The sequence below is a fragment of the Musca domestica genome, unplaced genomic scaffold (genome assembly GCF_030504385.1).
Source record: "Musca domestica strain aabys unplaced genomic scaffold, Musca_domestica.polishedcontigs.V.1.1 18, whole genome shotgun sequence".
In the NCBI taxonomy this organism is placed as follows: Eukaryota; Metazoa; Arthropoda; class Insecta; order Diptera; family Muscidae; genus Musca; species Musca domestica.
In genome coordinates this window covers 10,628,466-10,772,644 of record NW_026712238.1, presented here as the reverse complement: position 1 = coordinate 10,772,644, position 144,179 = coordinate 10,628,466, and the positions used below count along the sequence as shown (strand labels likewise).

At 35.4% G+C, this 144,179-nt stretch overlaps 1 protein-coding gene across 3 annotated transcripts; it reads left to right on the top strand.

The window, feature by feature from the left end:
• The first annotated feature begins 71,786 nt into the window (after nt 1–71,786).
• On the top strand, nt 71,787–137,602 carry LOC101887976 (myc protein). Of its 3 annotated transcripts, XR_009341939.1 has the most exons (4): nt 101,388–103,272; nt 108,294–109,865; nt 135,717–136,748; nt 136,824–137,602. XR_009341939.1 is itself a non-coding variant. In XM_005188250.4 (3 exons), the coding sequence occupies exons 2-3, from the start codon at nt 108,563–108,565 to the stop codon at nt 136,565–136,567; spliced, it is 2,154 nt and encodes a 717-aa protein (XP_005188307.1). In that variant the 5' UTR covers nt 71,787–72,196; nt 108,294–108,562; the 3' UTR covers nt 136,568–137,602. The 3 variants fall into 3 exon arrangements, 2 of the variants coding, with proteins under 2 accessions (XP_005188307.1, XP_005188308.1); XM_005188250.4 differs by lacking the exon at nt 101,388–103,272 and adding an exon at nt 71,787–72,196 and having other exon boundaries at nt 135,717–137,602; XM_005188251.4 differs by having other exon boundaries at nt 135,717–137,602.
• The last annotated feature ends 6,577 nt before the right edge of the window (nt 137,603–144,179 follow it).

Genomic DNA, 144,179 nt, shown 5'->3' with positions numbered 1-144,179 from the left:
AAGAATTCTGTAGCAAATGGAAGACCTCAAGGTCTTCTATAGACACTAGAAGAGCTCAAGGTCTTCTATAGCAACTAGAAGACCTCAAGGTCTTCCAGAGCAACTAGAAGACCTCAAGGTCTTCCAGAGCAACTAGAAGACCTCAAGGTCTTCTACAGCAACTAGAAGACCTCAAAGTCTTCTGTAGCAACTAGAAGGCCTCAAGGTCTTCTAAAGCCAGTAGAAGACCTCAAGGTCTTCTAAAGCCAGTAGAAGACCTCAAGGCCTTCTATGGTAAATAGAAGATCTCAAGGTCTTCTATGGCAAATAGAAGGTCTCAAGATCTTCTATGGCAAATAGAAGGTCTCAAGGTCTTTTATGGCAAATAGAAGGTCTCAAGGTCTTCTATGGCAAATAGAAGTTCTCAAGGTTCTTCTATAGCAAATATAAGACATCATCATTGGCTATAGAACACCTTGAGATCTTCTATTTGACATAGAAGAGGTCTTCTAGTTGTTATAGAAGACCTTGAGACCTTCTATTTGCCATAGAAGACCTTGAGACCTTCTATTTGCCATAGAAGACCTTGAGACCTTCTATTTGCCATAGAAGACCTTGAGACCTTATATTTGCCATAGAAGACCTTGAGGTCTTCCATTTGCCATAGAAGACCTTGAGATCTTCTATTTATTAAAAAAAAATTTAAATATTACTCCTCTGTAACCACTGTGTTCTGCCATAGAGACAATTTTTAGCGTACATATAGCTTCACGAACAATGCTAACAATGATGACAAATAGCTGCTCCTTAGAGAATTTAAGAAGTTAAACTGTGGCAGTGACTTGTCAAAAATTGGTTTCTTTGTTAATTGGCCAAATGGCCAACAACTAATGGTTGTTGGACTTAATTTGCCAAATTATAGGCTACATGACGAAATACTTCTTCTTCTCCACACGTTACCACAACTGATGCTAGCGGTCAGTGATACCGCGACTAATTTCGAGTAGATATTGTCAGCATCACGTGTCATTTGCTGAAACAGAAAAAATGCTATGTATCTTTCCCAAAATAGATGGATGATATCGATGGAGGTACTTATTCTCTTCTACCTCATCTAAAATTTTTTCCATTTTTTTCTATTTGCCAAATTACGCAAAAAAATGCGTAGACCGACCGACCGGCCGAGCACTTTTGAACATTAAACTGATGTTAAATTTTGTGCGTATAGATAGTTCATCATTATGTTGTTGTTGTTGCTGGTTTATTGAATTTATGATTTCTTCATGGCCAGCAGAGCAATGCGCTATCGTTCGCTGCTAAGTTTACGCAAAGCGTCTTATCTAGAGGCGCGTGCAAAAAAATGTTTGCCATTTGAATAGTTGGCCTTCACGCCTTTCCAGAAGGAAATGAACGCATGCAAAAATGCTTGGCGCTAAAACTTATCATCAGTTTGATTTACACTAGTCTTGAAGGTGTGTGTGCGTGTTTGTGTGTGTGTGGCCAATTATCGGATTTTTGGGGGCAAATGCCATAATTAGTCTTTTTTCGGTTCCTGCCAGGTCAGCAGTCTTTGGCAAATTAGTTACCGTGGGAAATTTTCTTGAAATTATGTTTTAATTAATTTTTATAATCTTGCCAACTACATGGAGAGGGGAAGGTTTAATATTTAATTTAAATTTATCGGTATTTTTTTTGTATTTTTTTCAAATGTGTTGAGGAGATAATAAGATAATTGTTAGTTTTATATCCACACGATGAAAGATTTGTACTGGGCATATTCGAAAGAATCGATCGAAAGAAGGATATATTCAAACTGTCCCCTCAAAGCCCCTCAAAACCCCTTAAAAAATTCTTCGGAAACCCCACTACGCATGTGTCGCCCATTTACTCAAAGGGCAACCCATGACAAAGCATTTAGCTTCGAGAAAAACGCATTAACTATTGATAAAATACACCCCGATCTTGCAACTATACAAACTTTCTAAATGAATTCTACAGTGAGGGGAAGAGAGAGAAAGTCTTCTCTCTATAGGCATTGTACGGTTAGCAGGTCTTTTTGCGATCTTTCAAAAATCTTCCTCTATATAGCAGCCATTCAAAAGGTATTCTACGTCTTCTATTTGCCACACAAGACCTTGAAGTCTTTCATTTGCCAGAGAAAACCTTGAGGTCTTCTATTTGCCATAGACGAACTTGGGGTCTTCTATTTGCCATAGACGAACTTGAGGTCTTCTATTTGTCATAGACGAACTGGAGGTCTTCTATAGCCACTAGAAGACCTCAAGGTCTTCTATAGTCAGTGCAAGACCTCAGGTCTTCAATAGCCAGGAGAAGACGGCAAAGTGTTCTATAGCCAGTGGAAGAGGTCAAGGTCTTTTATAGCCAGTAGAAGACGTTAAGGTCTTCTATATCAAATATAAGACCTCAAAGTCTTCTATAGCCAGTAGAAGACCTCGTGGTCTTCTTTAGCCAGTAGAAGACATCAAGGTCTTCTATAGTTATTCGAAGACCTCAAGGTCTTTTATAGCCATTCGAAGACCTCAAGGTCTTCTATAGCCATTCGAAGACCTCAAGGTCTTCTATAGCCATTCGAAGACCTCAAGGTCTTCTATAGCCAGTAGAAGACCTCAAGGGCTTCTATAGCCAGTAGAAGGCCTCAAGGGCTTCTATAGCCAGTAGAAGAGCTCAAGGTCTTCTATAGCCAGTAGAAGACCTCAAGGTCTTCTATAGCCAGTAGAACACCTCAAGGTCTTCTATAGCCAGTAGAAGACCTAAAGGTTTTTATAGCCAGTAGAAGACCTCAAGGTCTTCTACAGCCAGTAGAAGATCTCAACATCTTCTATAGCCAGTAGAAGACCTCAAAGTCTTCTAAAGCCAGTAGAAGACCTCAAAGTCTTCTAAAGCCAATAGAAGACCTCCAGGTCTTCTATAGCCATTCGAAGACCTCAAGGTCTTCTATAGCCATTCAAAGACCTCAAGGTCTTCTATAGCCATTCGAAGACCTCAAGTTCTTCTATAGCCATTCGAAGACCTCAAGGTCTTCTATTTGCTGTTGAAGGCCTGAAGGCCGTAGAAGACCTCAAGGTCTTTTATTTGCTGTTGAAGACCTTGAGGACTTCTATAACCAGTAGAAAACCTGAAGGTCTTCTATTTGCTGTTGAAGGCCTTGAGGTCTTCTATAGCCGGTAAAAGGCCTCAAGGTCTTCTATTTACTGTTGAAGGCCTTGAGGTCTTCTATACCTTGTAGAAGACCCCAAGGTCCCCAAGTCTTCTATTTGCTATGAGAGACATTCAGGTCTTACATTTGCTACAGAAGACCCTGAGTCTCCTAAGTGCTATGGAAAAGCTTGAGGTCTTCTATGTGCTATGTGCTATGGAAGACCTATAGATCTTTGTTTTGCCATAGAAGACCTCGAAGTCTTCGCTTTACCATAGAAGTCCTTGAGGTCTTCTATTTGCCATAGAACACCTTGAAGGAACCTCCCTTCTATTCATAAGGGTTTCGGATCTTCAAAAAATTTTACAGCAAATTGTAGGGTATCAAATGGTCGACCCAGCCCGGCTATAGCCATTGCTTAAGTTGTTTAATTATTGTTTGATTTTCCTGTTATTTTGGGAAAAATTTTGTAGCACCGTGGTATCCGAACGTGATTCCTCCGAGGATTTGTGGAGAATTCGATGGAAAGAAGACTTTTGTAGATTGGCTCTAGAATTTCTAGAGTTTACTTCCTGTCATAATGTTCTAAGCGAATCAATCAAATTAAAAATACGACCCACTAAGCAGAGCTCTTTTGCAGTTACACAAAATACTCCCCGACCAAATATAACACCGTTATGATTTCTTTTCACATTTTTCATTTCCCGGAAATTCAATAACCAAACAATCAAAAATATTAAATAAATATCAATAAGATTTTACCACAATTTATGGTTACAAATTGTTCGCCCAACACCAAAACAAATTTTCAATTTGCTCGAGAATTCGACGGCCGGCTTCCTTTTGTAACACTGCAAAGGAAAAAAAAACGTTTATCAAAGACAAATAGTAAAAGGCAAATATTGAATAGTTTTTTTTTTTCGAGGGATGAAAATTATTATCAGAAAAACAAGGCATGGACTGCGGCAGCCAAAATTGTTTAAATAAAAATCGAACAAATAAAAAGAAACAATCGCCTAATCTGCCGAAAAGAAAGTAAAATGGGACAAGAAATTAATATTTATTTATTTTTTTTTCTAAATTTCTCGATAGCATTTATTCCTTTTCCCAAAGAAACGAAGAAAAGCGAACCGATAGCGATAGCCGGCCAATGATCAGCGGCAATATGTCACCGTTATGGGAAGAAGTGGTGCGGTGTTTTGTTGATCAACAATTGATTGACCCAAAATCATTTGAACAATTTTTTCCCATTGGATTTCCACAACAGCCGACCGACCCCAAGCGGCTGGCATTACAATATTGCCTCTGCTCGGTTTGTTCCTGGCCATGGTGTCGATATTGGTGTTACAAGTACTTGAATGTGACAAGACCAACAACTTGCCTGGTCTTAGCTGGCCAGTCAACACTATCGAACATGATAAATGAGTTTTTAAGCTGAGGCGACTATTACGCTTTGATTAGATTGGAATTATGTAGTTTTTGTTGTTGTTTTTGTAATTTCTTATTATTTTTCTGTGTTTTTTTTTTTTTTTCATAAATATTCTCTTTTTTTGGGAAACCAGTGGCATTGTTTTTGTTCTGCTTTCGTTAACGGCTACTCCACAAACGAACAATTGTTTCTGAAGAATATCTGAAAAATAAGCCACTCAATGACTATTAAATCCACCAAAAAATGTGTTAAGTAACCGATTCCACAATTCACCCGCTTTTGTTGTAAGTAGATCACACAATGACCACAAACAAGGTTGGGCCAATCTTACCAACATCTCCAAAAAAAAAAAAGAACTTGAAAATGGCTTTACATTGTCTTGTTTTGAAATTTGTTCCACTTTATTGAGTAAATTCGTAGAAATGATATTTTGTACAGAATTTCTTGTGAGTGAGGTGGGTGGTGGAGTAGGCTTTCCGTTCGTTTAGAGTGATAGAAATTCGGGGACATGGATGAGGAGGATGTTCGAAACTGTGGTCGAAGCATAAAACTTGCACCGTGAAAATTAGTTTGCACGATTTTGAAGCGTCTTGTATTTTAAGAACTATATCAGAACGAATCTAGGGCATCATCTCGATTGGAACTGGCATTGTAAAAAATACGGGGTTTTCAGTTAGATTTTTTTTGCTACTCCAAGAAATATAGTATTTTTGTTATACCTCCACCATGGTATGGAGGGTATATTAAGTTTGTCATTCCGTTTGCCACACCTTGAAATATACATTTTCGACCCCACAAAGTCTATATATTCTCGATCAGCATAAAATTCTATGTCGATTTACTCAAATGTATATTATGTCTGCGGGACTTTCGGTATTGAAAATGGGCCATGTAGATCCACATTCTCGTATATTCCCCATATAATGGTACCTACCTATGTTCGGTATTTTAATGATTTTAGCAACATTATTCAACGGAATTGTTTTAAATTTGGTATTTGAGGTTCGTAATGGATACACCAAGTTCGTCATAGATACTACAGCCTAAGCCTAAGGAAAATTGTCTGTGCAGGTTCATGTCTTTGTAAAGCCCCCATATAACGGTATCCCCCCTTGTTCGGTACTTGTTTTAGCTACAATATTCTCCGGAATTGTTTCAAATTTGGTAGTTGAAGTTCGTAATGCATACTGCAGCCTATGACAGAAAATTGTCCGCGCAGGTCCACGTTTGCGTATAGCTCCCATATAACGGTACCTCCCGATATTTGGTATTTTGATGAATTTAGCGACATTATTGACCGGAATTGTTTCAAAATTGGTACTTGAAGTTCGTAACGGAGCCTATGACAGAAAATTGTCTGTGCAGCTCCACGCCTTCGTAATGCCCCCATATAACGGTGCCTTCCCATATTCGGTACTTTGATGATTTTAGCTACATTATTCACTGATTTTTGTTTTTAAAGTTTCGCATTTCAATATTGTAATGACTTATGACAAAAGTTGCCTATGCAGGTCCACGTCATCGTACTGACCATAACATAACGGCTATATTCAGTATTTTTAAGACTTTACCAGAATTTTTATCGGATTTTATTTATTATTATTTTTTTTTTTTTAAATTTCCAAATTCGTTGTAAGTGGTGGAGGGTATTTAAAGTTCGACTTGGCTTAAGTTACAGCTTTTTTTCTTGTTTATCTTTATCAGAGCGCAGATTTGCTCCTTTTCACTCGGAAGTGAAACATTCTTTCGAGCAAAATTGCTCGAAAAGTTGAGTTTACTCTTCTTCGCTCTTTTGTATCGTGTAGCAACGCTCCCGAGTCACTGCTATTTGAAGAATTAGAGTAGGAGTCAGATTGCTCGAAATAGAGTGAGAGTTTGCTCTAAAATGAAATCGAGTGGCTAAAAATCTTGTGGCTGGATAACTCTCGAAGCGGGTATCTGATTTGATCCAAACTTGGTACAAACTTAAATCGAGTTCAGAGATTGTCACTATTGGTCTACTTCCCCACAAAAGGTCGAAATTTTCAAAAAAAAAAAAAAAAATAGTTAACTGCACATAGAGAGAAAGGATAATCCGATTTTGCTCCAACTTTGCATATCCTAATGTTTGCATCAGTGCCAGGTCAGGTGCGAAAATGGACAATATCGGTCTACTCCATCAAGTACATCCCCACAAAGGGTCAACATTTTGAATAATTACAACTCTTATAAAATATAATGTAAGAGTCCAATTGTCTTCAAATTTCACACATCCCAATAATTTTATTAACCCAAGGTCTGGTGTGAAAATGGAATATATCGGTGCCCTCCTTCTGGTACCTCCCCCAACAGGGGATCAAAATTTGGAATACCCATGCAGATCATAAAACGCCATATTAATATCCAATTCCATTCAGACTTGGCACATCGCAATATATCTATCAACTCAAGATCTGTTATAAAGATGGTAGAGATCGGACTTTTCTTTCTGGTAACTCCCCCACAAAGTGTCAAAATTTTGAATAACCAAAACTTTTATGCGAAGTAATCATTCAATTCTCTTCAAATTACACACATTACAATTTTTTTATTATCCAAAAGTCTGGTGTAAAAATAGGATACATCCGTCCACTCCTTCTGTTACCTCCCCCACAAAGGTTCAAGGTTTTGAATATCCTAAAGATCCATTCAGACTCGGTGCATCTCAATATTTCCATAAGCAAAAGATCTGTTGCAAAGACTGTAGAAATCGAACCATTTACACTGGTACCTCTCCCCACAAAGCAAATAACCATTCATCTCTCTTTAAATTTCACACATACAAACATTTTGGCTAACACAAGATCTGTTGTGAAGATGATATATAGCTGGGAACCCCTTCTGGTACCTCACCCAAAAAGGGTCCCAATTTTAAATACTTTTATCTGTCATAACTTACGAAACAAGTACAATGAATTTTATGATGAAATTACAAATATAGACCAAATATCGTATTTATTTTGGTCCGATATGAAATGGACAATATTGGGTCATTCCTTCAGAACCCACTGCATAGTCAAAAGTTTGAAAAATTAAAACAGAAGTCAAAATATATTTAAATGAGCAAAAATTCGCCGAAAGATACTTTTTAACTTGTTTTAATACAAGATCTGTTGCGAAGATGATAGTTATTGGCACACCTCTAATGGAACCTCCCCCACAAATGGTTATAATTCAGTATTTATATCTCTCATATCTTGTGAAAAAAATCAGATATTTTCAAATTTGGTGTATCTAAATAACACTCTCAACTGGAGATCTGATGTGAATATTGTCCACTCCTTGTTGTACCTTCCCACAAAAGTTCAACATTTCGGTTCTTCGGTTTCTGAATTCGCATGAAATTCTTTTCTTTAAATTTTTTCACATTAGTAGTCAAAATGATCCATATCTGGCACGTTGTAATATTTAATATCAAAATTAAGATCAGAGAGGAAATTGACAATAATGACCTACTCCTTCGGAACAACCCCCATAAAGGGGTATACATCTGTCGGCATTCGACATCCGTCTGATACTCTTTAACTTCTTAAACGTAATTTTCTGAAATTTGGTATTGCAAATTCTAAAAAAATAGGATCTGTGCACAATTTTGTGAGAATCGGGCCATAATTGCGATCTGTATCGTCGTGTAGGGTGGACACACACATAAAAATCAACTCAATTCAACGACAATATAACATCTTGAGTCTAGGACCGATATTTCGAGGCGTCAGAAACTATTGCCCCAAATCAAACTTATAATACCCCAACACATAGCGTTTTAAGATATAATTAAAGATATGAAAATACTTTAACCCATAATTCGATCCGAAATAAATATAACGTCCCTCATCGACCTGTTGGTACATACATAGCCTCTCACGTCCCATCAAAGATTTCATTCAGTTAAATGCTTATCCAACATCTCCTCACAAATACAAATGGTACATAGCAACAACTTTCGAGAGATTGCTTAGATAAAAATAGTTCAAATGAATGAAACCAACACCTCCCCAACCACCAACCCCCACCCCCAACATACTGTTGGCAGACGCCTAACTGTAAATTATAAAGACAAACTCTCATTATCATAATTATAACTATTTTCAGTGACAATTACGACGATGCTGAATGCTGATGCCCGGTGATGATTTCGGTTCGGTTACTTAACGCACTACCACACCATCCATCCCTGACTCGTGCTACACCCCAATAGTACATATGGACGGATGTGTGAGCATGTATGCGTGCGTTTGTACATCAAATAGGAAAAGCAAACAAAATGTCAAAACGAAAAATTAGATCACTTCAGCAGTTCAGATAACATTCATCCATTTAGCATCTGCCCACAACTTTACGAGAGTTAAGAAAGCCAAAAATTCCATCAAAAGAAGAAAAAAAGATCGGAAGAAATCTCACAATGCTATGAAAATTACTCCACTTCAAATGAAAAATAAATATTGACTCGGATTTGGGAGCATCGGCAGCAGAGGTAATTCGTGCCTGAGACGCAACGACCAACAATGGGCGGGCTGCTGATGGGGGAAATCTTTGGTACGTCAGGTGAAGACAATATATGTTAATGAAAGAACGTTATTGTGTGGACAACTAAGGAAGTTCGTAGGCGAGATAAGGCTATTTTTATACCCTCCACCAGAGGCTATATTAAGTTTGTCATTCCGTTTGTAACACCTCAAAAGCTACATTTTAGACCCCACAAAGTATATATTTTCTTGAGCAGAATACAATTCTATGTACCAAGTTTGGATTGAATCGGATACTCGCTTCTAGAGTTATCGTGTGCACCAGCCAAATAGACAGAAGGACAGAAGGTAGGGAGTTGTCGTTTTATGGAGGCTATACGAAGACGTGAACCTACACAGACAATTTTCGTCATAGGCTGTAATGTCCATTACGAACTTCAAATACCAAATTTGAAACAATTCCGCAGAATAATGCCGATAAAATCATCAAAATACCGAATATCGGGAGGTACCGTTATATGAGGGCTATAGGAAGACGTGAACCTAGGCTGTAGTATCCAATACTAACTTCAAATACCAAATCTGAAAAATTTCCGGTGAATAATGTAGCTAAAATCATCAAAATACCGAATATCGGGAGGTACCATTATATGAGTGCTATACGAAGACGTAGACCTGCACAGACAATTTTCTGTCATAGGCTGCAATATCCATTACGAACTTCAAATACCAAATTTGAGAAAATTCCGGTGACTAATGTCGCTAAAATCATCAAAATACCGAATATCGGGAGGTACCGTTATATGGGGGCTATACGAAGACGTGAACCTGCACAGTTAATTTTCTGTCTTAGGCTATGGTATCCATTACGAACTTCAAATATCAATTTTGCAGAATAATGTCGATAAAATCATCATAATACCGAATATCAGGAAGTACCGTTATATGAAGGCTATACGAAGACGTGGATTTACATGGCTCATTTTCTGTCATAGGCTGTAGTATCCATTGCGAACTTCAAATACCAAATTTGATACAATTCCACTAAATAATGTCGCTAAACTCATCAATATACCAAATATTGGGAGGTATCGATATATGAGGGCTATACGAAGACGTGGACCTGTACAGACAATTTCCTGTCTTAGGCTGTGGTATCCATTACGAACTTCGAATACCAAATTTGAAGCAATTCCGCAGAATAATTTCGCTTTAAACCCATCAAAATACCGAATAACGGGAAGTACCGTTATATGGGGGCTATACGAAGACGTGGACCTGCATAGGCACATTTCTGTCTTAGGCTGTGGTATCCATTACGAACTTCAAATACCAAATTTGAAACGTTTCCGGTGAATAATGTCGCTAAAACCATCAATATACCGAATATCGAGAGGTACCTATATATGGGGGCTATACGAAGACGTGAACCAGCACAGACAATTTCCTGTCTCAGGCTGTGGTATCTATTACGAACTTCAAATACCAAATTTGAAACGTTTCCGGTGAATAATGTCGCTAAAACCATCAATATACCGAATATCGAGAGGTACCTATATATGGGGGCTATACGAAGACGTGAACCAGCACAGACAATTTTCTGTCATAGGCTGTAGTATTCATTACGAACTTCAAATATCAAATTTGAAACAATTCCGGTGAATAATGTCACTAAAATCATCAAAATACCGAATATCGGGAGCTACAGTTTTATGGGGGCTATACGAAGACGAGGACCTGCACGGACACTTTTCTGTCTTAGGCTGTAGTATCCATTACGAACTTCAAATAGAAAGTTTGAAACAATTCCGATGAATAATGTCGTTAAAATCATCAAAATACCGAATATCGGGAGGTACCGCAATGTGGGGGCTATACGAAGGCGTGAACCTGCACGGACAATTTTCTGAAATAGGTTGTAGTATCCAATACGAACTTCAATAACAAATTTTAAACAATTCCGGTGAATAATGCCACTAAAATCATTAAAATACCGAAAATAGGGAGGCACCATTATATGGGGGCTATATCAAAACGTGGACCTACATGGCCCTTTTTCAATACCAAAAGTCCTGCAGACTTAGTATACATTTGAGTAAAATTTTATCAACCTACTTCATGTCATTCGGAAGCTAGAGTGATTTCCACAGACGGACGAACATTTCTAAATCGACATAGCATTTTATGCTGATCAAGAATATATAGACTTTGTGGGTCTCTCCATACTATGGTGGAGGTTAAAATAAAAGTATTTTTGAAAATCTAATTATTCTCTTTCATTGATAGGCTAAGAAGTTTCCGAATCGCCCTCGTAGGAGACTTCTAGTACACAGTATTCAGTATTTTGTACCTGTAGTTAAGACCCTCCGAGTTCCGCCTTATATCGCCTCAACCCTTCGCCGTTTTTTCAACGAGCTAATCAGTCTTTGTTAAGTCACAGATATCATCGGAAATAAAAGGTTTGACATACCTGTATACCTTCAATAACTCGTTGTTGTTTACCCTTATTAGAAATGCACTCAAAGGTAAAATTTTCGTTAGGCCCGTCGAATGGTTATTAGCACCACTTTTTAGGCCTCCCCCACACCTAGACGGCACCTTGCCATATGCAAATCAATTTTAATTGTATCATTCATTTAGTCCATCAGTCATTCATTCGAACAGCTGTTCATTGCTTTGGTAAATATGCTTAAATTATGAAAGATTTTCAAGTAAATCCAAGTACCCCCCTCCACCCTCTTTTTCTGCCACTCCATATCTTCAGCTTGTCTTTGTTAGTTGTTGCCAGACTGGTCTTGCTTATATAAGGTGAGAATTTGGAATGCAAACGAAACGTAATGCTGCTGGACTATAAAACGCTGCTGGTGCTGCTGTTGTCGCCGCCAATGATGCTAATTATAATGCTGCTGATACCATTTCGAATTGTTGTAGCCTATGATGGCTATTTGTTTGCCGACAAGAGACAACAAAAAATCTGGCAAATAAACTAAATAAATATCAGGCGGAGGAGGAGGAGTAAGCTAGAGCAGGTACCAGAAAGAAGAAGTACAAAAGTAGTAAAAGTGCGATTGGTTCATTACACATTGTTCGCCAACACCATTGCCATTACCAATTACCTGGGCATTACACTGCCATTGTTGTCTCGTCAAATGACACGACGTTGATGATGAGGATGACGGTGATGATGGTGATTGTTTACATACCTATGCGCGTGTGTGTGTGCGATAAATGGTGCGTTGCGCATGCGCGCACACACACACACAAGACGGTGATTATATTTAGTTGTGATTTCTTACCTCTTATCGCTTTGTTTGTGCCAATATTTACAAACGGCAAATATTGATTTAAACCAAACAGCTGATTATGCCAAGTTAATGGTTCAAATAGAAAAAGAAAACAGAAGACAGGAGGGAGAGGGGAGAGGGGGTCGAAAACTATTTGAAAAAACTATCTGCATGTCTGCTCGTATCATCATTCAAATGTTAAAAAAATTTAACGTCATTCCATAAAATCCATGTTCGTAGGTAAATGGGATTTCCTTCACCTTTAAATATCAATACTAGGCGAAAATGGAACAATATCGGTCGGCCCACCCCAGTAAGGACCTCCCCCAGAACGGATACAATTTTGAATAATTACAACTCTTAATAAGAATCTGATTGTGGTCGAGTTTAGCGCATCGCAAGATATGATATAAAGATGAAATATATCGGACCACTCCTTATGGTACCTCCCATACAAAAGTTCAAAATTTTAAAAAATTATATCTCTCGTGAAATGCGAAATATGCACCCGATTCTCTTCAAATTTCACATATTCCTATATTTTTATTAACAATACATTTGGTGTGAAGATGGAAATATGTGGGTCCACACCGTCTGGTACCTCCTTAACAAAAAATTTCACAGAAAATAATTTACATTATAGAACAAGAAAAAGTCATCCATATTTTTTATCAGTGTTGGGTCAGGTGCAAAAATGGGACAATATCGTCACACTTCATCAAGTAACCCTCTCCCCCCCCCAAAAAAAAAAGGCTCGAAATTTTGAATTATTACAACTGTTGTAAAATGTGAAATAAGAGTCCGATTCTGGTACAAATATCACACATCTGAATGTTTCTACCAACACAGGATCTAGAATGTATATCAGAAGGGCTGAGTCAATATCCATCATCTTCACACAAGATCTTGTGCGAAGTTTACAAAGAATCCGACAGTTATTTCGCATTTTATGAACATTTTGTTTATTCACTATTTTGAAGTCATTCGTGGGTGAAGTACCAGAATGGGTGGACCGACATATTCCATCTTCACATCTGATCTTGTCTTATGTCTTAAAAATGTTGAAATATGAAGACAATCGGATGCTTATTCCGCATTCTATGGGAGATAGGGAAAGTACCAGAAGGAAGAAGAACACCTGATCTTGTATTGATAGAAATACTGAGATGTGCTAGGATTGAAAATAAGAGGATCCTAATTTTGCGTTCTATGAGCTTTATAATTATTCAACTTTTTGATCGCATTGTGGGGAGGGGATGAAGTGAACCGATATATCCCGTATCCCGCGTTAGAAAAATATTTGTTTATCAGACCATCCGCCATAGTATGAGGGTATATTAAGTTTGTCATTCCGTTTGTAATACCTCGAAATATACATTTTAGACCCCACAGAGTGTATGTATTCTTGATCAGCATAAAATTAGCTATGTCCGTTCGTCTGTCCGTTTGTACGTCTGCCCATCTGTGGAAATTACTCTAGCTTCCGAACAAAATGAAGTAGGTTGATAAACTTTTACTCAAATGTATATAATGTCTGCAGGACTTTTGGTAATGAAGTCCACGGCATAACCCCCATACAATGGTACCACCCTACTTTCGGTATTTTGGTGGTTTCAGCGACATTTTTCACCGGAAATGTTTCAAATTTGGTATTTGAAGTATAGCCCCCATACAACTGTACCCTCCCGATATTCGATATTTTGATGATTCTAGCGACATTATTCACCGGAATTGTTTAGAAAATGGCATTTGAAGTTCTTAATGGATACTACACCCTAAAACAGAAAATTGTATGTGCAGGTCCACGACTTCGTATAACCCCCATATAACTGTACCCTCCCGATATTCGGTATTTTGATGATTCTAGCTGCATTATTCATCGGAATTGTTTCAAATATGGTATTTGAAGTTCGTAATGGATACTACAGCCTAATACAGAAAATTGTCTGTCCAGTCCTCGTTTTGGTACAGTCCCTCTATATATAATGGTACCTCCATTTTTTCGGTATTTTGGTGATTTAAGCAACAATATTCACCGGAATTGTTTCAAATTTGGTATTTGAAGTTCGTAATGGATACTACAGCCTATCACAGAATATTGTTCGTGAAGGTCCCATATAACTGTACCCTCCCGATATTCGGCATTTTGATGATTCTGGCGACATTATTCACCGGGATTGTTTAGAATTTGATATTTGAAGTCCGTAATGGATACTACAGCCTATCACAGAATATTGTTCGTGCAGGTTCCCGTCTTCGCATAGCCCCTATATAACTGTACCCTCCCGATATTCGGTATTTTGATGATTTTAGCGACGTTATTCACCGGAATTGTTTCAAATTTGGTATTTGAAGTTCGTAATGGATACTACAGCCTATCACAGAATATTGTTCGTGCAGGTCCACGACTTCGTATAACCCCCATATAACTGTACCCTCCCGATATTCGGTATTTTGATGATTCTGGCGACATTATTCACCGGGATTGTTTAGAATTTGGTATTTGAATTTCCTAATGGATAATTACAGCCTATCACAGAAAAGTGTTCGTGCAAGTCCTCGTCTTCGTATAGCCTTCATGTAACGGTACCTCCCAATATTCGGTACTTTGATGATTTTAGCGTCATTATCCACTTAAATTGTTTCAAATTCGGCATTTGAGGTTCGTAATGGATACTACAGCCTATGGCAGAAAATTATTTGTGCAGGTCCTTGTCTTCGTATAGCCCCCACATAACGGTTCCACCCGATATTCGGTATTTTGATTATTTTAGCGACATTATCCACTGAAATTGTCTGTACAGATCCACGTTTTGGTATATGGGGCCTATAGTAGTACCTCTATGGGTAGACGCCCAATAAAACATCTTTAACCGGTTTTTTATTTCAAAGATATCTTCTATAAATGCAGCGGATTGCTTAAGGACAGACGAAGACGACCTCCCAATATCTTCTATAAATGAAATATAGAGCTTCCATGCGCATAAGTTCTGTTTGTGACGATTTACATATATGACATTGTTTATGTTACATATTCTGGGGGAAACCTACTAAAACTTTATCTCTGTGGTTTAAAACGGGAATCGTACTGTCGAAGTGCAACCTTTTCGGAATTTCCCTCAAGTTACAACCTTGATTAATGGTTTGTTGACAAAAAAAAAAAAGAAAAAAATCACGAAGCATAATCAGAATCCAGGCAATAGCAAAATAATTCATAAAAAAAGTAAGAGAAGTCTAGAATCAACAACGACGTAAGGATGTGGTTAACCAAAATTGAGATTAAATGCTACATTTTGCTGTGACGTAGAAAGTGGTGAAATGGAACATGTAAATGGGGAAAATACAAAAATTAACAAAAAAAAAAAATTAAGTTAAGATAATAAAAATAAAAAATTAAAATTTTGTTTTTTAAATTCTTTCAAATTAATTTTTTTTTATTTGTTTGTTAAAAGATTTTCAGACTGGTGAGGGAGAACATTAGCAAGGGATTATGTTGAAAAAAAAAAAAAAAAACAAATCTCTTAAATATCACAAAGATTAACATATCTGGCAAATTTTTGTTTAACAAAATTTTTGCCATAAACTGAAACCATCAACAAAATATTTCGAACATAAGAAAAAAAAAACACAAGAATTATGAAAATTGATTTTTTTGTGCTTTTTTTGGAGGTCTCCAAAAAGTTATGGTTTTTAAAATCTTTGCTGATCACCAAGAGTTGTGTCCGCACACACAAACACACACATACGCACAAAAATAAGTTCATTGACCACAGAAACACACACAGAAATTAAATGAAAAACAGACGCACAGACACAGTACTGGTGGAAATCTTAACCAAAACCAAGTAAAAAAGCTGTAAGTTCGGCCGGGCCGATCTTTGAATACCCTCCATTGGGCAATTTTCAAAAAATAAAATCCCTTAAAAATGCTGTTAAAATGTTAAAAATACCAAATGTTTATTAGGGTCTTACGGCGAACTGGACATGCATAGGCATGTTTTGGCATAAACCATTACAATATTCAAATGCGAGACTTGAAAAAAAAAAAATCGGATAATAATGTCGCTAAAATCATCAAAATACAGAATATTGGAGGGGTACCGTTATATGGGGGTATACGAAGACGTGGACCTGCACAGACAATTTTCTGTCTTTGACTGTAGTATCTATTACGAACTTCAAATACCAAATATAAAACAATTCCGGTGAATAATGTCGCTAAAATCACCAAAATACCGAATATCGGGAGGTACCGTTATATGGTGGCTATACGAAGACATGGACTTGCACAGACAATTTTTTGTTATAGGCTGAAGTATTCATTGCGAACTACAAATACCAAATTTGAAACAATTCCGATGAATAATGTCGCTAAAACCATCAAAATACCGAATATAGGGAGGTACCGTTATATAAGGGCTATACAAAGGCGTGGACCTTCACAGACAAGAATCTGTCATAGGCTGTAATATTCATTACGAACTTCAAATACCAAATTTGAAATAATTCCGGTGAATAATGACGCTAAAATCATAAAAATACCGAATTTCGGGAGGTACCGTTATATGGGGGCTATACGAAGACGTGGACCTGCACAAGCACTTTTCTGTCTTAGGCTGCACTGTCCATTAAGATCTTCAAATACCTAATTTAAAACAATTCCGGTGAATAATATCGCTAAAATCATCAAAATACCGAATATTGGGAGGTACCGTTATATGAGGACCATACGAAGACATGGGACCTGCACAGACAATTTTCTGTATTTGACTGTAGTATCCATTACGAACTTCCAATACAAAATTAGAAACAATTCCGGTGAATAATGTCGCTAAAATCACCAAAGTACCGAATATCTTGAGGAACCGTTATATGTAGGCTATACGAAGACTTGGACCTGCACAGACAATTTTCTGTCATGGCTGTAGCATTCATTACGAACTCGAAACACCAAATTTGAAACAATTCCGGTAAATAATGTCGCTATCAATCATCAAAGTACCGAATATCGGGAGGTACCTTTATATGGGGGTTATACGAAGACGTGGACCTGCAAAGACAATTTTCTGTCATAGGCTGTAACATTCATTACGAACTTCAAATACCAAATTTTAAACGTTTCCGCCGAATAATGTCGCTTAAATTACCAGAATACCGAATATCGGGAGTTACCGTTATATCGGGGCTATACGAAGACCTGGACCTGCACAGGCAATTTTCTGCCCTAGGTTGTACTGTCCTTTACAAACTTCAGTTATATGGGGGTCAAAACGTGGACCTACATGACCCATTTTCAATGCCGAAAGTCCTGCAGATAAAATACACATTTGAGTAAAATTTGATCAACCTACTTTATTTCGTTCGGAAGCTAAAGTGATTCCCACAGACGGACTGACGGACGGACATTGCAAAATCGACATAGAATTTTATGCTGATCAAGAATAAATCGACTTTGTGGGGTCTGAAATGTATATTTCAAAGTGTTACAAAAGGAATGACATACTTAATATTCCCTCCATACTATGGTGGAGGGTATAATTACAGCGACAATGCCCTCGCTAATGAATTGGCCGATCAATGGATCTCTCCTCTATATTGTCTGTCTGCCTGTCTGCCATTTTGTCTTAATAACTGTCCCTCTGTCGCTGCTGTTCGTGCTCCATGGGTAGCCAGCCACCGGTGACATTTGCTGTACATTATCTTCCAATTTTTTGTTTCACTCACCTTCCCCTCCTCCGTCTGTCTCTTTTCCGCACTTCAACATTTTTACATTACCCTGCTTAATTTTTGTCCACTTCGTGTATACCAGAAAGATAGAAACCAAAAATTTAATTAGTCTAAAGCCGGACAAGTCAAATCAAATGATTGATCATCATCGATCTTGTTGAGCAGACCTGCCTGTCTGCCTTCCATCTTTCTTGGGTTTAGACCGCCCTCCCCTTCGTCTTGTAAAGTTTTATGTCGCCTGTAATTTTTGTCAAATTTGACCGATTAAGATAAAAATGTTTTTGACAAAATCAAAATCAAACTGTAAACTTGATAACACCTCACAATGGAGCGAGCTGAAGAATTTTGAAAAAGTTGAGAATTTGAAGTCTGGTAAAATTGAGTGACATAAAATGTTTAAAAATAAACACAAAATGCCTGAAGGTTTGGCAGGCCGACCCTAGTATGTCACATATCATTAGGGGATATTTTACATCTAGTTATTAATATTATTTAAATACTTTTAATCATCAATTTAATCAGTCGGCCAACATTTAAGACGAAGAGAATTGCTATAAAGTGGCCTTTCACTAAATACAACAGCATTCTGTTCAACAAATCAAAAAGAATCAGTCGGTTTTGCCGGCAGCTTTATACGTCCGCTTATTTAAGTATGTTTTGATCTGCCTTGTGATTATTGTAAATCTTAACCCTTTAACAAGGATGGGGAAATACGAGGGCAATTCGGAAACTTCTTCGCTTAGTACAAAAAGCGAGATATAAATAGAAAACATCAAGTGTTTATGTCAACATCCATACGCAATTTTTATACCCTCAGCCATATGACTAGGAAGGGGATTTATCATTAGATACGGTCAAAACGTGCCTAGTCGAAATAACGGTTTTAGACCCTAGGTCTCTGGACCAAATCCGTTTCAGGACATTTGGAGTCGGTCTAGCGATGTCTGTCCGTCCGTCTGTCTGGTTGGTGCGCACGATAACCCTGGAAGGGAGCATCCGATATCGTAATATTTTTGTCATACTTTGATCGAGTTCGGAGATGGGCAATATCGGACCACTCCTTCTGGTACCTCGAAAAATGTCGGAAATAGCATCAAATTTTAGATTAAGTTTAGATTTGTTCGAATTTGTCACCTTTGGCAAGAATAGTCCAACGAATTGGTATCCGGAGATTTTGATGGCCATTGTGGGCTGGAATGAAGCGAGGAGCTTCATTTTGTACCCATTTTTAGGCTGTGTCCTGTTGGAATGTCCAAGGTCTGCGGCAAAAATGTTTGTGTCCCCAAGGCTGGTTGCAGTTTTTTCATCTCACCTTGTATATCATTTGATACGGCCAAAACGTACCCAGTCGAAAAAAACGGTTTTAGACCCTAGGTCTCTTTGGACCAAATCCGTTTCAGGACATTTGGAGTCGATCTAGCGATGTCCGTCCGTCTGCCCATCCATCCGTCTGTCTAACTGGCTGGCGCTCACGATAACTCTCGAAGGGAGTATCCGATTTGGCCCAAACTTGGTATATCGTAATATTTTTTCCGAACATACATCGTGTTTAGAGATGAGCAATATCGGTCAACTCCTTCTGGTACCTCCCCCACAAAATGTCGACATTTTTAAAAAATATATTTTCTGCACAGAAAAAAATTATGTCCGATTTTGCTCTAACTGTGCAAATTCGAATATTTGCGTCAGTGATATGTAAGAGGCGAAAATGGACAGTATCGGTCCACTTTATCAAGTACCTCCCCCACAAACGGTAAAAATTTTGAATAACCCTCAAGCTTAACCCTCAATGCGAAAATAACATCCGATTCCACACAGACTTGGAAAATCACAATATTTCTATCAACACAAGATCTGTTATAGAGATGGTATAGATCGGACCATTCTTTCAGGTATCTCCCCCACAAAGGGTTAAATTTTTGAATAACCAAAACGATTATTATATCCGAAATTAGCATCGGGTTCTCTTCATGTTTCACACATCCCATTATTTCTACTAACACAAGCTATGCTGTGAAGATGGAATATATTGGTCCACTCCTTCTATTACCTCACCCACACAATGGTTCATAATGTTCAATACTTTTGTCTGTCATAACTTGCGAAAAAAAGTGGAAATGTGTACTATAATTGTGCGAAAGTACTAAATGGTACTAAATTTTGTATTGGACAAAGGGATGGAGATAAAATTCTGCAATTTGATATTTAGATTACTAATTGTATCTGTGTTTGAGATTTAGCGGTGGATTTGAAGATGTGTACTTAAATTGTGCGAGAAGTTCTAAATGGTACTAAACTAGGGGTAGCGCTGTAGACCTCAAATTTGATATTGAGGTTTCTCTTAGAATCTGGGATATGGACGTGGTTTCGGGAGATATTGAGGTGGTTTCAGAAATGTGCACTGTAATGGTGCGAAAAGTTTCAAATGGTACTAAATTTGGTATTGGGTTTAAGCGATAGGGCTGGAATCCTCAAATTTGATATTGCGGTCTCTCTTGTATCTAAAATGGAGATATGGAAGTGGTTTTGGAAATGTGTGCTAAAATTGTACGAAAAATACAAGGTAGTATTAAATTTGGATCGCTGCTGGTATCTAGGATGGAGAGATGTAGATTGTTTTGGATATCCTTAGAAAATGTTACTAAATCCTGTATTGGGTGAATGGTGGTTTGATATTGAGGTGACTGTTGGTTCCTAAGCTTTACATATGGAGACGTTGTTATAGTTTTGAGCAGAAAAAATGGATATGGGTCCATTGTGCAATGGTGCTGCTAATATCTTCTTTAGTAAAAATCAAAGTTAAAGATTCCATAAATAATAGAATATAATTTCCTCATCTTAACTTTTTTACCGCCCAGACCATAATTTTAGAAAATTATTAAATAATGTCTTTATTTTCCGTCCTCACACTTTTTCTTTGCAGGTGAGTGGATCTTCTACGCATGCCGACTTTAAAATTTATTTCCGGCTATAAACTGTTGCTACGTAAGTTACACTTGACGTCAATTAGATGCCCTATTTTGGCCACTAAAAAATAAAAAATGTGAACAACATTTGAAAACCACCAACGAAATTCTCTTTTTAATTTCATGTCGTTTTACATTCCTCAGAAACACTTTAACTCAGGTGACAGCTACTCGGACAGAGCTAATGTGACATTTATATATTTTTAGATCGTAACCATAAATCATATTTTAGTTGTCGAGGCAGTCGTCTCAGTCCCTCATCCAATTATCATTATGGCATCCGCTGAAAATTCTTTAACACTTTTCACATCGATTACGGACATTAGGAAAAGCTTAGCCAGAATTAGTTCAAAAAATGGTGACTAAATTTAATTTTATTTTTTAATTACCCTAAGGCCCCACACACATTTTCGGCAATTTGTGACACATGCTCATTTTATGTGTTTTTTATTGGTCCAGCTTTCGTCGTAATGATGTCTTCTTCTGTTCTTTCCTGGCATCAAAATGACTTCAATTAGTCATGTTAGGGAAACTTAGTCTTTTTTGTTACTCTGAAGAATAAATTCATTTCCGCAGAGAGCGTAATCTACTTCCGATTTTAATCATAAAATTACTTCCTAAATTGACTTCTAATTGTCCGCATTAATTTATGTGTTGGTCCTTAAAAAACAAATTAAAAAGTATCATTCAGTTCGGTCGACAGGTGTATACCCCAAGCCAATGTTCGTTTATCTATCTATATACCCAACGAACCAAATTGTCCGAGTTTGGTCCGACTTCGAACAGAGAGTCGGAAAAACTGCAGATTTCTGATGCTAATTCGGCTCGAATTTTGATCGAAAGTTATATGGCGTGGTTGACGTGGTGTCGGACCAAAGGGTCGGAAAGTCTGAAGTATTATATTTTGTTCGCTGGGTTCATATAAAAGAGTAGTGAAATGTATACTACAAGTGCACTAAAAGTACTAAATAGTACTGCATTTGGTACAATTTGGAATTCGGCGAACAGATAGAACTTAAAATCTAAACTTTAAACAACGACCCTAAGTTTAGGTGTAGACTGGGCATATGGATGTGTTTTCGGAAATGTGTACCATAAGTGTACGAAAAATACGGAATGGTACTATATTTGGTATTGGGTGAAGGGATAGAGATAAAATTCTGAAATTTGATATTGAGGTCTCTTTTGCTACCTGGTACTGAGATATGGAGATGGTTTTTGAAGAGCGTACTATAATTATTCGAAATGTACTAAATGGTACTAAATTGGGTAGTGGATCAACGGATAGAGCCGGAGTACCGAAAATTGATATTTAGGTGTCTGTTGATATCTGAGACAGAGATATGGAAGTGGTCTGAAAATATGTACTATAATTGTAGGTGGTTTTGGAAATGTATGCCATAATTGTTCGGAAAGTACAAAATAGTACTAAATTTGGTATTGGATGGACGAAAAAAAATATTTTCTTTGAAAAGTATGGCTTTTTGTTAGGTAGGTACCACAAGGTGTGGACCAATGCTACCCATCTCCGAACTCGATCTAAGTTTGTCAAAAATATAACGATGTACCAAGTTTGGACCATAATTGTACGAAAAGTACTAAATGGTGCTATATTTGGTATTGGGAGAAGGGATGGAGATAAAATTCTGAAATTTGATATTGAGGTCTCTGTTGGTATCTGGTACTTAGATATGGAGGTGGTTTTGGAAATGTGTACTATAATTGTACGAAAAGTGCTAAATGGTACTAAATTTGATATTGGGTAGAGGAATATAATAAAAATCCTGAAATTTATATTGAGGTCTCTCTTGGTATCTGAAATTGAGATATGTAGGGGGTTTTGAAAATGTGTACTATAATTGTTCGAAAAATTCTAAAGTGGTACTAAATTGGGTATTAGGTGAAGGATAACGAAATATAATATTTTCTTTAAAATTTATTTATTTATTTTTTTTTTGGTGGGGGGAGGTACCACTGGGAATGGATCGATGTTGTCCATCTCCGAACTCGATCTAAGTTTGTCAATAATATTACATTGTAATAAGTTTGGACCAAATTGCATACCCTCTTCGAGTGTTATTGTACGCTCCAGCCAGGTAGACAGATATGCGGAACGAAAAACCCTAGATTTACTTCAAATGCCCTGAAGCGGATTTGATTCAAAGAGCCCTAGGGTTTACACCCGTTATTGTGATGATGCATGTTTTGGCCGTATTAAATTATATACCCTTTGGTACACTTATCCTGAACTCCATAAGTGATTCGCATTCCAAATTTCAGAATTCTAGCTCATTCCGTTTGTCCAATACAAAATTTCAATTTTTAGAGCATTTTAATACTTTTCGTACCCTTTTAGTACGAATTTTCCCAAAACCCAGCCTTATCACTCGCCTACGCACCAAGGCTGACCCTCTTGGAAAATTTGCGAAATTCTAGTTTAAGCCGTTTCATCTGGTCATTGATTCTCAGTCAGTCAGTCAGTCATTTCACTATTCTTTTATTAAAATCAAAGATTAGCATAGCATCAATAAAGATATTTCAATACCCAAAAATAATATTTATTTCGAATAGAACCTTGTTTTGGAACTTTGACATCGCTAAATACCAGTTTTTTGGAATTGCTAATTTTAGGCTTTCAAACAAATCATGCATATTTAGCAGCGGGTGGAGGCAAGCTGCAGGTGAATCAAATAAACCGAGACAAAGATAATCGGACGACTTAAGGTGTTAATGTTGAGAAACTGAGACGAATTATCAAATTTCATTTAATGCCATACAAATAAAATCCATTTGCATTATCTGAAAAGAAATACATTTCAAATAAATTTCAATTCGATTTTTTTTCTTCTTTCTTTGTTTAAATTTTTAAAATTTGTCAGCATTTCAATTTTCAAACAAGAAACATGGATTTTTTGAAAATAAATTTATTTCATTAAGAAAAAAATGCCGAACTACTTTTTTCATAATTTTTATAAAGAAGACATATTTCGGTTTTGCATAAGCTATCGCGAAAAAATGCCTGTGCCGGCTTTATTTGAAATTATATTAAAAAAATATAGAATTTTGGGAAACCTCTTGTTCTAGCCTCCCCTGCTTGTGGTTCACTTTCCATTCATAATTCTTACATTTTTTTAAATTAACCATTTATTGAAAAGAACATACTTTTCTTTACTACCTCCATGGGAATATCACTCCTCGCAGCAGTGCCCCGAAATTTCTTGTCTCTAGATAACATAAAATTCCAAGAATATTTGATAAGAAATATGTATTTATGTACCTATAAAACTAAACAACTATGAAAAGTATTTTTAAACATTTTTTTTTCGTTCGTTTGTAGTTGTCGATAAAGAAAACGAAAGGGAGTTCATCATCGCAACATCTACACCATTTGTTAGAAAGTAGGGAGACGGGTATCGAGGGGGGAAAAGGCGTTGCAGTAATTGACCTAATTTCTGTGGTGATGGCGGGTGGTAACACTTTCTTTATGAAAGACCCAATTTTTTTATGATCGGTGATCAGAACTTTGAAAATATCAAATGAGTAAGCGTTAATCGCCGGATTATAAAAATAGGTTTTCAAATATCGAGAAGCTAATAAAAGTGGATTTTTAAAAATATTTTTCGAGGACCAACAGACCAATGAAAATGGATTTTTAAAAATATTTTTTCGAGGACCCAATAAAAATGGATCTTTAAAACATTTTTTTCAGGATCAATAGACATATAAATTTTTTTAGGGAACTTATTTAAATGTCCTCCATGCTGATGTACCTCGATTATTAAGTGATTTGTAAAGGTTCACATTTTTAAGAGAATTCTTTTTAGGAACCAAGCGAACCATGGATCACCAGCCCAAAAATGTGAAGTTTAAAGAGTGAAGCTATAGTCGATTCTTAATTAAGATGAGCTGGGAAGGGGAGATATGTGGGAGAAACATTTCTCAAACAGGTCCCATAATTATTTAAAAAAATTCCATTCCCTGGCTAAACAGACAACCTTCCTAATTACTCTCTCTCTTTTGTTCTCCTTCTCGTTTCTACATCTCTTCTATTCCCAAATTTTTAATTTCTTCCCAAGATGTCAACAATGGATCAAAGGTCTCCGAGAGAAGCAATTGCTAAATCCCGTCCAGCTGTGTATCCTTAAACCAAACCAACCAATAGACCTATATCTGTGGATTTCTTATATAATTATTGTCAAGGACCATCAGATTCTTAAGGACATATTTTTAATTATCAATAAAGCGAGGGAATTTCAAAACCGCTAAATGCGATTATTTAGGGTTCAATTTTTTTCACAGGTCAACTGACCAATAATCGTGAATATTTTAACGACATTTATTTCAAGAGCTAACATGGATTTTTAAAATATTTTTTTTAGCATCAGAAGACAAACTAAAGTGATTTTTAAGGAATATTTCCCAACGACCAACATACAGGGTGAGATAAAAAAACTGCAAAAAAGTCAAACGCCATAATTTTTACATTTTCTTCTAAATGTTATTGAAGGAAAGCAAAAACGTCAGAAATAGCATCAAATTTTAGAATAAGTTTAGATTTGTTCGAATTGGTCAATTTTGGCACGAATTATAGCCTTCAAACGGCAAATGTCACAAACCGTCGTTGCCCGAATGTTGCTCTGCGGTATTTTCCTGGAGAAGCGCTTACCTGAGGTGATCGACACTTTGATGTTTTTTTAGTGCCAATCTCGCCTTTAAAAATACTCCACACGCAATAGTCCAACGTATTGGCATCCGGAGATTTTGGGGGCCATTATGCGCTGGAAATGAAGCGAGAAACCTCATTTTGTAACCATTCTCAGGTGGCGCGTGCTTAGTGCGATACAGCTGAGCCCTGTTGGAATGTCCAAGGTCTGCGGCCAAAATGTTTGCTTGACCAAGGCTTTAATACACCCTCCAGAATATTTTCGGGATAATATTCGGCATTTATTCTGATGCCACGGTCGATTAATAAGAGCGGAGAGCGGCTATCGGCTGTTATGGCGGCCCACACCATTACCATGACCGGCGCTTGAGTTCTGGTGGCCAACCGAAGGGGCACATTTTCAGCCCTATGGCCCTCTTTGGCAAGTAAACACGATCATTTTGTTTGTTTACAAACTGCTGGATAACGATTGATTTCTTATCGGAGAAAACTAAATTCGGCAGTTCACCACTTTCGGCCAAGCGAAGCAACTCTTCAGCTCTTTTTAGTCTATTTTCTTTCTGTTGCGGTATAAGTTCTTGCACTTTTTGGAATTTCAATGGCCGAATGAAATATTGCGATATGTTCAGCTCCACGAACCATTTTTCGGCCACTGCGGCACGGGTTTCGATCAAGTCGCTTCTTAACTTTTCGAACCATTTCTCCGGATGTTGCTGTTTTCTTCCCTCTATTTCCTTGACGTCGGGCTACGCTACCAGTATCACAGTAACTAGCGATGGTACGAGACACAAAAGATTTGGATTAGATTTTCTCACCAAAATGCTTTTGTACGCTTGTAATCAAGGATATTTAAGAGAATTCTTCTTAGCGACCAGCCAACGGATGTGCTCAAAAATTTTGTAATGAAAATTTTGGGAGCCCACAGATGGACTCCAAAAATTTTGTAATAAAAATTTAAAGCTCACAGATGACTCCAAAAATTTTCTAATTAAACTTTTGGAGCCCACAATGGGCTTATGAATTTTTTTCTATTGAAAATTTAGAGCCACAGATGGGCTCAAAAATTTTCTAATGACAATTTAGAGCCACAGATGGGCTCAAAAATTTTCTAATGAAAATTTAGAGCCACAGATGGGCTCAAAAATTTTCTAATGAAAATTTAGAGCCACAGATGGGCTCAAAATTTTTCTAATGAAAATTTAGAGCCACAGATGGGCTCAAAAATTTTATTGAGCCCACAGATGGGCTCAAAATTTTTCTAATGAAAATTTAGAGCCACAGATGGGCTCAAAAATTTTCTAATAAAAATTTAGAGCCACAGATGGGCTCAAAAAATTTCTAATGAAAATTTAGAGCCACAGATGAGCTCAACAATTTTCTAATGAAAATTTAGAGCCCACAGATGGGCTCAAAATTTCAAATGCCAAAAAAGTACCAAGAGGTACAAAATAGTACAAAATTCTTATCAAACGCACTTTCGATGAGATATAATTGAATTTTTGGGATTTCGTATTTATTTGGTACCTTTTAGTACTTTTTCTGCAGTTGAGGAACGAATTGCAAAAAATTCAAATATATCCATACTCCCTATACCAACAGTGCCGACTATGCACAATTTCAAAGTTCTAGCTCCCATCGTTCGCTCAATAACGCTGAGACTGTACCATTAAGTACCTATTAGCATTTTTGTACTCTTAAAGTACACATTGCAAAATTTCGCAGCCATTTATTAGTGTGCAATTAAATCAAAAAAGTAAAGCAAAACACCAACACTGCGGCTTCTAATCTTCATGGCAAATTTCTCTTCGGAATCACCGATTTCGAAATTTAGTCAAAGTTCAAAACCGATTCGAAAAATTCCCATATCAACAGCATTTGCGATTAGCGGTGTTTTGTATTTCCGTATGTTTGATGAACTGCTAATAAAAAATTATACACTTAATGAGCGGTTAATATGTTGTGGTGCCCCCTGCTCCTCCACTTAAATCGTACTAAGTACTTTGGATGTGTATGCGTAATAATCTATGTGATTACAGCATAATTTGCCCATTTGTGGCAATATAACAGCAACAACGACAACAACATAAACCAAATCTGGGCAAAAACAAAAAATCATTATCAAATTTAAACAAAAAAAAAATCCATAAGGTTTTCTATGTGATAATCGCTGAACTACTACCCCCACCCCCTCACATTTAACACCTCCAACCGCCAGCACCAACACCAGAAAGGAAAGAGGGGTGGGGGTCCAAACAGATGATGTTTGAAACACTAGCTGGCCATACATAGCTCTTTCTTTGCTCGTTTTTTGTTTTTGTGTTTTTGGCAATCTTTCAAACACCAACATTTCACACCATACCAAAGCAAACATAAAGCCTCTATCGACGCCGGCAGAGACGGAGGCGTCAAATGATGACAGCCGCTATTATAGTGCTCTATAAAATAAATTTGAAATTAAAAGTCATATTATAAATTAAAAAAAAAAAACAGCAGAAAGCTGGCATGCGGCAGAAATATCAACAAAAGGCGACATCAATAAAAAACAGAAACAAAAACCGAAAAACCCAGAAAGGCCTTCAGAAGTTTGCAAACACGTGTCGTCGTCTAAATAGCATAATTTGATTGCGTGAACGCCGTTGCGTTGCTGCCAAAAAAAGAAAAGAAATCAAATCGTTTCTTTCTTTTCCTCAATATTACGCCACTTACACTCGCTCACCTTGCAGCACCGCCACCCCCCACATAGAGGCACCCAAAACTTGTTGCTATCGTTGGGGGTAAAATTATGTGTGGGGATATCAGTTTATTTTGGGCGACGGCAGAGAACTTAATTTGTTTTCGATACGCATTTTTGTTAAGATATTTACCCACCCCTGACACAAGACCCCTTTTGACTTTTTGTTGGACACTTTGCTGGTCCCACAATCACCGCCACAACTACCGCCACCACCGTTTATTTTGCTTATAATAAAAATCCCACCCCACTAGCCAACCAACCACCTTCTTGACTTTGTGCGTACAGAAGCTTGGGAAAGGCTATTTGTAATTAATAAAAAAGAAATACCACATCACCACATGACTCGATTTCAATTTATGTTCTTCGTTTAGATTTATTTTAAGAAGAGAAAAAACCAAAAAAAAAAACCGTTTCCTAAATTTTGGTTACTCTGCTATACCCTGCTGTTAGATTGTGTAGTCAATTTGCAATTTCGAGGTTTTTTGTTTGATAATATATTAGCGTAGGGATTTATTTTGGAAACCCCACTAATTGTGCGTAAACGTTGAATAAATCACGTATACTAATATAGGAATTTATTGGTGTGGTATATATGTATATATGGTGAACATACCCTGTATACAGATCTTACAGATTGAAGATAACGGATGGACCGATACCATCTTCACACCAGACCTTGTGATGTATGTAGTTTAAAGGCAATGGGACTCTTACATCACACTTCATAAGTGTTATAATTACTCAAAATTTGGATCCTTTGTAGGGGGGATAATTGATGGCAAGGACCGATGCCCCTCTGTGGGGACGATACTTAATGGAGTGCACCGATTTTGTCCATTCTACATCCTGACCTAGCACTGATGCAAATATTTGGATTTGAAAAGTAAGAGCAAAATCGGTTTATCCTTTCTTTTTCTGTGCTGTAATTAATTTTTTACCCTACACACCACAAGGTGGTCAGGGTATTATGTCTTTGTGCATTTGTTTGTAACAGGCAAAGAAAACGAGATAGACCCATAGTTCCTTTTGATGATCTGCATAGAATCACATTCTGAGTCGATTTATGCATGTCCGTTCGTCCGTCTGTCCATGTATTTTTGTAAACAAAGTAAAGTTCGCATTTATTGCCCTATGCAGATGAAATTTTGCACAAATCATTTGTTTGGCCCAAGGACGAACCCTATTGAAATTGGAGATAATCGGTCGAAATTTAGATATAGCTCCCATATATATCTTCGTCCGATTTGCTTTTTATTGTGCACCAAACGTGTAATATCAGTCCGAATAGTACGATCAGATTGGACCTGAAAATAAGTATGCCAAATTTGATCGAAATCGGTTCAGATATAGCTATAGCTCCCATATATATTGTTCATCCGATTTGTTATTTTTGTCCTCCGCAGCCGTAATATACACTCTGTAACAACAATATTTGGAGAAATATATCAAATACAGCTCAGAAATATCTTTGCCAAATTTTATCGAGATCAGTTCCGATTAGGATATAGCTCCCATATATATTTTTTTCAGATTTCAAATTAATTTTGCACCAAATGACAATACAAGTCCGAATTTTAAAAATACAAATGCTTCGGCATATTTAGTCCTTTGAATTTTAAATTATAATTGTAATCATAGCGTGTATGATTGAATTCTCCCATAAAACCCTTTAATTATTATGCGGAGCTCTACTAAATTAGCAAAGTGGTGTAGGTATAGGTAAGACTTTCTTTACTGGTTTTTTTATTTATTTATTTATTTATTTTTTTTTTTTTGAAAATTTCGACTTTCTAATACCTCCCTCACTAAAGGTCGACATTCTGAATAAAATATTTTACTGCACAGAAAGAAAAAGGATAATCCGATAAATCCTAATATTTGCCTCAGTGTTAGGTCAGATCCGAAAATAGACAATATCGGTCCACTCCATCAAGTACCGCCCCACAAAGCGTCAACATTTTGAATAATTATAACTCTTAAAAAATGTGATGTAAGTTCCCTATTGCCTTCAAGTTACACACATCACAATATTTTTATTAACCCAAAAAACTGGTGTAAAGATGGAATATATCGAACCACTCCTTCTGGTACCTCCCGCACAAAGGATCAAAATTTTGAATATCTATGAAGCTCATAAAAGGCGAAATTTACATCCGATTCCATTCAGACTTGTGTTGATATTATCAACACAAGATCTGTTCTAAAGATGGTTGAGATCGGACCATTTCGTCTAGTACCTCCGCTACAAAGTGTCAAAGTTTTGAATAACCAAAACTATTATAGAATCTAATATTTTTATTAACACAAGGTCTGGTGTGAGAATGGGATATATCGGTCCGCTCGTTCTGCTACCTCCGCCACAAAGGATCAACATTTTGAGTATCCATGAAATTCATAAACAGCGAAATTCGATTTAGTACATCTCAATATTTCCATCCACACAAGATCTGGTATGAATCGGACCATTTCTTCGGACACCTCCCCCACGAAAGGTTAAAGTTCTATCATAAATACGAAATAAGAATCCGCTTCTCTTCATATATCACACATTCCATTATTTGAACTACCACAAGATTTGGTGTGGAGAAGGAATGTATCGGTACTCTCCTTCTGATACCTCCCCCATAAAGGGTCAAAGTTTTAAATATCCATGAAGTTCATAAAACGCGAAATTAACATTCGATTTCATTCAGATTTGGTATATCTCAATATTGACATCAACACAAGAACAACTATAAAGATGGTAGAGATCGGACTATTTCTTCTGGTACCTGGTACCCCACATAGGGTTCAAGATTTGAAAAACAAAACGCTCAAAGAAAGCGAAATAAGCATCCAACTCTCTTCAAATTTCACACACACAAACATTTTTGCTAACACAAAATTTGTTGTGAAGATGATATATATCTGCGGACCCCTTTAGGAACCTCACCGACCAAGGGTCACAATTTTTAATACTTTTACCTGTGACAATTTGCGAAACAAGTCAGCTATTCTGTACAACTTGCTATATCTAAATATTTCTCTCAACCAGAATCCTGCGATGAATAAGGAATTTATGATTTCCCATAAAGCTAACTATAAATGTTCGATTTTCTTGTAATTGCCCAGACCAATATTTTTTTTATGTATTAGATGAACCATGAAAATTTCAACATTTTCTAACAGTTATCACATATCTCATATGAAGTGAAGGAAGTAGTCGATATAATCCAAACCTTGCATGTCGCAATATTTTTTCATATCTATTTAAGTCCGATATGAAATGGTCAATACTGGCCCATTCCTTCGGAACCTACGCCATAGAGGTTCAACAATTTGAATAATCATAACAAAAATCAAAATATATTTAAATAATCGAACATGAGAGTAAATGGCTGAGGGTATAGATCTGTCGCAAAACCGACTGACACTTTTTAAGTTGCTCTTTTTAGAATTTTCTTCTGAACGGAACAAATATTTTTTTGTCTACTCTCCATTTGAAAACAGTTCACTTAGACTTCTGTCTATTTAGTTCGACGTTAATTATAATTCTAGTATTATTTACTTATTTCTTAATCAAATTACTTTTATATTTTGAATAAAGAATAACTAAATTATTAAAGAACCGCCTCGACGTTACTTGTCAACCAAAGAACAATTAATGATAGACCACGAACAAGATAATCAAATGACTTTGAAACAATAAAAAAAGAAAACATTCAATGACAGAGCAATGAACTTCGAAATTTTTTGGAATATTTTCGCTTTGGAGATTTATAGATTTTTAAAGAGTAATTAAAATTTAATTTTGTTAATTAACAGCACAAAAACACACTAAAATTTTTATTTAGGAATTAAAAGAACAAAACTTCTATATTAAAAAAAAAATAAGTAAAAAAGCTGCAAGTTCGACTTAGAATACCCTCCAAAATGTGAAACGAATTTGGAAATTTTCATAAAAAATAAAGTCCGTTAAAAATTCTCCTAAAATCTAAAAATTACCGAAAGTAGCCGTTATATTAGGGTTTATACGAAGACGGGGCCCTGCATAGGCAAGTTTTGTCATAAACCATTACAATATTCAAATGCGAAACGAAAAAAACAGTAAAGAAAGTCTTAAAGTCGGGCGGGGCCGACTTTATGATACCCTACACCACCTTGCTAATTTAGTAGAGCTCCGCAGAGCTCATACACGCTATATATAATTATAATTTAAAGTTCAAAGGACTAAATATGCCGAAGCATTTGCATCTATTAAATTCGGACTTGTATTGCCCATTTGGTGCACAATTAATTTGAAATCGGATAAAAATATATATAGGAGCTATATCCAAATCGGAACCGATCTCGATAAAAATTGGCAAAGATATTTCTGAGCTGTATTTTATATATTTCCCTAAATATCGTTGTTACGGAGTGCACATTACGGCTGTGGGTAACAAATATAACAAATCGGATGAACAGTATATATGGGAGCTATAGCTATATCTGAACCGAACTTCACCAAATTTGAAATACTAGCTTCTAGACTCAATTCGGTCGTAAGTACCAAATTTCATCCCATTTGGGCAAATATTAGACGTTTGGTGCACAATAAAAAGTAAATCGGACGAAGTTATATATGATATAGCTATCCAAATCTGAACCGATCTCGATAAAATTTAGCAAATGTATTTCTGAACTGTATTTGATATATTTCCCCAATTATTGTCGTTACAGAGTGCATATTACGGCTGCGGAGGACAAAAATAACAAATCGGATGAACAACATATATGGGAGCTATAGCTATATCTGAACCGATTTCGATCAAATTTGGCATACTTATTTTCAGGTCCAATCTGATCATACGTGCATACTATTCGGACTGATATTACACGTTTGGTGCACAATAAAAGGCAAATCGGACGAAAATATTTATATAGGAGCTATATCTAAATTTTGACCGATTATATCCAATTTCAATAGGGTTCGTCCTTGGGTCAAACAAATGATTTGTGCAAAATTTCATTCCCAATCGGATAATAAATGCGAACTGTACTTTGTTTACAAAAATACTTGGACATACGGTCAGACAGACGGACGGACGGACATGCATAAATCGACTCAGAATGTGATTCTATGCAGATCATCAAAAGGAACTATGGGTCTATCTCATTTCCTTTTGCCTGTTACAAACAAATGCGCCAAGACATAATAACCTGACCACCTGGTGGTGTAGGGTATAAAAACGGTGAATAATAAAGCTAAAATCATTAAAAAAAATATAGGGAGGTGCCATTATATGGGGGTTAAACTAAAACGTGGACCTGCGCAGACAATTTTCTGTCTTAGGCTGTAGTATCCATTGCGAACTTCAAATACCAAATTTGACAAATTTCCGGTGAATAATGTCGCAAAAATCATCAAAATTTCGAAAATAGGGAGATACGATTATATTGGGGCTACACCAAAACGTGGACCTACATGACCCATTTTTAATACCAAAAGTCCTGCAGACATAATATACATTTGAGTAAAATTGTATTCACCTGATTCTTTTCATTCGGAAGCTAGAGTGATTTCCATCGACGGACATACCGCCGGACATCGCTTAATCGACATAGAATTTTATGCTGATCAAGAATATATATACTTTTTGGGTCGAGATATTACAAGCGGAATGACAAACTTAATATACCCTCCATACTGTGGTGGAGGTGGAGGGTATAACAATTGACAAAGAAAGTGACTAAAGCCGGCTGAATAGAACGCTATCAAAGAGCACTTTCGTATTTTTGGTGGATATTTCGAGATGAAGAGCAGTGTTTGACCATTGTAGTATTGAATTTGTTCCAAAAATACCCAAACGAAACCAGTTTGTCATTCTTTAAAATAATTGCCTACCACCCATTTGCTGTTTGACCATTAATTAACAATACAAATGAGATATTTATATTTATTTTCAGAAATATGGAATCTTTTTCGGATTATCTTGGCAAATATTTGAATATTTAAGGCCTAAAAATAGAGATATTAATATTTATACAATATTTTTCGGTTGAGTTATGTTAATGGTTTCATGGGCCGATCAAACTCCACGGAAGCTAAATAAAGAAAAAATCAAGGGCCGGATTGCAACAAAAAATATGTCCTTTCACTTTTATGTAAAGTATGGTAAATATTTTTTTTTTGAGTTAACAATTAATACAAAGTGATGACAGGCGACCCATGTCAAGGTTGAATTCCTGACTAGCAGAAAAATTGGCTACTTGCCGTGATATATTTTTCGAATAAGATACATTTGAAAACTTATATCCAAAGTTTTGGTAATTTCATATCTTCTGAAGGATATTCCTCCTTCGAAAAACAACACCAATAAATAATTTCAAATTTTCAGATAAAAAATCTACGGATGGTCGTCTTTTAGACATATACTAAAGAGCTCAACCCAACTCTCCACTCTGCTGCGAAAAACATATCCATTTTTTCCCTTTTTTAAAATCAATAATGCCCCTGAACTGCTGCAGATTATAAACGTTGGACTCTTCCCAATAAAGAATATGAATATTTTTCTTAACACCCTCACAATTTGTAATCGCTCAACAATCGCATCTTAATCCAAATACAACACAATTTCACAATTAGCAAATTAACCACATCCCATACCAAATCACAACAAGTGTCGAATTTATAATCAAAACAAAGAACGAAACACAAAGAGTGAAGGCGCAAAAAAAACGAAACGAAACAAACCAAACAAATTATAGAAATATTTTACAATTTCTAATGGCCATGAACTTTCGTTCTCTACAACAACAACAACAATAACAAAAATTGATTAAGATGTGGTGGAGAGACGATGGAGGCAGGACAGAAAGCTATTAACGTTTTACGCTAAAGATGTAGCCAAGAAGATAGTGTGAAATAAATTAAGAAATTCTATTGAAAAGAGCTAACCGTAAAAGGGCAGCAGCAGATCTTCTTTAGATATATGAGCAGCTCTTCTTAAAAACGCAGAGATGCTGATCTCCTATTTATAGGTGAGCTACTGCTCCTCTATCTACAGGAGAGCTACTGCTGTTCTATCTATAGGAGAGCTACTGCTCTTCTATCCATAGGAGAGATACTGCTCTTTTATCTACAAGAGCTGTAGCTGCCCTCTATTTTAAGGAGATCTACTGCTCTTCTATTCATAAAAAAAGATGTAGCTTCTTTAGCTTCTATCCATAGAAGAGCTGCAAGCGCTGTAGCTTAGAAGAGCTGTAGCTGCTCTTATATGTATAGAATAGCTGTAGCTGCTTATCTGTGTATAGAAGAGCTGTAGCTGCTCTTCTATGTAGCAGTAGAAGAGCTGTAGCTGCTCTTCTATGTAGCAGTAGAAGAGCTGTAGCTGCTCTTCAATGTAGCAGTAGAAGAGCTGTAGCTGCTCTTCTATGTAGCTGTAGAAGAGCTGTAGCTGCTCTTCTATAGCTGCTCTTCTATGTAGCTGTAGAAGAGCTGTAGCTGCTCTTCTATGTAGCTGTAGAAGAGCTGTAGCTTCTCTTCTATCCATATAAGAGATGTGGCTGCTCTTTTATCCATAGGAGAGCTGTAGCTGCTCTTCTACCCATAGAAGAGCTGTAGAGCTGTAGCTACTCTTCTATGTAGCTGTAGAAGAGCTCTAGCTTCTTTTCTATCTATAGAAGAGATGTAGCTGCTCTTCTATCCATATAAGAGATGTGGCTGCTCTTTTATACATAGAAGAGCTGTAGCTGTTCTTCTGTGCATAGCTCTTCCAAAGCAGAGATGTGGGTACTTCTATTTGCTCTGCTTTTTGTATGATATTTTTTGTCTCTCGTATATCGAGGGCTGCTTCTATACTTCTCTTTATAGAAGATCTGCTGTTGCTTTTTCTCTATACTGCTGCTGTGAGCTGCTGCTGCTTATCTTTCTATAGGAGACCTATAGAAGGTTCCATAGATAGAAAACCTACTAAAGATCTTCTATGCGTAAATACCCACAGAAGAACTGTAAGAAATTAAAACTTATTATTTTCAGTGTAATAGTTTCGATCTTTCAATAGAAATAAAAAACTTTAATGAAACGCTGGCCACACAAAATTACAAAAGTGTGAAAAATAATCAATTTTCTATGCGTAACATCTTATCAATCAATGAACATTTGTTTTTTGACTCGTTTTTGTGTTTTTGCTTTGTTTCCTTCCTTCCCTCTTTCTGTGAACATACATGGCACACCAATTCCGTATTTGACAAACTTTTAATTTTGTTTGGCGTTTTTTTTTGTCTTTTCTTTAAGTTGTTCAAAAATTGCGTGGGAAAATATCAACAAATTGCCAAAAAGAAAAAAAAATGTTATCATGATTTGTGTTACAATTTTTATAGAGAGTCACCAAAAAAAAAGAAAAAAACAAATCGGATAATTTGCCATTTTTCAAATCGAATCACAAATTATGATCTCAAATAAATAAGAGCCAATATTCAGTCACTGAACTCCACAATGGCTGTGATTCCGAACCAATTTAATAAATAATAAAAATAAAATGAAAAAAAAAAAAAACGATTGCAAACAAATGACAATAAATTATGGTGTATTGGAATGGGTCGAATGGACACTTTCATAAATGATTTAATTGAAACAAGTAAACCCTCAGTCAATTTTCGATTATTTAAATATATTTTGACTTTAGTTATGATTATTGAAATTTTTGACTCTTTATGGAGTAGATTCCAAAGGAATGTATCAATATTGTTTATTTCGTATCGGACCTAAATAAATATGATGTAAATAGTGCGACGTGACAGGTTTGGACTATATCGACTACTTTCTTCACTTTATATGAGATATGTGATAATTTTCAGAAAATGTTAAAATTTGCCCGACGTGCCTGATATATTCGACCGAAGTATTCCATTTTTATACTTAATACAAAATTACAAGAAAGTCGAACATTTATATCCAATTTCAATCGAAATCGTATTCGTTTCAGGTTTCTGGTTGAAAGAAATATTTAGATATAGGAAGTTGTAAAGATTTGCTGACTTGTTTCGCAAATTATCAGAGATTAAAGTATTGAAAATTGTGACCCTTGTTAGATGAGGTACCAGAAGGGGTTTGCAGATATATATCAGCCTCACAACAGCTCTTGTGTTTGCAAAAATGTTTGTGTGTGAAAGTTGGATGCTTATTTCGTTTTCTTTGAGCGTTTTGTTATTCAAAATCTTGAACCCTTTGTAGGGAGAGTTACCAGAAGATATAGACTCCACCGCATCTTTATAACAGATCTTGGTTGATGGAAATATTGAGATGTGCCAAGTCTGAATGGATTCGGATGTTAAATTTGCGTTTTTATGAGCTTAGAACCTTTGTGGGGGAGGTACCAGAAGGAGTGGACCAACATATTCCATCTTAATACCAATTCTTGTGTTAGTAGAAATAATGGGATGTGTGAAGATATGAAGAGAACCGGATGCTTATTTCGTATTTTATGATAGCTTTGGTTATTCAAAAATTTGAAATCTTGTGGGGGAGGTACCAGAAGAAATGCTCCGATCTCTACCATATTTATTAAAGATCTTGTATTGATAGAAATATTGATATGTACCAAGTCTGAGTGGAGTTGGATTTTAATTTCGCGTTCTATGACCTTCGTGAACATTCAAACTTTTGACCCTTTGTGTGGGAGATATGAGAAGGAGTGGACCAATATATCTCATCTTCACAGCAGATATTGTGTATATAGAAAGAATGGGCAGTGTGAAATATGAAGAGAACCGGATGCTTATTTCGGATTTGACCCTTTGTGGGGGAGGTACCAGAAGGAATAGTCCAATCTCTACCATCTTTATTACAGATCTTGTGTTGAAGGAAATATTGAGATGTGCCAAGTCTGGATTCGGATGTCAATTTCAGGTTCAATGACCTTAATGGATATTCCAAAATTTGACCCTTTGTGAGGGAGGTACCAGAAGGAGTGAACCAATATATTATATCTACGCACTAGATCTTGTATTAATAGAAATTATGAGATGTGTGAAATACGAAGAGAGGTGAATGCTTATTTCGGGCTTTATGATCGTCTTGGATATTCAAAACTTTGACCCTTTGTGTGGGAGGTACCAGAAGAAATCGTCCGATCTCTACCATCTTTATTACAGATCTTGTGTTGATGGAAATATTGAGATGTAACAAGTCTGAATGGATTCGGATGTCAATTTTGCGTTTTACGAGCTTTATGGATATTAAAAATATTGACCCTTTGTGGGAAAGGTACCAGAAGGAGGGGACCAATATATTCCATCTTCACACCAGGTCTTGTGTTAGTATAAATTATGGGATGTGTGCAATATGAAGAGAACCGGACGCCTATTTCGTATTTTTTTTTTGATTATTCAAAACTTTGACCTTCTGTGGGGCTGGTACCAGAAGGAATGGTCCGATCTCTATTATCTTTTTAACAGATCTATTGTTGGTAGAAATATTGAGATGTGACAAATCGGAATGGAATCGGATTTTAATTTCGCGTTCTTTGAGCTTTATGGATATTCAAAATTTTCACCCTCTGAGGGAGGTACCAGAAGGAATGGACCGATATATCCCATATTCACAGCAGTCTTTATGTTAACAAAAATATTAGGATTTGTGAAATTTGAAAACAGTCGATTACCTACATCACATTTTATAAGAGTTATTCAAAGATTTCACCCTTTGTGGGGGAGGTACTTGGTGGAGTGGATCGTTAATGTCCATTTTCGAATCTAACCTAGCAGCGATGCAAATATTAGGATTTGCAAAGTTGGTGCAAAATCGGATTATAATTTCTCTTTTTTGCAGTAAAATACTACTTTGAAAAGTTCGACCTTTTTTGGGGGAGGTACCAGAAGGAGTGGAGCGATATTGCCCACCTCCAAAGTCGATCTGAGTTTAATAGTAATATTACGATGTATCAAGTTTGAAACAAATCAGATACTCCCTTTGAGAATTACGGTGCGCATCAGCCAGCTAGACAGACGGACGGGCTGACGGATATCGCTAGATCGACTCCAAATGTCCTGAAATGGATTTGGTCCAAAGAGACCTGCGGTCTAAAACCGTTATTTCGTTGATGCCAAATGATATATACCCTCTCTAGCCATATGGTTGAGGGTATAATACTATTGCAAACAAATGAAAATAAAAGTAATGTGTATTGGAATGGGTCGAATTGTCGAAAAATAAAATTATACGTAAATAATCAATTGCATTTAGGTTAGGTTTATAACTTTTAATTCAGATTCAAAAATTAAATGTTTGGTTCAAGGAGAGCTTTCATTTTTGTGAGGGTATACGCTTTTTGACCACATCCCTCTGTATGTATCCCAACCAATGGTTTTGAGGTCTTTGGAAACTACGTTCCCAGTGTTTTTATGGGGCAATGGTTTGAATTACTCAAAATCCATTCAATATTCCTTTTAAAATGTTAATTAGTTATTTATTTACCATTTCCAAAAAGGATACACTAACCTCCCCTTTAGTAGCAATGGTTGTAAACATTCAGTCTACCCCCCATTTTCCTTGACAACAGTATTTTCTAAGTGTTCTCTAATTTCCTTTTCAAAAAAAAAAAAAAAAAAATAGAAAAAAAAAACACCATTTTCATTTTTGAATTGCACCATCGCTGCTGTCACCACTTCTGCTTCAAAATTCCAAATTTAGAATTTTTGACAACTACTTAAATAAAAATAAAATCCATCCAAGTAGATATGGCAATGAAAATCTTAAACAAATGTTTGTGGATCTAAGCAGGGCAAACACTTCCTCAACCAAAAAAAAAATATTTTGTTTTATTTATTTAAGGATCACCGAAAAAATCTCTCCCAAAAAAAAAGATAAGTGTAATTTTACAAGGGCCATATATAATCTCTGCAGACACAAACACCAACACCAAATAGCGCAAGAATTTAGGTAGACAACAAATTTTGTTCGTCAAACATTACAATACACTTGAGTTTGTTTGATAGCCAGCCTAGTCAGCCAGCCAGCCATGATGGTATGACATCCCTCTATCTGGTGTCGGTGTCGTTGGTGGTGATGGTGCCACTGGACTCTTATCAATTTCAGATTTGGATTTCTGTTCTGTTCCATTTTTTTATTTTACAATTTTTTCTTTGGTTAGATTTTTGTCATATTTCCTTTCGTAATGTTGTTCTTGTTGTTGTTGTAGTATATGATACGAGTGTGTGTTTGTGTGCGAGCACTCAATGTTTTTTCCTCTGGCGATAACCTCAAGTGTTGAAGAGCCAATCTCTGATGTATAAATCTTCAAGAGAAAATTGAAAAATCGTTGAGTGTCCATTTTTTTATTTTTTATTTTTGATTTTTTTTTTTTTTTTGAGTTAGTAAAATAATAGGTAATGTTTCTGATAGCACTGCCCATCATGTTCTTTGGCGGTTGGAGTTTTCTTTTTTTTTTTTTTTTTGAATTTGGAATACTTTCTTTGGCATACCATTATAATAACCCTTTCGGAAGAACCATTTCGCTAAAAGTTGATTCTTATTTTATATCCTCATTGTGGATATGTTCAATAAAAGGACGCATTTAATTTACATATTTCGTATCAAAATGCAAGGACAAATCAAAAAATAATATTTTGAAATTTTTTCTGGAAATTTTTTTTCCTAAAATGTTCCTATTTTAGTTTTTATACCCTCATCCATATTTCTAGAGAGGGTCATCATTTGATACGGCCAAAACGTGCCTTATCGAAACAACGGTTTTAGAACCTAGGTCGCTTTGGACCAAATCCGTTTCAGGACATTTGGAGTCGATCTAGCGATTCCGTCCCTCCGTCTCTCCATCCGTCTTTCTGTCTGGCTGGGTGGTGCACACGACAACTCTCGAAAGAGTATTTGCTTTAAATTTGGTACATTGTAATATTATTATCAAACTTAGATCGAGTTCGGAGATGGCCAATATCGATCCACTCCTTGGATGGCCACACAAAATGTTAAAATTTATAAAGCAAATAATTTTCTGCGCAGAAAGAGAAATGATAATCCGATTTGGCTCCAACTTTTCGAATCCTAATATTTGCATCAGTGCTAGGTCAGGTGCGAAAATGGACAATATCGCTCTACTTCATTAAGTGCCTCCCCCACAAAGGGTAAAAATTTTGAATAATTTTTTGTTGTTGCAAAATGGTCAGGCTTATCCCTTTTATTGTTGTTTTTATAAAAACAACGTTTGTTTATTAGTGGAGAACGATGGTAATGTTTACCAGGGGGGAAAGCATAACAAGTGGAGAAAGATGTAAATGTTTATAAGTGCGGTTGTAAGATTTAGAAGACTTTCCAAAAGAATTTTAGTTTTATTTAATTCTTTGGTTCCTCTTCTATTGAGCTTACGATCTCGTCACTTGGGTAAAAAATGTTTTTTGTCATAGAAGTTATTTTTAAAATAACTTCTGGGGAGAATATCCCAGACAAAAAACAAGGGAACTGATGAGGATTGGTGGCTCTTTCCGAATCCTAGGTATTCCCTGCCTTACCCCCTGGTAAACATTACCATCGTTCTCCACTAATAAACAAACGTTGTTTTTATAAAAACAACAATAAAAGGGGTAAGCCTGACCATTTTCCAACAACAAAATACTACGGTATCCCGAACAAACAAGCCACACTGTTCTATTTTGAATAATTACAACTCTTATAAAATGTGATGTAAGTATCCGATTGTCTTCAAATTACACACCTCACAATATTTCTATTAACCCAAGGCCTGGTGTGAAGATGGAGTGTATCGATCCACTCTTTCTTGCACCTCCCCAACAAAAGGACAAAATTGTCAAAAAAATATTTTCTGCACAGAAAGAGAAGCAATAATCCGATTTTGCTTCAACTTTGTAAATCCTAATATTTGCATCAGTGTTAGGTCAGTTGCGAAAATGGACAATATCGGTCAACTCCATCCAGTACCTATCTCACAAAGTGTCAAAATTTTGAATAATTATAAGTCTTTTAAAATGAGATATAAGCATTGGATTGTCTTCTAATTTCACATATCACAATATTTTTACTTACCCAAGGTCTGGTGTGAAGATGGGGTGTATCGGTCCACTCTTTCTGGTACCTCCCCCGCAGAAGGTCGAATTTTTCCAAAAAAAAAAAATATATTTTCTGCACAGAAAGAGACACGATAATCTGATTTTGCTCCAACTTTGCGAATCCTTATATTTGCATCAGTGCTAGGTTAGGTGCGATAATGGACAATATCGTACCACTCCATCATGAAGCTCATAAAATGTGAAATTAACAGCATCCGATTCTCTGTTGTGAAGATGATACATATCTGCGCACCCCTTCTGGCACCTCTCCCACATAGGGTCACAATTTTCAATACATTTATCTGTCATAACTTGCGAAATAAGTTAGCAATTCTTTACAAGTATCTATGTCTCAACCAGTAACCTGAGATGAATATGGAATTTATGATTTCTTGAAATTTTGCCCATACCAATATTTTTATCTGTATTATATGAAGTATGAAAATGAAATACGTCGGTCGTTCCATTTTGTGCCTTACTGTACTTTTCATAAATTAATTTAGATTTTCTCATTTCAAAACCATCAGTGCCCTAATCCCAAATTTTGGATTCTAGCTTAACTTCTTAAAATTTTCATAGAATACCGAAATGATTCCATACAAACTATGCTTAATTTCAAATCCCTATGGGCATTGGTAAACCTTTTCTAAATCTAAATTCCGGCCAACGCTAATGGTTAATTTGGATAAAAAGTGTGTAGAAGACATTTGAAAGCCTCCCAAAACAACGCATAATTGTGTCCATTTCCTTAACGATGTCTGCTGTCTGGCGGGGGGTTCATAACCCCAAAATGGTAAACAAACATAAAAATACCTAATTTGAGAATTCCCAAGTTCAAATGAATGTTTGACAAACAAACCGGTTTAAGCTTGTCGAAATTTTATTTTGGGTTTGGTAGCTTGTTTATATTTTCGATTCGTTGGAAGTTCTTGCCATACAAAGAATTTTTTGTTAGCTCAGCCCTCTCCACTCCAAACATGTTTGAAGGTGACACTACATGTCTGATGTCTGGGACTTTTGTGTCATTTTCAATTTCACTGAATTATTTCAATATCAAAAAAAAAGGTTTTGGATATTCCGTTTTTTTTTTTTTTGTAGCCAATGTCACCATTTTCCCTAATGCAATGCATTCATGTCATATACGTTTTTTGTCTTCAAATTGGGAAAGTCATTTACAAAAAAGGAAAAAAAACGTGTTTGTATATTTCTCGTTAAATTTAAGCATTTGGGTTGAGACAGTAGCACCAACAGTGGCCACTAACCTAACTGACCTGCCCTGACCTGTGGGTACAACTGGCTCACAAGCTGAGTGGATTGCAGTAGTTTTGATTTGACGCATCTAATTTTATTGGAGAAATCTTAAAGTCATTGTTCATAGGGTAACCTGTTTGGTATTACACATTAAGGCAAGACATTGCAAGTATTAAATTTTTATTTATTTTTTTTTTTTTTTTTTTTCAACAAAATATTATGTTTTGGAAATGTAAATATTTCATCAGAATAAATGCCGAATATTATCGCGAAAATATTCTAGAGGGTGTATTAAAGCCTTGGGCACGCAAACATTTTGGCCGCAGACCTTGGACATTCCAACAGGACTCAGCACCATCGCACTTAGCACGCGCCACCCAAAAATGAGTACAAAATAAGGTTCTTTGCTTCATTTCCAGCACAAACCAAAAGACTCTGGATACCAATCCGTTGGACTATTGTGTCTGGAGTATTTTGGAAAGCAAGGTTGGCACTAAAAAATACCAAAAATACCGCAGAGCAACATTCGGGCAGCGTGTGACGGTTTCAGTGGCCGTTTGAAGGCCATAATTCATGCCAAAATTCTAAAACTTGATGCTATTTCCGACATTTTTTCTTTCATTAAATAAAATGTTAAAAAATGTAAAAATTATGGCGTTTGACTTTGTTGCAGTTTTTTTATTTCACCCTGTATAGTAGATATGGAATATATCATCTGGAGTTCGAGACCCTCCAAAAATATTTTAGAGTAAAAAATCTTTAAAGATACCAAATATCAAATCAAAATGCCAAGTGACCATTACCTTTTCCAGGATGAAATCATGATATTAGTAGCGATCAGCAAATATTGCAAAGCTTTAAATTTCGTTTTGAAAAATAATGCTCTCTATAATAGAGGGTAATATGAAGTTATGCCAATGGGGGAAAAACTTCAGACTTGGGCAGATACAAACACTTCAAAATTTCTCTGGCAAAGTATGACCTCGAAGGGGATTTTTGGGGAGCGAAGCATTTAAAAAAAATATTTCTTTATGGTAGACGCCATAGAAGGTCTTCTGAAGGTAAAATATTTTGAGGATACCTTTACAAGGTCTCCTGGAGGTAGAAAACCTTTTTTCGGGATAAAATAATTTATGAAAATATTTTCGATTGAAGGCCTTTAAAATTGTTTTGTTCTGGGGAAATATTTTCAAGGGGCCGCCTAAAGGTCTATTGGATACATTAGTCCTCAAAATGTCTTCTGCATGCAAATGGAGATTAAAAGATCTTGAATTTAGACAGCCTCCAATAGTCTAGTATAGAAAAAAAAAAGGATTTATATAAATGTGAGAGTGTGGCTTTCCTATTACCTGCAGATTTCAGATCTTCAAACTCGTCTCGAAAGAGAAAAACAAATAAAATGTGAGCCTCTTAGAAGGGATTCTACTGGAAAAAGACCACTTTTAGATCTTGTATATATGTATACATTGCCTATAAAAGCTAATTATATGCTCCGCCATAAAATGAAGGGCATACTAAATTTGTAATTTCGTTTGCAATACCAAAATATATTGCGCAGACCCCATAAGGTACGTAAATGCATGCCTAGAGGAAATTTCGATATAGATCTAGCCATGTTCGTGTGTCCATCAGTCCTTCCGTTTGTTTTGAAGTATTGATTGAGTTATGCTCAGGCATTGATATTATACTTAGAGTGTTTGGTATTAAAACTGGAATGTCCACTTTTGGATATGGCCCAACGGTACCTCTTGATTTTCGAGATATTCAAGTTTTCGGCGCCCCTTCGAGTAAATCAGTGGCAATCTGATATTCCGAGTTCTTTGTGGATAGATGAATTCCTCCCAACAAATTTCCAATGTAGATATTGCCCCCATACATGGGGACATAATATTAGAGACTTTTAGGATATTCAGAATATAAAATATAAATAATATAAAAATATATAAAAAATTAGGCCCTGCCGAACTTTATTTCTTTTTTTACTTCATTGTAGATAAAAAAGACAGTCCAAAGGCTGTAAAAAGCACAAGTTCGTATAGAATGTTCAAAAATTCGCAGATCTATAAAATATCCTTCGAATGCCGTCAATTTATAGAAGAAGGAAGAAAAAGTTCTTCCTCTACACATTGAAGATCTTCAGAATATTTTTTATAAATAGAGTAATATTATATGTGCTACTAATTTTGAAAAAAAAAAAAAAAAGATTTAAAAATTCGACTTCTCCTCTAGACCCTTTAAGAGATGTTTCATTTTACCACATATTGTCCATCACTCCCATAGCTCCTTTAAATTGTGCACGTCTGCACACGTCACAATATATTTCCAATTTGTCTTTATTTTCACAACTACGTCGTTGTTGTTTGTGAAAATCATATTGGATTGGCTGGATGTCTTCGACTTGTTTGCACTTAGCTTTTCTACAAAGTCTGCCATTTCAGGGGAATTTATTTTGAAATTTGTCCAAGTGACAAGAACACCACCACCACCCCCCCTCCCAGTGTCTTGGACTACACGTGTCGACGACGCAATTTGAAATAATGTAATCCAGGTAATAAAAAACAAAAATTGTCACAAAACAAAGCAAACAATTTGTTGTACGACTATATATTTTACTACACGTGTACCCTGTAACAATGTAACATTGAAAAGGACAAATCGAATTCGATGTGTACGATTGCAAGATGAGTGTGCAATATTGAGTCGTTTGACAAGGGACGACAACTATATTTTCTTAAGATTTATATAATATTTGATGGCATGGAATATTAATGTTTTGTCTTTAATTCTCAGAAATTGATAACACTTGGGGAGTAATCAGCCTCCTTTTAGGCGATTTTCAATATAGTAGTACAGTATATATTTAGGTATAGCCTCATTCACCGATGTAGGACGAAATGCATTTCGAAAATTTTTGGGAGGGGGTTTCAACCGAAAAAAAGATTTTCAAGTCTCTGGCCTCACCATGGCTACGTCGGTGGTCCATTCAACGCTCTCCTATTCTTTTGTCCCAAAGAATGTTCGGCCTGAAAAACCAAAAAGCCTTTTTTGAGATGTGATCTTTAAACTGAATTTCCCACTCCCCAGACCATCAACCGAAAATAATTGCACAGAGAAATTCGAATTTTTAAATTAATGTTATAAATACCCTCCTCCTCGTTATTTGCGATTGTTCGAAAGGTACCAAAACTATTTAGTAATTGCATTTATTTTGTTGGTATTACAAAATTACAACTGCTAGCCGTTTTGAAACAAAAGAACATATTTAATTTCGAAATTAGTTTTTTTTTTCTATTCTACACGCACGTGCATTTTTACAATTCCTTTTTCAGTTGTATTACATTACCTACCTATGTAAATTTTAGAATATTCAAACATATACCTACCTAATGGGCCTTGGAAAAAACATTGAATATTTTCTAGGTTAATGGCATTAATTTTTTTAATTAAATCAAACTATATGCTCGAAAGTGATTGCAATGTCACAAAAAAAGCAATTAAAAAGCCCGGCCGAACTTTTAATACCCTCCACCGTTTGGAAGGAACTTGAAAATTTTCATAGAAATTCCGAAAACCGCCCCTTAAATGAAAACCGTTGTATGGGGAGTATACGAAGACGTGGACCTGCTTACGACATTTTTGTCATAGACTGTAGTACCCATTACGAACTTCAAATACGAAATTTGAAACAGTTCCAGTGAATAATGTCGCTTAAATCATTAAAATATCGAATATCGGGAGGTACCGTTATATGGGGGCTATATGAAGACGTGGACCTGAATACAAAAATTTTTGTCATAGGCTGTAGCACCCATTACGAACTTCAAATATAAAATTTGAAATAATTCCGGTAAGTAATGACGCTGAAATCATGAAAATACCGAATGTAGGTAGGTCCCGTTATATGGGGGTTATACGAAGACGTGGACTTGCATACGTAATTTTTCCCATAGCTTGTAGTTGCCATTAAGATCTTCCAATACGAATTTTGAAACGATTCCGGTGAATAATGTTGCTGAAATCATGAAACTATCGAATATCGGGAGCTACCGTTAATGGGGGCTATACGAAGAAGTAGACCTGCAAACAAATATATTTGTCATAGGCAGTAGTACCCACGAACTACAAGTACGAAATTTGAAATAATTCCGGTAAATAATGTTGCTGAAAACATGAAAATACCGAATATCGGGAGGTACCGTTATATAGAGGCTATTCGAAGACGTGGACCTGCATACAAAAAGTTTTGTCATAGGCTGTAGTACCCATTACGAACTTAACCTGCCTACGGGTAAACTATGCATGTATGAAAAATTTTGGCCTTCTTTCTCAATTTGTTCGAAAGATAGCGTGATTACAACAGACAGACGGACATCACTAGATCGTCTTAGAATTATACGCTCATCCAGAATATATATACTTTGTAGGGTCTCTTTTAGATATTTCGTGGAGTTACAAACGGAACGACAAGGTTAATGTACCCTTCAAACTAAAACGCGAAATTAACATATGATTCCATTTAGACTTGGCACATCTGAATATTTCTGTCAACACAGGATCTGTTATAAAAACGGTAGAGATCGGGCCATTCCTTCTTGTACCTCCCCCACAAAGGGTCAAAATTTTGAATATCCATGAAGCTCATGAAAAGTGAAATAAGCATCAGTTTATCTTTATATTTCACACATCCCATTATTTCTACTACCACAATATCTGTTGTGAAGATGGGATGTGTCGGTCCACTCCTTCTGGTACCTCCCCCACAAAGGTTCAAAATTTTGAATATACATGAAGCTGATAAATATGGGATTCCATTCAGACTTGATACATCTCAATATTTCCATCAACATAAGATCTGTGATAAAGATGTTACAGATCGGACCATTTCTCGTGGTCCCTCCCAAAACGATCAAAGAAAGCGATATAAGCATCCAACTCTTTTCATATTTCACACATACAAACATTTTTGCCAACGGAAGATCTGTTGTGAAGATGATATATACCTGCTAATCCCTTAGGGTACCTCACGCACAAAGGGTTACAATTTCCAATACTTATATCTGTCATAACTTGCGAAACAAGTCAGCGATTCTTTACAACTTGCTTTATCTGAATATATCTCTCTTAACCAGAAACCTGAGATTAATATGGATGATTTCGCATAAAATTGGATATAAATGGTCGATTTTCCTGTAATTTTGCCCATACCAATATTTGTATCTGTATTAGATGAAGTATGAAAATGGTATGGAATTCGGTCGACCTCACGCACTTTATATCATTTTCTGAAGATTATCACATATCTCGTATAAAGTGAAGGAAGTAGTCAATATAGACCAAACATGGCACGTCGCATTATTTATATCATATTTATTTAGGCCCAATACGAAATAGAGTAAATTGATTCATTCCTTTGTAACCTACTCCATGGAGGGTCAACAATTTGAATAATCATAACACAAGTCAACACAAATTTGAATAATCGAACATTGGCTGTGTCATATGTTTGAGAATATAGAAGCATTTTAGGGTTAACGCAATACGTTATTTGTGATTATGCAAAATACTTATATAAAACACCATTTTATAAGCATGAAGTCAAAGACAAAAATAGTTTTCACCAAATTGCACCAAAAGTCATAAAGAAAAAAAATATATATTTCAATTTTTGTTAGGATTTTTTTTTCAATTTTGCAAAAATCGCGAAAACATGTCTTAATTTTTTTATAGATTTTTTCTTCGGTCTGTTTATGAGTTGAGGCATGAAAGCAACATAAAGCGTCGTTTTAGACAAAAAGTGTTGAAAGAAGGAATATTCTACACCAAATTTCACTGCATGTATCAGAATACACCAAATACCTCGCTTTAATAGTTCTTAATATGTTTACGTTTTTGTCGCATCATTTGATACGTTTAACTGACAATATTTCAATTTTTGGAGAAAGTGTAAAATGAAGATATATTCTAATTCTAATTTCGTATCGAGTCTCTGGACAAAAGAAATACAAAATTTCTTCAAAATGTCTATGTTGAAAATTCCAAGTGGATTTGAAAGAATTCAGTTGTTATATCAAAACCCTTAAGAGTTTTGAGTTTTCGTTCCCAATTTTTGCAAACCCTTTATTTAGTCTGAGCCATATACAAAGGGACCTCTGTATTTAGAACTATAATTCGCATAATTTAAATTAGAGTTTACTCTTCAACCATAATTTATATTTGATTTTCAAGGACAATCCCAATATTTTCAACATCTATCTATTGTTTTATAAGCATATTTTGTTTTGTTGTAAATTTCTAATTATAAATTATTGCTGCTGTTCCCTTCCTTCCGGCAATTAGTTCCCATGACTTTTTGTTTATATGAAAACATTTCCACGCAGAAAATGAAAACAATTCAAAGGGCATAACATATGAATTAAACATTGCTCTTTCAAAACTTATTTCAACAAAACATTTAATTAAAACACAAATGTGTGTGTGTTTATATGTTTGGAAAAAATTGAATTGTTTCATACATTTTGTTTATTGGTAGTTTTTCTATGTTTATGCAAAATAAAGGAGGGTGGTATGATAATTGGCTAAAAATATATATTTTTCAATGGTCCCTAAAAGAATCGGCACCAAAAAATCTGCTTTTGTAGTTGCTCTAGTCAGGAAGACCTGAAATCTTCAAATGCCAGGACGATTAGTACTGCTATGTTATCATTATCAGTTCTCGCCTGGCCTATAACTAGGTGTTTCCCTAAATTTCCATACAGCTGTGAAAACATGATTTCGGAAAAGGATAGACTTAAATAAATAACTTAATTAAATAACGTAATTAAATAACGTAAAAATATGATTACAAGGAAAGTAGATCTAAAAATCTGAATTTACATCGGGAAGATACCAAAATAGGGTGGGGAAGTTGTTTAGCCCATTTTCAGATTTTTGAAAATATTCGAGCTAAGATTCCTTGGAATCTATATAGCATTTAAGGAACATAGTGCCTTCAACGATATTGTTGGCAAATATCAATGATATTCAAATATTTTTTTTTTTTTTTTTTTTTTTTTTTTTTTGGGAAATTTTGAATGTTTGTGGGGGAGGCACCAGAGGAATTGCATATTTGATGGAGTGGCTATTGCCAATCTCCGATCTGCCTTTAAGTTCTATCAAACAAGTAAAAAATCATCAGTCGGTTTGACCGACAGAGGTATACCTCAGACAATGTTCGATTATTTAAATATATTTTGACTTCTGTTATGATTATTCAAATTGTTGACCCTTTTAAGTAGGATCCGAAGGAATGGGTCAATGGTGCCTATTTCGTATCGGACGTAAATAAATGTGATATAAATACTGCGACTTGTCAGTTTTGGTCTATATTGGTTACTTCCTTCACTTTATATGAGACATTTGATAAATTTTAGAAAATGTGAACATGTGCGTGAGGTACCAGATATAGTCCACCGAAATATTCCATTTTCATACTTCATCAAATGCCGATAAAAATATTGGAATAATCGATCATTTATATCGATTTTATACGAAATCATAAATTCCGTATTCATCTTAGGATTTTGGTTGAGAGGAATATTAAGATATAGCACGTTCTACAAAATCGCTGATTTTTTTTCGCAAGTTATGACAGTTAAAAGTATGAAACAGGCGACCCTTTGTGTGTGAGGAGGTTCGCAGATATACATCAGATGTTCGCAGATATATATCAGAAGAGGTTCGCAGATATATATCATCTTTACAACAGATTTTGTATTAGCCAAAATGTTTGTATGTGTGAAATTTGCAAAGAGTTGGATGCTTATTTCGCTTTCTTCGAGCGTTGTTTTTCAATATCATGAACTTTATGTGGGGAGGTACCAGAAGAAATGGTCCGATCTCTACCATCTTTATAACAGATTTTGTGTTGATGGAAATGTTTAGATGTACCAAGTCTGAATCGGATCGGATGTTGATTTCGCTTTTTGGAACTTCATGGATATTCAATGTTTTGAGCCTTTGTGGGGAAGGTACCAGAAGGAGAGGATCGATATATACCATCTTCACACCAGACCTTGGTTTTATGAAAATATTGTGATTGTAATGTGGTGATAATCAGACTTTTATATCACTTTTCATTAGAGTTATGATTATTCAAAACTTTGACACTTTGTGGGGAAGGTACCAGAAACAGTGAACCGATATATCTCATCTTCATAGCAGATATTGTATTAGTAGAAATATTGGGTTGTGTGAAATACGAAGAGAGTCGGATGCTTATTTCGAATTTTATAAACGTGTTGGTTATTCAAAACCTTGACCCTATGTGGGGGAGGTACTCGAAGGAATGGTCCGACCTCTACCTTCTTTTTAACAGATCTTGTGTTGATAGAAATATAGAGATGTTCCAAGCCTGAATGGAATCGGATGTTAATTTCAAGTTTTATGAGCTTTATGGATATTCAAAATGTTGACCCCTTGGGGGGGAGGTGCCAGAAGGAGCGGCCCGATATATCGCATCTTCGCAGTAGATCTTGCGTTTGTAGAAAATTTGGGATGTGTGAAATATTAAGAGAAACGAATGCTTATTTCGGTTTTTATAATCGTTTTGGTTATTCAAAACTTTGACGCTTTGTGGGGGAGGTACCAGAATAAGTGGTCCGATCTCTACCTTCTTAATAACAGATCTTGTATTGATAGAAATATTGAGATGTGCCAAGTCTGAATGGTATCGGATGTTAATTTCGAGCTTTATGGATGTTCAAAATTTAGACCTATTGTGGGGGAGGTACGAGAAGGAGTGGACCGATGAACTCCACATTAACACCATACCTTGGGTTAATAAAAATATTGTTATCTGTAGAATTTGGAGAAAATCGTTACATCTCATTTTATAAGAGTTATAATTATTCAAAATTTTAACACTTTGTGGGGGAGGTACTTGACGGAGAGAACAGATATTATCAATTTTCGCACCGTAGCGAGCACTGATGCAAATATTAGGATTTGCAAAGTTGGAATAACATCTGATTATCGTTTCTCTTTCAGTGCAGTTAAGTATTTATTTATTTTTTTGAAAATATTGACATCATGTGGGGGAGGTATCGAAAGGAATGGCCGATATATTCCATTTTAGCGCCAGATCATGAGTTAATAAAAATATTGGCATGTGTGAAAGTTGAAGACAATCAGACTCTTACATCACATTTTATAATTATTCAAAATCTAAACCATTTGTGGGGGAGGTACTTGTCGGAGTGGACGGATATTGTCCATTTTCGCACTTGACCTAGCACTGATGGAAATATTAGGATTTTAAATCGGATTATCTTTTCTCTTTCTGTGCAAAAGATATTTTCTTTGAAAATTTCGACATTTTGTGGGGGAACCGATATTGCCCATCTCCGAACTCGATCTAAGTTTGATAATAATATAACGATGAAGCAAGTTTGGACCAAATCGGATACTATCACCTAGAGTTGTTGTGTCCATCTGCCGGCCAGACGAAAAGATTTACATGGCGAGATTGATTTCAAATGTTCTGAAAGGAATTTCGTCCATCGTATTTTATTACAATTTTTTATACCCCTCACCCTAGTATGGAGGGTATATAAAGTTTGTCATTCCATTTGTAACACATCGAAATATACATTTTAGACCTCACAAAGTATATATATGATCAGCATAAAATTCTATGTCGATATAGAGATGTCCGTCCGTCTATGAAGATCACTCTAGCTTCCGAACGAAATGAATTAGATTGATAAAATTTACTCAGACGTATATTATGTATGCAGGACTTTTGGTATTGAAAATGGGCCATATAGGTATAGCCCCCATATAAGGGCACCCCCCAATATTCGGTATTTTGATGATTTTAGCGACATTATTCACCGGAATTGTTTCAAATTTTATATTTGAAGTTCGTAATGGATACTACATCCTATGACAAAAAATGGTCTCTTCAGGTCCACGATTTGGTATAGCACCCATATATTCGGTATTTTTTAATGGCTTATAACAAAGGTTGCCTATGCAGGTCCACGTCGTCGTATGGGTACGACTACATTCGGTATTTTTAAAATTTTAACAGAATTTTGAAAAAAAAATTTTTTTGTTTTGAAACTTGTCAAATTCGTTCCAAATGGTGGAGGATATTCAAAGTTGGGCCTGGCCGAATTTACAGCTTTTTTACTTGTTTTTCTTAATATTGAGTTTCCAACTTAACCCGGTACTCTTGGATGTGTTGATTATCCAGAACGTATCCCAAGCAGTCGAGCAGAATAGAGTCTTCCTTACATTTTTTAAACCCCTCGCATTTTAACGTATGTTTAGCATAATTTTTATAAAAGTAATACATATTTTACAAAGCCCACTGTGGGAGATGATTCCTTTTTTTTAGCCAATTTGTTAACTTAACTTGACCAGACATGCTGTGTGCTGATAAAAATAAATCTTAAATAATTTCAATTTTTTTTTTTTTTTTTTTCAATATTTCCATTTTGGAACATTTTTTCACACCGTCTACTCTAAACACCCAGTCACAAGATCTTTCTTTTTCCCATCTTCTTCTTCGTCTTGGCTTTGGCACATTTGCCAGCCAGAGGTTAAGATTTTCAATTGACCGTCTAGTCGGCCACAAAGCCACATCTCCTCCACCTCCTCCTGCTCTGGCGGTCACGGCTAATGTTAAAGAAGTCTCAAGAGGTTATGAGAACACAACATATTTTTATACCAATCTCTTTTATGTTTTCCTTCCTTCCTCTCTCGCGCTGTCGGTCTCATGGGATGTTTCCCCATTGGAGTCTCTTTTGTTGGGGGAAGGGTTATCAAATGTTCATCGATTCGCGTCGATTTTTTTATGGCAAACGGATATAGAAAGAAATATTTAAATTTTAATGTCGATGCTGGTTAATGTTCCTCTCCCTCTCTCTCACGTCTTCTGTTTCTTCTTCAACTTTTTATTGTTATTACACATTGTCGGTTGGTTGTTCGATTTGTCGGTTGTTTTTTGTTGGTTTTGTTTGTGATTTCATAAAATCAAATCACATTTTGTGAATGAGACCAACATAAACAAAAGAGGCTTGCGCTGGAACACCATTTACGCTAAGTGATTTTGAAGAAGCTACTTATTACCCCCAAAATTAGTGCTTATTTATAGCACGATCCATTGGATCATTTCAAAAATAGAAGCAATCCATCAAAGTAATATATTGTCCATTTGGAAAAACAAAAAAACTTCAAACGCCATGTACAAATTATCTATTTCGGTTTGAAAACTTTTGAAAATTCACAGATTCCAAATTCCAATGTGGCAATAGTTGGAATTTAGTTAAGTTACGAAAACACAAAATCTCTGCTATAATCTTGATTTAGTGACATTTGCGAAGTAAATTTTCGATTTCAAAATGCTAACTTTGTCTTGTACTAATATGTGTTGGGTAACCTGACATGGATTTCGTTTAAATAGTTTGATTATAATAGATTTTTTGGAGGAATTTAAATTATTTTTTTTTCAGAAACTCACAGACCAATAAAATAGTTTTTATGGATCCAACAGAACAATAAAGGTGGGTTTTAAAGAATATTTTTCAAGGACTATCAGTCCAATAATTTTGGATATTTTAAAAATTGTTTTGTCAAAGACCAGTATTTTTTAAAAATATTTTTTTCAAGGGCCAACAGATCAATATTCGTGGATTTTTTAAAAAATATTTATTTCAAGGACCAATAAACATGGACTTTTTAAAAATATACTTTTTGAAGGACCAACGGACCAATAAAAGGGAATTTTTGAATAATATATTTTTTTGGGACCAACAGACCAATAAACGTGGATTTTTTTTTTTTCAAATATATTTTTTTAGGGCCAACGTGGATTTTTAAAAAATATTTTTAAGGACCAACAGACCAATAAACGTGGATTTTTAAAAAATAGTTTCTTAGGACTAACGTTGATTTTAAAAAATTGTTTTTTAGGACCAACGTGGATTTTTAAAAAATATTTTTTAGGACCAATATTAGGACCAACGTGCATTTTTAAAAAAATATTTTTAGGACCAACGCGGATTTTTAAAAAATATCTTTAGGACCAACGTGCATTTTTAAAAAATATTAGGACCAACGTGCATTTTTAAAAAAATATTTTTAGGACCAACGTGGATTTTTAAAAAAATATTTTTTCAAGGACCAACATACCAATAAACGTGGATTTTTAAAAAATATTTTTTCAAGGACCAATATACCAATAAACGTGGATTTTTAAAATATATTTTTAGGACCAACGTGGATTTTTAAAAAAATATTTTTAGGACCAACGTGGATTTTTAAAAAATATTAGGACCAACGTGCATTTTTAAAAACATATTTTTAGGACCAACGTGGATTTTTAAAAAATATCTTTAGGACCAACGTTTTTTTTTTTTTTTAAATGTTTTTTCAAGAACCAACATACCAATAAACGTGGATTTTTTAAAAAAATATTTTTTCAAGAACCAACATACCAATAAACGTGGATTTTTTAAAAAAATATTTTTTCAAGAACCAACATACCAATAAACGTGTATTGTTTAAAAAAAATATTTTTTCAAGAACCAACATACCAATAAACGTGGATTTTTTAAAAAATATTTTTTCAAGAACCAACATACCAATAAACGTGGATTTTTTAAAAAAATATTTTTTCAAGAACCAACATACCAATAAACGTGTATTTTTTAAAAATATATTTTTCAAGGAGAAATAAATGTGGGTTGGACACCACCAACAACTAGACTAATATATGTGGCTTTTAGAGCAATAAACATGAATTCTCAAAAATATTTCTTCAAGAAATGTAGAATGGATCCACATCCAATTTTACTGTCCAAAACTATTTTAACGTCTCCATATGTAAACCCTATAAACCAATATCAATATCAAATATCAGAATTTCAATTTTCATATACCTTCACTCAATACCAAATGTAGTAATATTTAGTACGCATATCCAAAACAATAGAAACATTAATCCAAAACCTAGACAACAACAGTGATCCAAAATTGGTACCATTTAGTACTTTTCACACAATTATAGTAAACATTTCCAAAACCAACTCCATTTTTCAATTCCAGATACCAACAGAGACCTCAATATCAAATTTCGTGCTTTCAGCTCTATCCCTTCAGCCAATACACAATTTAGCAATATTTGGTACTTTTCGCACAACTATAGTAAACATTTCCAAAACCACCTCTTTATCACGAACCTGTCACCAAAAGGCCACAATACAATATTTCAAAATTCCAGCTTCATCCGTCCACACTAAAACAAAGTGTTCCAAAGTTAGTACCATTTAGTACACATTTCCAAAACAACATTAATGTATCAAACTTACTTTCCAACCTGGATTCTCATACCAAATTTTAAGTTCTTAGCTCCATCCGTTCACTTAATACCTAATGGTAACATTTTAGAACATTTCGTAACCTTAAAGTTCCAATTTCCAAAAACCCTCTAGAACATTTGGAGAACAACAAGCACTCCAACAGCGACTCTCATTCCAAATTTCTAGAATTCTCATTCCGATTATACAATAAAAAGTATTAAATTTTTAGTACATTTTAGTACTTTTCGTACCCTTTAGGTACGCAATTCCAAAAACTCAGCTTTATCATACGCCTATGCATCATGATTGGCCCTCGTGCAAAAAATATAGTACAAAGACCAATTTTGCACTCCCGCAATAATCTCAATTCCACATTGAAGGATTCCATCCCAACCACAAATTGTACCAAATTTAGTAAAAATTTCCAAAACTTCCTATGTGCTCCAATCCTACACTCCAACAATAATCAAAATTCCAATTTTTTAGAATCTAGCTCTATCAGTTCACCCAAATCCAAATTGTAACAAATTTAATACCTATCGGTCCCAGAAAATTTAAATTGTACCAAATTTAGTACCATTTAGCACACATAAGTCAGAATTTCCAAAACTACCTGCATAACCCAATCATACACTCCAACAGTAATCTTGATTCCAAATTTCAGCTCAATCGGTTCTCCCATATCGAGCAGAGATCGACCATCGGTTGTTATGGCGGCCCACACCATCACCATGGCTGGCGCTTGAGTTCTGGTGGCCAACCGAAGGTGCACATTTTCTGCTGATCTCTTTGGCAAGTAAACACGATAATTTTGTTTGTTTACAAACTGCTGGACAACGAATGTTTTCTCATCGGAGAAAACCAAATTCGTCAGTTCACCACTTTCGGCCAAGCGAAGCAACTCTTTAGTTCTTTTGAGTCTATTTTCTTTCTGTTGCGCTGTAAGTTCTTGCACTTTTTGGAATTTCAATGGCTTTACCCCGATCTCATTTTTCAATATTTACCGAATGGAATATTGCGATATGTTCAGCTCATGAGCCATTTTCGGCCACTGCGACGCGGGTTTCGATCAAGTCGCTTCTTTACTTTTCGCACCATTTCTACTGACGTTGGTGTTTTCTTCCGTCCACTTCCATGACGTCAGTATCACGGTAACGAGCGATGGTACGAGTCACAAAAGATTTATTCACATTTAAATGCTGGAGTGCTCTAATGATAGCCACATGTGGTTTTCCAGCCAAATATAAGAAATCACACTATCACGCTTGAATTCCATCACGAATAACGTTTTTTTTTTTTTTTTTTTTTGGAAAAATCTCACCAAAGTGGGTATGTACGCTTGTACACAATATAATGAGCTGTCACTGGAATAATGTTAACAGCTGTCGGACGAGTGGCTTAGAAATTATAGCAGTCTGAAGTTGGTTGCAGTTTTTTATCTCACCTTGTAATCCAACATTGACTGAGGATATACATCTGTCGTCAATACCGGCTGATACTTTTTAACTTGTTTTATTTCACATTCGATACCGGTCAATTGGCCGCCATTAGACCATTCTTTGTGGGGCTAAGTTAAAACTCATATACATATGCTCATTCCATTTTAATCCAACGCGACCGAAATGTTGGGCATACTCTTTCTTAGCGGATGGACCATTTCAGGCGCAGTCGTGGTCAATATTTGCATGACATAATCTTCAAACATTAATTTGTATCGACCGTACTAATAATTCAAATAAAAATTTTATCCGCAATTTTTTGATATTGATATTTTAACATTTTTTTCCATAGGAGTTGAACCTTCCACCTTCTGATTTTTAATTGGGCATACCATGCACTCAGCCACTTTTACGAAATTGTTGTATAGCTTCTGCAAACTATTTGAATTTTCTATTTTTTTTTTTCAGCCTGGGAGATTCGGCCAGACATGCTCACTTTGTGCCACAGTGCAATTTTTTTAGGAATAACCCATTCTTTTTTTAGCTTAGTTGTAATGAATATATTGTGTAGCTGCCATTGTTTTTCAGCTTACTAGTAATGCAAAGGGTACATAATTGTCATTACTAGTAACTAGCTGAAAGTGCCACATATGACTGCCATTTTTTCCCTAAGAAGGTCTTCAAAGCATGGTTAAATCATAATTTAAATTTACATTTCTTTTGTCATAACAAGCAAGGCCTAACAGACACCATTGTTTGCCAAGCAAGAAAAAACACTTAATATCCTATTACAACTGTCTAACCAAAATTGCCACCTCAGTGAACAGTTCTATTTACCTGAACCGTGTAATTATGCAATTATGGGTTTTGTTGTTTTTTTTTTTTGTTATTATACGATTGTTTTTGTTTTTTCCTACAAAAAAGGGGATTTTCTAAACAGCAAATACTGTCTAGAGCCTTTTGTGTGCAATTGCTGCTAATGATGTAAAATTGGTAATTATAGGCGTTATTTTCCACGAACTCTTCTTCAGTTTTGAGTTATCAGTTAAATTATGTAAAATGAAAAAAAAAAAACAAATTGAACATTGCCACACTTATATTTTCCCACCAAACGGTATGGAAAACCACTAATGATGGATGGTATCGGTTTCATACAAAATTTAAAATCATTTAAACCGGAGTAGGTGTTTCCCCAAAGTCTCGAAAACTCGAAAAGGCTTAAAGCAAAAGAAATACTGAAAATAAGGCGTAAAATATAGTTTAACTCGAGGAAAATTTCCCAGAAATATTATTGAGAACTCAAAACAAAAAACAAAACATTAATTATCATAAGCCCCACTAATGGTTTTTCAAATGTTACAAATATTTTGTATGTTTTTTTTTTTGCTCGCACATGAATTATTGCATGGAATTGAAGACAAAAAATGAGCTATATTAAAAAAAATTTTTGTTTGGAAAATATTCGGAGAATCGTTTTCGTAAAAAAAAAACAGTAAGGAAAGCTCAAAAGTCGGGCGGTGCCGACTATATGATACCCTACACCACTTTGCATACTTAGTAGAGCTCTCGTAAAATTAAAGTTAATATTGGGCATTTATGAGCTCTATGAGATATCTGGTACAAAATATGATTGTGGTAGAGTGCATATTCCGAAAGATAGAGATTTTAACACTAAATCGGATGAAACATATATATGGGAGCTATAGGTATATCTGAAGCGATTTAAAGTATTAACTTCTTGAGTAAGTTCGCTTGGAAGTGCAACATTTCACTCTCACACACAAAGTGATGTTTTGAAAAGTATGGTCGTTTACACAAAGTGATGTTTTTGGAAAGTATGGTCGTTTACACAAAGTGATGTTTTTGGAAAGTATGGTCGTTTACACAAAGTGTTTAGTGGTAAGTATGGTCGTTCACACGAAGTGATTTTTTTGGAAAGTATGGTCGTTCACACAAAGTGATGTTATTGGAAAGTATGGTCGTTTACACAAAGTGATTTTTTTGGAAAGTATGGTCGTTTACACAAAGTGATGTTTTGGAAAGTATGGTCGTTTACACAAAGTGATTTTTTTGGAAAGTATGGTCGTTTACACAAAGTGATGTTTTGGAAAGTATGGTCGTTTACACAAAGTGATGTTTTTGGAAAGTATGGTCGTTTACACAAAGTGTTACCGATGTTAGTCTTTTGTGAGCAGGCAGGTCATGTTCGAAGATGGGCTATATGGAATTGACTGAAATTCTACACAATTAGTTCTGTGTGGCTACTCTACCGCCTGTAAGAGAATTTTCTTATAGGTCCACAATATGGTAATGCTCCAATATATCGGTACCTCCCGATATTCGACATTTTGATGATTGTAGCTACATTTTTTAACGGAATTGTCTGGAACCCCACACAAGGAGTTCCTTCTTAGTACTTTACCCCCTGAAAGAGAATTGTCTATATGAAAAGTATGGTCGTTTACACAAAGTGATGTTTTGGAAAGTATGGTCGTTTACACAAAGTGATGTTTTTGAAAAGTATGGTCGTTTACTCAAAGTGATGTTTTGGAAAGTATGGTCGTTTAGACAAAGTGATGTTTTGGAAAGTATGGTCGTTCACACAAAGTGATGTCTTGGAAAGTATGGTCGTTCGCACAAAGTGATGTCTTGGAAAGTATGGTCGTTTACACAAAGTGTTACAGATATTAGTCTTTTGTGAGCAGGTAGGTCATGTTCGAAGATGGGCTATATGGAATTGACTGAAATTCTACACAATTAGTTCTGTGTGGGTACTCTACCGCCTGTAAGAGAATTTTCGTATAGGTCCACAATATGGTAATGCTCCAATATATCGGTACCTCCCGATATTCGACATTTTGATGATTGTAGTTACATTTTTTAACGGAATTGTCTGAAACCCCACACAAGGAGTTCCTTCTTAGTACTTTACCCCCTGAAAGAGAATTGTCTATATGAAAAGTATGGCCGTTTACACAAAGAGATGTTTTGGAAAGTATGGTCGTTTACACAAAGAGATGTTTTGGAAAGTATGGTCGTTTACACAGAGTGACGAGTTGAAAGTATGGCCGTTCACACAAAGTGATGTTTTGTAAAGTATGGTCGTTTACACAGAGTGACGAGTTGAAAGTATGGTCGTTCACACAAAGTGATGTTTTGTAAAGTATGGTCTTTTGCACAAAGTGGCTTGCGGAATTTTACAGGTATGGTCGTCTACACAAAGTCTACTTAAGCGATTTTAAGTATTAACATCTTGAGTGAATTCGTTCGGAAGTGCAACATTTCACTCACTTTGGGCTGAAATTAGCCATTTTTTTTGCACAAGAAACCTAAAATCGGACGAAGATATATAGGGGAGCTATATCCAAATCTGAACCGAACTTGATAAAATTTGATCTATTAACTGCTAGGCTGAATCTGATATTTGGTACTAAATATCATATTTGTGGGGTGTATATTACGAATGTGAGGGACTTAAACATCAAATCGGATGAAACATATATATGAGAGCTATAGCTATATATGAACCGATTTTCACCAAATTTGAAGCACATGTTTGTAAGCTGAATTCGGTCGGATGTAGCAAAATTCACACCATTTGGATCAGAAACCTAAAATCGGACGAAGATATATAGGGGAGCTATATCCAAATCTGAACCGATCTTGATAAAATTTGAATCATGTATTTCTGGGCTGAATCTGATATCTGGTTCCAAATAACATTCTTGTGGAGTCTATATTACGAATGTGAGGGACTTAAACACCAAAATCGGATGATACTTATATATGGAAGCTATAGCTACATCTGAACAGATTTTCACCAAATTTGAAGCTCATGTTTGTAGGCAAAAAAATACCAAAGTGTCGATCACCTCAAGCATGCGCTTCGCCGGGAATAGACAAAAATACCGCAGAGCTACATTCGTGCAGCGTGTAACGGTTTCATTGGCCATTTGAAGGCCATAATTCGTGTCAAAAGTGACCAATTCGAACAAAGCTAAACTTATTCTAAAATTTGAAGCTATTTCCGATATTTTTTGCTTTTATTCAATAAAATTAAAAAAAATGTAAAAATCATGGCGTTTGACTTTGTTGCAGTTTTTTTTATCTCACCCTGTATATAAGGTGATTAAAAGGTCTTCTCTTTTTTGAAGATCACTAAAAGGTATCCTGCCCATAGAAGACCTTCAGAAGAATTTCTCTTCATAAAACATCTTTTTCTAAGAGACCTCAAAAATGACAGCTGTCTGTAGCAGCTCTTCTGTCAAGCGAAGACAGTCAACAGGTCTTTTGTCTATAAAAATTTGTGAAACGTCTTCCCTTTTTAGAAGAACTTTAAATGGTCTTTAGAGGATACAAATCTTTCGAAGTGTCTGCAGACTTTTCCCATGTTCAATTCTCTACAGAAAATAATTTTGATAAGCTTCACTCCTTACAAATATAATTTGTTTATATAAGGTATTCTAATAATAAAAAATAGATTTTCCAACAACCCAACTTCTTCAAATAACTGTACCCAAAAAAACAATTTAAAACACAAATGACCTTCCCCAAAAAATAATTTCAAACACATTGTCGTTATCCTTGAATCCTTGTTGGCTGGTTGTTTGTAATGCGCAAATTATTTCCTTTTACTTCTTGTAAAAGCGCTATTTTTTGCAAACAATCCCACAACAACAATAACAACAAAAATAGAAGAAATGTAAATAATACAACGCCTTTGTCTCGATTCCCCATAAAATAATGGGCCAGACAATAACAACGAAGCAAATCAGTAGCAGAATACCAGAGTGGCATTATTGCAAATCAACGATGGATGGCTGGGTAGATGGATGGTTCATTGTCCTTTTTATGTCTGGAAACTTTCCTTTTGGTATCTTTTGTGCGAGTTCTCCTTTTAGCTCTGCAAAACAAACAAATTGTGGCAATGAGGTGTGTCGCAGAGTTAGACTATAACACAGTGGTGTTCTATAGAAGAGCAGCATTAAATTAAAACACAGAAGAAGGTGTAACAAATGTCCTTGTCATTGAATAATTGTGTATGGCAGGAAGCGGATTGTCTATATTCGTGAAGGGGTGTAAAATATTTTTTTTTATTATTCGGATAAGGAACGTAAATTCTACTAAAAGAATACGAAAATACTAAAATGTACTTAAACTTTAAGGACACACGAAATTACCTAGAATTTGAGAAATAATGAGAAATTAGGAATGAAAGCCAGTTATGGAGGGTAGGATAACTGTAGCAAACGATTTTTTTGGAAATCCTAACATTAAGGCTACGAAAAAGTTCTAAAATGGTAATAAACTTCTCAAATGGTATCATTTGAACGATTAGGTTAGTAGGCTTGTGATAAAGAGGTAGTTTGGAAAACGTGTACCCCACGTGCACGAAAAGTACTAAATAGTACTATATTTGGTACAATTTTGTATTGGGGGAGCATATATTGCTTAAAATCTGAAATTTGGTATTAGGGTCACTGTTCATGTGTAGCCAGGACATATGGAGGTGGTTTCGAAAATGGGCCGTAAATTTGTACGAAAAGTACTAAATGGTACTAAATTTGGTATTGTGTAAAGGGATATAACTGGAATCCGCAAATTTAATACCGAGGTCTCTGTTTATATATGAAATGCCGATGGGTGAGGGGCTGGTATCCTCAAATTTTATCGTTAAGCCTCTGTTTGTGTCTGGGATCGAGATACGGAAGTGGTTTGGAAATGCGGCGTATATTATACGAATAGTAGTAAGTTTAACTAAATTTGGTGTAGGGTGGAGGGATGTGGCGGGAATCCTCAAATTTGACATTGAGGTCTCTGTTGGTATCTGAAATGGAGATAAGGAGGGGGTTTTGGAAATCTTAAATTGTACAAAATGGTACTAAAATTGATATGGGGTGAAAGAATAGAGCGGAAATCCTAAAATTCGATATAGGTGTCTCAGTTAGTATCTAAAATTGAGATATGGAGGTGCTATTGGAAAAGTGTACTATATTTTTACGAAGAGTACTAAATGGTTCTGCATGTGGTATTGGGTGAAGGAATTGAGCTGAAATCCTGGAATTTGATATTTAGATTACTGATGTTTGTTGGTGGTTGGGAAATGTGTCCCATATTTGTACGAAAAGTACTAAATGGTACTACATTTGGTATTCGGTGATGGAATAGGGCTGGAATCTGCAAATTTGATATTTAGGTTCTGTTGTTAGGATATGGAGTTGGTTTCGAAACTACTATAACTGTTCGACAAGTAGTAAACAGCGCTAAAATTGGTATTGAGTGAAGGAATAGATCTAAAATCCTAAAATTTGATATAGGTGTTACGATTGGTATCTGAAATTGAGATGTGGAAGTGATGTTGGAAATGTGTACTATATTTGTTCGAAAAGTGGGAAGTCGTACTAAATTGGGTAAAAGGTGAAGGGTTTGAGCTGGAATCCTGCAATTTCATATTAAGATCCCTATTGGTATCTGGGATGAAGGTAATTTTAGAAGTGTGTGTTGCAATTGTACCAAAAGTACTAATGACATTAAATTTGGTCTTGTTTGAAGGAATAGGGATTAAATTCTGAAATTAGATATTTAGACAGCTAAATTTGGTATTGGGTGAAGAGATAGGGCTTGAATCCCGAAAATTTTTATATTGATGTCTCTTTTGGGATCTGTATGGTTGTGCAAATGCGTATTATGATTGTTCGAAAAACACTAACTGGCACTATCAGTGTTGGTATCCAGGAGGTTAAGATGTACAATGTTTTTAATGTGCGTACGTAATGGTATTGAGAGCTTAAATCCTGAAGTTTGATATTGAGGTCCCTATTGGATTCATGGGTTTACATATGGAGACGTAAGTCCCTTCTGCTCAATGGTTGTAGGAATATCGCTAAACTTTAAAATGAAATATTTTGAACACTACAGGGTGAAATAAAAACAGCAGCAACAAAGACAAACGCCATTTTTTTTTTTCATTTTTTTTAATTTCTTGAATGAAAGCAAAAAATGTCGGAAATAGCATCAAATTTTAGAATAAGTTTAGAGTTGTTCGAATTGGTCACCTTTGGCACGAATTATGGCCTTCAAACGGCCAATGAAACCGTCGCACGCTGTCCGAATGTTGTTCTGCGGTATTTTGGCCCAGTCCCGTTCGACCCTTTAGTATTTTCTAGTGCCAACCTTGCTTTCCAAAGTACTCCAGACATAATAGCCCAACGAACTGGTATCCGGAGATTTTGGTGGCCATTGTGGGCGGGAAATGAAGCGAGGAACCTCATTTTGTAACCATTCTTGCGTGGCGCGTGCTGAGTGCGATGGTGCTGAGTCCTGTTCGAATGTCCTAGGTCTACGGCCAAAATGTTTGCGTGCCCAAGGCCTTAATACACACTCCAGAACATTTTCGCGATAATATCAGGCATTAATTCTGATGCCACGGCCGCACCATCACCATGGCCGGCGCTTGAGTTCTGATGGCCAACCGAAAGTGCACATTTTCAGCTGACCTCTTTGGCAAGTAAACACGATCATTTAGTTTGTTTACAAACTGCTGGACAACGAATATTTTCTCATCGGAGACGGAGAAAACCAAATTCGCCAGTCACCACTTTCGGCCAGGCGAAGCTCTTTTGAGTCTATTTTCTTTCTGTTGCGGTGTAAGTTCTTGCACTTTTTGGAATTTTAATGGCTTTACCCCGAGCTCATTTTTCGATATTTGCCGAATGGAATATTGCGGTATGTTCAGCTCACGAGCCATTTTTCTGCCACTGCGACGCGGGTTTCGATCAAGTCGCTTCTTTACTTTTCGAACCATTTCTGCTGATGTTCCTGTTTTCTTCCGTCCACTTCCTTGACGTCGGTCTACGCTACCAGTATCACGGTAACGAGCGATGGTACGAGACACGAAAGATTTATTCACATTTAAATGCTGGAGTTATCAAACGATAGCCACTGGTGGTTTTCCAGCCAAATATAATGAAATCACACTATCACGCTTGAATTCCATCACGAATAACTTTTTTTCTGGAAAATTCTCACCAAAATGCTTTTGTACGCTTTTAAACAATAGCAATAGCTGTCGGACGAGTGGCTTAGAATTGACAGCAGTCTGAAGTTGGTTGAAGTTTTTTCATCTCACCCTGTGCATTTGTGCGATTGTTTTAAAAAGGAAAAAACACCACTTTTGTCCGATAATATCCTGTAGATTTTTTTCTTAAGAAAATAGAAGAGTTTTGTCCAGAAAGCCCTGGTTAAAAAATCTTCTTGAAAGTCAATGATGTTCTGTCCAAAAAAATACCTTGACCAAAATATTTTTGAAAGCCCACGGTCTTTGATCAAAAAACCATTAACATAGTATCTAAAAATGAACCCCGGTCAAGGAATCTTTAGAAAATCGAAAAATTTTAAAAAGTCCTTAAGAAATTTTGCTTCCGGGCAAAGTTAGCCAAACATATTAGTATCCATCAAATTGGAACAAATCTGATGCCACCTTGCTGTTTGTGAAAGAGTAAACAATTTTTTTTTTTACATTTTTATAAGTAAATGCTAATAATTTAAACACAACTGCCATCCTACACATGCGCCCTGATTCGACGCGTGTCACAACAGTTTCCATTACACATACTTACCAACACCCATATTGCCCGAATTCGAAGGTCACATCATTGAAGAGACAATAAATCTCAACCTGTGCACCGCGGATCCTTCTCCCGCTTTTTTTATTTTGTGTCTGCGAATAGAATCCCCAATCTAATCTCTTTATCTCGGCGTTGTGGTGTAAAACGTAATTTCTACTTTGCGTTACATTTTGCACGAATTTGGGGCACGTTCCAACTGCAATGTGTTTCGTTCGTTCGTTTTTTTTTCTTTTTTCCTCCTCTCCTTTGATTGTGGTCTCTAATTATTGGTCTTTGCCACGTTGTCTTTGTTTTGGGTTCTGGCGTTGATTATATGGTCAGTGCACTTAACATTAAATTATGGTTATTAGAAAAAAAAACAGAGAAGAAAGACAATGTTGTGGCAAGAGCAAGGACAACCTGCACTTGTGTGTGTTTGTGTGTGTGCGTTATTGGGTGTGCGTCCAAAAAAAGGTGTACAATTGTCTGCTGCGCAATTTTCGGTGTCCTTGTTTCTTTCCATTCCATTCCGTTGCCTTTTTTCCTCTTCTGGGATTATTTAGAAAAATAATATCGAGAATCTTGGAGTGAATCAAATTGTCTGTGTACGGTTCTATATGTGTGTGTGTGTGTGTGTGTGAATGTGTGTTTTGTGTCAATTCCTTTGTTTAAGGTCAAGGTTAAATGGAAATTTAAGAAGCTCATGAAATGTTGAATTTTCTTTGTCTGTATTTTTCCCCTCGGCATTGTAGGCATATTAAAAACAAAAGAAAGTCAGGCACTAAATGCCTAGTTTACACTTTACTACTACTTCTTTTATTTTGGTGTCAATGCTGCAGGTGAACGTTTTCGGCCTGCCCTTTGAAAGGATTTGCCAGGACTTAACACATTTTTAATGAAAAGTGTTATTTTTGTTGTGATGGGCGGCGTTAAGTATTTAACACTATTATTAGAGGGCATTAAAGTGGAACATAGAATTTGGATAATTTTCTTGGGAACTCTTTTATAGGGTTACTGACAAGTGCCCGCTATTTCGAATTTTCGCTATTTTCAGCGAAAAGTCCATCTTAAAATTTTAGATTCGAGGCAACAGTTCGAGTTTGTCCTTTTTTTGTAGTCAAATTTTGACGAAACTTCATATATCGTACAAAATTTGCAGACATTTAGGGCGTAATATATTATTCAAGTATTTTCCTTTTTCGGAAAGAATAATAGGGAAATGTTTACCTTTTTCACCAAAAAGTCACCAAAATCTTTAATTTTGAAGCATACCAAGGAGGATATTAGTAAAACCATTGCAGAATGGACCCAAATCCAATGTTTCTGTCCAAGACTATTTCAACATCTCCATATGTAAAACCTAGAAACCCACAGGACCTCAACATCCAATTTCAGAATTTCAGCTTTATCCCTTCACCCAGTACTAAATTTAGTAACATTTTATACTTATATTCAAAACAATCTACATATCTCCATCCTAAACACCAACAACGATTCAAAATTAGTACCATTGTACTTTTCGTAGAATTATAGAACACATTTCCAAAACCACCACCAGATCTCAACACCATATACCAACAGTGACCTGAATGTAAAATTTCAGGATTTAAGCTCTATACATACGCCCAATATCCAATTCAGTACCACTAAAGGGCCAGCAAAAATGTTCCTTATCTTAAACACGATTTCAGCTCGATCCCTGCAACTAATTCGAAATTTAGTAATTTTCGCACAACTACAGTACGCACTTCCAAATCCATCACAATGTATCAATCCCAGATTCCAACAGAGACATCAATATCAAATATAGGGATTTCAGCTCTATCCCTTCACCCAAAACCCAATTTAGTACCAATTAGTACTTTTTCGAAAAATTATAGTACACATTTCCAACACCATCTTCATATCGCAATTCCAACCAACAGAGACCTCAATATCATATTTGAGAATTCCAGCCATAGCCCTTCTATCCAATACTCAATTTAGTACCGTTTAGAACTTTTCGAACAATTATAGTACACATTTCTAAATCCATCTTCATATCCCAATTCCAATCACCTGAGATCTCAACATCAAATTTGAGGATTCCAGCTCTATCCTTCACCCAATACCAAATTTAACACCATTAAGTACCTTTCGTACAAATATAGGACGCATTATCTCAATCTCAGATACCAACAGAAACCTCAATATCAAATTTCAAGATTCCAGCTCTATCCCTTCACACAATACCCAATTTAGTGCCAATTAGGTCTTTTCCAACAATTATAGTTCACATTTCCAAAACCGTCTGCATATCTCAATTGTAGATACTAACAGTACATCTATATCAAATTTACGGATTTTGGATCTATTCAAATATATGAAATTTAGTACTATTTTGTACATTTCGCAAATTTTAATGCACATTTCCAACCATTCCAACAAGAGAGACGTCAATACCAAAATTTGAGGATTCCAGCCCTTCCCTTCGTACAATTATATTACACATTTCCGAAACCACCTCCATGTGTGTAGGCTTCACATGTACAGGGACCCTAAAACTAAATTTCATAATTTATCTGTTTACCCAATACCAAATTGTACCAAATATAAAACTATTTAGTACTTTTCGCGCACTTGTAGTACAAATTTCCAAACCCAACTCTTTATCACAAACCTACCACTAACATGTAGCCCAATACTAACTTTAATTCGATAGTCTAACATTACTGTTCGAAATTTAGTACCATTTAGGACAGTTCACATATTTGGAACACATATCATCCTAAACCACCTTCAAATATCGAACATACTTTCCAACTTCGATTCTTAAAACGAATTTTAGGCCTTTAGCTCTCCGTTCACATAATACTAAATGGTACCATTTTCGTAACCTCATAGTTCGAATTTCCTGAAACCCGGTGGTACATCTATCCTGCTCACCGTCATTGGCCCTTATTCCAAATTTAAAAATTCTACCTCATTTCCTTTGACCAATACAAAATATTTATTATACCAACACCCATATCGCTACAGAGGGTATATATCGTTTGCTACGATTAAAACGTGTCTCATCGAAATAATGGTTTTAGACCCTAGGTCTCTATAGACCAAATTCGTTTAAGGACTTTTGGTGTCGATGTAGGGATTTCCGTACGTCTGTCTTTCTGGCTGGCTGGTGCGTTCAATAACTTTCGAAGGGAGCATCCGATTTGGTTCAAACTTGGTGCATCATAAAAATCTTGTCAAACTTAGATCGATTTCGGAGATGGACAACATCGGTCCACTCCTTCTGGTACCTCATCCACAAAAGGTCAAAATTTTCAAAGGAACTAATTTACCTCATAAAAGGAATAGAACAACTAGATTTTGTGCAGACTTTGCGAATCTCAATATTTTTGTCAGTGCTAGGTGAGGTGCAAAGCAGAAATGAACAGTATCGGCTCACTCCATCAAGTACCTCCCCCACAAGTGGTCAACATTTGGGATAATTATAACTAGTATGGAGGGTATATTAAGTTTGTCATTCCGTTTGTAACACCTCGAAATATACATTTTATAATCCACAAAGTATATATATTTTTGATCAGCACAATATTCTATATCGACTTAGCGATGTCCGTCCGTCTATCGGTCTATCCGTCTGCCCGTCTATGCAAATCACCGTAGCTTCCGAACAAAATGAAGTAGGTTGATAACATTTATTAAATGTATAAAATACCTGCTGGACTTTTGGTAACTAAAATGGGCCATGTAGGTCAACGTTTTCGTATATCCCCCCTACAATGGTACCTCCCTATTGCAGTATTTTGATGATTTTAACGACATTATTCTCGGTATTGTTTTAAATTTGGTATTTGAAGATCGTAATGGATACTACAGCCTAATACAGAAAATTGTTTGTGCAGGTGCACGCCTCCGCATAGCCCTCATATAACGATACCTCCTGATTTTCGGTATTTTGATGATTTTAGCGACATTATTCACCGGAATTGTTTCTAATTTGGTATTTGAAGTTCGAAATGGGATACTACAGCCTAAGACAGAAAATTGTCCGTGCAGGTTCACATCTTCGTATAGCCCCCTTATAACGGTACCTCTCGATATTCGGTATTTTGATGATTTTAGCGACATTATTCACCGGAATTGTTTCAAATTTGGTATTTGAAGTTCGTAATGGATATTACAGTCTAAGAAAGATAATTGTCTGTGCATGTCCACGTCTTCGTATAGCCCTCCTAATATTATTCACCGGAAATGTTCCAAATTTGGTATTTGAAGCCTAATATATACAACGGTACCTCCTTATATTCGGTATTTTGATGATTTTGCCGACATTATTCACCGATTTTTGTTTCAAGTTTCGCATTTGAATATTGTAATGGCTTATGACAAAACTTGCCTCTGCAGGTCCACGCCGTCGTATAGACCCTAATATAATGGCTACAGTTGGTATTTTTAAGATTATAACAAAATTTTTTACGGATTTTATTTTTTTTTTTTTGAAAATTGCCAAATTCATTCCAAATGGTGGAGGGTATTTAAAGTCCGGCCCTGCCGAACTTGCAGCTTATTTACTTGTCTTGTATTACTTTATACACTTAATATACCACAGAAATAATATTTACTTATTTTTTTATTTATTTATTTTTGTTTGTTCTCTTTTCAGACAATCCCACCCCAAAAAAATATATATTTAAATATCATTTAAAGTCAAATCCAAATTGTGATGCCAAAGTTCAAAAGTAGAAAATCTAATATTCTCTCTCTCTCCGAATTAAATTTGTGTCTTTCTCTGTGTAAAACCAAAGTGTTTAGTTTAAAAAAAAAAAAAAATCTCAATGAATTATTTGCTTGTGTTCAATTAAAATGAGAAAAAATAAAAATAAAATGTTTAAAAATAAATATTCCATAATTTAAAGTAATGCATCTAATTAGTTAATAAAATTATAAATATATGTGTAAAAAAAAAATGAAAATAGTTTAAGTGTAGTGTAGGAAAATAATAAAAACGTGAAAATGAAATGCAAGCATTCCAACAATTTAAAAGCAATTTAATTAAAAAAAGAAAACGGCTGTTCATCGTTAAAAGGATTACTTCGTAGAAAAAGGGTAAGTTTTATTGGTTTTTAAATTTTTTATATATTTTTTATTTAATGTAGTAGATAAGTATTTAATAGGAAATAATAGGATGAGAGTGTATTTTAAAATATTTAAAGCCTGGCCAATATAGAGAAGGATATTTGGTTCAAAAGTTGTATTAAATCCCATTTACAAGGTGCCAACAACAACCGAAAATCAATTTGCCTTTAAAACTTCTTTTTTACCCAATTTATTTTCCTTTCTTCCCAAAATTTCTATAGCTAAAAGAATAAGCAAAAGAACAAGATAACCTTAACCTACAGCACACGAAATTTAATTAACATCACACAAAATGTTTATTAAACGCACACACACCAAAAATACAAAACATACCGACAACCCACCGACATTGTTGCAGATTTATCTAAAAATTAAAAAAAAAAAGTAAAATAAAATTGAAAGCAAAAAACCAAACATTTGCTAGTGTCCTAAATATTTCTGCCAGTTAAGATACACAATTTGCGATTTTAATTTTGAAAAATTTGAAACAAATAATACGAGGTATGTTAGAATTCCTTTGCTACACACAATTAAAGCAACTAAGAGAAAATGGCACAGATTTGTCGACAGATATATACTCTCAAACCAAGAAAATTTTGGATCTCGGAAATTAATTTAAATGCTATGAATTAGATAGTAAGAGCGATTTAAATTTGGAGTCGGTTAATACTAACCTATAAAAGCTATATCTTAATCGATTCCCACTACACTTGATAGAGGTAAATTCATGTAGTTGTTGACCTTTCAAACCAAATAACGTTACATGTTATGACTTTCAGAATATTTAAAAAATATAAAACAAAAAACAAGAAAAAAATTATGTTGCCCGGCCCGAACTTTTCATATCCTCCGGCTTAGGATAAAGAAAGCATTATAACCCAATTTTTAGACATAACATAATTTGGCAAAAATTTTCAATACCAATCATCTTAGACACAATACAAAATGTTTCTGCTAAAATTTGACGCTCTACGTCAAATAATGTGTGCTGTATCGTGATTTCAACCTATACAGGGTGAGATAAAAAAACTGCAACAAAGTTAAACGTCATAATTTTAACATTTTTTTTTTTAAATTTTATTGAATGAAAGCAAAAATGTCGGAAATAGCAACAAATTTTAGAATTGGTCACCTTTGGCACGAATTATGGCCTTCAAATGGCCAATGAAACCGTCACACGCTGCCCGAATGTTGCTCTGCGATATTTTGGGTCATTCTCGGCGAAGAGCTTGCTTGAGGTGATCGACACTTTGGTATTTTTTAGTACCAACCTTGCTTTCCGAAATACTCCAGACACAATAGTCCAACGGATTGGTATCCGGAGATTTTGGTAACCATTATGCGCTGGAAATGAAACGAGGAACCTCATTTTGTAGCCATTCTTGGGTGGCGCGTGCTTAGTCCTGCTGAAATGTCCAAGGTCTACGGCCAAAATATATTCGCGACAATATTTCAATATTCCGGATGGAATTTCGGCCATTGCGACGCGGGTTTCGATCAAGTCGCTTCTTTACTTTTCGAACCATTTCTGCTGATGTTGCTGTTTTCTTCTGTCCACTTCCTTGACGTCAGGCTACTCTACCAGTATCAAGATAACGAGCGATGGTACGAGACACAAAAGATTTATTCACATTTAAATGCTGGAGTGCTCTAACGATAGCCACTTGTGGTTTTCCAGCCAAATATAAAGAATTCATACTATCACGCATCAGTTTCATCACGAATAACTTTTTTTCTGGAGAATTCCCACTAAAATGCTTTTGTGCGCTTGTAAACAATATAATGAGTTGTCACTGGAGTAATTTTAACAGCTTTCGGACGAGTGGCTTAGAAATTACAGCAGTTTGAAGTTGGTTGCAGTTTTTTTTTCATCTCATCCTGTAAATCTATATATAGGTCAAACCCGGTTTCAACCATTTTTTTTTTTTTTTGAAAATTTCATTTAAATTTTATTGAGGAATTTGGTTTGTAGATCAAAATCAAGAACATATTATTCTGGAGATCCCAATATGTGCGTTATATTTTGTTTCTTTGTAATCTAAGTGAGTTTTATGGATTCATTAAAGAATCGTTGGTTTAAAAAGGATTCAAATTCGTCCACGTAAACTCTGATTTCAAGTATTTATTGATATTTTGTTACATTCTTCATATAAATTCGCCAATTTTTATATCCTCCACCATACATAGTATGGCGGGTATATTAAGTTCGTCATTCCGTTTGTAACTCATCGAAATAATCATTTCAGATACAACAATTCTTGATCAGCGTAAAATTCTAAGCCCAGTACGTCCTTCCGTCTGTTGTAGTCACGCCAGAGTCAAAACGAAACAAGATAGGAAGCTAAAACTTTGCACTGTCTTTCGTCTGCAGGCAGGTCAAGTTCGAAGATGGGCTATATCGGTCCATGATATCGACACAAGAGACTCCTTCTGAGTACTTTACCCCTTAGAAGAGAATTGTCTAAATAGGTCCAAGTTTTATTATAGCGCCCATATAACGGCACCTCTAGATATTCGGTATTTTCATGATTCTTGCGACATTATACACCGGCATTATTTTAAATTACTTATGCAGGACCACGTCTTCGTATAGCCCCCGTATAGCGATTTTCATTCGAGCGGAATTTATTTGAAAATTTTCAAGCTTCTTCCAAATGGTGGAGGGTACAAAAAGTCCGGCTCGGCCGAACGTAGCTGGTTTTTAACTTTTTTATATTTTGTGCTTTCATATAGCATTTTATATAAATGTGGTCCCCTATTGAAGTCATTTCGAGGGCCTTGGCTTTATTTTCCAATCGATTTGGATACCCTTGTATTTTGTCTCTTCGGGGCTAGAAACCCTTTCTACAGGGGATATGCAATATACCTGTATATATTTCGGCATAGTCCATGTTCCTAATTAATTTGGTGATGGTATTAATATTTTCAATAAAAATCGATTGGAAAATAGATTCTAAGCACATATTTTCATTATATATATCAGCTTGATGTAGAACATTTTTTTCCTTTATAATATTCTCAAAAAAATTGTATTGAGAGGGATTTTGAAACTTGTTTATTAGAATTACATTTGATTTTGATTCAGTTCAATGAGACCGAAAAAAAAGAAATCCCTTTCCCATTACTTGCCAAAAACTTATGACCTACACTACGTAGAAAAATGGTGTTATATCTCTCATTTTCCTTTCTTTCCATCCCTCCCTTTCACTCACTATCTCTTTTTCCTTCAGTTTTATTTTTTTTTTTTTTTTTTGTTTTATGTCTGACAGACAATTTCATTTACCTACATACAGTGTTTTGAGATATCGGCAACAACAAGAACGCAATTTGCTGATGCTTCTTCTTCTTCCTCCCAAAGTAAATATAAACAAAGATACCTCGCTGTTTATCTTAGAAATACATTTGCTAGACAGATATATTCTCTGGCAGAATGTACATACATACCGACATTTCTCAGGTTCACATTAACAATTTACGTTGAGAACACACACTCACACAAATACGCGCCAATCCACACATTGTTCAAATGTTTGTGCAATGCAGTATCATTAAATTATCTTTCACTCGAACGAAATATCAATGGCGCATCGTTAGTTAGATACAATTAGACTTGAAGATAGTAGTACGTCGTGTACGTAGTAGAACACACACGCTGCCCGTAGGCACCCACATGTCAGTTAGAATAGGATGGGAATTTGCACCTACCTCCTTCAGGTACTTCTGCCACAATTAATCAATTTTATAAGCCCTTAGCCATAAGTCTAAGGTATAAAGTATATATTTAATTTCAATTGGTCAAAATGTGCCCCATACAAATAACGGTTTTAGACCCTAGGTCCCTTTGAGAACGAAATTGGTTACAGGTCAATTGGAGTCGATCTAGCCCATTCGTCTGTCCGCCCCTCAAAAGGGGGTATCCGATATGGTCTAAATTTAGTAATATGTTTTACCAAACAAAACTCTAATTCGTAGATGGGCAATATCGGTCACCACTTCTGGTACCTTCCCAAGTAGAGTAAAAAGTTCTACAAATGCATACAAATCTCATATTGAGCATAGGGAGGCCTAAATTTAGCACAATCTTGGCATGTCGTTATATTTTGATAAAAACTCACCCACAAAAAATCTAAATTTTGAATTATAATAACTCTCCAAATATGTGGAACCAAAGTTCGATTTCTTTAAGACTAAGCAGATTTTGGTCCATACTAGAAATAGTGTAAAAATCGAGCCCGTACGGTACCTCTCGCAACAAAAGTTTAGAAATTTTGCAAAAACAAAAGAAAATAGAAAACTCATGTTGAGCCAAGGATTATAGATCAAAGTTGGCCACCGCCAAGTTAGATAATAAATTGGTTAGGATCTAAACTACACAATATTGGTTCATTGATACCTGAACCTACTTCACAAAAGGTCAAAATTATGAATAATACAAATAATAACATCCCACAAAATGGGTAAATTAATGTCCGGTTCACATATACAGAAAACCTTTATGGAGGACCTATACATAAAAATCCCTGACATTATCCACAATAGACGGAAGATTTCTCCTCGGTGACTATATATAAGGAGCCTCCGAGGCCAATTACTCAATAATAAGGGCGTCTGAAGCCAGTTATAGTAGGGGAGTCTGAATCCAATTAGAATGTAAAAAGGGCCCTCTGAAGCCGACTCCCTATAAAAGAGCCCAATTACTAGATATAATATACGTCTGAGGGCAGCTACTCGATAGAAAAAACCTCTGGGCCCGGCTAGCCCATAGGAAAGACCTCTAAGGCCAGCTATGCCATAGAAGAAGCCTGTTATTTAGACAAGAAAGTTCTGAGACCAGACAGCCTATATTAGAGGCCTCTGAGGCCAAATACTCTATAGGAGAGGTCTCTGAGGCCAGTTATTCTGTAGAAGAGCCTTCTGAGGCTAACTACCATATAGAACAGGGCTCTTAGGCCAGTAACCCCGTGGAAGACGCCTCTGAGGCCGGCTGCTGTATAGAAAAGGCTCCTAATGCCAGCTACTTCCTTAAATAAGCCTTTGAGGCTAGCTAATCTATGGACGAGGCCTCTGAGCCCAGCTACGCCATGGAAGAGGCACTTAAGGCCAGTTACACTGTAGATTAGGTGTCTAAGCTCAACTACTCCATAGAAGAGGACTCAAAGGCCACCTACTTGATAGAAGGCCAACTACCCTATAGAAGAGATCTCCAAGACCACATACCTCATAGAAGAGGCCAGCTACTCTATGGAATAAGTCTCTGAGGCCGGCTACTCTGAGGCCAGTTAGTCTTCAGCACAGTTCCAAAGACAGCTACTCAGTAACTGTGGCCATTCTAGGCTACTTAGCCCAATGAAGAACCTCCGAGGCTAGCCACAACATCGAAGAGTCCTTTGAGGCCAGCTACTGTATATAAGAAGCTTCTGAGAGCTACTCTATAGAAGTGGGATATCAGGCTAGCTACTTTTTAAAAAAACCTTCTTAGGCCAAGTACTCTATAGAAGACCACCTACCCCACAGAAGAGGTCTCTGTGACCTGAAAGTCAATAGAGAAGCCCTCTGAGGCCAAATACCCTATAAAAATTCTGGGGCCATCTATAGAGGACATCTCTGAGGCCAGCTACTCTATAGATGAATCCTCTGAGGCCACCTATCCCATGAGAGAAGTCTCGGTGGCCTGCTTCTTTCAAGCAGCGCCTTTAAAGTTCAGTTACTCATAGACGATGCCCCTGATGCAAGTTTCTCTAAAGAAAAGCCCTTTGTGGATAGCTACCCTATAAAAAAAGGCATTTGAGACTAGCACCTCTAAAACAACGGCCTCTGAGTTCAACTAATATATAATAGAGACGCCTGTAGTGGTCTTTAAGGTCAGGTACTAAAAAGTAGAGTACTTGGTGCCATCGAAATGGCCTCAGAGAACAACTTCTTCGCTATAGTTTTCTCTTCGGCCAGCTGATTTATACTTTTGGCCGACTCTATAGTAAAGGCGTCTGGTACCACCTACTTGAAGTCCACCTAGTACTTGTCTCTAGAACTTCTTGTACAGCTACTCTGTCTACTATGTACCTCTCGCAAAAAATTCCTCCAAATTTGAGTTCAAAAGTTTACAATGTGCAGGCTTTCGAATGCAGATATCTAATTTACGTTGGAATTACCCACAACAATAACAATAAAAATTAATTGTATATATATCACGAGTAGCAAACAATTTAGGGACTTTACTTTCGAATATCTTCAGTGCTAATGTGACAAAATGCAATCGAAAAAAATGATTATCACTTTTTTTACAACCAGTCTCAAGAAAACAAATAAATAAATAAAAATATTGTATAATAATAAAAAAAAACGTGTTTAAATAAATAATATATATTAAAAAATCCGCAAAAAGTAAAAGCAATAGAGTAAGTAGAAATAATTGCAGATTAATGATAAAATCGAAATCTTAATCCCCTGATGATTTTATTTTATAGACAGAGGAGGTGTGTCTCAATCCATGACCGATTTGAATTCGATATTAGATTTTTTTATTTTCAAAATATAAATTCCGAATTTGGAGAGTTTTGAATGGTTGCCAATTTACCCATCTCCCGCAGCGACTGACTACCTTGCACTGTAATCTCCAATAAATAACATTAAATTACCCTCTTCAAATTCAAAAAAAAAGTCAACAGTTAGTTTGAAGAGGGAAGGGGTATTCCCCGCCGTTGATGGCTAGCTAAGGCATTGGTGTTTAAAAAGTTGCAGTTTCTGTGTCATTGTTTAATAACTTAATTTAAAAACAAACACAATGTTATGAAACACCTTTGTGCCAATAAATTGCCACGAGGTAGTAAATGGACGAGTGGTGGTCATTAATGCATAGAAGTTGTCATTGGGGCCATTCACTATATAGCAGGGGTACCTGAGGCCAACCACTTTCTACGTAGCGGCCTCTAAAGACAGCCACTCCATAGCTGGGACTTTTGAAGTTAACTACTCTATTTTATTTATGGAAGGAACATATGAGGACAGCCACTCTAAAGCTGGAACCTATAAAGCAAACTATTCTATATCTGGATCCTCTGGTGCCAGTAGGACTAACCAATCATTAGTGGGAGCCTCTGAGGGCAGCTTCTCTATAGCTGGGACTTCTGAGGTCAGCCAATCCGCAGTAGTAGTCACACGGGCCATCCTACTTTACAGTAGTCTCTGAAACCAGCCCCATAGGTGAGACATCTGAGGATGGCCAAATTATTCTATAGCTGCGTCCTCTGATGCCAGTAGGACTAACCAATCATTAGTGGGAGCCTCTGAGGGCAGCCACTCTATACCTGGGACTTCTGAGGTCAGCCACTCCGCAATAGTAGTCACTCGAGCCATCCTACTTTACAGCACGCCAACAGGCTGTGAAACCAACCCCATAGGTGGGACATCTGAGGATGACCACTATATACAGTGTGAGATAAAAAACTGCAACAAAGTCAAGCGCCATAATTTTTAATTTTTTTTTTTTAATTTTTTCTGAATTAAAGCAAAAAATATCGGAAATGGCATCAAATTTTAGAATAAGTTTTGATTTGTTCGAATTGGTCACCTTTAGCACGAATTATAGCCTTCAAACGGCCAATGAAACCGTCACACGCTACCCGACTGTTGCTCTGCGGTATTTTTTGGTCCATTCCCGGCGAAGCGCTTGCTTGAGGTGATCGACACTTTGGTATCTTTTAGTGCCAACCTTGCTTTCCAAAATACCCCAGACACAATAGGCCAACCGATTGGTATCCGGAGATTTTGGTGGCCTTTGTGCGCTGGAAATGAAGCGAGGAACTTCATTTTGTAACCATTCTTGGGTGGTGCGTGTTGAGTGCGATAGTTCGGAGTCCTGTTGGAATGTCCAGGGTCTGCGGCCAAAATGTTTCCGTTCTCAAGGCTTTAATACACCCTCCAGAATATTTTCGCAATAATATTCGGCGGTTATTCTGATGCCACGGTCAATTAATACGAGCGGAGAGCGACCATCGGCTGTTATGGCAGCCCACACCATCACCATGTCCAACGCTTGAGTTTTGGTGGCCAACCGAAGGTGCACATTTTCAGCTGACCTCTTTGCCAAGTAAACACGATCATTTTGTTTGTTCACAAACTGCTGGACAACAAATGTTTTCTCATCGGAGGGCAGAAAAGCAAATTCGACAGTTCACCACTTTCGGCCCAGCGAAGTAACTCTTTAGCCCCTGTGGGTCTGTTTTCTTTCTGTTGCGGCTTTAAATTTTTAATATTCGCGGAATGGAACATTGCGATATGTTCAGCTCAGGAACCATTTTTCAGCCACTGCGACGCAGGTTTCGAACAAGTCGCTTCTTCGCTTTTCGATCCATTTCTGCTGATGTTGCTGTTTTCTTCCGTACACTTCCCTGACGTCGGGCTACGCTACCAGTATCACGGTAACGAGCGATGGTACGAGACACAAAATATTTATTCACATTTAAATGCTGGAGTGCTCTAAAAATAGCCACTTGTGGTTTTCCAGCCAAAATCACACTATCACACTTGAATTCCATCACGAATAACTTTTTTTCTGGATAATTCTCACCAAAATGCTTTTGTACGCTTGTAAACAATGTCACTGGAATAATTTTAACACCTGTCGAACGAGTGGCTTAGAAATGACAGCAGTCTGAAATTGGTTTCGGTTTTTTCATCTCACCCTGTATTCCTAGGTCTTCTGATGGCTTCCAATCTATAGTAGGAGCCTCTGAGGATAGCCACTCCATAGCTAGGGCTCTGAGGTCAGCCACTCCATAGTACTGGTCATGGGAGCCATCTACTGTACACCAGCCCAGCAGTCTCTGAGACTAGTCAATCTGTAGTATAGGCCTCTTTAGGAAAGTCACTCCCATATCAGTGACATCTAAAGACAGCCACTATATAGCTGTGACATCTGAGGACACTCACTCTATAGCGGAACATATACCATATAGAAGGGAACTCTGAGGCCATGTACTGAACAGCAGAAGACTCTGAAGCATGTACTCTACACCAGGCCGACAGTCTCTGAGACTAGCCAATTTGTAGTATAGACCTTTAAGGAAAGTCACTCCATATCTGTGACATCTAAAGACAGCCACTGTATAGCTGGGACATTTTAGGCCTATCACTCTATAGCGGAACATATAACATATAGAAGGGACCTCTGAGGTCATGTACTGAACAGTAGAAGACTCTGAAGCATGTACTCTATAATAATGTAACCTCTGAGGTTAATTACTCCATGGAAGGGACTTCTGAAATGGGCTACTCTGTAGCAGTTCTGGCTTCTAAGGCCACTTCGTTCGAGTAGTATCACATTATTCCGACATTATTTCAATTGTCTTGTCAGCTTCATATCAATTTTCCCCCATGCAACATACCCTCCTCGTTTCATTTATTTGTAAACAAAATTTACAACCACAACAAAGAGGTCCCCACAGAAAACTGCACGAGGACTGATAGTCCAATAAGTATATGATAGATAGATACATTGTGTCCAATAAAAAGTGGCGCGTAAAAAAAAGTTTGTTTAAGTAGTACACACAACAACAACAACAACAACTAAAGTGCCAACAACTATCACAATAAATAATGCATAAATTGTTGTTTTACGTCGCATGTTTTTTCTTTCGATTTCTGTTAGAAAGTTTGCAATATCAACAACAACAATTACAACGCATGTTCTTTATATTGAAGAGGTCACCTTTTCTTTAATTAGAGGAGGACACCTTATCTTCATCAACAGGAAATAAGAGAGATCACCTCTCCTTTTCCTCCTCTTCATAGAAATAGAACCTTCTCCTCTTCATTAAGAAGAGGACCTGCTCCTCTTCCTTTAGCAGTGGGCCTCTTCCTATAGAAGAAAACTTCATCCTCTTCATAGAGAAGAGGACCTCTTTCTCATCGTACAGAAAATGACCTGTTTCTCTTCATAGAGAGAAGGGCCTCCTACTCCTCATAGAGAAGAGAGCCTCCTCCTCTTCAAAGAGAATATGACCTTTTTCCCTTCATAGAGAAGAGGATCTTCTCCTCTTCACAGAGAAGAGAACTCTTCATAGAGAAGAGAGCCTTCTTCTCTTCATAGAGAAGAGCAGATGCTCCTCTTCACTGAGACAAGGGCCTCCTTGTCTTAAGAGAGACGAGGACTTTCCACTCCTCTTCTCCATACATTGAAGATAACGTCCTCTTCTTCATATGTAGAGGAGGACCTCCTCTTCTTCCTATAGAAGAGGACCTCCTCCTCCTCTTCCTATAGAAGAGGACCTCCTCCTCCTCTTCCTATAGAAGAGGACCTCCTCCTCCTCTTCCTATAGAAGAGGACCTCCTCCTCCTCTTCTTATAGAAGAGGGCCTCCTCTTCCTATAGAAGAGGACCTCCTTTTCCTATAAAAGAGGACCTTCTCTTCCTATAGAAGAGGACCTCCTCTTCCTATAGAAGAGGACCTCCCCCTCCTCTTCCTATAGAAGAGGACCTCCTCCTCTTCCTATAGAGGAGGACCTGCTCCTCTTCCTATAGAGGAGGACCTGCTCCTCTTCCTATAGAGGAGGACCTGCTCCTCTTCCTATAGAGGAGGACCTCCTCCTCTTCCTATAGAGGAGGACCTGCTCCTCTTCCTATAGAGGAGGACCTCCTCCTCTTCCTATAGAAGAGGACCTCCTCCCCTTCCTAGAGAAGAAGACCTCCTCCTCTTCCTATAGAAGAGGACCTCCTCCTCTTCCTATAGAAGAGGACCTCCTCCTCGTCTTCATAGAGAAGAAGACCTCCTCCTCTTCCTATAGAAGAGGACCTCCTCCTCTTCCTATAGAAGAGGACCTCCTCCTCGTCTTCCTATAGAAGAGGACCTCCTCCTCGTCTTCCTATAGAAGAAGACCTCCGCCTCTTCCTATGGAAGAAGACATCCTCCTCTTCCTATGGAAGAGGACCTCCTCCTCTTCCTTTAGAAGAGGACCTCCTCCTCTTCCTTTAGAAGAGGACCTCCTCCTCTTCCTTTAGAAGAGGACCTCCTCCTCTTCCTATAGAAGAGGACCTCCGCCTCTTCCTATAGAAGGGGACCTCCACCTCTTCCTATAGAAGAGGACCTCCTCCTCTTCCTATGGAAGAGGACCTCCTCCTCTTCCTATAGAAGGGGACCTCCTCCTCTTCCTATAGAAGAGGACCACCGCCTCTTCCTATAGAAGAGGACCTCCGCCTCTTCCTATAGAAGAGGACCTCCACCTCTTCCTATAGAAGAGGACCTCCACCTCTTCCTATAGAAGAGGACCTCCTCCTCTTCCTATAGAAGAGGACCTCCTCCTCTTACTATTGAAGAGGACCTCTAGAAGAGAACATCTTCCTCTTCTTCATATAGAGGAGAACCTGCTCCTTTTCTCCATCTAGAAGAGGACCTTCTCCTCTTCTTCATCCAGAAAAATGCCATTGCGTCCAACCCTTTTACACGCGTATTGCGCAATTAAGTCATTTGCTTTTATTTTCAATTATTTTTTTTTTTTTTTTCATTTTCCCCGTCACTGTTGCCGTCCCGATTATTTTTACAATAATGACAAAAGAAAACTACAACAACAACAACAACAAAATGTTGTATCTAAAAAATGTCATTCACACGAAAATTAGCTAACATTTTTCGCCGCTAAAAGTCATTGATTTTTCAGACATGTACACGCGCTATTTTTTCCGCTTACATCTGCTACACCGACCGCTACCCACGATCTGCCTTCACTGGCGTTGCGTTTTTCGGGTCTATTGTACCGATGCTGCTTCACATATGTCTGCACCAAGGCGTAAAAGTCTACTTCGGCACAAAGGATTTACATTCAATGTCTATTGCTTTCGATTTTCCCTTCTCTTTTTGGCCGGTTTTTAAAATAGATTCAATTTCAAAATAAACCCAACTGCTTGTGATTATTTTAGTTAGCCAAATGTTGCTGTCGGGTCCGTCGTTTAAATTTAAATCAAGCAAATCAAGTGTCTCTCGGCCGAGGTAACAATTATTTTTTTTTTTTTTGGTGACACACAAATACGCATTACTTTTGGTTCGAATGAAAGTGTCACTGTGCTAAAATGCAAAGTGACTTAAATGTAATTTGGGGGAAATTACTGTGATGGAATACTACTTCGAATATATTTTTGGGATATTGTATTTGTTGGGGAATGACAAACCCCTGTTTTCCCTAATTCCTATCAAACTCTGTATTTTTTAAATATCTGTGGTAGGATTCTCTCACTTGGGTTCATTTGCCCTTAAACCCCTAGCTACCAATGCTTTATTAGTTGGCAACATAAGATATTAGGTGCTGCGACCAGACAACAACAACTCTTGTCAACAAAATCTATGCAAATAAAAAAAAATATTGCCAAAAAATGTGAATCATATTTTTTGCGTATTAGCAATATTTCGAATATTTTTACTAGTCGCATACCGCACACAACAACAACTAATCCCGCCAAAAATGTTTTTTTTTTTATTTGATAATTTAGTAAAAATAAATTCTTTTCACACTATTTAGAAAAGCGAAGTGGTCATGCAAATATTTTATAGATGAGATATGTTGCCGGTTAGCAGTCAAATTATGTATTGAATCATTTGCAGATCATATGATCCTGATGGCAATGAATATTCATTACGAGGTGATTTATGCCAACAAAAACAAAAATAAATAAAATAAATAAATAAAATGCGCGCTAATTTAGCCATGGCATACGATTAGAATATGTTGCGAAAGGTTTCATCACAAGCAGAAGTAGTGGTAATTGCAGGAAAAACTCAGAGGATTATGAAAGTAAAGATAAAAAAATAGCAGACACATATCTCGGCGTTTTGAAAGTTTACATCAAAAAGTAACCCCAACAGAGGGAGCAATTTACCCCCTCTTTCACATTTTTTAGCCTTTTGAGATTTTTGAATTAAGATTCCTTAGAATCCATAAATTTTAAGATAGGTGAGGTAAAAAAAATCTGCAACCAAGTCAAACGCCATAGTTTTTACATTTTTCTTTTTATTTCATTGAATTAAAGCAAAAAATGTCGGAAATAGCATCAAATCGTAGAATAAGTTTATATTTGTTCGAATTGGTCACCTTTGGCACGAAATTCTATGTCGATTTAGCGATGTCCGTCCGTTTATCCGTTTGTGAAAATCACTCTAGCTTCCGAACGAATTAAAGTCGATTGATAAAATTTTACTCAAATGTATATTATGCCTGCAGGAATTTTGGTATTGAAAATGGGCCATGTAGGTCCACATCTTCATATAGCCCCCTACATAACAGTAACTCCCTATTTTCGGTATTTTAATGATTTTAGCGACATTATTCACCGGAATCGTTTAAAATTTGGTATTTGAAATTCATAATGGATACTACAGCCTATGATAGAAAGATGTCTACGCAGGTCCCATTTTCGTATAGTCCCCACATAAAGGTACCTCCCTATTTTCGGTATTTTGGTGATTTAAGCTACATTATTCACCGGAATTGTTTCAAATTTGGCATTTGAAGTTCGTACTAGACATTACAGCCTAAGACTAAAAATTGTATGTGCAGGTCCACGTCTTCGTATATCCCCCATATAACAGTACCTCCCTATTTTCGGTATTTTGATGATTTTAGCGACATTATTCACCGGAATTGCTTTAAACTTGGTATTTGAAGTTCGTAATGGATACTTCAGCCTATGAAAGAAAATTGTCCGTGCAGATCTACGTTTTGGCATAGCCCCCATATAACGGCACCTCCCCATGTTCGGTATTTTGACGATTTTAGCCACATTGTTCGCCGGAATTGCTTCAAACTTGGTATTTAAAGTTCGTAATGGATACTACAGCCTAAGACAGAAAATTGTCTGGGAAGGTCCACGTCTTCGTATAGCCCCCATATCACGGTAACTCCCGATATTCGGTATTTGGATGGTTTTAGCGACATTATTCACCGGAATTGTTTCGGATTTGGTATTTGAAGTTCGAAATGAATACTACAGCCTATGACAGAAAATTGTCTGTGCAGGTCCATGTCTTCGCATAGCCCCCATATAACAGTACCTCCCGATATTTGGTATTTTGATAAGTTTAGCTACATTATTCACCGGAATTGCTTCAAACTTGGTATTTGAAGTTGGTAATAGATACTACAGCCTAAGACAGAAAATTGTCTGGGCAGGTCCACGTCTTCGTATAGCCCCCATAAAACGGTACCTCCCGATATTCGGTATTTTGACGATTTTAGCCACATTGTTCACCGGAATTGCTTCAAACTTGGTATTTGAAGTTCGTAATGGATATTTCAGCCTATGACAGAAAATTTTACGTGCAGGTCCACGCCTTCGTATAGTCCTCATGTAACGGTGCCTCCCGATATTCAGTATTTGGATGGTTTTAGCCACATTTTTCCACGGATTTGTCTAGAAATTGGTATTTATAAGTCATAATGGGTTTAAGCTCCGGTGGCGAATCATAGTATGTGTAGATCCACGTTTTCGTATTGGCTTCATATTAACTCCCGATATTCGAGATTTTGGTCATTTTTACCACATTTTTCCACGGATTTGTCTAAAAATTTGTATTTGTAGTTTTTAATGGGTTCTCGTTCCGGTGGCGGAACATGTTTTCTTTATCCAATGGCGGAGGGTATCAAAAGTTCGCCCCAGCCGAATTTACGGTTTTTTACGTTATAGCCCTGCTGTAAAATGTTTTCAAAAGTTCTTCTGTTTATCGAAGATCTTCAAAAGGTGTCTGCCTATAGAAAATCTGCAAAAAGGCCATGGAAGGCCTACGAAAGGCCTCCTGGTGTATTAAGAACCGGGAAGAACTTTAGACTGTATACGAAGCATAGAATATATTTAAAATATCTTCTGTTCATATATAAAACTAAAAGGTCTTCTGTCTTTGCAAGACCTTCTAACCGTCAGAACACCCATGGAAAATTTAAAAAATTTCTTTCAAATAAAACCTTTTAATTCCCCTCTTAAAGTTCGCTTCGTAGAAGGTCTTATGTACGTAAAAGAATTTTGTTTATTAAAAAAAAACTGGAAATGTATTCTATTTTTAATATAAAGACTCTGAAATTCATTCCGTTCTTAGAAGACATTTCCTTAGTTTTTTCCCTGTTACCAACTCGGTTTTTTTATTTTCAAACTATTATTATATGCATTTTTTAGACCATCTATTTAAAAAAATAATATATTGTCATATTTTTTTAATTCAATATTTATTTTTCAACATATTTTGCAAAATATGTCATTTATGTATTTAAGTGAAATGCATAAATAATATTTCCCATACCCCCTCCTCCCTCCCCACATGTATATTTCTCTCCTTCGTTTTCATTGTTAATAAAACAATTTCTTTTCAATTTCTTCTTTTTCTATTTTTGTTTCCAAGCATTGAATATTTTATAAACAAATAGAAATTATTGTGTAAATAGTGAGAGAACTTTGTTGGGAGGAAGAAATATTACGGCCACCTGTGGTAGCAGGAAACTACACAGCAAACGCACATATTCCCCGATTATATTCACCTTTGTACCATAACAAATACAACAACACAAACAAACCACTATTGAATATTTAAATATTTAATCAATTGCAGTAATCAGTCTATGAGGCCTTGTACCTCTTTGGTTATAGAGATGGTAGTAGTCGCAGCATAGAATCGCCAAATGGCAGGAATGATAGGTGGGTGGTGGATACGCAAACACGGGACCATATTTTTTATTTTGTTTAAACAATTGGCCACACACAATACACACTCTCGACAGTTTTTCCAATACCGGGTATGGATATACACTCGTGCGCACGTCAATGTTCCCAATAACGAATTATTAGGTTGAGGTGGCCAAAAGATATTTATAATTCGAAATAAAAATTTATTAAATTTATTTCTCATTGATTTATTATGTGATGACACTGCTGCTCACACATGGACGAACCATACACTAATGGTTGTGATTTTTTTTTCGAAATTTGGAATTTTGATCTATTTCAATTCATGACGATCAGCCAACCAACCCTATGTTCAATATTGCAATACAACTACTGGATTATACTAAATATTTTCTAATAAATACAAACCGAAATACGCTACCACACGGGGTGCTTTTCAATTAATTATTAAATGTGTTTCGATAATTAGATTATTCATTTCGAATGCCTAATCGATAACATACAAATGTGAATTTGCTTACGGGTCGAATGAATTGTTAATTTCATTTTTTATTTTATTTTTAGAACGTGTTCTAATTTGGATTGTGCTGTGGCTCAATACTTATTCTAGCAATTCATTTTTTTTTTCTATGAGTATGTTTGTGTATTTAAAAGATCTTGACCTTATTTCTTCCATGGAAGGCAAAGAAGACATCAATTATAGGCTAAGAAAAAGATCGTCCTCTCCTGCAGAGGATAAAAAAGTAGTTCTCATGTTCATAGATTAGCAGAATTTCCACTGCACATAATAGAGCAGAAAAAGTTCTACTGCTCATAGCCCAGCAGAAGAAATTCTGCTGCTGCTAGTAGAGCAGAAGAAGTTGTATTGCTCATATTTGAGTAGAAGAAGTTCTACTGCTCATAGTCGAACAGAAACAGAAGCTTTACTGCTGCTCATAGAGGAGCAGAAGCACAACTGCTACTCATAGATTATTGGAAGTCCAACTACTTCTGCTCTGAGTAGCAGAAGCCCTGTTGTTGCTCGGAGAGTAGCAGAAGCCCTATTGCTGCTCGTAGAGTAGCAGAAACCCTACTGCTTCTCCTAGAGTAGCAGAAGCCATACTGTTTCTCCTAGAGTAGCAGAAGCTATACAGCTTCTTTTAGAGTGGCAGAAGCCATACTGCTTCTCCTAGAGTAGCAGAAGCTATAATGCTGCTCCTAGAGTAGCAGAAGCCATACTGCTTCCCCTGGAGTAGCAGAAGCCGTACTGATTCTCCTAGAGTAGCAGAAGCCCTACTGCTACTCGTAGAGTAGCAGAAGCCGTACTACTTCTCCTAGAGTAGCAGAAGCCCAACTGCTACTCATAGAGTAGCAGAAGCCCAACTGCTACTCATAGAGTAGCAGAAGCCCAACTGCTACTCATAGAGTAGCAGAAGCCCAACTGCTACTCATAGAGTAGCAGAAGCCCAACTGCTACTCATAGAGTAGCAGAAGCCCAACTGCTACTCATAGAGTAGCAGAAGCCCAACTGCTACTCATAGAGTAGCAGAAGCCATTCTGTTTCTCCTAGAGTAGCAGAAGCCATACTGTTTCTCCTAGAGTAGCAGAAGCCTTACTGTTTCTCCTAGAGTAGCAGAAGCCTTACTGCTCTACTCCTAGAGTAGCAGAAGCCATACTGCTCTACTCCTAGAGTAGCAGAAGCCATACTACTCTACTCCTAGAGTAGCAGAAGCTATAATGCTCTACTCCTAGAGTAGCAGAAGCCATACTGCTCTACTCCTAGAGTAGCAGAAGCCATACTACTCTACTCCTAGAGTAGCAAAAGCCATACTGCTCTACTCCTAGAGTAGCAAAAGCCATACTGCTCTACTCCTAGAGTAGCAAAAGCCATACTGCTCTACTCCTAGAGTAGCAGAAGCCATACTGCTCTACTCCTAGAGTAGCAGAAGCCATACTGCTCTACTCCTAGAGTAGCAGAAGCCATACTGCTCTACTCCTAGAGTAGCAGAAGCCATACTGCATTTCTTCTTGTCATCTTATGCGGAAATGGTATTTCAATCTATTTAATCCTTTGATTCCAATTTTGGAACTTTTAAATCATTCAACACTGTCTCTCCCTCTCTCATCTCAAAATGAATTTCATAATTAATTTCACCTTGAGATAGGTCGAGTTTTTGAGTCGTCAAAATCCTACCCCAATCACCAATAAAAATTAAAATTATAAAATCAATAGCATCATGCACACACTCGCTCATACACCACACACACACACGATACGTATCATTGTCGTTGCCAGCAAAGTCATCATACCATACACCACCATATTATGAAGGTCCTTTTTTTGTGGTCCAGTACTGCTTTTATTCCCCCGAATGTCTGTGTGCTTGTGTCTGCATCGCACACAAGATAAACAACAAGTTTGCCCGATTTTGCATGCCACAGGACGAACGACATAATGTTGTTGTGGTCAGATGTGTTGCAATTATTTTCGTCATCGACATGGTCTCTTCTCTGGGGTTTGGTCTCTGCTTCGTGTTGTTGTTCTTGTTGGCTGTGGGTGGTCATTGACCTTAGACGAACCCTTTTCGTATTTTGAGTATATATTCTCTAAAATTCGTAAACCAAATATATGCACAGGACAACTGACAGACAGATAAACGTGCACACACACGCACAGCCAGACAATGTGTGTAATGCGAGAGATGGATCTTTTGTTCATTGCTTCCCGCCTAACTTGTTTGAAACAATCACAACAGGATTTTTTTTTTGGTTCGATACGTGTTTGTTTGTATGTCTCAAATGTTGTCTCGCCAGACAGAACAGTGAGTTAGGATGTGAAACACATACATACACATACAGAAACAAGTACTCAGAGCTTTTAATTTCAATGTAATAACAACAAAACAAAAGAAATTGTGCGTGTTATGCTGCTACCATACCCTGAATGCAGGCGGAGGGTAGTAAATATTGCCATATTTTCGATGAAGGGCATGGAATGCAAGTCTATGATGACTGAGGATAGTGCATCAGATAAGGAAGGGTATGAACATATCAAGGCTTACTCGCAATTCAATTACTCTTTTGTCAAAATGAAATTCCCTAGAGAATAGAAACGAGAAATGTTTAAAAATTTGGAAAAATAATTAAAAGAATTTATGTTCGGCGATGCTAAATGCTATTTAATATCTTTCTTCAGGAATAAAAAACCGCACATATGGCACATATATTTCCCTAACCATATGATTATATGGGCTCGATAAGTCAGGATTTTTTTAAATTGCAAGTAAAAGGGTAGGAGAAGTACCAAAAGATACGAAAACTTGTGTCAATGGCATTTAAAGACTTGTTTTATCCCGAATTTGGTCCAAAGGCCTTATAGCAATATTTTTTCGAAAACCAGCAAGGAGTGAGCGTAACGTTATCAGATCATATTAAACGTTAATAAACAAGTAAACAAGCTGTAAGTTCGGCCGGACCGATCTTTGAATACCCTCCACCATTTAGAACGAATTTGGCAATTTTCCAAAAAAAAAAACAAAAACAAAAAATAAAATCCGTTAAAAATTCTGTTAAAATCTTAAAAATACCGAATGTAGCCGTTATTTTCGGGTCTATACGACGACGTGGATCTGCATTGGCAAATTTTGTCTCAAGCCATAACAATATTCAAATGCGAAACTTGAAAAAAATCGGTGGATAATATCGCTAAAATCATCAAAATACCGAATATCGGGAGGTACTGTTATATGGGGGCTTTAAGAAGACGTGGACCTGCACAGACAATTTTCTGTCTTAGCCTGTACTATCCATTACGAACTTCAAGTTTCAAATTTGAAACAATTCCGGCTGGATCCGGCTGAAAAATCATCAAAATACCGAATATCGGGAGGTATCGTTATATGGGGGCTATACGAAGACCTGGACCTGCACAGACAATTTTCTGTCTTAGGCTGTAGTATCCATTACGAACTTCAAATAGCAAATTTGAAACAATTCCAGTGAATAATGTCGCTAAAATCACCAAAATACCGAATATCGGGAGGTACCGTTATATGGGGGCTATACCAAAACGTTGACCTGCACAGACAATTTTCTGTCCTAGACTGTAGTATCCATTACGAATTTCAAATACCAAATTTGAAATAATTCCGGAGAAAAATGTCGCTGAAATCATTAAAATGGCGAATATGGGGAGGTAACGTTATATTGGGGCTATACGAAGACGTGGACCTGCACAGACAATTTTCTGTCCTAGACTGTAGAATCCATTACGAACTTCAAATATCAAATTTGAAACAATTCCGGTGAATAATGTCGCTAAAATCATCAAAATACCGAATATCGGGGGGTACCATTATATGGGGGATTAAAATGAAGGTTAAAATAGTTTTGGTCAGAAAAAATTGGTTTTGGACCATTGTGCAAAGGTTTAACGAAAGATTTTCGCATAATTTTACAAAATGCCGATATAGATTATATATATTTTCAGCTCTACTCTCATAATTTTCGGAGTTCGGTAATTATTTTTTAAATTCTACCGTTTGCCGTTTGTTGTAGGATATCAACAAACCAAGCAGAAGCAAAACTTGGAAGTAACTGCAAAAAAAGCTTTAAAACAATGCATTACTGGCGTTTGCTGCATTGACAGCGAAATTATGACAACAATAACCAGGGCTATTGCAGTGGTGTTGGTTGGTAGTGGTGGTCTAATCAAAACAAAAGTGACAAGGTGCAAAAAAGTGGTGTGGTGTTGTTATTGTATTTCAATTTTTTTTCTTTTTTTGTAGGGAATGTTGTGAAATTTTGCGCGCGCTTTATTAAAATTTCACAAAATTGCAAATCAAAACAAAAAAGCTGAAGAACGAAAATGAAACGAAAGCAAAAAAAAAAAAACAACGAAATCACTGTGACATGCAAAATTGCAATTTTTTCTGCTGTTGTTATTTGGCATTTAAACGAATTTTTTCTTGTTATTCGATTTTTTGCTGTTTTAAAATTGGTTGGGTTGTAGGGAGAGGGGTGGATTCAGTTTTGCAAAAATTGCGTTTTTTGATGAAATTAACAATTTCAGTGGGCCGAAATAAAAAAGAAAAGAGGAGGGAGAGGGGGTAAAGAATTGGGGTAGAAGAGGTGCTGATGGCAGGCAGGCGCGGGAGACTATAGAAAATGAAAATCGTACAAAGAAAGTTGCAGCTAAAACATGCCTAGTCGGAAAAACGGTTTTATAACCTAGATTTCTTTGGACCAAATCCGTTTCAGGACATTCCGAGTCGATCTAGCGATGTCCGTCCGTCTGGCTGGTGCGCACGATAACTCTCAAAGGGAGTATCCGATTTGGTACAAACTTGGTACATCGTAATATTTTTGTCAAACTCCACTCCATAAAGTACCTCCCCCACAAAGGGTCAAAATTTTGAATAATTACATCTCTTATAAAATGGGTTGTAAGAGTCCAATTGTCTTCAAATTACACAAATCCCATCAATTTTATTAACCCAAGATCCGCTTTTAAGATGGAATATATCGGTCCACCCCTTCTGGTATCTCCCCCAAAAAATGAAAATTTTTGAAAATTAAATTTTTTGCACAGAAAGAGAAACGATAATTCGATTTTGCTCCAGTTTTGCTAATCATAATATTTGCATTAGTTCTAGGTCAGGTGCGAAAATGGATAATATCGGTCTACTTCATCCAGTACTTCCCCCACAAAGGGTCAAAATTTTACATAATTATAAATCTTTTCTGAAATGTGATATAAGTGTCCGATTGTCTTTTAATTACACAGATCATAATATTTTTATTAACACAAGGTCTGGTGTGAAGAAGGCATATATCGGCCCACTCCTTGTGGTATCTCCCCCACAAAGGGTCAACATTTTGAATATTCATGAAGCTCATAACACACAAAATTATCATCCGAATCCATTCAGATTTGACAAATCTCAATTTTTCCATCAACACAAGATCTGTTGTAAAACAAGATCTGTTGTAAACACATACAAATATTGCCCAACTGCTTCGGAAGGGTCAACAGTTTGAATAATCATAACTCAAGGCTGGGGGTATACATCTGTCGGCAAAACCGACTGATATTATTTTACTTGTTTTTATACCCTCCACCATAGTATACTTGGCATATTAAGTTTGGCATTCCGTTTTTAACACCTCGAAATATACATTTTAGACCCCACAAAGTATATCTATTCTTGATCAGCATAAAATTCTATGTCGATTTAGCGATGTCCGTCCGAATGTCTTTCTGTCCGTGTGTGAAAATCACTCTAGCTTTTGAACAAAATGAAGTAGGTTGATAAAATTTTACTCAAATATATATTATGTCTGCAGGACTTTTGGTAATGAAAATGGGTCATGTAGGTCCACTTCTTCGTATAGCCTCCATATAACGGTACCTCCCGATATGCGGTATTTTGATGATTCTAGCTACCTTTTTTTTAACGGAATTGTTTCAAAATTAATATTTAAAGTTCGTAATAGATGCTACCGCATAAACCAGAAAATGGGCCATGTAGGTCCACGTCTTCGTATGGCACCCACATAACGGTACCCCCCGATATTCGGTATTTTGATCATTTTAGCGACATTAGTTACCGGAATTGTTTCACATTTCGCATTTGAAGTCCGTAATGAATACTACAGCCTATGACAGAAAATTGTCTGCAGGTCCATGTCTTAGTATAGCCCCATATAAAAAATGGGCCATGTAGGTCCACGTTCTGGTATAGCCCCTGTATAATGGTTCCTCCCCATATTCGGTTCTTTGACGATTCTAGCTATATTATTCATCGGAATTGTTTCAAATTTGGTATTTGAAGTTCGTAGTGGATACTACAGCCTAAGACAGAAAATTTACTGGGCAGGTCCACGTCTTCGCATAGCCCCCATATAACAGTACCTACCGATATTCGGTATTTTGATGATTTTAGAGACATTATTTACCGGAATTGTTTTAAATTTGATATTGAAAGTTCGTAATGGATTCAACAGCCTGTGACAGAAAATTGTCTGGGCAGGTCCACGTTTTCGCGTAGCCCCCATATAACGGTACCTCCCGATATTCGGTATTTTGATGATTTATGCGACATTATTCACCGGAATTGTTTCAAATTTGGTATTTGAAGTTCGCAATGGATACTACAGCCTAAGACAGAAAATTGTCTGGGCAGGTCCACGTCTTCGTATAGCCACCATATAACGGCACACCTCGATATTGGGTATTTTGATGATTTTAGCGAATTTATTCACTGGAATTGCTTCAAATTTTGTATTTTAAGTTCGTAATGGATATTTCAGCCTATGACAGAAAATTGTAAGTCCGGGTCCACGTCTTCGTCCCATATAATGGTTCCTCCCTATATTCGGCATTTTGACGATTTTAGCTACATTATCCACCGATTTTTTCAAGTTTTGCATTTGAATATTGTAATGGCTTATGACAAAATTTGCCGGTCAACGTCATCCCTAAAATAAAGGCTACATTCCGTATTTTTAAAATTTTAACAGAATTTTTAACCAAATGGTGGAGGGTATCCAAAGTTCGTCCCGGTTGAACTTACAACTTTTTTACTTGTTCAATTAACAATTCTGTATCACCATTTGAACCTAGGACAAGTTGAAATGAATGACTTAGGCTGTCAAACGAGAATAACAAATACAGAGTGCCATTCAATCTATCGTTTCTTATACAAAAACAAAAAAGCCAGAGAAAAATTAAAAAATTTACCGGAAAAAACCTAAGGCAAACAAAAAATTGTAAACAAATCATTAAACAATTTGCACATTTTACTACTGGATATCATCAGAGTCAGCCGAATGCAGGTAGCGCAATTTTCGCCACACACACACAATCAGAATCATTGAAAATCAATGTAAGCAGAGAGTAAGACAATTTGGGAGAACACAGCAGTACAATTCTCTGCCCGGCCCTGATGTATATCCCGGCTGTCATCAGCAGCCGTATCGCATCCCACCCACTTCTCTGGACCGACCCGTGAATCAATTTATCACATGCATTTTGTGTGCGCTTTATAGGTATTGGTGTGTGAATTGCCGCTGCTGGATTCCTTTTTTTATTAGTAGAGAGACAGACAAAAAAACAAAAAATAATCATCACACAACCACTCACAACACACAACATTTTGAAATACTACGAAAAGCTTTTAATTTCGCAGCTATTTCGTGAATTGTTGTAACATTTGTTGTTTTTTTTTTTTTTTTTGCATTTCACAAATTCAATTGTGTCGTCCAATTTCATCAGCGGGAAAAAGCTTCAGCAAGCAGCGGCTACTCCTAGTATTTCATTTATTTAGACTGCCGGCATAAATAACTTCCAATTGGAATTAATGCCAGTGTTCTCTCAATTTTCTTTACTCTTCCTTCTCTCTCTCGCTCTCTCTCTCTGAGTATCTGAGCATTGTGTATATTTTTACGGCTCTTTTATTTCCATGTTTCACTCAATGGTTTGAGTAGAAAAATGTAAATAAACAGAGAGGAAAGAGCAACGGGTTTGAATTGGAGAGTATATTTTAAATACCAGTGATGAGAATTTCAGGGATTTGGTACATTTGGTAACTGTGACCGAAAAATGGGTACAATTACTGAATGGAAATAGATAAACATGAAAATAATGCATAATGTCATGAATGAATAAATAAATGAATGAATGAATAAATAAATAAATGAAATAAATAAAAATGAATAAATAAAACAAAGGCATGGACAAAATTCGGTGCAGGAGTGACTATATGATACCGACTTCAGACCAGTTATGTTTACAACTCTGGACTCGACTCGGAAAAACTAAAAGTTATATCCAAGTAGTTCTTCATGAGTACTTTAGCCTGAAAGACAATTTTGTGTGCGTAGGTTCACGATATCGTATAGCCCCCTTACAACGGTACCCGCCGATATTTGGCATTTTGATGATTGTAGCCATATTTTTCAATGGAATTGTCTGAAAATCCACAAAAGGAGTTCCTTCTGAGTACTTTACCACCTGTGAGAGTATTTTCTAAATAGGTCCACGATATCGTATGTCGCCCATATAATGATATCTCCCGATATTCGGTATTTTGCTGATTGTAGCCATATTTTTCAATGGAAGTGTTGGGAAATACACACAAGAAATTCCGTCTTAGTACTTTACCCCCTGGAAGAGAATTGCTAACGGTGCCCCCGATATTCGGTATTTTGATGATTTTAGGGACTTTTTCTTAACAGAATTGTTTCAAATTACGTATTTAAAATTCGTAATGGGTACTACAGCCTATGACAGAAAATTGTCTGTGCAGGTCCACGTCTTCGTATAGCCCCCATACAATGTTACCTCCCGATATTCCGTATTTTGAAGATTTAAGAGACATTATTTACGATATTCTGTATTTTGATGATTTCAGCGGCATTAATAACCGGAATTGTTTCAAATTTAGTATTTGAAGTTCGTAATGTATACTACAGCTTATGACAGAAAGTTGTCTGTGCACGCCCACGTCTTCGTATAGCCCCTATATAATGGCACCTCCCTATATATTTTGGAGGATTTTAGCTTCATTACTCACCGATTTTTTTTTTCAAGTTTCGCATTTGAATATTGTAATGGCTTATGACAAAACTTGCCTATGTAGGTCCACGTCTTCGTATAAACGTCTATTACCAAAAAATCGCCGTACGGTATTTTGATGATTTTAGGGATTTTTTTTACCGGAAAATTTCGTAATGGTTACTGCAGCTCATGGCAAAAAATTGCGTTTGCAGGTCCACGTCTCCATATAAGGACACCTCCCAATATTCCGTATTTTGATGTCTTAGCGACATTATTCACTGGAGTTGCTTCAAAATTGTTTTTTGAAATTCCTAACGGATACTACAGTTTATGACAGTAAATTGACTGTGCTGGTCCACGTCTTCGTATAGCCCCCATATAATGGTACCTCCCGATATTCGGTATATTAATAATTGTATCAAATTTTTCAATGGAAGTGACAGAAAATCCGCACAAGAAATTCTTTCTGAGTACTTTACCCCCAGGAAGAGAATTGTCTATATGCGATATCGTATAGCTCTCATACAACGATGCCCCAATATTCGGTATTTTGATGATTTTAGGGACATTTTTCACCGAAATTGTTTCCAACTTCGTATTTAAAATTCGTAATGGATAGTACAGCCTAAGACAGAAAATTGTCTGTGCTGGTGCGCGTCTTCGTATAGCCCCCATATAACGGTACCACCCAATATCCGGTATTTTCAAAATTTCAGCGACATTATTCACCGGAATTGTTTCAAATTTCGTATTAGAAGTTCGTAATGGATAATACAGCCCATGACAAAAAATTGTCTGTACATGCCCACGTTTTGGTATAGCCCCTATATAATAGTACCTCCCTATATTCGGTATTTTTATGATTTTAGTCCAGTTATGGCAAGATTTTAATAGAATTTTTAAGGGATTTTACTTTATTTTATTTATTTATTATTATTATTATTATTTTTTTTTTTTTTGAAAATTGCCAAATTCGTTTCAAATGGTGGAGGGTATTCAAAGGTCGTACCCAGACGAGGTTACAGCTTTTTTACTTGTTTAACTTTCCTATAGCTCTTAAAAAATCACCCTTTTGTGTAAAAATGTACTCCGTCTGTCACTTATATTTCAATCCTTTTTTCACTCCTCTGTCATTGCAATGATGTGAAAGCACAAACTCAGTTGAAAATTCAAGTAGCCAGAAATGTTACAAAAAATTGTACTTTCAAAGTTCATTTGTCATCACTAATTTGAGAGTGAACATTTCACTCTCACGGTTGTGTAAATTGGTATTATGTTGAAAATGTTTAAAAACCTTATTAATTCAAATTTGAAATTAATCTTGAAATTTTTATTTTTGTTCAATAAAATAAAAAATTGTTTAAAATAAAATACCTATTTTTAATCCCATATTCCCATTGAACTAGAATTGAGCACCATCAAGACAATAATAGCAAGATAAGCTATGCGAAAATTTTGAATTTGTAAAATCGGATTGGAAAGTAGGTATTCCTCTGTATGTGAATCCTCTGTAACAATATTAAGTAAAATAGTTTTGGAAAACCCTCTCGAAAATATTTAATCACCAGTCATTACCTAACCTACCTGGGTTTCTCTAATTCATTCATGGCCCAATGATTTGAATTTACCAATATTTTTGCTTGCTTAAAATCCACTGCAGCTCTAGGTATGCAAAAAAAAAAAACATTCGCACAACCAAGAAGACTTGAGCCGATTGGAAAATGGACAAACTAAACCTTGTCATTAGATGAAAAAAATTGGAAAAATCGATTCAAAAAATTTAAATTTCTGATAATTGCAGGGAGAATCCAGCAGATTATCAATGTAGATCTAAAGATAGAAGACACGTGTATCGGCCTGTCGAAACTTTGCACTTCCGTCTTGTTTGGACATTTTTAATAAAAATTCTTTAGAATCCCTTGATTTTAGTTATACAGGGTGAGTTAAAAAAACTTCAACAAAGTCAAACGCCATAATTTTTACATTTTTTATTTTAAATTTTATTGAAGGAAAACATAAAATGTCGGAAATAGCATTAAATTTTAGAATAAGTTTAGATTTTTTCAAATTGATCACCTTTGGCACGAATTATGATGGCCTTCAAATGGCCAAGAAACCGTCACAAGCTGCTCGAATGTTGTTCTGCGGTATTTTGGCACATTCCCGGCGAAGCGCTTGCTTGAGATGATCGACACTTTGGTATTATTAGTGCCAGCATTGCTTTCCAAAATACTCCAAACACAATAGTCCAACGGATTGGTATCCGGAGATTTTTGTGGCCACTGTGCCCTGGAAATGAAGTGAGGAACCTCATGTTGTAACCATTCTTGGGTGGCGCGTGCTGAGTCCTCTTGGAATGTCCAAGTTCTGCGGCCAAAATGTTTGCGTGCCCAAGCCTCTAATAGACCCTCTAGAATATTTTCGCGATAATATTCGGCATTTATTTTGATGCCACGGTCGATTAATACGAGCGGAGAGCGATGATCGGTTGTAAATTGGGAGTATGTGTTCGGAAACGTCCTTCCATAGAGATAAAATTTTTGATATTTGATATTTTAAAGAACATTTTAGACAAGGACCAAGCGTAGATTTTTGAAGAATATTTTTGACAAGGACCAAGCGTAGATTTTTAAACAATATTTTTGACAAGGAACAAGCGTAGATTTTTAAACAATATTTTTGACAAGGAACAAGCGTAGATTTTTAAAGAATATTTTTGACAAGCACTAGCAGACCAATAAGCGTGATATTTTATAAAATATATTTTTGACAAGCACTAGCAGACCAATAAGCGTGATATTTTATAAAATATATTTTTGACAAGCACTAGCAGACCAATAAGCGTGATATTTTATAAAATATATTTTTGACAAGGACCAAGCGTGGATTTTTAAAGAATATTTTTGACAAGCACTAGCAGACCAATAAGCGTGATACTTTTTTTTAAAATATTTTTGACAAGCACTAGCAGACCAATAAGCGTGATACTTTTTTTTTAAATATTTTTGAAAAGGACCAAGCGTGGATTTTTAAAGAATATTTTTGACGAGCACTAGCAGACCAATAAGCGTGATACTTTTTTTAAAATATTTTTGACAAGGACCAGCAAAACAGGAAGCCTTGATTTTTTAAGAATATTTTTGACAAGGATCAAGCGTGAAATTTTATAACATTTTTTTGACAAGGACCAGCAGACCAGTAATCCTTGATTTTTAAAGAATATTTTTGACAATTTTTATTTTTCAGTCCTTTTTGCTTTCTTGTTTTGCTAAAATTCAAATATGAAAAAAGAATCTACTACTAAATTTTCTCATTTAAAAACCACCAAAAGAGCGTATCACTCTTTTTCTCTCTCTCTCTCTCTTTCACTCATTTAATTAAATTCCGTTACTCAGGAAGCCGCAAATGAAAACAAACTGATTTTTGGTTAAATACTCTGCTGTGGAATCCTTAACATAGATGGGTAAAATATTGAAAGAGATATTGTTAAGAGAGTTTTGAAGTAACTTTCCAGCATTAAATTTTAACACATTTAATAATTTTTAGGCAAAAATATAATCAAAGTAAGCTCATAAATTGTTTTATAAAAACAATTGCTGAAAATGATTCGTACATGTCTGTTTGTTGATGTTTCACTCATGGCAGAGCATAAGAGACAGCAACGCTAGCATGCCGTGCATTCTTGCCCATCTATGCTTATATCACTTTCCAAAAAGTAAATAAACCGGCATTTAGTGGCGCACACACACAAATTCCCATGTACACATTGCTCGTTTGAGCGAAGGAGGTCTCTCTTTCTCTCGCTCTCTCTGTTTTTTTTTTACGGTCATTGATGTTTGTGTGAATGAGTGAGTTTGCCTTGGGGATTGCTTTTACGTCAGAGCGAGAGAGAGAAACTAAGTAAATTGTGTGTGTTTGATGAAGTCCTCCGTGTGTGTTTGAGTGTGAGTTCGTGTTTCGAGTGCTGTCGACGGTCGTCTGTCTGTACTACTACGTTGCGGACACCTTTGGCGCGTTCATATCGACACTTCATTGTGGGATTTTCATGTGAACGGTCGTGTGGTGTTGCGTTCTTTTTTCCTTTAGCGGTCGCCCTCTGTGTGTGTGCGCGCATATATTGTTCACACGAAAACGAAAAAATAAAACTTAAGCAAATCAGCAAACAACAAACTGCTGAACTTAAGAAGACCAGAAAAGAAATTGTTAGCCACAACAACAACAATTATAAATAAAAAGGGACTTTCTAGACAAGCCCGTCGTGGATGAACACTATTGCCTCTTTTTATTTCAGTACATTGCTATACGCGCGCTCAGAACTCAATAAGAACTACTGCTGAAGAGACACAGACACAGTCGCCGTGTCGTTGCCGCCCGTCACTCACTCAGTTAGTGAGCCACCAGCTAAAAGAAGAAGAAATAGTGTCATTTTGTGTGTTCACACAACACCACACACACACAACACAAATCACAACTAGAAGAAGAATTATAGAAAGAATATTTCATCGTCGTTCGTCGTCGTGCTCGAGCGCAAAATTCTTTCGTGAGAACTTTTTGTCGGTGTAAAAGAACAAGTCAATGTTGTTGCTGTGCCGATGGTAATAATAATAATAATAATAAAAAAAAAATAGAAATACTACTACATAGTGTGTGTTCGTTCGGCTCGACCGGCCCCCGTATGTTGTCAGACTCACAGAAAATACAGCAAGCAACCAAAACTTAACAACAAATCTCAAACAAGAAATCATTTCCTTTTCCAACACAAAACCCACAACAACACAGTGTGACCGAGGCGCGGATAGCCCAATGTGAATAAAATTTTGAAAAAAAAAAAAAGAAATAAATAAAATCAAATCAAGAGTAGAACCCTCCTCTAGTAGTGAAAATATTTAAAGCTCGAATAAGAAGCAAATGAGAAAAAGAAATATTACAGATTTATTTGAAAAATTGCTACGCCCGGAAAGTAACAAGTAACTAAAAAAATAAATAAATAAATTCAAGTGGAAACTATTGGAGGCTGTTTGGTGAAGTGTTTTGTGAAAAATTAAAGGAAAATATTTTAATAAAAAAAGAAAAATTAAAAAAAAATTAATTTTCGTGGTCATGCCTAGTTTGATGACAAACAACAAACTTGAAAATAAAAACAGCAACAAAATATTAAAGCGGAAAAAAATTGTTAAAATACTTTGACCGCCAAATTAAGAAAAAATATTTTTTTTTTATTAAAAATAAAATTGAAACCAGCCAAGACTCTTTGGCAGCAAGAAATAAACAAAACAAGAAAATCACATAATTTACAAAACTATACATCTGTAGTTTTGTGTTCCAGTAAAGAAAAGAAAAAAAAAAGAATTGCAACAACATCTAAGCTCGCACATAGCATAAAAGAAAACAAAGTGTTTACAGTTAATTATAACAACAGCAGCAACAAACAAAACCAGCAAATAAATATAAACAAACCAAGCCAAGAGAATATATAATAAATAACGAAGGCAAAGAAAGTTAGTAAAAGAAAAAAGGAAAGGAAACAAAAACTAAAGTGAAACACACACCGAAAAACAAAGAGAAAAAATTAAGAATTAATAAAAAATTGAAATTCTTTTTTATTTAACCCCAAACCAAAATTGACCTAAAAAAAACAACAAAGTTCCCGCTTTATTTGCTAAACACGAAGGATTATTTTTTTCAACTTCCTCGCAACCAGCACCGCATCCTGACCACAACTATATACCTATTCAGCAACAAAACAAAAGGAGAAGAATATATAGCAGCAACACAACATTTGGATTATCTAGAAAAATAAAAATTATTATTTATTTTTTGAATTAGCCTTAAACAATAAGACAAAAAACAAAAGGTGAGCATAAGCGGTTTTAAAATTTAAAATTCTATGTCGATTTAGTGAAGTCCGTCCTTCTGCCCGTCCATGGAAATCACTCTAGCTTCCGAACGAATTTAAGTAGTTTTAAAAATTTTACTCAAATCTATATTATGTCTGCAGAACTTTTGGTATTGAAAATGGACCATGTAGGACCACGTTTTGGTATAGCCTCCATACCTCTCGATATATTCGTTATTTTGATGATTTTAGCGACATTATTCACCGGAATTATTTCAAATTTGGTATTTGAAGTTCGTAATGGATACTTCAGGCTAAGACAGAAAATTATCTGTGCAGGTCCAAGTCTTCGTATAGCTCCCATATAACGGTACCTCTCGATATTCGGTATTTTGAATGATACATTATTCACCGATTTTAAGTTTAGCATTTGAATATTGTAACAAAAGTTACCTATGCAGGTCCATGTCGTCGTATAGACCCTAATATAACAGCTACATTCGATATTTGCAAGAAATTTTGGAAGTTAAATTACTACTGTATTGTAGTATTAGGGTATGTAGGAATTTTTAAAAATTCGTACTTATGTGTACTAAGTGGTACTAAATTTTGGTACAATTTCGATTTTGGGAGAACCGGTAGAATTGGAATCCTGAAATTGGAAAATACGATGCGTCTATTGGATTCTATGATGCAGGTTGTTATGGAAATTTGTACTTATGTGTACTGTTAATGGTACTAAATTTTGTACAACTTTGGATTTTGGTGAACCCCAATAGAGCTTAGAATCCTGAAGTTCGCATTACCGTGGGAGTGTAAAATTGGGATATGTGCGAAGCTTTGGAAATTCGTACTTGTGTCTGTACTAAATTTGGTACAAATTGAAATTTTGTTAAACCGATAGTGCTGAAATTCTAAAATTTGGAAATATAATTTCTATGGGATTGTACGATTGGGGTATGGAAGTAATTTTGGAAATTCGGTGTGTAGACTTTTCATGTGTAGAAGGTGTTTTTGGACTAGGAGTTTAAGGATTTCTTTCTTACGATGTTGTATTTAGTGAACAGATACAGTTATAATCTTGAAATTTTGGTGTAAAAATTAAATTTGCGAAGTAGTATTGATTATAAATCAGTGTTTTTGGACTAAGTGTAACATCTATACTAAATGGTACTAAATTCTAAATTCGTTTGGTCTGGAAATGTAAAATGTTTGTGCTTCATTGTACAGCTAATTGATTTAAAAAAAAATGATCTGATATCTCAATCTTATATCTTAATGATCTGATATTCAAATATTTGATTTAATTAAAAAAAAAAAATTATTTGAAGACCTTATTTGAAATGAATTCTCGTATAGTTCGCATATAGAAAAAAGTGCTTAGATTTTTTTTTTAAATTTATAACATTTTGCAAATTAAGTGGGTGGTAGTGCCTCTAGTTCTTTTGTGAAATTTGAAATTGCACAAAATCTTTTTTTATTTTGTTTTGGATAATAAAAAAATGTTTGTCAATTTTTTAAATTTAAAATTAAATTTATTTTTTTTAATGAAAATTTTGTTGTCAATTTTTTAATTTAAAATCAAATTATTATTGTTTTTTATATTCAAAACTAGTGTGCGATTTTATTTGGCATTTCAATTTTTTAATAAAATATCTTCAATTTTAATAAGTCAATTTTGTTTCATCAAGTCTATGCTATAAGAAAGGTGAAATTAAATTAATTTATTTTTTTTTTCGTAAAGTGGTAATAGTTGTCCCATGACAAAATTAGAAAAATATGCAGAATCATTTATTTTATTAATTTGATCAAGGATAATAAAAAAAAATTATTGATTTTTAATGTTGAATTAAATTTCCAATTTTTTTTTTTAATTTATATTGTATCTTTTTAACAATGTTCTATTTTCAAGTAAATTCCATAAAGGCAAATTGTAGGAAGAAATAACAAAATATATTTGTAAATTTGTTTATCACAAAAATTGTTCAAATAATTATTATTGAAAATTTATTTATTTTTTTTAAGCTTGCATATATATATGAGATTTTTCAAAATTTTAGCACCTTTAAAAACTGCAACTAAAATTGTATCCAAAATAAAGGTCTTAATTTACATAAAAGAAAAATAAAAACATTACATTTTGATTTCTAAGTCGGTCAGTATTTTTTTAATTCAAAAAAAAAAAAACTAAATTTTTGAATTTGAAGTCGATCAATGTTTATGTTTAATAATCGTTACAAACTACCAGCAATAATTTGTCTTATTTCTTAAATCGTTTAATAATTTAACTCATAATTTTATTTAGTTAACTGTACCGATTCTTGCATTTCCACAAACAACGTTTCAATCGTCTCATCATCGGGCTCCCTTTATTTTCCTAAATAAGTTAAAATTTTGATCACTTCTCTGTGTTTACATTTATGCAAAAACTCTCAACCAACATACCGCCTTCAAACCACAGTGTATAACATTACCCAAACAAAAAGAAAACAATTGCCGCCTACAAACACATTTGTGGAAACCAAAATAATAAAACAAAAATGCAAAACAAAAATCTAACGGCACACAAAATTCCTTTGCAGTAGTGGCATTTGTTATTGTCGATGATGATCGATTGCATCTTTATTTTGTTGTTTTGTTTGCCAATCGTATTCACCCAGCAGACACGACGACAACGACGACGACGAATACGAAAATTTACCAACAACATCCTCATCAAAACAAATTGTAGCAACATTGCATCTATTTGCCTACTCTCCATCCATCTCAATTAGCAATTGATGCATTTATCCTCCCCCAACAGTACTGTTAGTGAGATCAATAACTTACTCTCTCTCTATCTCTCTTGCATTGGACAGAGAGTACCCACTCCCGCAAAAGGGAATAACGAAATGAAGTCAGTCAGTCTTGTTTATTTACCTTTTTTCTTGTGCTTTGTGATATGATGTTATGGATAAAGTGCGGTGGGAATTAAATTTATTCCATATATATTTTTCTTTTTTAGAAAAATTATTTAATTTTTTTTCTGCAATTCCTTATTCATAACAAAATTCTAATTAATTTTGTTTGTTTATAGACAATATCTTGTTTATATTTTTATCGCCATTTCTCATAATTTTTCCCGCTTTTAAAAATTCCTTTGATTAAAAATTCCAAGAATTGTTGGTATTTACAAAACAAAAAAATATTATCATAATGTTTACGAACTCATTAATATTATTTTTTTCTTATTAATTTCATGCATGCACAGATTGCTGTTGCCCATATAGAAAGTGACGTTCACAAGTCATTGGGGGGAGGCATTACTAATCTTAATTAATACTATTCATTGAATAATTCTATCTATTAAATCTTGAAATTTTCATCTACAATAACTGATCAAACGCTGCTAACAACAGTCAGTCAGGCAGATGATTATTATCTTCCAAGTACCCGTATTGTCTGTCTGTCCAATTGGTCAATAATCCCACCTAACGAATTTTAGCCACTGTGTGTGCTTCTGATCAAATGGTCTTAACTAGGCGCCGAAATACCTAGCGCCAAAACCAGAACAACACCATAACATAACATTTCAAAAAAAAAAAAAAAAAGAATAATAATAATGTTCGTGTTTTGTGCAAAACAAAAGCTAAAATCGTTTAAGTATTGGAGGAAAAAAAAAAAAAACAAAACAACGAATTACAGTTATTTAAAACAAAATGCCACTAAACGCCCACCACCAAAGCACAGAACATATAAACACAAAACAATAACATTACAACGGCGTCATCATTGTGACACACACACACACATTGGCATTGTGAAGTTAGACGGTTTTGTTGTTTTTGTGAAATAGAAAAACAAAAAAATGCGAAAAGGAATCCCTGAAAAACAAGTAACCCCCACCACGGGGAGGTGTGTCATTGTATGGCATCATCAGACAAGCCATTTACACTTAACAATTGATTTAGCGCGAAAGCCCCCAACTAATATTTTCTTTTCACTTGTTTTCTATAGCCACATAACCTTTGTAACATGGGTACATATGTTTTCCTATTTCATGCTTGTTTTTATTGTTTGTTTTGCTGCCTGGCCAGGCCACACAACAAGACAGTTTTACACCTTGTACTTTAACTCCCCACATTGCTCTTCTCTCTTTCTAAATGGCAACAATACTCTGCCTATTGCAAATAATTCAATCAAACCTGTGCCTGCATTAAATCTTTGCTCTTTATTTTACTTCTCCACTTTTCCCTCTCCACAAAGCCAGCAATCAATTCTCAAGCCTTTCCTTTCTCTATTGTATTGTGTTGTTATGCCACTGCAGTGTTGGCACAAAGAACAATGCATTACTGTTTGTTACTGTTGTTGTTGTTGATGTGGGGATATCTCTTTATTTTTGGGGGAAGCAAAGAGAGTTCTAGTCACATTTCTATGGTGTGCCGTTTAAGGAAGAGAAATTATTAAATGTCTCGAGGTTAGCGGATCTATGTAATTTTTTGCACCCACATGTATGCTGCCACCACTACTACTAATCAATCGATCACCACCACCACCACCCATGTGTGGGAGGGTCTCGTCGATGACGTTTGATGGCCGTTGAGTCGGTTGGCCGTCTGTGTTATGACGACACATTTAGAGATTGTAATGCAGAGATTTTTTTCTACTTCCCCGTTTTAATAGTGGATGAGTGTCGGATGTTATTGTATGAAACATAACGGCTAAAGGCGTACTTATGAAAATGTCAAATGAGAGCTTTAAAATCAATGCATATGTGGGTGTTTAGTGGGAAATGTGTTGTTATTAGAGTAATTAAATTGGAAAATTTTGTAGGGTTGCCAAGCTGAGGGAGAATACATGAAAATATTGATGAAAAACTAAATAAAATAAAGAAAACTAAAAATAAAAGGTGACTAGTGAAAAAATAGGAAGGAATTCAAAGGAAATTAAATTAATAATATAGGGTAATAATAAAAAAAAAAATTTATAAATTTTTTTTAATAAATTTAGCTATTTTCCAAATAATAACTCTGGTTTTCTCTCTTCTCTTCTATTTTCAGTTTATTGATTAAACTATAAAAAACAAAATACAACAAGAGGATCTGGTATCTTCTCAAAACCCAATATTTATATTAAATATATATACCTACTACATACAATAGCATATAACACATCAAAAAATATTTTTTACATTTTCGTCGTTACCATTAAAAAAACAACAACAAAAACACAAGAAAACAACGGAGCTAACAATTTGCTAAACTCTAAAAGCTACCAACACAACATTTTATTTATTTGTGATAATTCGGAACTGCAACAACTAGACACAATGGCCAAACTTTGCTTTCCGTATAGCTCATCGCCCCCAACCTATTCTTTTAGCGATTTTGGGCCCATCTCCTTCCCCGATGAATTCTGCACTAGTGCCGATACATTCGATCTGTTAGAAAGCATGCCCTCTATCCACAGCGATATACAGAAATTTGAATCCGATCACTATAACGATACATATGGTGTTGCATCGATGGATCTGGATGAAATTGATGTCAAACCCGAAGTGTGCAATACAGATTTAATGTGGTCAGCACCCAATAGTAAGATCTTGAGCACATCTGCATCTTCGGTATCGAGTGATATTGTTTCGGTTGCCCCACCCTCTGCGGTTATGGGCCATGCACACAGACCCCTGCAACAACAGCAGCTGCAGCAGCAACAACAACACAGACCACAACCGACTGTGGTCACGGCCAAGAAATTCAATAGCATGGGCGAAATTCTACACATCAAACAGGAGCAGGATTTGGAACAACATTTAGAACCCCATAGTATACCCAACACCAAGGTACAGTTGACAACAACAAACATTCAAAATATTCCAGCCGGTACCTCATTATTACGTAACAACAAGAAATTGCAACAGAATCGCAACAACAACACATCGTCATCATTACGCACGGCATTAAACAGCACCTGCTTGTCACCGTCGTCGGTGTCGTCACTATCCTCCCTTAACATCAGCAATTGCAGTAGCAATTCCTCGTCGTCGATCTACCAACGACCCGATACCCCACACAGTTTGGATGATGATTCTTCGGTACCAGATTTCCGCCACAATGTTGATTTGGGTGCCTGCATCGTTGGTAGCAATAAGATTTCCCTAACACCTGATCATCATGCCAATTTCATCAGTAATATTAGCCAAGAACTGCAGGATACCAGTAAAAAACAAATCGATACACGTTTGATCAGTGGCTGTTCCCTTACCGAAGTTTTGGATGTGATAAATTCGAACATTACTGATTTAACAACGTTATCGACATCGACAACAACAACAACAAAATCATCAGCCACAACGACGTCACCATCATCAACAACAACAACAATACACAATGGCAACAGTAGTTCGTCAACGCGTTTCTTCGACTATGATTCGGATGAAGAAGACAGTACCGCATCGATGTCAGACCACGAAGTGGTGTTTGGTGGCGCTGCTGCCTCACCGGTCTCAAGTCAGTCATCAAATATCGGCTCCTCCACACACAACTATATGCAGCACAGTGATCATAGTTATACCCGTAGCAAGGATGGCATGGATGATATTAGCACAAATTTGGAGACACCTTCGGATTCCGGTGAGTTGGTCAAGTCAAACATTTTTTTCTTGTTGCTCTGTTTTTATTTATTTTTTTTTGTTTATCTCTTAAAAATGAGGGATATTGAATGGAAAGTTGCAACAGGGTGAGGGTGAGGGGTGGGTGGGTGGTGTGTGTGGTAGGAAGTAACATGTTGAGAATATTTGATTGCAAAAAAATTGCTGCTTTCCAAATGGTTTTGTTGCTGTGCAATATTTTTTTCTCCCTGTGTATCAAGAAATTCTAAGTTCCGCCAATTTTTTATAATCCAATTTTTTAAATTTTTTTGTTATTTTTATTAATTTAATTTTAAATAAATTTGTGCATCAAGAAGTAATGACTATTTTTTCTACAAAATCGTTTGTCAGTTTTTTTTTTTATATTTAAATGTTTTATAATCTTTTTCTTATTTTCGATAATTTGTTTTTATTTTTCTATATTTTTTGTGTATCTGGAAGTAAAGATTAATTTTTACATTTTCTAAATCGTATTTTTTAATTTTCAAAATTGTATGTCACCTTTTTTTTATTTAATATTTTTAATTTTTTACGAGTTACGTTTGCCATTTTTATAAGAATAAAAATAATAAGAAAAATGGAAAATAATTCTTATTATTTTTATTCATATTTTTTAAAATTTAAAATGTTTCCTCAGTTTTTGTTTTTTATGATTTAATTAATTTATTTTTATTTTCAAAATCGTTTGCCAGTTTCTTATTTTTTATTTTTGGCTTAAATTTTTAACTATATATAAATTTTAAAATTTTTCCTAATTTTTGTGCATCAGGAAGTAAGGAGTATTTTTTTTTGAAATCATTAGCCAGTTCTTTATGTTTCATATTTTTTTTTTATTAATTTTAGTTTCATTTTCATTTTTCCCAATTTTTTCCCTGTGTATTAAGAAGTTTCAAGTCATTTCCACTTGTCGTTCATTTCTCTGCCCCCTCGCCCTTTGTCGTCCTCTTTCTCACTCTTATTATAAAATGTTCATTTGTACGTGTATATCATATATTTCGTAAGGTTGTGAAATTATTAAAACCTTAGTATATTTATATACTTGGTTTATTGTTGTAGCCCACATTTCAACCGCACAGAGAACCGGCAATCGATGCGGCATACAGAAGTGGGCACAAGTTGACGTATTTTGTACTCGCTCCCCTTACTCTGTCTATCTCTCTCTCCTGCATGCTACACAGTAGAAAAGTCGAAAGAAAATGACAAAAGTTCAAAAGTCCACAAAGTGTAGAATCACAAAATAACAACAACAACAGCAGCAGCACCAGCAAGTTGTAGTACAATTAAAAACGGCGACATTCTACTCTTAAAACAAAAACACGAAAAAAACAAGCACAGAGGCGTCTGGCTGAATGCTTAAAAATTCAATAGCTAAACTGTTGTAAAAAAGAAAAAAAAAAATGCCCACATTAAGATTTTTGGCGCCTTTTTCCCAAGTCTTAATAAGATTTATGTGGTGTACTTACTCGTATTTTGTTGGCAAAACTATTGCCTAGCATTAGGCGTTTTCTCTTAAGGCGAGGTCGTCGCTTGTATATCCATTGTGTTCTTTAAACTCTCAGTTTAATGGCATTTTTCTTTCTTTCTTGTGCGCATGTCATATGCTTTACAACGCCTTAAAGTAGGCCCCACTTTTTTGTTGCTCCAAAAAAGAGATTTGTGTTCGGTATTTTTTGTCATGCCGGTGGTTACACCCAATTGTTTTTTCGGTGAGTTTTTATTTTCTTGGTAAAATGCCAAAATGACATGTTGAAAATATTGTAGCATATTTTGGGGGGTTTACGTCAATAAGTTTTCTTTTTTGGTAATTGGTAATTGTTAAAAGCTCTGCATTTTCTGCCTTTAACTTTGGCCTACCCCAACCCAAACGCACACGTGTATAACAACCGGTGTCTCTCTCTCTCTCACACACTCTCTCCTGATTGCAATGCGCTCTTCTCACTATTTTGTGTTATTATAGTTTTGCGTATATTGTGTTTTTGGAAATTGTCTGGTGTTTCTGTCTGACTGCACTGACTAGCCAGACATGCGCTTTTATAATTCATAAAGGCGTGGGTTCTCCACCTTCTATCATCCCACCCCCCACGCATAATAGTTTGCACTAAGAACGGAGGCTGTAGTATGGGTTTTGTGAATGACTTGGTTGGGTGGAGGGGCCTTTGAGAGATGTGCTTAAAAGAAACGTGGGAGGTGTAGGGGGGGTGTCATAGCTTGATTATGATTCTTACTGTACTATTACGCTACGCTCACTGCTCTATACTACAGCTACTACTACTGCTGCTGCTGCTGCAACTTTGGGGCCACAGTAGTGTAACATTCCACATAGTGGAGGGTCTCCCCTGCTCTCTTGGCTTCCTTCTCTCACTCTCACATTGCATCGTAATGCCAGCCATCGTCTTGCCGATTGCTTTTTGGCGCGAAAAAGTACAATTGCAATGCATTGACGTTTGATGACGACGAACAAAATGTGCTGCGTCGACATCGTTTTGTCGTCGTAGTAGTAGATACAACCAAGTCGTGTGTATGTATGGGTATTGGGGGGATATATGTCGAGGTTTCCTCAAGACATGATAGATACAGATACTCAAAGAGCCCCACCACACACTATGCCATTCACTGCAATACATCACGACGGGCACATAGCACACACACGAGACCTCCACAACAACGTCATTCATTTTTTGCACTTTTCTCGTGACGACTAGGAGAAGAAGACGACGCTCCGCCAGCTAGCTAGCTAGCTATCTTTACTCTATAGAATTGCAAAAAGCGTTTTTTTGCACTCGGAATGCATTCAGCGTAGAGTATTTGTTTATCTTTGTGTTGTAGTTGTATCGCCACAAAACAAACTTGTATTTTTATCTCTGTGAGACAACAACAACAAAATTTGTATATATTTTTGCAGTGTATGCTGGTTGTTGTTGTTGCACATTTTAGCGTTTGTTTTTATTTTGATATGTTTTGTTTTTTTTTGCTTTACTACTACTGCAGTCAGCCGCCGCCACGTTGCAATATTTTTCCGTAGTAGTATTTTTTTTTTAGATTGCCGGAGGGGGGTATGGGAAGGTGCCAAGGTGTGGACTCAAGAATTGGGTTTGTTTTCATTCCACTGCTGCAAAAAAAGAATTAAATTGATTTTGGTCTATGGCCGAACCGTTGTGAGTTCTGTTTTGAGTATGTCGTTGTCGAGTTCGCCGCGGCAGCCGGGGTGTTGTCTCTCACTCATACTCTTACCTAGCGGCAATCATGTTATTTAGTAGCTCTTAAGATGCTGAATTAAGCAAATTTAGTTGCTAGGCGCTCTAAATTCTGTGAATTAACAATTTTTTCGGTGTTTGGGTTTTTTTCTCTAAATTTTTTTTGCTGTAGTTTAATTTAAAGATCATAAGAAAAAAAATTATTTTTTTTTTCTAAGCACAGGAAATTGTTGTGATAGCTATTGTGATACATTTGTATATTTAAAATTGAAAGATTGAAATAGAGAATTTTTAATATGACTATCAGAGTAATTTTTGTTTTTAATTATTTTATTTAAAATTATTATTTTTTATTTAAAATTATTTTATAAAGGCCAATTCTTAATTTTTTAATGATTTTGGGCTGCAGGGCCCCTTCCAAAATTATATTTGTAGATACTTGTGCTTGAAATCTCACTTTTTTTTATTTTCTATTATATTCCCACTTCTAATATATAAATTTCGAATGGAATTTTCTTAAAACCTATTATACCTAGATATATACAACAAAGTCAAACGCCATAATTTTTCATAAAATATCGGAAATAGCATCAAATTTTAGAATAAGTTTAGATTTTTTCAAATTGATCACCTTTGGTACGAATTATGGCGTTCAAATGGCTAACGAAACCGTCACACACTGCCCGAATGCTGCTCTGTAGTATTTTGGCCCATTCTCGGCGAAGCGCTTTCTTGAGGTGATCGACACTTTGGTCATTTTTAGTGCCTACCTTCTGCTGAATTTTTTCCTGTAATTTCCCTATTTTTGTGTTGCTTAGTGTTATTTTCAAATTTCCTTGTTTCAAAAAAGTACTTACCAAATATATAACTGAAGAAATGTTAAGCATTTTTTTTTTGCTTTTGCCCAGTTTTTGTTTATATACATCACACACACACAAACATATATACATACGTATTTACTTTCAAAAAAAAAAAAAAAAAAAAAAAAAAAAAAAAAACTAAATAATTTACACTGGGAAGTACCCTCATAGAGGCCTAGTTGATTTTTGTACGCCTCTCAAGCCATAAAAAATTTCCCAAAAATGGCAAGTGGCAACGCAAACATTTTTCTTTAATTATCACTTTTATTTTGTGTGCGTTTTTTTTCTGCCGGCTGTGTTTCGTCGTTACGCAAAATAAATTAGAAAAAACGACGTTTTTATGGGACCACACGCAAAATTTTTGCCATTGAGTCATGGCAACCAAAAAAACATTTTTTTGGAATTAAATTTGTTATTACCTTCTTTGATAATATAAAAAAGATTTAATTTAAAAAATCTAAACTCGACCAGTTTTTAATTAATTTTAGTATATTTTATATGATAAATTAAAAAATATATATATTTTTTAAATTTTAAATGACAGTAGCATTTTTTTATAATTCTTGTTTTTTTTTTTTTTTTTTTTTTTTTGAAAAACCCATTTCAAGATGCCTATCTGTTACCAACATGGCAAGGGATTTCTTTTTTATCTCTACCTTCAATCCTTAAATATCTTGTGTGTGTGTGTGTTTAGCTGTCATTACCAAATTCCTTTTTGTTCCCCATTTCCACTATACCCAAACCCAAATGGCGCCAAAAATTTTATATCCCACAGTATCTATAGCACAATTGTTCCCTTTGCTCCTTTTTTTTTTTTTTTGATTATGGCTAAGCTCTCTTGAGACTTTCCAGAAAAGCCCCCACATGGCAGCTTACCGGCCGGCCGGTCGGTCGGCAGTCCATGTTTTACAGCAATATAACCACCCATCCACCCACACACTGTATATATACACTTCATCCATACACGAGTCAATGGAAAATTTATGTTGGCGTCTGCGGCAATGCCTCCTGCATTCTCTCACACTTGAGGTGTCTCTACAGGACATTGTGCCTCTGTTCTTATTGTTGGTGTTAATGCCCCCATTTTTGGTGCGGCATAATCATCACAATGACTCTAATGTTGTCTGGCCGTCGTAAATATACATATATACTAGATATATATATGTACAATACTATATATATATATATATATGTATGTTTAGCGGCAAGAGAGAAAGAGAGAGAGAATTACTCTCCCATTTGCTTTGAAGCTTACTCTCGCACGTGTAGCCATAAAAATTGCCACATACAATGGAAATACTCAAGGTCGTCGTATGACTGGATGGCTGGCTGGCTATGTGTTCGTTGTTGACAACATAAAAAGGAGTGTTGTACAAACAAAACTTCCATATATGGCAGGATACATAATTTTCAGGACTTGTCATTTATATGTATTGCACACACACACACACTCACCAAACCAGTAAAAGCTTTCAGAAAGCTCCATGGGCTATGCTCTGCCTCTTGTCTCCACTCTCTTTGGCTCGTTGTCTTTGTCAATGATTAATTAAATTAATTAAAATTTCCTGTAATTACTTTGTTAGCATAATTTGTATCAAGTGGTGGCTATGTGTGTGAACACACACACAACAGTCGCTACATTTGGCGGACACATGTAAGTGTTGTTTTTTTTTGCCTTTTTCGTTATTAAAATCACAAGACACACCCAGACAATTGTATGAATATTTTTTTTGAACTCTGAGATGCCAGCATTGCTGACTGGCTGGCTGTTAGTTAGTCACATTGTCAATTTTCTGCAACTGAGACACTTTGAGTCTTTGTTTCTTCTTGCTCCAATTGTGTGGGACAGCAAAAAAAAAAAAAAAAAAACAAAACTGACAATCGGACAGCCAGCCAGCCAGCCTGCATTTTTCCACTGCTCTGTGATATTTCCGCTCAAATTTCCGTTAAATCTTCTACTGAATGACACTATGCTGATGCTGCTGTGGCAACTCAGTGACAATGTGAGATGATGATGATGATGGTTCTACCCTCCAACACTGGCTGTTGAGCGCTCAGTCAGTAACAACAACGACGACTACGGTTGCGGCGGCGGCAGTGATGATGGTCTCTTGAATCAAATGTACACTTCCGCCTTTCACTTCCATTACCATAATTCCGTTTTACATTGTTTGCTCTGGTTATAGCAGAGACATGAAACAGAAATATATTGCAATTTTCTTTCATACAAACTATTTTTGTTGTTTCATGGAGCATGCAAGAGCCAGTCAGCCAGCCAGCTAGCCGGTCGATCGGTCGGTTCTTTTTGTGTAACTTCATCTTTCTTTTTCGTTCTTCGTTGTTCTAAGTGAATGGAGTAGCTGTGGTGGGTGTTAAAGCAGAACGCCGCCGTAGCAGTTTGGCATTTTTATGAATTGCAATTTTTTCCTCTTCTTTTCAAGGAAGAAACATTTTAAATAGTACTGCATACTTTTGGGGGTAATGCAAATTATTTCCAAGTTTTAAGGATTTTCATTAGACTATTTTATAAATATAAAAAAACTTAAAATTAAAAAAACTAGTTTGTTTTAAATTTTTGAAAAAAAGAAAAACTGTTGCATATTTTTAGGCCAACTTTTTAGCTAATTTTTAAATAGCAAGTTTTTACGATTTTAAAACTCTGTTTTTAAATGTAGACAATTTAAAATTTAATAAAATCAAACTTTTCAACAATTTTTGAAAAAAAAAAAAAAAAAAAAATATTGCCTACTTTGAGGCTCACTCAAATTAATTGCATACTTTTGGGCTATTTTCTCCATATTCTTTGGAAAAAATAAATCAAATATTAACAAATTGTATTTTCAATTGCAACTGAACAAAAAACATTGCCTACTTTTAGGTTTTATTTTTTGTTGCCTACTTTAAGCGGCAAAAAGAAATTATTTTTCATAGAAATAAAATTTGTATCTTAATTTTTTTTATTAAGTGTTTTGTAGAAAGAACTTTAAAAGCAAATTATGTAAATATATATTTTTCCTCCTTAATGTCACATCCTTTTTTGTTTATTTCTTCGGGAAAAGAGCAACAGTTACTTGTAGTATGTAGATGTGAGTTTTGTATAAGTGTGTGTGTGGCTGTGAAACGTTTGCCAGACGACAACGCCTTTTCTCTGGCAAGTACTTAACGACTTAACTACCGTTTTATCCACTTTATAATGGTACATCTTTTGTACACATTGTTTGCTGCGGCTCCAGCCGACTTACCCATCAGTTGCAGAGCCTTAAGCGCTATGCCAGCCAGAATATTACTTGGACGGTTTTTTTTTGTCGTTCACCCCTTTTGTGCACGGTTGTACTTGAGATTCTCGCTCGCTCTCTTCTCTGCTCCAACTCCAGCTCCTTGCTCCTTTTGTGTTAAGTACTTTTGTAAACTCCTTTTTTGTTGTCATACGACAAACGACATTGCTCACTGTTTTTGTTGTTGTTGCCTTCGCTTGTTATCCCCTCTTGTTGAGGGAACAACAAAAGGGATTTGTTTTTCATTTGCTGGGGATTTGTTGAGTTTCTGCTTCTTCTTCTTCTTCATTTTTCTTTCTAAGCTATAATTCATATTGATATTTCCTATATATCATTATTTTTATGATTATAATATATATTTTTTTCTACGAATGTCATTTATAATTACTGCGTCATTGCCGGTCGTATGGCAAGTACTTTTGCCATTTTCTGCTGCATCCTCTTTGGTCCTGTTGTCCCATTACGCAAAAAATGACATCGAAATGGCTTTATGGCTCATAAAAATGTAAATTTGTTTTGAATTGTTGCAAAAAGTGCCAAAACGATGAGGTGCCCTGCCATGTCTCTATTTGAAGATTTATGAACTCAATTTTGCAATATGTTTCGTTCGATTTTAAGTTTGGGGAAATAATTTTTGCGAGGTTGCCAAAGGGTGGTTATTAATGTGCCATAGAAATTTCCAATTTTTAATGTTTAGAACAGATCGAAGGACCAAAAAAATGCCTCAAAGAAGCAAAAACGCAAAAAAAACAGGTCGAAGGACCAAAATATTATCAAACGAAATTTATTTCTGGTATTTCGATAAGCCATGATCAAAGATTCAAATTTTTAATGTTGGGAACAAGTCGAAGGACCAAAAAAAGCCTCAAAGAAGCAAAAACGCAAAAAAAAAAACAGGTCGAAGGACCAAAAATGTTATCAAACGAAATTTATTTCTGGTATTTCGATTGGCCATGGTCAAAGTTTCAAAGTTTTAATGTTTAGAACAGATTGAAGCACCAAAAAAAAAAAAAACGCCTCGAGGAAGTAAAACAAAAAAAAAAAAACAGGTCGAAGGACCAAAAATGTTATCAAGCGAAATTTATTTCTGTTATTTCGATTAGCCATGATCGTAGTGGAGATATTCAGCTGATATTGGTATCCACATTCAATTTAATTATTTCTTTTGATAATATTTGAAATTTGGTCCTTCGATTACCTACCCCCTCAAGATAAGCAAAAATTTTCTCTTTCGGTTTTTTTTTGCTAATTTAGATATTTGGATTAGCCATGGCTGTAGTCGTGACATCCTGCGGATTTTGGCATTCCTATTCAATTCAGTTATGTCCTTTGATAATAATTGAAATTTGGTCCTTCGATAGCCACCCAAGAAATAGAAAATATTTTCTATTTCTGTTTTTTTGCTAATTTGAATATTCAATTGTGTTTTGAAATTCCTCCAATGCTTACTCATCATTGAGAATTATTAATTTATACATCCATCCATCCATTCGTTCATTCATTCATTTTATATTATATATTATATCAATTTAGGCATCAGCAGCATCAGCATCATCATCTCACACACAGTATGAAATCATCTATCATATGGAAAGAATTGTTTTGGCTTTTTTTTTCTTCTTCTCACTTTATGAGTCTGGTATCTTGTTTGGCAACGACGACTACACAGAACAAAAGTGATGTAATATTCTACTACAACATCACTATTGAATGTATTACTCAGCCTATTAAGCAAGTGGCAGCAGCAAGAGCAACTGTGGCAAGTCTGGGGATTTTAGAAGAAAGACGAAAAAAACGATCTTTTAAAAGTAAATCGCAAAAATTATTTTCCCACACTCAATCGAAAAAGAGTGTGCAATGTGTTGAAGAATAAAGTGCGTTTGCCTGGCGATAATGGGTTGTAGGCCAAAAACCGCAAGAAAAAAAATCGCCAACATTCACATGCCACATATGTAGGTATGTGCCCATGTAGTTTTCATCAAAAGCCATATTTTCGCTTTCGTGAAATTCTCCCACAGCTTCTGGTGGTTACTGTTGTATTTCATCATCATGGAATCAGCATCATCGTATCTTGTTCTTTTCGATTTGTCATTGGGGCGTTTATCTGCAATGATAGAGAGAAGGGGGGACATTCCTTCTCCTCCTCTTGCATTATTTTCTTATTTATGTCTCGCCACATGACGATGATGTTGATGGTTTAAAGGTTAACATTACATGCATCAGACGTTGTAATGCAAAGCAGAATACGAAAAAAAATATTGCATTTTTATGAATGGAAAAAATGTATTCATTCTGGCCGAGAGAAGTGGCGGGGGCCAAGGAAGTCTTTTAAACACTGTCATACTTGAGTGCAACAACAAGACAACAGAACGAATCCCTGGTCACAAATTGTTGGGAAAAAAATGTTACCCGGGAGAAAAAGAGAGAGGGAGAGAAACGTAGAATTAACCACAATAGATAAGCTTCTTTTTCGTTGTCGAAGGTGTAAAAAGAACCCCATTAAGATTCAATTTCACACATAACATGTCATGGTTGTGGTCCTTGTGGTTTTTTTTGCAGAGGTAATTGGAAAACAATAAATGTTTCGCTCCAAACAACTTAAAATAGTTAGTTTTCTCAATATTGTTGATAGGGGCGTTTCCCCACATTGCCGGCCGGCCGACCGGCTAAATGCCTCAATTTCCTTTTGTGCCGATGATATAAACACTTTTCCTGCCATTATTACGCTGTTGTTGTTGTTTTCTTTTTCAATTTTTAACCCAGCCTACTTATCGTGTGAATGGAAAATTTTCAATGTTCACAACATGTGTAAATATTTAAAATTGTCTTGGGTTTTTTTTGCCTGCAATTTTGCAAAACAAAAAAAATTGATATGACGCCTCTTTTTTTTATTTACAATTTTCACATGAACTTTCGTTTACAACATGTGTTTTCATAACGGATATCAAGATTTTCAATTTAATTTATGGGAACTTGAACTGTACTCGAATTTTTTTTTGTTTTTTTTTTTTTTCATGGAAAGACATTACTTTTGTGGGGGACAAGTAAGGTATTTCAACAGTTTTGATAGGTTTTTGCAGTTAGTTATTTGCATTTAAAAATATTGAGAGATCATGTTTATGCTTCCTTTCTTACTTACTAGGTAATGCCTTTGTAATTAGTTTTGAAGGGGCATGTAATTGGACCAACCCGAAGATTTTGCACCAATTCTGAAAAATAAAATAACTTTTGTATTCCTTTTTAAAACTTTATACTTATGTGCTTACCTGGTAATGCATCTTTATAACATTGTAATGAGTTGATCATAAGACCTGGACATTTTCCTTATTTTTTATTTTTCCATATCTTTTGAAAACGAAACCATTTTTTTTGATAAACAAGTGCTTACTTGGCCCACTCTTTGTAATGAGTCATCTCTCATTTGTTCTAAATCCCACAAAATCCATTCAGAATTGTGTGACTCATTTTTTTGTGTCCGCGGCAATTTCTTCGGAATTTTATAATAATATTGAATGATTGGCAGCGATTGGCTAAGTGTTTTGACACAACGACATTTCTTTTCTGTTTTTGGCAAAGAAAAAAATACCCTCTAAAAGAATTTGCATAATTCTTGAGAAAATTAAAACGGCAATGTATGTGACAAGAATTGTTGATGTTTAGATGGTCACGAAAGAAGCATACAACAATAATAATAACAGCAACAATATGGTAAAGAATTTCAGGCAACATAAAACCAACCAAACAACGATCGTGTCATAGAACAGTGGATGGGCGGAGGTTTACACTTGTCTTCCAAAGAATTTTGAAAATTTCAGTTCTTTAATTTTTTTCCTAACTGTATGTATGTAATCTATCTATCTTCAATTACAACATTATCGCTGTAGATACCACCTTGGGTGTGCCAATGACAACGAAAACCCAAAAGAATGATAATTTTTGCCAATGGCAAACTATGATGTGCGATAGTGCTTGCTATTCCTCCTTTACCATAGTTCTGGCCTATGACGCAGTTCATTATGAAAAAAAAAAATGAATAAAGATATACAGCAAACATTTTTTCAAGATTTATTGCAAATAAAAAAACCTCAAACATGTTCGTTCACGAACTCGAGAGAAAAAAAACCTGGCATTGGTTTTGTAAAAAAAAACTGCAAAACTAGTTTCTTTCTTGTGAAACGGCAATGTTCGTACATATATCATCGGAATTGGCTATGGTATGTTGCTGATGGTGCTGAAATTACAGAAATGTTTTCTTTAAGAGTTAATGGAGAAGTTTGTTGCCAAGTCCGTTTGTTTGGGATTTTTTTCTCGCTCTTCTCTCTCTCTCTCTGTCTGTCTCTACGCTTGCATTGCTTGGCATTTGTGTTGTATAGCAACAAAAATTAAGCCAAGATCAATAGCAGCAACGCCAACTAGTAAAACAACATCAGCACAAGCAATGGTTTCTTTTTTGGCCGTACAGCAACAGAGATTGCGCATGCGCGACTCTATTACACAAAAAAACACGAACAGACACACTTACACACACACAAACCGCCAACAATATAAACAATGCATAACACTCAACCATCTTGGCCTGCTGAACGCCTGGTAATACCATTGACTAAGCTTGCGCAAGGTTAACTTTTTCAAACATACAACACAGATCCGGCAGAATATATACAACATACATGCACATGCAAATAAATAGCACTAGGAAGGGAAGTTATTTCAAGGGAATATTACAAAAATATTACAAAATTTATTTTATTAAATAAATACTAAAAACGGGTTTGAAAACAACACAAAGTATTTATTTAAATTTTTTTTGGATTTTTTTTTTGTGTGTCATATTTTTGCCCTGTGATGTAAAATTGTGTTTGTTTGCTTTGCCGGTTAATTGTGATTTTTTATACCGCGAGCCGGTGTTTTTGTTTTTTTTTTTTTGCTTATTTTTACCGGCCTTTTTTGTGCTGTACCATGTTGTGTTGTCTGTCCCAGTCTTGCTGTCTGCGTGAGCTCTTTGGTTTGTTGGCTTTTGGAAAAGGGGGGAGAGGCGACGGCGGCATATAAACATGATTGTAGACATTTAGCGTGGTGAAGCACACGAATTTATCAGCTTTGTTTATTGTGAGAAAGTATGAAACGCATGCTCGTTGCATGGTGGAGGGGAAAGGGGTCGGGGGCAGAACAGAACAGAACCAGTTACAACTGAGACGACAGGACAACAAGAATGTAATGTGTCCCCGGTATTGGCAATAAATTAAAATTTAATTTAAATTGAATTTTTGTCTCTGGTGCGCCGCCGCAACAATCTTAAAATTTCGACTAGCCGAAAAGATAAAAAATACAAAAAAAAAAAAAAATAAAAAAAAGAAAAAATCTGGAGTAACAGGTTCCTTCTCAACACACGCAGACAAGCACAAATAATTTTCAGAATCTTGTGGCCTCTGCCCATGAGTCATATAATAAATGCCTGCGAGGGGTTTAAAGCGGTGTTTTTCAAAAGAATTCGTTAGCATTTAATGATGCTGTTGTTATCATTTTTTTTTGGGATTTAGAACTCTCTCCCCCCTCTCTCTTCATGGGGTTTCAAATTAAAATTTTAATTTAGTTGTTTTTACATTTTCCCACATACGCTTGGGTAGTATCACCCCTAATGTGTGTGTGTGTGTGACAGGTAGCCGGAATCCTTTGCTTTCCCTGGAAAAAATTGTCACTTTTATTATTTCTAATATTTTTATCTTTTTTTTAGTTTAGTAACTTGTATTATCTTTAGCCCTTTCTCAAAGTAAACCCCTTGTCGTATTTATTTGTCTTTAATTTCATTAAAAAAGAAAAAACCGACATCGTGCAGTCCCTTTTTATTATCCTGGGGTGTCTGTGTTTTGTTGTTGTCAAACCAAAAAGTGAAGCAACAAGTTGTTGTTGTTGATTTTTTCTTTTGACGCACATTTTTCCCACCTCGAATCTTATTCCCATTCATGGTTCATGGAAATATCCACCCTCCTGCCTGCCTGCCTGCCTGCCGGCTAATGGGATTTTATTATGATTTTGTGTCCACCGGTTTTTTTCTAAATCTACTGAATGACGCAGACAGCGGGAACCCATGTTAATCTAAACAAGTTTAGCTATTCCTAAATGTGGGTGTAATTTTCCATTAAAAATAATAAAAAAAGAAGCAATGGATGCCTCACTTCAATACATATGCAAAAATTCCTATCAACAAAAAATCCCACCAGGCAGCCAACCACACAACACAACCATTTTGTTGTGAGCTAAAATACCAGGCTCTCAGCTACATTCAAACCATCACACCATCACGTCAGCCGGAGGAGCAGTAGAGTGTGGACTATGATGAAATTCTTCTACTGCTACTTTCTATTAATGCAAATGAAATTTGTATATTTTGTGCCAAATACGTCGGCTGCTGCCCCCACGTGGCCCCCGGACCCAAAGCTAGCCTGTCTATAATTGTTGTTAACCTAAACTAAAACAAAACTTGCGTCGTCGTACACCTACACACCACGACGCGTGTTGTATTTGTATACAAATAGAACAAATTTGTATCGTCTTTATCTATCTAAGGCACAAGATCCTCCCCCTCCCCCCCCAATCTCCTTCATTTCTGACATTCTTATTTTACGCTTGGTGATATATAAAATAATCAAATAGCATTCCTCGGCTGGGTAATGTAATAAAAAGCTTTAATATAATAATAAACATTTTCTTCTGACGCCTTCAATTCACACTTCTTGTGGGCCACATTCGGCGGTGGGCTGCTGCTTGGAGGAGGCGGAGTGGTGCAGTGCAGTGGGTGGTTGGTTTGATGTCAAAGCGTCTTGCTCTTCTTCTTTCGGTTTAGTTGTTTTTGAATGGAAGGCATCTGGTGACATGTTAGGTTGGAATATAAATAGCATTTTGGAAGTAGATTTTTAAAGGTGGAAGGCAAGGGCATAAAGTTTTGGAAAGAAAAAAATCGGCAGGAAATCGAGATATTACAGCAAAAACAGGCATTTCAGATTTCAAAAAAAAAAAATTTTTTTTTGGAAATATTTTTTTAATTTTAAAAATATCAAATCTAAAGATTTGTTTTATGAAAATGTCCAATAATGTCCTTGAAAACATTTTTTTTGGTAATAATTTCCAAAATCTCAAAGATTAGAAGTTTTAGACTTTGGGCATACGCTTTTCACGAAACTGTAAGGCATTGGGTAAGCAGTATTCGTGAATATTTATAAAATTTTGACAATACTTTGAAAGAAGCCTGAAGCCCTGAAGATCCCCTGACTTGAATACACAAAAATATATACGAATTTATATTTTACATTTTAAATGCTTCTTGTCCTCACTCCTGTTTCCATTACCAGGTAAGGAGTTTTTTGAAAATTTAGTTTACAAAAGCAATAGTATTTTCAATGTGAATTCTCTCAAAAAATATGTAACCTAAAATGTAAAAATATATATTTCTAAGTTGTATACATTTTTCGCATTCCATTTGTCCTTACCTTGTAATGGGTTGAATAAACTAATCTCCAGTTTTTGTTTAAAAGTTCAAAAAAAGACTCCTATGCGATATCTTGACTGAATACACAAATTTATGAATTTATGTTTCCCCATTTTAAATTCTTGTCCTCACTTCTGTTTCCATTACCAGGTAAGGAGTTTGTTTTTGAAAATTTAGTTTACAAGTGCAAAAGTATTTTCCATGTGAATTTTCTCAAAAAAATTTGTAACAAAAAATATAAAAATATATTTCCAAGTTGCATACTTTTTTTCTCATTCCATTTGTCCTTACTTTGTAATGAGTTGAGTAAACTAATCAGAAGTTTTTGTTTAAAGGTGAAAAACAAACTTCTACAAGATTTCTCTCTAAACTATGGTACATAAATGATGAGCATATCATGTCAACACTTCTCATTACCAAATAATGTATCAAGTAATGACATGTGTGAATTATTGCTTGCCGTTAAAAGCAAAGTCCTGTTTATGGGACTATGTAATAAATATTTTTTTTAGGAATGAGCAGAATCCATTTCAGCACTTGTCATTACCAAATAATCTATCAAGTAATGACATATGTGTATAATTACTTGTTGTTCTAAGGGAACTTTAAACTGAATAATTTTCTTTAACAAATAAGACATTTTCAGTGATTTCTAAGATTTTTTTGTTTGAAATCTCCCATTTAATACCTGGCCTACAATTTTCATTTCCATTGCCGCAATGTTGAGAAGATTTCACATATTTTTTCCAACAAATCTCCTTGATGTCTGTTTTTTTTTTCTTCTAGAAATTATTTAAGCAATTACTTAAAGACTAATTTAAAAACGGATTCTTAAAATATTTCCGCATATTTTGAAATTAGTTGTCTTTCTTGTCTTCTGGCCCAATGATGATGACATTAGGCCATATAACTTATTACTTGGTAATTACTTAGCATTTGTTGGAAATTTGTTGTTGCTTTTGTATATACTTGGGGGAAAAGCTACAACTTGTCATCTTCTGCAATTAATCACTTTTTTCATACAAAGAATCAACTGATGATGATGGAGGAATGCATCCAAGGAGTTTGTTGCCATCGCTGCATTTCCCGTTTGCCAGCCAAGCAAGCCGGGCAATTACTTTGTGTCTCCGTTGTTTGTTTGGTATGTTTTATGACAACATCCACACATCGGAGCGAAAAATCCTTTCTCTTTTGACATTTTTCAAATATTTTAATATATCGTTTGTTTAGCCGGATTTCTTGTGCTTTTTCTCATCTGCCTGCTTCAATGTAATAATGTCTTACAGCGACATGATTCCAACATGCAGCATGCAACACCAGTTGTACTCTGCCAGTCAATCATAATGTATTATGCTCCTCTCCAAGAAAAAACAGAAAAAGAAAAACAAACGCCATCACTTTGGCGGCTGGCCTAAGCCATATTGAAGATATTTTTCTTGCCATCTTCTTTGGAGATTGCCTTGAAGTCTTGCTATGGCGTAAAACCCGGCATTCAAATGAAAACGTGTTCCTGGCTTGCAAATGACAAAACTCCTCTCTCTCTCTCTTCCCCTCCCCATCTTTTCTAGGGGAATTTGGCGGATTTTGTCTGTTGTTTAGATTAAGCGCGTGTTGAAAAGTTTTTTTTTTTTTGCTTTTCACACACACGTTTCGTTTTAAGCTGACTTTCCTATTGTGGTTACACCAGCAGCCAACATTCCTGCCTAGCACAACGGCATAGCTTCAACATTCCCCACAGTAACCAGCCGAGATAGACAGCCTTGTCTTGTCTCGTCATTATGTCTATACAAATTTTATGGCATTATTATGGGTACCATAAAAAATACACTTCCACAAAAAACCCAAACTTCTGAGAAGGTACATCGCTGGCCATCAGCATCCCTCCCGCTAAATAGCCACACCGCCAGCCAGCCAGCTACTTGACACTTCCTTCCCTTTTGCTGCAAAATCAAGTTATCAGTAGAAAAAATGCCCGTCCTTCCTTTTCATGCCTATCTTTCTAACTGTTGTCTGTCCTCCTATCGAATTCCGGTTTCCCAAGCAGCAAAAAAAACCATACAATTACCAATGCTATGCTGCTGCAATCTCTTGCTGGCTTGCATTCATATATAGAAAACTGCATGTCAGGCATTCACTTACTCCTCACACCACAAACCTAGTTTTTGTCTGTCTGCCTGCCTGCCTAGATGTGGAGTTTGTGGCAAGCTCACTAAAATGAAAAAAAAAACTATACAGCACAAACACGTGAAACTTTAAAGTGAATGGCTTGTCTAACTGGATGGCTGGCTGCTGGATATCTATTTCTTGTTTTTGTTTCCTTTTACTCTCAGGCCTTAATTCAGTTCCATAAAATAGTTGCATCTACAAAAAAATGTTGATTTCCCTTCTCCCTCTCTCTCTCCTTTTTGCCATAATGCAGTGGAGTGTGTTTTGCACCACATACCTTTGGAGGTCATTTCGTATGCTCTAAGAAAATTATTCATTGCCTTTTGAGAGCAAAAAAGCAGCATGCCTCCAACTGGGTCGCGGGTGCCGGCCACTTGAAATTGGGTTAAAATTTACATGAAATGTTGGCTAAACAAGTTATCTAATGGTAATTTAGTAAATCTAATAAGAATTACCATTCAGGGCCAAATTTTAGACTTTTGCTTACCATTTTCAGCAGTTTGTAAGGTATTGGGTAAGCAGATGTTTATTTTTGAATGATAATAAGAGAAGCAAACATGACTTTTTTATGTGAATCCTTTCAAAAATTTGTAACATGAGATGTAAATATATGTTGCTAATTTATATACTTTTTCTCATTCTATTTTTACTTACCTTGTAATGGGCTGAGTAAACTAATCGGAAAAATTTGCTTGAAAGTGCAAAAATTCTTTCTATGTGAATCCCCCCCAAAAATATTATACATAAATGATGAGCTTACGATGGGTATGCTTGCCAACTTCTTGTGACAATTTGCAACACTTCTCATTACCAAGTAATCTATTAAGTAATGAAATATGTGAATAATTGCTTGTCGTTCAAAAAAGACCTATTTATAGGACTATATATTAAACAATTTTCATAGAAATGAACAGAATTGATTTCAAGTGTTGCCCTCATTAAAAAATTGAGGCTAAGGTGATGCTTAAAGTACTTACCTGGTAATGTCCTTTTTTAAATACACTCTTTTTTATTATGTTTTTTTAATTACTTCTACTTTCTTGTGGAATACCACAGTAGCTTTTTTGTTTTGTATTTACAAAAAAATATGCCTTCGACAACTTTACATTACCAAGTAATCTATTGGGTAATGAAATATGTGAATTATTGTTTGTCTACCTGATAGAAGTTCTATTTATAGATTGATTTATTGCATAATTTTGTTATAAGATAACCCGCATCAATCTCTGGTGTTGTAATTAAAATGCGTTTCTATGTTTATGCGTAAAGTCCTTACCGGGTAATGAGTTTTTTTACCAAAATACCATATTAGATTTTTAATTATTTTTTCTTTCTTGTGGGGTACCACAATGAGTTTTGTGATTTCTCTTTAAAAGATACGCCTTACTTTGCTTAGAAAGCCCACATTTTCTGCACGCAGTACCGGTCATTACCCGGTAATGCCTTTATAAATAAATACCTTATTTGTTAGGCCTTTTTCAATTACTTTTCTTTCTAACTAATTGCAATGCGTCTGCATGACTAATCAAACACCATAATTTCCTGTCTCCACCCTGAAATTATTTTTAAATTTGTTTTGTAAAGAAGTTTACATTATGTCGTCACTACTTATGGGAATTTTTATTACTACTATTCCCCATATGCGTGCCGTTGGGCGAGTGGGTGAGTGGGTGTGTGTGAGAGTGTGGTGCTGCATGGTCTTAGAGCTCTATGAACTCTGTAATATCTTATTTACTTTCAAGCACTCGCATTGTTGGCGAATTATGGCCTTTTAGAAACATAACAAAAAACGCCAACTTCCGCTTTAACAAGCCAGAGCGTGCAAAAAATTCTATTAGCCAAATATTTCCTGTGTGTGATATTGTTGGTCGTACTTTGGATAAGTGCTGCCGGTTATTTGTGGTTGGTTGTTGTTTCTATTTTTTTTCTTCCTCTTTCTTTGTTAAACAACTACTGCAGTTGTTAGTTGGGTGTATTACTACTGTTTTTGGTCCCCTTCGTCTACTTCGTCCTTTGGCGAATTTTTCTTTTACGATACTCTTGGGTAACGGTTAAGTAAATATTGCGTGCCGGCTTGCGTTAACATAAAATCTCACAATAGGCCAAATGCATACATGCATAGGTGGTGGTGGTAGTAGTCGTGGGCAGGGCCCATTGCAGGACCAATTATTTGGCCTAGCCCCTTTAGGATTCTTTTTTTTAACAAAATGATGTTTGATGGTGATAATAACCAGCCTGACAGAGTAATTAAGCCAAAGTTAATAAAATTAAAAAAAAAACTACACTGGCAGAAAAAATTATGTGGTACACTGAAAAAAAAAATTATATAAATTTCCATTTGTTAATTTTTTTGGTATTATTTCTTTATCAAAATATATATTTTTATGGCGTACACATGCCCCTGGCTGTCTAGCCACCAGAGAGCCAGCCGCATCATGTGTGTGTACCGAAAGCCCACACTTGTGCGTGCGTAGCTATTTAAAACAAAGTAAAAATTCTATTCAGTTGTCAACCTGAATTTCATTTCGTTTTCGTTCAAGACAGAAAAAAAATCAGGTCTATTATGTTTTATTTTTTTTTTTGTTCATTCATTTTGGCTTGGTGATAATGTTGTTGGCAAATTAATGATAAAGACCAACAGCCGAACCACCACCAGCAACATAAATTCTTGATAACACAGAATACGGGCGGGGGAGGTTCGTTGGCTGGCAGAATAGTAGGTGAAGAAGTGAAAGTGTAATCATCAGCATGATTCCTGCGTATAAAAAAATATATGCACGTGCCAAATAATTTCCTTTTTTATGCCGTGTTCTAATTTCAAATTATAAAACAGTGGAAAATTTTTCAAATTTCTTTCAAGTATTTAATTAAAGGAAACCCCTTTCCAAATAATTAATCTAGCAACACCTAATTGGTGTAAATGTTTAAAGAAAATAATTGGCAAAATAAGTGAATGAATGATGGTGGATTGAGGCAATAAATGAATGAATGAATGAACAAATGATATGACAGCCAACCAGCCAGCCAGCCAATACGATGGCGATGATGATGATAGCCGCCAGGTACATATTATGCGTTAATGGCATTTTTTCCCCATTCACATGTTCGTTCAAATATGGTAGATTCATACATGTATGATAATGTTTGTTTATAGCCACTCGTTGAGTTTGTTTGCTGGCTGGCTGGTTGGCAAAACTGAATGATTGACTGATGGTATGTAATTAAATTAATTTTGTTTTCATATTCTCCCCAAAACACCTTCTCTCGCTGCTAAATACATAGTTTTTTTTATTTTTCTAATGCAAGACCGACCCCCGTGGGGGTTTTGGGTTTTTTCGATTTCTTTGTTATTGTTGGTATGTCCGTCCATGTTGGAAAAATGTGAACACCTATATGAGAGATCTCTACACTTTGGAATTGTAATTTTCATAATTATCTCCATAGTATTTCTGTGTGCAATTTTCCGTAGGTTATTATATGCAATTATATATATCCATCATAAAGTTTCTCGTTTTTTATTCTCTTCTGCTTCATCTAATTTGACATAGAAATTAACATTTTTTTAATAATGGAGTTATGAATATAAAATGGAGTGAGAAATACATGTGGGAAAAAGAATTCTAAAAATTTACAAAATTAATAATTACCCCACCTCAGGGGAATTTTTGTGAGAGAAGAAGGGGGAGTACTTAATATAAATTTGAAGGGGGGTTACTTAATATCATGGAAAGGAACATCCAATTCTGTGTAAACTTTGCAAATCCTAATAATTTTATTAGTGCTAGATCAGGTGCGAAAATTGGACAATATCGGACCACTCGTTCTGGTGCCTCCCCCACAAAGGGGTTAAACAATTTGAATAATTATAAATCTTACAAAATGTGAAATAACTGTTCGATTGTCTTCAAATTTCGCACATATCATTATTTTTAACAACACAAGATCTGGTATGAAGAACGGATAGAACATAACTCTCCTTTCGGTACCTCCCCCACAAAGGGGTCAAAATTTTGAATAATTATAACTCTCATAAAATGCGAAATATACATCCGATCCCTTTGAAACTCGGCACATCTCAATACTTCTATTAACACAAGATCTGGTGTGAACATGGAATATATCAGAACACTCCTTTTAAAAAATTAAAACGCTTATGAAATGAGAAATAAGCATCTGATTTTTTTCAAACTTCACTAATTCTAATATTTATACTAACAGAAGATCTGTTGTGAAGATGGTACATATCGGCCCACTCCTTCTGGTAGCTGTCCCACAAAGGGTCACAATCTTCAATATGTCTTGCGAACAAGTCAGCAATTCGCATAAAATTGGAAATCGATTTTTTTAAATGAAATAAAGTGGTGATTAATCTGTTTTTTTTTTTTTTTTTTGCAAAACTCTTGAACGAAACATTTTCCTGACCCAATTTTTTTCCTCAAACGATCCATATTTTATTGTTTCAATCGAATATATTTTCAGCATTGGCTGTTTTATTTATATAAGGTTTTTTTATTTAGGTGTGAAGCAGAAAAGTCTTACGCATGTTAAATCGGTTGGTTGGTTGGTTGGTCGTTCGATCGGCGTTTGGGGGTTGGTTGGTAGGTCTGATGTGTCTGGCAGGAAGAAGGCAAGCAGCTGATATAAGTTTAATTATCAAATTCTAATGTATACACTTGTTGCGTATGCTAAGTACATTCACAACATACAGGAGAGAGAGAGAGACGTTTTGGGAGAGGGTGGTGGTCTGTCTGCACAACTGCTGCTGGTGTTATCTCTGTTTTAGATTATTACTCTTTTTTTCTTGCATTTGCGTCAGGAGGCGAAAATGTGCGAACATTTGGGCGTTGAGTGCGTGTGCGTTTTGCAATTATGAAGTGGGTGCTTATTGGATGAGCAGCGTGTTCTTTTTGTTGCTATTCAATGTATTGGAAATATTACATTCCTTCATACCTGGCAACAAATTATATAAATAACTAATAATAACTAAAAATAGCTGCACAAATGTTAAAACCTTTTCACACATTTTTTTTTTTTTTTTGAGAAAAAATTAATATGTTTGAATTTTGTAATGTATTTTCAATTTTTATTTTTTTGCAATATTTTTTGTTGTTTTTTATTTATTTTTTTTTTGTACAAACAAAAATTTGTTTTGGGTCCCACTGTTTGTTGATCTCCATATGACAACATATTGCCACTTTTCTATATCTGGCCATTGCAAAATTGCGTTGGCCCCCCTTCAAATATGGCAAAATTCTATGACCGTTCTCAGCCAGTCAACCAGTCCGTCATTTAATTTTTTTTTCTGTTATGTTATGTTTTAATATAGAAGCTTTTATTTTGCTTTTCAGTCGGTATTTTATGTCGGCATGACACTTTTACAGTAGGCTTCCTTCTTTTTGGGTATTTTTTTTTGTGATATGTTTCCTAAGGTGATTTTGTGTGTAGGCCTACATTTCTTCTTCATTTACATTTGATTTTAATTTTGGTCAGGCGTTTAGACACGACTAGCCGCTGCTGGTTGGTTGTCGACGACAGGCCCCCTATTTATATGCGTTTCAATTTGGGTGCTTTTGGACTGGTCGCTCATATATATGATTCGATGGTATTTGATTTTTTTTTCCACATAGACTTTCTTTATTAGATTGGCAAATGCTGTAGTTTTGTTTTGTTGTTGTTGCTGCCGTTGCTTTTTGGTTATTTATATTATCTACAAATTTATATATGTATGTAAGTTGTATATATATAACATTTGCGTCAAAAAAACAATTTTTATAGGCTTTATTTTAACTTGTTCGCCGCCGCCGCCGACTTTTTGTCTTCTTCTTCTACTCGTGTTATATATATACGTATGTGTGAGTGTGTGTTTCTTTTCTTTATTTCGAAGTCTTTTGCTTTCTTTGGACTTTGTATTTGTATTATTGCTAAAATATGTTTTAATTTTTGTTATTGTTGTTGTAGTCGTTTCTGATTTGGTTTTCTGTGTGCTGATACATACAAGAGTATTTATGTTTTTTTTTTTCGTTTTTGTATTTGTTACTATGCGGAAGTTTTCTTAAGTGTGTCGACGACAAGCTCTTGACGCCAATACTAGGCCGCCTTACCATCATCGTTGTCGCCGTCGTCGTTGAATTCGAACTCCTCCTCTCTCTCTCTCTCCTCTCTGCTGGCAAAAGTCGTTAACACAGCCATGACTAGTGGTTATATTGTCAAACATGGTTATGTCTTATATTTGTTCTTTGCAACCGTTTTTTTTTTCTTCTTTGGTTGGATCATGAAGGGTGACATATTTGTTGTTGATTGGGAGGGGTGGCGCTGGGAGGTGGTTGGGGTTGATATATTCCAACCCAATAACTTTAACAGAAATTGGGATATTGTAGGATAATTTTCGTATTATATTTTTTGCCTAAGTAAAATTGAAATAAAACAAAAAATTAAAAAAAGAAAAAAATTAAAAAAAAAATAAAAAATTAAAAAAATATATAAAATTAAAAACTACAAAAATTAAAAATTTAAAAAAAAATAAAAAGTAAAAAAAAATAAAAAATTAAAATTAAAAAATAAAAAAATTAAAAATAAAAAATTAAAGAAATAAAAAATTAAAGAAATAAAAAATTAAAAAAATAAAAAAATTAAAAAATAAAAAATTAAAAAAAAATAAAAAAATATAGAAATAAAACAAAAATAAAAAACTAAAGATATATATATTTTTTATTCCTTGAAAATAAATAAAAATTACTTATTTTCCCTTTTCTACCCAACGTTTCGTTGGGACTTTTCAACATCTTCAGGCATAATTTTACTAATCTGGCAACTACAAGAATTACACATACATATAACAATTAGTTCCGTATTTGAAATTCTGCGTTTTATTTACAATCAGAAATATTTCACGGTGTAGAAAATGGTGTCGAACACTCTCCAGGCTCCGAAAAACTCATTTGAATTTGCGAAGTGCTTGCTCCCGGGGAAAAGAAAACAAAAAATCGAGCAAACTCAATTTTTCTATGTGGCTCGAATATGAGTGAGCACATTTTCCTCGTTTTGGAGCGGGAGTAAAATTCGTTCGAAATCGAGCCGATTCTACACTTGTCGAGCACACTCTTTTAGTTTTTTTACACCATAGTTGTATTTCTACATATGTGTATTTCTCTCTCTCTCTCCTATCTTTTTCTCCTCTTACCCCCCAACAGAAGAGAGTGAAGAGTAGATTCCTCCCTCCCATTCATCGAGCAATACTGCTAGTTTCGCTCCTGAGTAAAAATGAGCAATTCTGCGCTCTGTCATTCTCAATTGAATGAGAATCACACTCACTTCTTGACTTTCCCTAAAAAGCATAATTTGTTGGTGGTAACTTCCAAACAAAAGGGCTGGGCCGATATTGCCAATCATCGATCTAATTTTGATATATTTTTTAATTTTTCTTTTTTTAATATCACATTGTGTTTTCCTTGTTTTTTTTTTTTTTTTAATGATATCCTTTGATTTATTTGTTCCTCTACAATTTCCAAATTATTGCTCCATTAGTGGTTGTGTGTGTGTTACATTTTTTGTGTTCATCCACATTCCAAGCTTTTATCATGCATTTATAGTTTTGTTTCATACTTTTTGCCATAAACTCCGAAAGCAAAAAAAAAAAAACTATTTTTTATTGGCTTATTTGGCCCAGGATTTATGACCTCAAAATGATTTTATTGTATGCCCTAAAATAAATGGCCAAATGGCGCCAAAAATCTAACAGCAATTTCACTACCAACTATTTCTCGCTCGTTCGGCACTTAAATTCACAGACATGATTTGTCATGTTTTGTTGGGGATGTGAAGGAAGAAAGTTCAATGACTTGCCTTCAACAAAAAAAAAAAGGACAGAAACAGAGACAGACAAACAGGCATGACAGGAGAGGGAGTGAGTGAGAAAGAGAGTGAGTCAAAATGTGGCAGTAAGAAAAGTTTATTAACTAAACTTTTTTTTTGGAGCAGCCATCCTGCCAACATGACAACCAAATTGTTTAGTTTTTTTCTTTTTCAATTTAATGTGTATAGTTTAGTAACTAACAAATGTAGTATATGGAAAGTTCTGCGTTTCATCGTCTTGATGATGATGACAACAGTATTTTCATCATCACCATCAATGACTTATCACAGAAGAGAGGTCTCTTTCTATTTTGCCTTACATTTGTCTATGGCCAAGACGAAGACGTGAATGATGATGATAATGTGTCGCCACAACCACCATCGTCATCAGCAGTGAGTTATCACAGAAGAGAGTCTCTCTCTCTATTTTGCTTGTCATACCTTAGGTTTTGCCTTGCAGACGAAGACGACGTGTATGATGATGATGATAATGATTGTTCTGCTTCTCAGGCATTTGTAATCCGCTTTAAAAGTCATTGCATTTTTCTGTGTGAATTTCACTCTCCCCTTCCCCTTTCTTCACCATTAGTCATATGACAAGTGTCACTGGGAAAGCTTCATGCTGCATATATATCCTCCTTATGAATGAATAATTGCCTAACATGACTCCATATGAACTTTTACACATGAATTGTTGTCGTTGTTGAGGTTTTTTCTTCCCCTTCTTCTTCTTCAACTTCAGAAGAAGAAATTGGGAAAAATAGTAATATATGTAGTAGGTATCGGATTAAAATTCAAACATTACTAGTAACAAGTTTTTATGGGGGTTTCCATGTATAAGAATATATGGGACGTAATATATTCAGGGACGTAGTAATTAAAAAATGGGGTGGGGGAATCTTTCAATTTTTTCCTTATTGTATTAATATTAAAAAATATATTTTTTCCTACCGAAAATAAATTTTACTTATTTTCCCCCTCTTTCATTTTTTCTCATTGCAGAAGAAGAAATCGATGTCGTCTCCATCACTGATAAAAAACTACCCACAAATCCCTCGGACAAGGATCGTCGTGCCCTACAAACTAAGGTCGCTCATAAGTTCAATGCTGCCCGTATTGTCAAGACACCGAACGGTATACGTACCATACCGCCACGTCGTCGCGGTTCCTACGAATTGCCATACACACCGGCCAGCAATAGTCCCGTTAAATCGGTCAATAATTCACGCTTCCCCTCGCCGGCTGCCACACCCTATCAAAATCAATATACCACCAGCAGCAGCAGCAGCAGTAGCAGCAAATATGTGGCGGCACAACAGCAGCAACAACAAATTGTTGTGATGACAGATTCCAATATGCTGAGTACGGGTGATAAGTCGCGTAAACGTCTTTTGGCAAATGGCAGTGCAGGTACCATCATCACCGGTGCCTCCACAATAATCAATGGTGAGCTAATGAGCGGGACTGTGTTGCCACCCAGTAAAAAGCATCGCGGCAAGAAAACCAAACACATGGTCTCCACCATACATCTGCAGCCATCTGGGGCGGTTAGCCGCAGCATTAGTCTCGATGAATCGGCCGATACCATTGAGAAACGTAACTTGCACAATGACATGGAACGCCAGCGTAGAATCGGTTTGAAAAATCTCTTTGAGGCGCTGAAAAAGCAAATACCCAGCATAAAGGACAAGGAGCGGGCGCCGAAGGTGAATATTTTGCGTGAGGCCGCCAAACTGTGTGAGGCCCTGACCAAAGAGGATCAACAGCTGTGTGAATTGAAGGCCAAGCTCAAGGATGAGTTGAGACGGAAACAGGAGCTCTTGAATCAACTGCGGCAACTACAAAGAGATTGATAAAATCTAATGGTAAATTATGATGATGAGATGAAGGTGGTGAAGGCGCTGAAAATGCTATAGCCAACTGGTTGGTTACAGCAGCGGCAGCAGAACGAGATGGAGGAGAAATGTAACTTCTATTCGTGAAACAAAGAAAAAAAGTGGTCTGTGTGGTCCATTATTACAAGTGAGACGTCAGGTATCATAACCCCCACAAGGCTGTATAATTTTTTTTTGTAACAAAAAAATCTTTAATTTTTTTATTGTAAAAAAGAGAGTAGATGCTAACCCTTCATTGAGAGAGCGAGAGGAATCAAATCCCCAAACCTTGCGTATGGCATAACATGATTCAAAACAAATTGACGTTTAAAAGAAAGCCTTTTGTTGTGAGAGCTTAAAGTTTAGTCACCTATTTTGTTTTTTTAAAGATTCCTCAACAAAAAATTGAGGAAATCCCATGAAAAATTGTGTTATGTTTTTTTGAACATTGAAATTGAATTGAAATGTTTATTGAGTTTTCCTTTTTATTTCATTTTTTATTTTTCAAAACAAAAATTTAACCATATTTTTCGTAGATTTTAAGTTAATTGATTGATGAACGTATTTTTATTTTAATTTTTAGATTTTTTCCCTCTTTATATAAAAACAACAACAAAAAAACTATTTGATATTAGCCTGCTGCTTTTTAGAGAAAGCACATTTATTTTTCTCGAAATTGACATTGTAAATTTTTATTTTTATTTTTTGAAAAAAAAAGAGAACTATGTTTTAATTAATATTACAACACAACTTTTTCCTATTACTATATAACAACAACAACAACAAATTTATCTTTATATCATATATTGTTTAGAAATATTTTTTATTTTTGTGATAACCAACCACCAACAACAACAACAGCGATAGTAGAGTTGTTGTTTTAATTCTTTATTGTTTTTTAAAAAAAAAAAGAAAATCGCCCAGAAGATCTGTGAACTATAAAGAATATATTACTATTTAACATTTTTTATTATAAATAAAAAACCAGTTGAAAGAAACAACAAAAACAACAAATTAATGTCATGTCAAATTTGAAAAAAAAAAAACGACAAAGTTTATATGAATTAATCCCCCATGTGAAGTGTAAGAAACAGAATATTTTGAAAAAAAAATTAATGGAGTGTGGAAAATAATGCTGGGAATTTAGAAATTTCTGAGCGTAGCGTATAGAAATTGAAAACAAATTATTTTATTTTTTTTTAACACACAGAGATTTCCAAAAAATCTCTCTTTGACATCGAGTGTGTAACTTCATGATTGGCATCATTGGCTTTAAAAAAAAAAAAGAAAAGAAAAACTAAGTATATATATATTCAAACCTGAAACAAAAAACAAATAACCAAGCTTCCTATTTTCAAAAATTATTTTTTAATTAATATAACAAAATAAATCATAAAAATGTTAAGTTTATATTAAAAAAAAAATAAAACAAATATTTTTATGTTAACTTTTTTTAATTTTTTTTTTGTTTTGAATACTGATATTGATTTTGGTTCTACAAAAAAGCTTTACAATTTAAATAATTTTTAGAGAAGTTTGCTTAGCATCATTTAAAAATGAAAAAAAAAAAACAAAATATTTTTTTAAATAATTAATTTGGCAAATATCCCAGGAAAGCAAAAAAAATATGAAATGAATGAATGAAATTTTTGTACAAATTAAAAAAAAAACAAATACTGTGGATTCTAAAGAAAATAAAAATAAAACTTATTTACCAAAAAAAAAAAAAAAAAATGAAACAAACACACATACACACAAATTGAAACGAAACTGAACTTTCCGCCACAAACTGCAAAACACCACTTATGTCTCAAAATGATAACACTTAATTATGAAATGAAGGAAGAAAAATTGAAGCTTTATTTTTTTGTTTTTTTTTTTTTTTTTAATTTTGCTATTTTGAAAAGTAACAGAATTTTTTTTATTTACAATTTTTTTTCTTAATTTTTTGGTTTTTTGAAAATAATGCAAAGCAACTTTTTTTGTACAAATTATCATCATCATCATTTATATTTCATTTTTTAAGCTTCGTAAAGTCTATTCACCTCTTAAACAAGGAATAATTTTTGTAGTAATATATACTTGCTTATGTGGGTATGTATATATATAACCGATCTTTTTTTCCTACATCGAAAATAATTGATTTTAACACTTGATATATTACTTATATATACATAAAAAAAACTATACATAATTCTATATATACAAACACATATAAATATTTACAAAATATAAAAAAATAAAATAACCATTAAGGAAAACAAAAACTAGCTAAAGGTCTATCCGTTTGCCATTGTTGGGGGTATCCGATTTTTTTATTACTTAATGAGGATTAACGACAATGGCAAACCTGAACTTGATAGACTTTCAAACGAATAACTGTCGATGTTTTTTATTAAGGCTACTAAGATTATTTTTTTTATTAATTTTTTCATATGTAAGAGAAAAATATTATTATAGATAACAAAAAAAACTTCAAATATTGAAAGAAAACCACATAAAATACACTAGTTTTTAAACAGCAGACAAACAGAACCAAACTATCCCCCCTCCACCCCATTGTACCCCAAACTACTTACATTGACGAAATTTTATGAAAGAAAAAAAAACACAAACGCAATGATAAGGCCCACAAAGATTTCTACATACCCGTCCCAGAATTCCCTTCCATTATCCCCTACACAAAATAAAAAAAAGAAAAAAATAAAACCTATTTTCTCGAAATCTAAATACATAAAAACAACTTGTTGCATAATTATAATAAAACTATTGAACTTACTGTAATAATAATAATAATTGATAAATAAAAACTGAAAAGAATACGTAAAAACGGAAACAACAAAAAAAATTATTAATCGTTAAATTGTATGCAATTAAAAATTAGCATAAACAAAAATTTTGAATTATTTTCTATTTTATTTTTTCTTTTCCGAAAAGAAAAAAACAACAAAATTCTTTGAAAAGAAAAAAGCAAAAACTGTAAATATATAATTAGCATTTATTTTTTTATATATACAACAACTTATATATATATATACTTATATACATAAACAAAACAACTATACATATAAATACTATTTACCATATAAAAAACGTATTTTTTTTTTGAATTATTAAAAAAAGATATATAATTTTAAGTTGTAAGCAAAAAAAGTAATGATAATAATAATAACTTTAACCATATATAATAATAATAATAAACTATTTTATTTCAATGATTAATTTTCTTTTGAAAGGAATATAATAAAAACTGAATTTTTTGAAATTATAAAAAACAAAAAACACAAATTGTTATTTTTTTATTTCTTGTTCACCCCTTCAGTTTTCATTTGTTTTTCATAACAAATTGACAGAAAACACACACACAACACATTGGCATATTTAAAGGACACTGCTGTTTTGTGTTTGGGTTCAAAGTAATTGTGGGAATTTGGGGAAAGCAATTGAATGATATACATTGAATTTTTTGGGAAACGAAAATAAGTCAACCAGACATGAATATTTTTGGAGGATTCAGAAGAATTTTTTGATAGGTTGAAGAAATTCCACACTGTTTCTGTTAAAAAGAAGAAATTCTTGATGAGGTCTTTAACTAATACGAGGCTTGTTTAATAATTGTGAGTTATCAACATTAGGAATGAATATTTATTTGGAGGATTGAAAATAATTTTCTCTAGCTTGAAGACATTCTGTAGAGTTTTTGGGTAAAAAGAAGAAATTCTTGTTAAGGCCTTTAATAAATACGAGGCTTGTTTTATAATTGTGGGAAATCAATATCAGGAATGCATATTTTTGTAGAATTGAAAATAATTTACAGAGTCTACAGAGTTTTTGGTAAAATTAAGAAATTCTTGTTATGGTCTTTAACAAATACGAGGCTTGTTTAATAATTGTGGGAAATCAATATTGGGAATGAATATTTTTGGGAGGATTGGAAATAATTTTCTCTAGGCCAAAGAAATTCCACTGAGTTTTTGGCAAAAGGAAGAAATTCTTATTAAAGTCTTTAACAAATACGAGGCTTGTTTAATATTTGTGGGAAAATATTATTTTTATTTTTTTTGGATTGCGTGTATTCTATTCTAAGTCTATGTATGTCCGTCAGCTGCGGCCTTCCGAAGAAATTCTTGGCCTGTTTGAAAATGCTTGATAATTGTAGGAAATCAATATAATGAATGAATTTTCTTGGAGGATTGAAAATAAATTTTCTCTAGGTTAAAGACATTCTACAGAGTTTTTGGTAAAAAGAAGAAATTTTTGTTAAAGTCTTTAACAAAAATGTTATTATTATTATTATTGGATTGCGTGTATTCTATTCTGAGTCTATGTCTATCGGTCTGTTGTGGTCTTCCGAAGAAATTGAGATAGAGTGCTGAAATTTGGTACACATGCGTTTTGGGTCTGAACTAAGATTAAGTTCGAAGATGGGCTATATTGGCCAACTTTTTCGTATAGCTCCAATGTTTTTGTTGCAATACGTTTCTACTTCTATTCCGACGCTTAGATTTGTACTCAATTTCGACCTAAAATAATTCAATTAATTATTTTCAAAACAGAAGAGCCCCTATGGAAGAAGATAAAATATGTACAGGGTGAGATAAAAAACTGGAACAAAGTCAAACGCAATAATTTTAATTTTTTTTAATTTTTGAAAATTTAATGAAAACAAAAAATGTCGAAAATAGCATCTAGTTTTAGAAAAAGTTTAGATTTGTTCGAGTTGGTCACCTTTGGCATGAATTATGGCCAATGAAACCGACGAAGCGCTTGCTTGAGGTGTTCGGCACTTTGCTTTCCAAAATACGTGTCTGGAGTCCAAAGGAATGGTATCTGGAGATTTTGGTGGCCATTGTGCGCCGGAAATGAAGCGAGGAACCTCATTTTGTAACCATTCTTTGGTGGCGCATGCTGAGTCCTCTTGGAATGTCCAAGGTCTGCGACCAAAATGTTTGCGTGCCCAAGGCTTTAATAAACCCTCCAGAATATTTTTGCAATAATATTCGACATTTATTCTGATGCCACGGTCGATTAATACAAGCGGAGAGCAACCATCGGCTGTTATGGCGGCCCACACCATCACCATGGCCGTCGCTTGAGACCTGGTGGCCAACCGAAGATTGTCCAACTCCTGAACAACGAATGTTTTCTCATCGGAGAAAACCAAATTCGGCAGTTCACCACTTTCGGCCAAGCGAAGCAACTCTTTAGCTCTTTTGAGTCTAGTTTCTTTCTGTTGCGGTGTAAGTTCTTGCACTTTTTTGGAATTTCGATGACTTTAACCCGAGCTCATTTTTCAATATTTGGTGAATGGAATACTGCGATATGTTCAGTTCACGAGGCATTATTCGACCACTGCGACGCGGGTTTTGATCAAGTCGCTTCTTTACTTTTCGAACCATTTCTGCTGATTCTGGACAGTTCTCACCAAAATGATTTTGTACGCTTGTAAACAATATAATGAGCTGTCACTGGACGAGTGGCTTAGAAATCGTAATCTAGAAGAATAGAATCGCTCGAGCGTATTGTGCTCCCACTCGTATACTACGATTTCGTTTTTATACTCGCAGCAGTACTCCCTCTCGAGTCTCACCCCCTACTAGAGTGAGCGAGCATTTCGAAGATCTGATTTAAAGAGCAACTATTTTCGTTCTTAAGGAAACCAATGGCTGTTGTTCCATAGGAATGTATGATATACTTGAAGAAGGGAATATATATTCAGGTGTTCTATACTTAGAAGACCAGAAGATATTTTTGACATGAAAAACAGGGAAAAAGGGTACTTCCTAAATAGTATACCCTTGCCGAAAAAGGAATTAGTGCACAATGTTTTCTGTAAATATAATACCAGTAGTTCTTCAAAAGATCAACAGTTTATATGGGGCTTATACAAAATAGCATTCAATATATTAATTAATGGATATATATTATTAATGGATTATTATTCCATAAATATTGTGAAATGAAAAAAATATTATAGGGGCAAAAAAGGTCAAATATAAAATTTTGTAAAGAAAATATTTTTAATTTCATAGAACAAGAATCCAGCCCCATGAAATCAATGCAGAGACCTTAGGTTACTTTTTTGGTAAATATTTATTTATTTTTTTTGCAAAACTGATTTTAAATTAAGAAAATCAACTATAAATTAATATTTCTCAGAGAAAAAAGAAAATAGCAACCCCTAAAGACTGTAAAATGTTTTTTGTTTTTGTTAAATACAATAGTTAGCCACTCACCGCCCATATGAAATATACATACGTATTAAACCGCTGCTGAAAGAGTGTGGGTCCTTATTTCCCCTCTGATGGGGGGATTATAAAATATGTGAAAGTAAAAAAAAAAATAATTTCTATACTATTTGAAATATGTATCATATACACAAGTTATAGAGAAATAAATGAAATTATATTAAGTTTCAATTTTTATATATCGTATATACAAACATACATACATACATATTGAAATGATGAAACAAATGTTGTTAAATATTCTTAATTAGGAATTAAATACAAACAAAAAGTAAATACAAAATAAATTATTATTCGAATGTGTAATGAATTATAAATGTACATATATATACGATTTAAAATATTCTATATACATATAAGCATACGATTGTATACATAGCTAAAATGGAATTTTGAAATAAAAAAACGATTGGGATTTTTTGATGAACGAAAGGGAAAGCAAATTTGAATTTTTATTTAATGTTGGGAAATGAAATAAATGAAACATTTTTCAGGGCGACATGCGATGAGTGGATCGATATTTTCCATCGTTGAACTAGGGATAAATAAAATGAGCAGAAATATTGGAATATGCTAAGAATTCTGACAAGGGGACAGAGCTTCATAATGCTCACTCGAATTCGAGAAGAGAGTGAAACTCGTTCGAATGAGCTCCGAGTAGAGAGTGAAACTCACTCGAATGAGCTCCGAGTAGAGAGTGAGACTCACTCGAATGAGCTCCGAGTAGAGAGTGAATCTCGCTAATCGAATTGGAATGAGAGTAGTTCTGTGAAAATAAAACAAATCAATGTTGCTCTCATCTTTCCATGCTGTTTGCAAACGAGAGTGCTAGTAAAATAGCCTCAATTTCCAGCAGATTCTAATCTTGCCGAGCAGTCTCTTAGTTTTGGTCATACCGTATTTGTGTAGGGTATTATATTTGTGTTGGGTGTATTATAAGTTTGATTGGGCCAACAAATATTGGTTCCCGACATAGGAAACCATATAGGGATCTTCCTATCTCGCCGAGCTGAGCCAGTCTAGCTATGTATGTCCGTCCGTCTGTCCATGTTAATTTGTAATCACGCTACAGGTCGCAATTGTGGTCCGATACTCATGAAATTGAAAATTTAGGTGGGGTTTTATATTAAATAAAATTAAATAAATATTTTTAATCCTGGCCAAATCACACATACATATAAAGGTCGCTTCTAACCATTACAGAGATGCTGATAGCCAAGATATGGGATATATATCAAAATAGGTACACTTCAGACTGCTGTTATTTTTAAGCCACTCTTCCGACAGTTGTTAAAATTATTCCAGTGACAGCTCATTATATTGTTTACAAGCCTACAAAAGCA

What these genes read in the sequence shown, in the direction of transcription:
- LOC101887976 (XM_005188250.4), top strand. Translation starts at nt 108,563, where the DNA reads ATGGCCAAACTTTGCTTTCCGTATAGCTCATCGCCCCCAACCTATTCT. An exon ending in GGAGACACCTTCGGATTCCG is followed by an intron (nt 109,866 to 135,716) that starts GTGAGTTGGTCA and finishes TTCTCATTGCAG; the next exon opens with AAGAAGAAATCGATGTCGTC.